The sequence below is a fragment of the Chelonoidis abingdonii genome, chromosome 3, assembly GCF_003597395.2.
Source record: "Chelonoidis abingdonii isolate Lonesome George chromosome 3, CheloAbing_2.0, whole genome shotgun sequence".
Taxonomy (NCBI): Eukaryota; Metazoa; Chordata; order Testudines; family Testudinidae; genus Chelonoidis; species Chelonoidis abingdonii.
Genome location: NC_133771.1, coordinates 158,604,740 through 158,748,918, shown reverse-complemented (window position 1 = coordinate 158,748,918; position 144,179 = coordinate 158,604,740). Strand labels below are relative to the sequence as shown.

Here is a 144,179-nt window from a genome sequence, read left to right as displayed (position 1 = left end):
TGCCCTAGGGAGTGGAGGAGTTGGCAAGAGATGGGGAGTTCTAGGAGGAGTGAGCCCTGAGATCCAGCCTGGGAATGCAGACGTAGTCAAGAACCCAAGAGGGGGTAAAGTAGATGCAGAGGAAGCTCCAGCGGTAAATCAGATTGGGGGTGGAGGAATAAAATAGGAAAGACAGGTAAGAAGAGGTCCAGGGAGATAGTGACAGGGTCTGGGAGTACGTGAACGCTTGCATCTTTAGGAACTCTGGTCTGTGTCCACGGCTGGAGCAAGGGACTTACTTTCCAGACCAGACCAGAAAATGGTTAACTGTTGGAGATGCTGAAATGCCTATAGTTATCCTTGGGGACCCAGCCTACCCCTTAATGCCATGCCTCATGAAGCTGTACACAGGCAGCCTGGACAATAGGCAGGAGCTGTTCAACTATAGTCTGAGCAAGTGCAGAATGGTGGTAGAATGTGCCTTTGGACATTTAAAAGTGCGCTGGCACAGTTTACTGACTCGATTAGACCTCAGCGAAACCAATATTCTCATCGTTATTAGTGCTTGCTGTGTGCTCCACAATATCTGTGAGAGTAAGGAGGAGACATTTATGGTGGGGTGGGAGGTTGAGGCAAATCGCCTGGCCACTGATTACGCGCAGCCAGACACCACGGCAATTAGAAGAGCACAGCAGTGCATGGTGCACATCAGAAAAGCTTTGAAAACCAGTTTCATGACTGGTCAGGGGGCTACGGTGTGCAAGTTCTGTTTGTTTCTCCTTGATAAAAACCTTCCTCCTTGGTTCACTCTACTTCCCTGTAAATAAACCACCCTCCTGTCCCCCCTTTGATCACTGCTTGCAGCGGCAATAAAGTCATTGTTGTTCAATGTTCATGTATTCTTTATTACTTTGTCACACAAATAGGGAGATAACCGTCAAGGTATCCCGGGAGGGGTGGGGGAGAAGGGAAGGACAAGGCCACACTGCGCTTCAAAACTTTGAATGCCAGCTTTCTGTTACCTGGGCAGTCCTCTTGGGTGGAGTGGTTAGGTGGTCAGAGGCCTCCCACCGCGTTCTTTGGCGTCTGGGTGAGGAGACTATGGAACGTGGGGAGGAAGGTGGTTGGTAACACAGGGGCTGCAGCGGCGGTCTGTGTTCCTCCTGCTGCCTGTCCTGCTCAACAGTATGCCGGAGAATGAGTTTGATCCTCGAGTAGCCTGAGCATTGCTTCCTGCTTCCTTTCATCATGCTGATGCCACATCTCCTCCTGCTGGACCCTCCTGTCCTCTCGCACATCCCTCCTGACCTCACATTCATTTTGTGCTTTCCTGCAGTCTGAGATTGTCTGCCTCCATGCATTCTGCTGGGCTCTTTCAGTGTGGGAGGACTGCATGAGCTCAGAGAGCATGTCAGTGTGAGTGCTGTTTTTTTCGCCTTCTAATCTTCACTAGCCTCTGGGATGGAGACAATACAGCAAGTGTTGAAACATTTGCAGCTGCTGGAGGGAAAAAAGGGGAGAGTAATATTTAAAAATATACATTTTAGAGAACAATGGGTACACTCTTCCATGCTGTTAACATTACATAGCAAGTGTGCTTTCTTTACAAGGTCGCATTTTGACTCTTATATTGAGGGCCTGCCAGTTTGGTGTGAGAGATCACACATGCAGGGCCAGTGGGCAACAGAATTCAGCTTGCAGGCAGACATGGTAAGCCACAGTCTTTTGGCTTCTTTAACCTTCATAACATGTGGGAATGGTTTCAAACAGCAGCACTCTCATGTCCCATACCACGTACCCATCGGGTTGGCCATTTAAAAGGAGGGGCTGCAGTTTTCGGGTTAATGTGCAGCATAAACCCAACTAAAGCCCTCCACTCCACCCTATTCTCTGGGATGATCGCTTCAACCCTTCCCCCATTGTGTGGCGCACAGCGGGGATGATTTCTGTTCAGTCACACGCAAACAGCTCAGCAGGAACGTCCACCTCTGAATTTCCCCTTAATAAAATTCCCTTATTTCAAGCAGGTGACCATGAATGATATCACTCTCCTGAGGATAACATAAATAAAGAACAGATGTTGCTTGAATGCCGGCAAACACCGGGACCATATGCTGCCATGCTTTGTTATGCAGTGATTCCAGACTATGTACTACTGGCCTGGTGTGGTAAAGTGTCCTACCATGGAGGATGAAATAAGGCTGCCCTCCCCAGAAATCTTTTGCAAAGGCTTTGGGAGTACATACAGGAGAACTTCACTGAGATATCCCTGGAGGATTTCCACTCCATCCCCATACAGGTTAAGTGACTTTTCCAGTAGCAGTACTGGCCGCGAATGCATCCCAAGTCTTCAGGGCAAATTAATCATTAAACACACTTGTTTTAAACCATGTACAATATTTACAAAGGCACACTCACTAGAGGTGTCTTCTCTGCTTTCAAGGTCCGTGAGCCTGCCTTGGATGGGTTGGAAGGGTACCAGGTCCAGGGTGATTAACTGTCCCTGACTGTCAGGGAAAATGTTTTCTCCACTTCCTTGCTGTGCACTAACTTCAATGTCCTCCTCCTCCTCCTCCTCTTCCTCGTCCCCTAAATCTGCATCCCTGTTGCATGAGAGTCCATTGACAGAGTCAAAGCACAGAGGTGGGGTAGTTGTAGGGGCACCCCCCAGAATGGCATGCAGCTCATCATAGAAGCAACATGTCTGGGGCTCTGCCCCGGAGTGGCCGTTTGCCTCTCTGGTTTTTTGGTAGGCTTGCCTCAGCTCCTTAGATTTCACATGGCACTGCTGTGGGTCCCTGTTATGGTCTCTGTCCTTCATGCCCTTTGAGATTTTTTCAAACATTCTGGCATTTCGTCTTTTGGAATGGAGTTTGGAGAGCACAGATTCATCTCCCCATACAGTGATCAGATCCAGTACCTCCCGTTCGGTCCATGTTGGAGCTCTTTTGTGATTCTGGTACTCCATGGTCACCTGTGCTGATCAGCTCACCATGCTAGCCAAACAGGGAATGAAATTCAAAATTTCATGGGGATTTTCCTGTCTACCTGGCCAGCGCATTGGAGTTGAGTGCTGTCCAAAGCGGTCATAATGTAGCACTCTGGGATAGCTCCTGGAGGCCAATACCGTCGAACTGCGTCCACACTACCCCAAATTTGACGCAGCAAGGTCAATTTCAGCACTAATCCCCTCATCGGGTAGGAGTACCGAAATCAATTTTAAGAGCCCTTTAAGTCGACAGCAATGGCTTCGTCGTGTGGATGGGTGCAGGGTAAAATCGATCTAACGCTGCTAAATTTGACCTAAACTCGTAATGTAGACCAAGGTTAGGAGTCACCCCAGTGGTGAGTAATGAATCCTATGACACAGCCAGATTTCATATTGTGGTTATAGCCACGTCTCTCAGATCCAAAGAAGTGCAAAAGAAAACAAATGCTGATGGAGACTTCAGGGGACATTAGAATCACGGACACACTGTGATCATCAAACATATCCCATTACTGATTTGTAGTATTTTACAGTAGCCTGCATGGTGTCTTCCATCAAACTTGTTCTTGTGATTTCACACTGCAAATATTTATATATTTTGCTGGTCAAGGCGTTTATAGACTGACTATGCCTCTTCTAGCTGTTGTTTTTCTTCTTCTCTAGACTATATAAATTTAGCTCCCTCTGTCTCATCTTTCAGTCCTCGTATCACTTTTTTGATGGTTTTCTCTATATTTTTTTATCAAACTAGGGTTTATCTCTGCATGAAATGGCCCCCAAAAGTGATCCATTCTGTCATCAACTTACAATTCTGCAATCTTGCACGTCTTTCTTCATTTCACCTTGTCTGACACAACAACTAAATGTTGGGCTTACATGTACTGTTCTGCTTATCCAATCATTTGAAAATGCTTTTTCTCCACATTGCCCTGCCAATGTACCTCAGCCCAGACCCAAAGAAATCATCTCTGAGGACGAGAGACTAGTTAGTCATTCATATCCTTTAAGTCTCCAGTATCTTTGCTGAAACTCCCAACAGGCGTGACAATTAGTGTAAATTATGATGGCCGCTTAAGTGACGAAGATAGAAATCTAGTAGATCTAGCTGGGAATTTTCCATCTATTATTTTTCAACGAAAAATGCAGTTTCTGCAAAATTGAGATGTTGTGCGGCCTGGGTACCTGACCCACAAGATAGAATAGGGACATGATACCTATAACTACAGCTCTCATGTGGCATGACAATGAAATCCAATTTAATGTTGATCTGATTCAGAATTTATTTTTTTTTGTTTGGAGTCAGTTCAACAAAGCAAAATGAAACATTCCTCTTTGGTAATATCAAAATGGTAGAAATGAAACAAAAGTTCTGAAATGAAATGTTCCATGAAACCATTTGATATTTCAACTTTTTACTCAAATTCAGGTGGGAGTGGGAGAAATATCAAAATATACAAATTTCCCAGCAGATAGAAATTCTGATTTTCTCTTAGCTCTAGTATCTAGCCAAAGAGCCATAAACTGACTCATTTTATAAAGCCACTGCCCAGGCATTAGAATAGAACACTGGTCTCCACTGACCTGTGCTGAGTTAGAATGTATGGTCTAGATTTATTTTGCAGTCTATTCTGCAGACATGCTGAAGTACTTACCAGACAGACATTATGAAGTCTTGGCTAACGCAGCAGTGGAATTCCTTCCAGGAAGTGATCCATGATCCAGTGAAAGGCAACAAGTTAATTGGAAATAAATTTCAACACAACTTAGTTAACCTGTAGAACTCCCTGCCACAATAAAGTCACTGAAACCAAGAGTGTAGTACAATTAAAAAGAGGATTACATGGTCATAGGAATGAGAACACTCACATTTATATTTGATAGAGTACACGAAATATAAGGAACATAATTAATCTTCCAGCATCAGAGCATAAGCCCAGCACATACTCCTTGGGTTATGAAGAAATTTACTTTACAAGCAGGCTATCCCATAATTTCCCATCATAAGGAATCTTGCATCTTCCTTTTGAACATTCAATAATAACCTCTTCAGAAAGAATCTGCTAATTCCACAGTCCACCACACTTCAGTAGTGTTTTTCCTCATCGTCAATTTAAATTTTCCTTAGATCAGTTTCACCCCTTGCTCCTAGTTTGTTTCCCAAAAAACATTTTTCCCCCTCCTGGGCATTCTCATCTTATCAGTATCTCCCTGCCTACTGTACACTGCAGCAGGCTGCTCTGTTTTGCAACAGATTGCCTCTGGCAGAGTATTGGAAAGATGAGGAAGAATATGATATGGTAATTCTATTTAATCACAAACTGAAGCATCGCCTGGGTTTTCACAGCACACAGGGCAGTAATTCCACCATGCAGATGCTCAGATACCACTGTAATAACCTAGTTTGAACACCTAATGTTAGACTTTAGAGGAAATAGGTGGCTAGATGGAGATATCTGGTTCAATCAATTAGCCCCTTATTTCACATTTTACTTATTTAATTCAAGGTTCTGTAGTTCCCATTGAAATGTTTTTCACTAGTAAAAATGCCCCCCATTATTAAAACCAATCAGTGGGCAGCCTGCACCATTCTCAGTGTCTGGCAGTGCAATGGTGTAGCAGGAGCTAAGACAGATTTAAGAAGATGGCTTGTTCTGATATTTAAAAGGTATAGCATGATATCGTAAATCCAGCTTTCTCCATCCACATACACTACAGTGTAGAGCAGCGACGCTGTATATTTTAAATAGCCAGAAAATTGGCCTAGCTCATAATGATTTTTCATTTATTGCCTGTGCTTCAGATTTATTTTGTGTTCACGTGCAGGTGGGAAATACATAGTGTCGGGTCCACAGAGAGGTGGAGGCCAAATGTGCTGGATGTGGGAGCGTAGCAGAGCATTGTAAGGTGTTGGGGGGCTGGAAGGCAAGAACATGCTGACAACCCGGCTGCCCTCAACTCAGAAGCAGGAATAATGCATCCAGAATCCCTTTCTTTTCTTCCTCCTCTCCAGCCACTTTCCTTTTACCCTATCACTCAAGGAAATTAAAAGAGCATTAAAAATGCAGGTGGGAGATGAGATGATGACCAACAGGGTTGATGGAGGAGGAAGGATCTGAGCAATTAAAACTTAACCTGCACTCCAGCAAATAATTTCCTTATAAAACATAATTTGCATTTTCTTCTGCTGCTCTGGTAAATGAAATTTAAATATTTAACCAGAGTCCCAGTGTCACTGGGGCTGCAGCATGTGCCATCCCCCAATGGGAGAAGGAGAGCAAACATTTCACTAACAAGATGAGCAATGCTGCTTGTCATTCACTCGAACTGGTCCACTCCTTACACAGCTTTGCAACCCACTCACCCTTCTGTTTGTGACAGATCTGTAAGCTGCATACAGACACACAGGCAATTGCTAAGATGCTTCATGCATGAGGTGCATGGTACTTCCACTGATGCACCTTGTGTCATTTTCCAAAATGACAATGGGCCAATGGGCCATCAGCACAGCAAAAAATGTCCTGTGGCCCACTGCAGTCAGGACCAGCAATAAAACTCTTGGGCTGTTCCATGCAAACTAGAGATCACAGAAACATCAATGGGGATAGCTCCACAAAGGGATGGATAGTCTCATTTTCAGAAGTGTCCGAGTACCCACAAATCCTATAGAAGTCAATGGGAGCTGCAGGTGCTCGATACCTTTGAAAAACAATTCACCAGTGACTAGGCCCTAGTCCATAACCCTGCTACGGCTACTGCAGGATGGTTCCGTAGAGTATGTTTGATAGTCCTTTGTCTAGATGTTTTTTTCGATGTCCCAAGCAATGAATCTTCTGCCAGTTCCTCAGGTAACTATTCCACAGGCTTCCTGATAGCCACCCCAAATGTCCCTTTTCTTATTTCATCCTATCTCGCCTACTTCTACACCCTTAAAGTCACCCTAGATAACACCTTTGTTCCCTTGAGGTTTACACCATTCAGGTATATTTAGATTGTTTTATCGACACATTTAAGGCTTAGTTGCTCCCTGTCCCACCCTCCACCCCTCTGCAGAGGCCAGGCACAGAAGCCCACTGAAGATTCCAACCATGTCAGAACTGGTACTGCTATGGACCCACAGTCGGGACGGTTCTTCCCTTCTGATCCCTGTGGAAATCCCAAGAAGTGTGAAGATTTGGTCCATGCCCCCTGTTGTTTATTTACTGGGCCTAACCTATAGTCAGTGCAGCCTTAAGGAGTGTGCAGGTATATGTGAGGTGTGCAGCTATTGCTAGCTGAGAACAGCTTCAGGCAGCATTGGTGTGATGTCAGGATGGAAGGAACAAGTGGGTTAAACAACAGTGGAAAATCTTCCTCGGAAGCGCAAGTGAAGACGTTAAGAAGAAAAGCAGAACAGTGAATGACCTTGCTTCCTTTGACATTTCTGAGTGATGTCTTCCTCTGGAGCCGTGGCCCAAAGCTTCCTGTCTGAATATGCCAAGAAACAAGGAGAAGAGATCAGCATGACACTGTAGCCTGCAGGACCACTTGTGGGGAGAGAGTTGTGCTTCTCTTCATCTTAGTCAACGTGGAGCCATGGCAAAGAAACTGTCAGGCGCTTTTAAGCTCATTTCAATCAGGGCCTATATCTTGCCTTGAGAGAGGGGCAGAGGGGACAGCCACAGCACTGATGTGAATTGTGTGATGCAGCTAATGTATTGAGGAGGGGACAAGTTGGATGCAACTGAGAAATGGCGCCCCAAGAAGATAGAAATGATCTTTAGTGTTTTATTCTATCTCTTCATAGACCCCTTTGGGAGTAGTATTAATGAGAAATGTTATCTAGCCCAGTAGACGTAAAAGGAAATCCATTTAAGAAGCCACCGTCTGGATGGATAGTGCCGCCTCCAGTTATGTCTTAGCTTCAGCGGCCCAGCTACTGTGCTGCAACTGTGCCAGGGTATGCTTGTAGCATGGAGGCTTCCTACACCAGTGGCAGGGTTCCTCCATCAATGTAACTAATTCTTCTCTCTGAGAACCAGTACCTAGGTCAACGGAAGAATTCTTCCATCGACCTAGCTGCATCTACAGTGGGGGTTAGGTTGACCTAATTATGTCACGCAGTGTGTAAAACTTTTTCACAGCCTTGAGCACTGTAGCTAGGTTGACCTAAGTTTTAGGTGTGGACCAGGCCTCAGAAAAAGTTAGCAGAGCTTACAAATGCTTAAATGTGGAGGAACTGGATGACTCAGGGGACTGGGTGCTGCTTCAGATATCACCTGGGCTGAGTGTACCAGCTATAATTACCTGGTGGCTGTTCAGTGGCCTGTGGGAAATTAGTGGGTGTCTCTCAGTTCCATTCCTACTGGACTGATGGAATAATATGATTACTTGGCTCTTAATACAGCACTTTTCACATAATGATCCCCAAAGACGTTGTATACATCACATCTAGTTTTAACTGGCAGTGTCAGCAGAGAGATCAAGAACTGAATGGGCCTGAACACCATTTTAACCCAGATCAGGTTTGAAGAGAGGGTTTGGCCATACCAGCTCAATCATTGGTTGGCCTAGACTGACATTTTGCTTCCAGCAAGGGCCAGTACTTTATGCTTTAAAGGGAGGGAAGGAAACGGCTTTGTACACCCAGCTAAAGAACATCTTATATATTAGAGCACTGCTCTGACTAAGGGCTATGCAGAAGATGCACCTCCCTAAGGAGAGTTCTGAGAGACACCAAATGCTTCTGGAATTCCTGGGGAACACAGCTGCTGCACCACCCTTTAGAACCTACAGGAAACAACTTGTACTTCCTTCCTCAGCCAGCTCTACCAGTTAGTGCAGAAAAGGGTTGGCTCTGCTTCCTTCCAATCCCTTTGGAGAGACTAGTGCCTACAGAGGCAATAATCCTGCCCAGCCCTTTGTTTTGGGGAAGCACAAGAGTTGCATCTGTATCTAGCCCCTGTGAGTGCTATGAAAGGGCAGAGGGCTCTTTGCTCCCTCCACTCCTATGCATCCACTCAGGGGACCAGCCACAATCTGGTGTCAACGCTTTACTACTGTATTTAGGAGCGGGTGTCACTGATGTAACCCTGAAGCCAGATTTGCTTACATGTATCGTGCAAGACTACAGATGGTTACAATCTAACCAAGCCCTTTTGAAAACCCAGGAACACAACCGACAAAATACCTGGGGGGGTGGCATGAGTGAAGCTTTCAGTACCCCTCTCCCTGCTCTGTGGATAAAGAGGAGACATTAATCATCAGCCAATCCAGGGCCATTTACTTTAACCTCATTTAACACTAATTTCTAATATGAGTTTTTCATTGTAATCAAACAAAGGTTTTTTGGGGGGTTAATTAAAATAATTACAGGGACATTTCATTTAAATAAATTGCTCCCTGGAGTTCAGTTAATGCAGGTGTTAAAACTGGATGATGAAGATGATTATTATGGACTTTGAAAAGAGACGCATAGGCAAAGGGCAGAGAGAAAATGGAAATGGGACACAGTGAATAGATTATCTGGATGATCTGCTACGTGGATTAATGGACTGAATCCTTTACACTGTATCTACAGTGTGGTTTGTGTATAGCACCTTCAATAAAGCAGATGCATGGATTCCCCTTTCCCGCTCTTTTACAAGTTACTGGGCTTGTTACAGGAATCACTACATGAAATCTATGGCCTTGTTATATAGGAAGCCAGACTAGATGACCACAATGGTCCCTTCTGGCCTTGAAATCTATGTATCTTCAAGATCCTGATAGTCTGAGGTTCTGTCTCACTCTCTGCATATGAAAGTCAATAAAGCATCACACAGTGCTGGAGTAGAAACCAGACCATTCCTTCTCACCAGAAAGCATCCCAAGTGAGATTCTGTTCTGGCTTCTAGTTGATCTTTGTCCCAGACTCAAACAATGCTGTCCCTCTCTAAACAAATTAAAACGAGTGTTGCCCTTTGCTCCTCAATGGTTTCCCAGGGGAGTCAAACAATTGCAGAAAAGGAACACCTGAGTAAACAAAATGGCTGCTCATCAGGGGATGCCAGGTGTGAGCAGTCTGGATAGCCCTGCAAACTGCAGCTGCCTTTTCAAAGTCTGGAGAGGGCCAGGCAAAACATTCCATTGATAAATGAACATTCTATGATGCTGTGTAGGGTGACTAGATGTCCTGATTTTATAGGGACAGTCCCAATATTTAGGACTTTTTCTTATATAGGCTCCTATTATCCCCCTACCCGTGTCCCGATTTTTCACACTTGCTATCTGGTCATCCTAATGCTGTCTGATCCTGGAAAAGTGTGAGTCTTTTGTTCTCCTCTCATGGCTGGTTTACATATGAGAATAAGTGTTTACTACAGCTATCCATTAAGGGAGTTACTCCTTGTGAAAGGGTGTCCATCCCACACAAGCCCAGATTGGGTTAACATGGACCAGAAGGGGCCAATTAATCTCATACGATGCACCTGGAGGGAAGTCAGGGATTGATAAACACTAATTGCAGATTAATCCCAGCTGGGAAAGGAGCTGGATTAGGATTAGAAACCAGGAAGTGAGCACAAGAAGAGGCTGCAGGAAAGGAATCTGTAATCACTACCTAGAGGGAAAGGAAGTAGGCCAGGGATAAGGAGGTGATCCAGGGAGAGGTGATCCTGGGGTCTTGCCCTGGACTGGGAAGTCTGGCAAGAGGCCAAGAAGGGTGAAGTAGCATCAGATGGGGCAAGAGCTAATTCCCAGATTTAGCCACAAGGAGGGACCCCTTCACACTCCTTTAGCTCCCGAGGTATAGGCTCACGCTTTTAGTACTATCAGTCTGTAGATTGCCACGTATTCGCAGGGGCAAAAGAAAATGCAGGCCTGTTATTTACCAGGCTGCACATGGCAACAGACTATATAGGTAAGAGATGCAAGGGGAGTATGTGTCACGAGGCAAACTGCAGACACGCACACAACTAAAATTAATCAATTTAAATTTTATTGGGGATAGTTACAAGGGGTAAGGGAGAAGCTTATGATTAGCTAATAGAGTTAACAAAACCTAAAACACACAATGCCTAAATATCTACTAACAATATTTACAAAAAAAAAATGCAGCATTTAGTAATAACTGATACTTACAAATACAAACCAACACATCACGACCGGCAAACGTAGAAGCTCTATTTGAAACACGTGAGCTGAGAGAGAGGCTTCGAGGTGATCAGGCTCGGTTACGGCATACACGGCATACACGGGATACACGGGACACGTTTTCTCCTCTCTCTGCCTGCACATGGCAGGGCAACCCCTAAAATACCCACTATGACATCACAGAAGTGTCATAGTGGACAGACCCCAAAACCTGTGTGTGTTCGCCTCTGATTGGCACAAGCAATGTTTACACCAAATAGGGGAGCAGGTGCCAAAAGGTCTGGCTTCGCCCCCAAAAGGTGAGGTAATGCATATTGTTGTAGAATGCGTTCAACACTGAAAGACAAAGGAAGAGGCCAGGGCAATACCGGTATGGCAAGTGATACAGGATGCAGACAGGAACCCATTCTAACACAGTCCTCTATCCAGTCCTCACTAATGGTGAGGGTTGCACTTGCCTAGCACTGTTTATTGCATGGCATTGCTATTCAAACATGAAGCTGACTGTTTTGGGTTATGCCCCTTTAGCAGGCAAAGGGATGGAATATTGGACTCTGACAGTTCCCTTGCATTCTGTGGCAGTTGGGAGATGAAGCGGGGAGGTCTAGGTTGGATGTTAGGAAACACTATTTCACTACGAGTGTGGTGAAGCACTGGAAGGGGTTACCTAGGGAGGTGGCGGAATCTCCATCCTTAGAGGTTTTAAGGCCCTGCTTGACAAATCCCTGGCTGGGATGATTTAGTTGGTGTTGGTCCTGCTCTGAGCAGGGGGTTGGACTAGATGACCTCCTGAGGTCTCTTCCAACCCTGATATTCTATGATTCTATGAAGGGGTAATTGGGGAGAGGAGGAACATGTAATCACAGCCGCAGGAAGAGGAAGAGTCCCTGGGACCTGTGGGATGGGTGTGACAAGAACAGTGTGAGGGGAAATGAAATGGAGCTAATCTAACCTCTGTGTATGGCTGAAATAGTCCCAACCTGGGAAACTCTTTCACCACATTCAAATTCAGGAGAGAAAAACTCTCTGAGAAATTGATGACATCTCTGTATCCAAAGCTCTGAAGATCCACTTGCCAGCTAAAGGCTGTGACCTGACTCTCCAATGCTGCATTCCACTGCTCACGTGCATTACAAAAACATCTCCCAGCCCTCTGCACTGCCCCAGCCTTGCTGAAAGCCTAGATCTGGAACCTCAGCATTTCTGACCGATGTAGGTTACTGGGAGCTCAGTGCTCTCTGCCAAGCCATTCGCCCTTTCCCCCATCCTTCTGTTCTGGTATCTTCTCACCACGGTAGAGATCAACACCTCCAATGGTGTGACTCAGAAGTTCTCTTTACCATCAGACTTGCTGCCATGCAACTGTGACTCTGAGAACTTGCTAGGGATAGGAAGTGCATTACAGCTTGGTTTGAAACACAAATTGTCCCTATGCTACTGCCAGTGACAGGAGAACTACAAGAGTTCTGGGTACACCTAAGCATATTCTTTTCTGTGACAGCAACTTGTGCCAACTACCTCCTTATCTACAAATCAATAAAAAGAGCAACAAGGAGTGGGTATTCAATATGTATGCCATAAGGAACAAATTTTCTCCAGCTCATCTCTGTAAAGTGTATATGTGCAACATATATCATTCAATATGCTGTATGTACTATACTCGGTGAGCCAGACAGTCAGACAGTTTAGGCATATATGTGGACACACAAAATGCTCTTCAGTTGCATGTTTAATCTGTGCATTTGCACATTGGGTGGTTGTACACACCAAGGGTAATCAGTGCAACTGGGCACACTGTGGTGTGTTTACAAACCTACAATATCAGGAAATTAGACCCTTTGTGTGTGTGTGTATAGTGTATATTTTATACACTGCATGCATGGTAGGGCATAGATGTCAGATCTTCTAAACTTCACTACATGTACAGTATCTGTTGGGTAGTTGAATTTGTAAGATGAAGTGGGTGGGTGTTTTCAATATGTATTTCAATTTATTTTATTAAATGTATCAGCTACACAGACAACAGAATGAACTACTGTATTTATGTCCGCAGTGTACATAAAAGTAATCAACAGTCAAAGCAGCACACAAATCAATGAAGCACTTTCCATAGACTCCAACTTCAATATATTGAGCCCAAAAGAGGCAATACATTATAGACAAGTTACATTTTCAGAGACAAAAATGCAAGTCTCCACTTCCCTATTATGAGGGCAAGGAGTGAAAGTAATAAGGTCAGATTTTCAAAATTACTATGTGTGGATGTACATATACATAATTTGCATACACAATTATAAGCACATGTGCAATTCCAGTGGCTGCACAGATAAATTGTGTCTAGAGCAGTGGTCTTCCACCTGTGGTTCACAGGCCTCTGGTGACTATGAAAATAAAGTTTCAGATCCCAGAAAAAGACATTCTGTTTTTCTAATCAATCAAAAGTATGTGATTTCCCCCTACCAACAGGGACAAAACCCGAAAGTGTTGTTGCTACCATAGAAGCCCACAGTTTAGCACCCTTTTTCACACTGCATCAAATACTGTGCTAAACATATGCAACATTTATAGTTGAATTCTGTTCATTCAGTTTTCAGTCTAAGACTTCTATGCCAGGGGTCCATGAACCACAGGTTGAATTTCCAAAGGGTTCCATGCCTCCATTCAAAATCTTTTAGGGGGTCTGCAAACGAAAAAAGGTTAAAAACCACTGGTCTAGAGCATAGGTTCTTCTAAACCAACTCGAGTGGGTGGGTATTATAAAATATGTATGTAAGGGATTCCCTGCTTGCCTCTTTTTGAGTCTTGCTCACACTGGGTAATTCCAAGAACTTCTCGACCACGATTTATTTGTGAAATTCCTTCAGGAGGTGAAGGCCCCAAAGTTGCAAACCAAGGAAAACACTGTGATAAAATATTGTAAAGGAGAAAAATAGAAAGGGGGGACAAAACCAGTTCCTAGCTACAGAATGATTGCATGGAGCTCAAGAAAGGATACCAATAAGGTAGTGGGAAGTAGTGGTTAAAGCAGGAGGCTGCGAGTCCAGATACCTGGATTTTTTCCCCAACTCCTCCACTGATTCCCTGTGTAGCTTTGGGCAAGTCATGAAACCTTTCGGTGCCTCTGTTAACCCTTCTCTACAATGGGGATAGTGATGCTGATCCAAAAGGTAAAGAACATTGAGATCCTTGGAGAGAAACTGTCATACACTACAAGTAGAAAAGTATCATCACTAAACAAGATTGGCCAGATCCTGAGAGAGCATAAATTGGAATAATTCAATTAAAGTCAATGGAGCTATGCCCATTTACACCAGCTGAGGACTTGGCCCCAGGATCTTAAATATATACCTTGTATATCCTAACTGAGTAAATGTAGTCCTCTATCGGGAATACATAATACTTGATCCACTGCTGATTGAAATCAGTACAAAAATATCTATTGACTTCAGCGAGGTTTGGATCAGATCCTCAGGCCTCGATTCAGGAAAGTACTTAAGCAGGAACTTAACTTTGAGGACCTGATGCCTGATGACTCCCAATGATGCCAATAAACCTACGTACATGCTTAAATTATGCACCTGCTTAAATACCTTGCTGATTTGGAGCCTTACTGCTTGATCCTGCTAGTTGCTAAGCACTCTGGCTCTGATACAGCAGAGCACAGTAAGCCCATGCTTAACTTTAAGTACATGCACGCTCCCACTGAAGTCAATGGGACTATGCACTTGATTAAAATTAATTATGTTTTTAAATGCTTTGCTAAAGCAAGACCAAAATGCTCAGTACTTTGCAGGATTGAGCTCTTACTGAGTATGTGAGAATATTAATGAATTAGGTTATCTAGACACACAGTGCCAAATCCTGCTCTCACTTACAGTAATGTAAATCTAAAGTATCTCCACTGAAGTCAGTGGAGTCCCTCCAAATTTACACCAGCGTACCTGAGAGCAGAATTTGGCTCAGAGTGCATTAACTGTCTCTGGGGTGTTCTGTAATTTGAAGGATACCTTCACTCGAGCGTCTAAGTTTCTCACTGATGCTGCAGAACTATCTATTATTTTAGGTAATCAGGAGATTATTTTCCATCTCTGTAATATTAATTTCTTGGCTTCTATCAGCATTGCCCGGAGGAATAATCTTTCATCCTTGTTACACACATCACCTATTATTGATAAATTCCCTAATATGTATAGTGCTTTTGTCAGCCTTTGAATTGAATACATTTATGCAGCGGTTACTGTTTTAATCTTTAAAATATACCCTAAATGCCAGGACGCTATTTTTCTCATGACTTATCTAATATCTTTTGCTTTTTTCCCCTAGTAATAGTTTGAATTATCAGAGGCAAACACTGACGCAAAGGACTCTCAGAGGCATCTAGTGGTTCAGAGGAGAAACTGCATTTCATGGCTGAATTTTGTTCATCCTTCTGTATGTTGTATAGTAGCCCCTGGAGTCAGTGGCTAATGATCACTGCTGTGTGACAGGGGTTTAACCTTTTCCAGCCATAATCAATATCATGTGACTGGGAGCCAGGGAAAAAAGATCAGTCTCTTTAACAGTTCTCCGATGTGTCAAACCTTTATTACACCTGTGAAACTACAGCTGCAAACACAACAGGCTGGAGGAGAACAGGAACTGCTCTGCATCCATTCGTGGAGTGCCGCTGGTGCATGTAGGGAGCAGACTGCATCTCGGTGGGGGTATTAGCTCCAGGGTGATATTAGGTGCATAAACCAACAGTCTGTGTTTAGGAGGATGAGTGGGGTTTTAGAAGGGGATGCATGTAACTGTGGCAGCTATGCTCAACCTGCAATAATTCTGTAGTTGGAATACTGTTCATATCAGAGTTTATATCAGACTCAGCAGCATTTTGTACTGTAATAGCTTCACTTTTAATGTGTGCATTAAATCATACAAGCAAATTGCATGACGGGCAGAATTCAGCATCATACCTCATGTCACCCTAATATGAGGTATGATGAATCAAGAAGCAATCAAAGGATTCTGCCTAAATGGCCCACTAAATCTATACATCAAAGACTCATTTAAGCCTTTCTTTTTAAGTGTTATTATTTGTATTTCATTAGCATCTAGAGGTTACAAATGAGAGCCAGGCCAATTGTACTGGTCACTGTATGAGCACAATTTACAGTCTAAAGGAACCTTAGGAGAAAGGAAAGGATATTTAGTAGTATGTAACGCATGTGTGTGTGCGCGCGCGCACGCGTGCACACATCCATGCACCTGTCACTAGTTGGGATCACAATTGCTCAGATGTGTGCCATGTTACTAGCAGATCTTGACCTTTCCTCTAAGGGGCCTGTGCTTTTGGCAAATCAGCCTTTTAGTCCCACCATTCAACAATCCTTCAAGCAGTCCATGGTCTGGTGACATCTGGGGTGACATCTAGAGGGTTACAACAGTGTGCCTTGAAAGAGAATTCTTATTTCATTTAAATATTGCACTCCAAGCCTCCCATGCTAGAGACAGTTCTCCACCACGTTAAACAGCAGCAAGGGGACAGGGTAAAGAAATAATGGGCCCAAGCTTATGCAGACATCAGTGATCAGCCTTTTTCTTGATTGAAGATATCACAGAGAAACAACACATTGAACAGACAGGGCAGACTGAATGCACTTCAAGAGAAAATTATTTCAGGTAGCAGAAACATTTAAAGGGATCAAAAGATACATATTGTAGGCTAGGAGAAGAAATGATGCTGGAAATGGAGACTTCTATTGAAAGGCATGATTTGATCCCTGGAAAGCTACTTACTTAAGGAAGATAAAGTGATTTAAGATCAAGTTAGAGGATAGAAAGAATTCCATGATTCAGAGGCACACTTGAACGCTGGATGTCCCTGACTGGATGGAAACAAGGCAGAAAAATCACATTTTTGCTACAACTTCAGGATCCCTCTCCTTGTAACTGCAGTGTAAGGAAGCAGCTGAGCTGCTGCTGGTGAGCTCAGACAAGACATAATTTATTTTCATGTCACACAGAGCTGGGTTAATGCTTCAGAAAAATCCTCATGAATATTTGCATCCTTGTTTTGAAACAGATTCTTTTGTGTTCCATTTCTGGGGACTCTTTTGTGTTCGCCTTTCCAGGACATGTGTGCAATTGAACATTACAAGGACAAATATACACAGAAAGTGAATTGTAAGTTTGTATGTGTAGATTCTCTCAGAAAGCCGTTGTAAACTTCCTTTCTATGAGCTTTAGGTATTTCCTGTCCCCCCACCCACCCTCTGTTTAAGAGGAAATTTCCTTCCACTGTTCTCCTAACTCTTTCTACAATCCCTTACTTATGTGCCCCACTTCTTTCCTTCTTCTCCCTGACCCATTTAGTTAACTACTACTCCCTGTGGGCACTAGCAGGAAGCAGTCCCAGCACTCAGGTGAGCAGAAAAGCTACAGCTGTCCCCTCAACAGGGGACACAAGAGGTGGAGAATTTCCTTGTGTGCTCTTCTCCAGCATTTGTGCCAGCCCTAATTAATGACTATACTGGAGGTAGGATAGCCTAGTAGGATGACTGTGAATGAAGACTTGGAAGCTCCTGTGTTCTAATCCTTGTTCTACCACTGACTGCCTTCCTTTGGGTCTTGAGTGAGTGACGTCCATTCCATAACTCAGTTTGCCCATCTGTGAAATGGGAATATGTGATAGGGCATGTATGCCACACAGGCTCCAGAAGGGCTAAGGGGGGGCTGAGAAGACCAGTTAACATACCAGGCTGTATCTGGAGGGAGAGCTAGGCTTACCTGAGGATGAAGTCCAGAAAGGGAGAAGCTGAGGGAGGACTATAAACAGAGGAAGTTGAGAGCAGAAGAGAGCTGCAGAGAGAGAGAGTCTGCTCTCATTCCCTGGGATTATCCAGAGCAGAGAAACCCCAGCGAGAGGAGGTAGGGAGTTTCCTATCTCTGAGAGGGGCCTGGGGAAGGCAGACTGTAGAAGGCCAAGGGATGGAATTATTCCTGGTGGTGGGCTCTGGAAAGGGGGCAAGGCAGAGAGAGGCAGACCTGAACGATTAGTGTTCCAGGACAGACAGGAACTAGGAGGATCTAAGGAGAAACCAGAGGCCTAGGAACCAGAGCAGAGGGCGTGTTAAGCACAGGCTGAAGGGAAGCAGCCTGTGGGGCCTGGAAGTAGGAAGTGGCTCAGGAAAACAACGAATCTAAAGGAGCAGACCTAGATGCTTAATACAGGGTCCCTGGGCTAGAACCCAGAGCAGAGAGTTGAATGGAGTTTCCCTACCAGTCCCTGAGAAGGGTCATACAAGCCCAAAGTAAGGACTACAGAGCCCAGGGTGGGGCTGAAGATGACATCTCAAAAATGGGCCGAGGAATAGCCCAAAGGAGACAGAAGGATCTTTTGTGCTGGGACACTTTTTGGACTTTTAGCTGGACTTTCGTTATCTCAGAAGGGGTGGGGAAATAAACCATGACCTGGCTGGAGAGCAAGCTCATGGGAAGAGGCGGACCACCAGAGGATTAACATGGCTGTCAGCAAGGAGTACCAGAATGGAGAGAGAGCCACCATACCATATCCAGCCACAAGGAGGAGCTCTGGCAGTGACTCCTCCCTTCGAGGATAACAATTTCACTTCAGAGTTGTTAGTTAGTATCTGTCAAGCATTTTGAGCATATAAAGCATTGCATACCGGTAAATGCTAAATATCTAATAACAAAGAGTGTTCTCCCAATTAGGGCCCCGAATCCTTGGGAACCAAGAAAACTGTAGTTTTTCTCAAAAAATGTAGTTTTTGTTTTGTTTTCTTTTTTAAGCTCATCTAGGTCTCTTCTGCTGCTGCAGTCCCAGCAACCGATGGAATTGATGATGGCCTCAGATCTGCAAGGCTAATCTGGACCCATATCTTCAATAAAGAAATTGTCTTGTTTTTTGTTGTTGTTGTTATTGTTTTGGTTTGTTTGGTTTAGTTTTATTTTAATGGCATAAACTGTTTTGTGTGGATTTCTGACTTTGACATCTCTGGAATATTTAGAACTGCCGATAATAACACACAGCTTGGGATCATAAAATGATCCTGCACCAAAGCGAGACGGTCTAATAAGTCCTCATTGCAGAATCTAAAGAGACTTCTGCATTGCTTGTCTGCTGAGTGACAGCGCCTGATAGAAGGCAAGTGGATCAGCTCCAGATTTCAATGCCCTTGCTCCATCAGAAGTTAGGTGCTCCAATTTTATCCTCTACAGGATTTATACAGACTCTGCTTCCCTCCATCTTTCTCTTTGACAGATAACCAGAACTAATGACTCTCTAGAATGGAAACTGGCCATATGGGTCCATTGAGCAAAAATTCTGTTCAGCCCAGGCTCAGAATTCCAGTGTCATTCCAAAGTGTAACAAGTTCATCCAACCACTAAAACCTTCCTTCCTTTCCCTCTTATAAGACTGTTGGATGGTTATTTGAATATTATTCTGGTCCCTTTAGAAAACATCAAAAGCGAGGAGAGTTTTGTCTAGGGGCTAGCGCTAGGGGGACAGGGCATCAGAACTGCTTAGTTCTATCCCCGTTTATGCCACTGTCTTGCCATGTTACCTTGCAAATGAGTCTCTTAACCTCTGTTTCCTCTGCTCGGAAAGCGGGATGTAATTAATAATATCTACCTCACAGGGATGCTATGTGCTGCGCTATGTAATGGCTTAGCATTTGCAAAACTCTTTGTGAGCCTCAGATGCACGTCTCAATAGAGATGCAATGTATTGTTATCGCACAGGATAAATAAGCATTCTGCAGAACCAATGCTGCCTGATTCATGGCATATTCAAAACCATGAAATGCAGGAATTGGTACATCACTGTAATTCAGACAAACAAAGGGAAATCTGTTTGCTTGATTGCACGACTAATAATGTCATCAGTGTCTTTCGCTGACACCTTAACCTGAGAACAAAGCTCCAAAGTGTGTCAGGAAAATCCGGGACTCCAGGATGGAAATAAATGAAATTCCATTTAGGGTATAATGGATAGCAGCTTTATTCTGGTTCGGACCCGCTGAAGAAACTCCATCATTCCATTCCATGTGCATAGAGGCTTGGAGTCCTCAGTGGTCTCCCTACCCACAACTACTGTAATGTACTGCCTTTGCATCTGTGAGTGAATGATGTCTTCCTCCAGCATTTGGCATATGGAGAGCATAAGGGACCTACAGGAGCTGTCCTTTAAGTCAGCTAGTAAAGGCTTATGCTTTTTAGATCTGAGAAATGACAGTTCTAGTCCCGGCTCCCTGCATGTATGTAATATGTGTAACAGTTGTGTCCACTGTACTCAGCATGAGGATTCTTTACACTGTTTCTCCTTAATTATCTAGCTGTAACCCTTTGCCATAGTTCATCTGGTAGCAAGCTACCTTCTTGCCTTCCCTACTAGAATATTAGTCTGGTAGTGTTCCCTGTCCTGCCTGAAACAGATGGGCAGACCGGGGAACCAAGTTCTCCTTACACTGTCCAACACATGGGACTGCTCCCCAAACCCTATGTTTTAGGCTGGATCAGGAAATTGTTGCTAGCCTTGTATGTATGTAATATGTATAGCTTATCAAATAATTTCATCCAATTTGTCCCACTAAATAATAATAACTAGCTCCTATATAGTTCTCTTCCCCAGTAGATCTCAAAGACCCACATTTGTAAAGGTATATAAAGGTTGTGGTGCTGAGAGTGACAACACCTAAATCCCATTTTCAAGTGTTTTAGGCTCCTAAGTGCCTAAATCCCTTTTGAAAGTTGGACTTAGGGTCCTAAATTAGTTAGGCATTCCCACAGTGAGCAGCGCAACACCTAAATACCTTTACAAATCTGGGCCAAAGTGCTTTCAGAAGGATGTAAGTATCATTATCACTGTTTTACAGATGGGGAAACTGAGGCACAGAGTGGTTAAAATCACTTTCAAAAGGTCACCCAGCAGGCAAAGTCAGGACTAACCCAGGTCTCCAGAGTCTCAGGCCCTAGCCACTGGGCCATACTGCCTTCTCCTCCTTCATCTCCTTTCTTTTAGGCCTGGTCTACACTGGGAGGCTGGGATCGATCTAAGATATGCAACTTCAACTATGAGAATAGCATAGCTGAAGTCGACATATCTTAGATTGACTTATAACCACTTATTTTGCATCCTTGTGGTGCAGGATCGATGGCTGCCACTCCCTTGTCAACTTTGCTTCTGCCTCTCGCCGAGCTGGAGTTCAGCAGTCGATGGGACAGCAATTAGGGATCGATTTATCACATCTACACTACACGCGATAAATCAGTCCCCGACAGATCGATCATTACCCACCGATCCGCTGGGTAGTGTAGATGTACCCTAAACGTCCAGATTCTTTCTGAAGATTCTTTCTAATGTGATTTTAATCTATAGGTTCCCCCTTGGGGGCTGGAAGAAGGCTAATGAATAATTTGAGAGCCTATTTCCTTACCTGTGAATGAAGGTGGCTTTTTCAGACAGTCTGCTTGATACTATGGGTCAATAAAAGCTGAACCCACAAAAATGCATACAGCAGGTATACAGTGCATTACACCCCAGCTAGATACTGCCCTAGACAATAATATATTTCTCTACTGGTCACAGAAAGTTTATTGTTCAGGGCCATGGTTTCTTCCAGAAAAGTCACCCCCCTCACACACACACATCCCAGATACTGTGCTAGAGCAAAGTAGGAGGAGAAGGAGGTTTTCTGGGATATTTTTGCCATGATGTGGGATATAAGAATCCACTTGGTTTCCTTTTTCCTTCAGTGCACTGCCACTGCACAGACTGACAATTAAAGGGTTAAACTGGAACACCCACAAATGACCCCAGCCACTGCAATAATGGTCGGAATCTTAAAACTTACTTAAGCCTTCTGACGAAGTGGGCTGTAGCCCACGAAAGCTTATGTTCAAATAAATTTGTTAGTCTCTAAGGTGCCACAAGTACTTCTGTTCTTTTTGTGGATACAGACTAACACAGCTGCTACTCTGATACCTTTACTATGTAACTTTTTCCATAGAGCAAAGAAGTGGGCAGAGCAAATGGACCTCGTCCCAGGGTCAGCAAAGCATTTAGGACCATGCTTCACTTTAAGCATGTGCTTATATCTCACTGACTTCAATGGGAGAAAAATCATATGCTTAAGTTCTTTACTGAATCAAGGCCTTTGTTTGGAATAGAATTAATGGTACACTAGAGAAGGCAAAACCTTTTATTTCATGATGAGTTTTGTATTGTGGAGCTGATTCAGAAAGTTGACATCAGTGGGATTTCTCATGTGCTTAAAGTTACTAATGTGGGTAAGGATTTTTCTGAATCAGTGCCTGTAATTGCAGTTTTAGTGGAGGCTGATTCCCCCTCAGCAACATTCTGTAAATTTTCCGCTCTTTTATTCAAATGAATGCTAATATTGAAACCTTTACAAAACCTTCCCTTGAACCTGAGCACAGTGGTCCATAGTTAGTGGTTTTGCAGATTGCTAGATATTACTTTGAAAGGGTGTTTACTTTGGTAATACAGATTGTACTAAACTCTGCTGAAGTAGAGTTACACTCGGGATGCCTTTGGCTCACAGTGACAATGAATAGGGCCACAAGGTATTGTGGAATTGGGACCTGCTTAGGAAATGGTAGTAGCTAGTACTGCATTCTGATCTCATGCTGGTTTTACACTACAGTTACTCCATTAACTTCTTTGGAATTGCTTGTGATTTATACCAATTGTAGAGCGTGTGAGAGCAGAAACAAGCTCGTAATCTTCCATATTACTGACATAATAAACACTTATTTCTTTATCTAAGGGAAAGGTAACTGGCATTGAATTCATGCATTTTTGCACAGTATGATGGAATGACTAACAGGCTAGATATTGGTCAAAAAGGGCATAAAACAGCATGAGTTTAACAACATAGTGTTAAACATGAGTCACAATTAACCGAGTCAGTGAGTGATTAACACAGAACAAAATGGATGATATTTAGCTAGAAAAACATACTCAATATTTTTTCCTTTAGTTTAGTTCTTTTTTATTTACTTCTTGGAATAGGAACACAGAAAGGCCCAGCTGGAACACTGTGATGGTGCATTCCAACTGCCACAAGGCATGGGCTGAGTGACTATACACATTACATTGAAGCTGTGGCTGTTTGAACCATACACCAACCTCCAATCTATATGTGCAATGAGTTGCCATTACAGTTAAGTCTGCCTGGAGACCTTCAACAGATGGAACCAACCTGTTATATCTCCAGTTGACTGATGCCCCATTCTCAGTTGGGCAACAACACGCTGCACCCATTCAAAGGTCTGCTCAGATTCAGGGAAAGAATCACACTCCTGCGGTTCAGGGTGTGACCCCAAGGCTGATCTCTTGACAGCTCTTTGCTCTGGCAAGCCCCTTTGGTACGACTTTGCTCACATTGTCTCAGACAAGAGCGCTACTGGCCCTTGACCATGTGTGGATGATCAGCACTGCCAGGGAGCTGAAAATTATGTCCTTACAGAGAGGAAACATCCATGGGAAAGAGAGTCTAACACAGTAAACAAATTCAGGAGTCCATCACTGCACTTGCCTCCTTGTCTCCTGGATTATATATCCTGGACCGGGCTCAACAGCTGCCTTCCAGCTTCTCCAGAGTTGCTGTGGCCATGCACTGGCTTGGCCTGGTTTCCTTCCATGCTGTGACTGTGAGGCAGCATCACAGACAATAACTCATGTGGTGGAAGAGTGTCCAACACATAGGGTGACCAGATGTCCAGATTTTATAGGAACAGTCCCGATATTTGGGGCTTTTTTTTATAGGGCTCCTATTACCTCCCACCCCCTGTCCTGACTTTTCACACTTGCTATCTGGTCATCCTACCAGTACAACATTTGAAGAGCAGTTTACAATGTTTAGCCTCCCTTGATATAGAGGCCATTGTCTGTTACAGAACCGGGAGATCAAGCTCTGACATCTGCATACGAGAGAGAGGGAGGGAGAGAGAGAGAGGGGTTTTCATTTTAAAAGGACAATACAGTTACGTGGGATGGGGGGTTGAGTTTATGATAACCGCTTGAACTCTCAGATGTGAAATATATCCTCTGTTGTGTGCTATACTGCGTGCCTGACACTTTTATTTCAAGGCAAAGAGTATGGAAAGCATTAACAAAACTATCAGACTAGTAAAGAAACACACAGCCTTTGCAAACTCATAAAACAGTAGATTGGTCCAATTTTGATCCTACTAACCTTGACGTGTATTGCGGGGTAGCAGCGAGTTAAAGCTGAAGCTAGCTTCCCATTATAAGACTGATTTTCCACACCCACTCACCTACCTAGCTGATCTCCCTGAAATGTTGTATGCCCCACTTAGTCAGAGGGGGAGCTGTGTATGGAACGTGGCTTGGAGGGGAAGTATGGCCCAGCAGCTAGGGCCCAAGCTTAGATCTTGGAGACCCAGATTCAACTCCCTGCTCCACCAAAGTGCCTGTGACACCTTGGGCAAGTCCCTCTTTGTATGTTAGTTCCCCATCCCTAAAATGGGAATAATAGCACTGCCCTACCTCAGAAGGGTGTTGTAAGGATAAAACTTTTTCAGTGATCAGATATTACTGTAATAGGAGCCAGATAAGTACTGTTAACCCTTTTGACTCAACTAGCTAGTTAAATATTGAGAGTCAAATATGTAATTCCAGTTAGGAAAGGAAATTGGACATCGTCCAGTATTTCTTTGATGCAGTTGTGCTCATTTACAAAGAACGTACAAAATCCTGTTTCTCTGAACTTAGAAGGAATAAAATAGTAGGAAAAAGCTTCTTTTGCCCATAACTCTGAAAACACTCATTTCAGGCTGCATCCCTAAACCAAAATCTTCTCCCCTGGTTTCTTCCAGGGTCAGCCTTCAGTCTCTCTCTCTCTCTTTCCCAGTTGCTGGGGTTTTGTTTTTTGTTTATTCCACCTTCACACACATACATACCCTCAACCCAAAACAATATTCAGGAAAAGTTCCTGGACGGGTTCACATATTTCTTTTGTCTTAGGTGGGGGCTAATTCTGACTGTTCCATTAATTGAAGGAAAAGTTTACCTTCAACCTCAGTGAGGTTTTAACTCTACCCATAACCTAGCTCATAACAACATCAGAGGTAGAAGGGACTCCTACGAGTCCCAAATGATGTGTAATGGAGAGCTCCATGGAGTGTCAGAAAGTGCTGCAAAACAAGATGAGGAGTGGGAACTTGCAAAGATCCCTCTTGCTTTGAGCCTGGCGTGAGCCACATCAATCAGTCCCCTTGTTTTGATAATGATTCTAGAAGCTAAACCCCATCAGTAATGAATGATAATAAAATGCAAACAACTGCCTCTGATAATCCTATTATGGGCATCTGTGTGTTCTGCTGCGATTAAGGTGAAAGAGAAAGTGATTAGGAGTTGCCAGAAGCAGAGGGTGGAAGGAAACAAAACTTCAGAGTTAAACATAAACAGGAGGTGAAGTGAGCTAGCCCCGCTGAGATGATATCGTGTACATGTTTTTGCCCTGCTTATAAATAAAATATTTGCTTATTATTGCAATCACATGGTGTGCAGTTCCCTGAGAATTTAACATAACGATGCAACTTGTGAGAGCAGAATGAAAGGTAATGTGCCGAGATGAGTAACGCAGGACGTGGCCTTCACAAGGCATGTGGAGAAAATAAGGATGCCAGAACACAGTTATTGTTTCTTTTATTTATTTTAATGGGGATTTGGGCACATTAAGGATTTCTGATGGGTTCTAACACAGTGGGCTGCATGATGGGAGATAAAAATGTCTTCATTTATTAGTGTCATTACAACATGTCAGTGGTTTGAATTCTGTTTTTATCACCGATGTGCTGCATTGGGGTGTGATGTTTTAAAAACATTTTCAGATGATGCCGCTTTTCCCCCATAAACACAAGACAACTCTTGTATGTCTGAATGATGTGAAGTGCCTCATTTAAACCCCATAAGCACCAGGGTATTAAAAGGCAGGTACTCTCACTTTAACTCATGGCATTTTGAAAAGAAGGAGAAACTCAACAGTGTACATTAAGGATAGAGTGGGTGAGCATTTGATGAATGGATAGAATACAATATAATGTGATCCTGTGGAGTGTCTTTCATGTAAAACTCTGTCTCAAAGCACTTCACCATCTTCAATCACAGCAGAAGGAGGCAGAAATTAAGAGCCTTGTGAGAAAAGATGCATTTTCAGCTGACGAGAGAGAGAGAGATGATAAGTCTGTTTCAGAGGGCTGGGGCTGTGGAGGAGATGGCTCTTGCCCTAAAAGTGGTGAGATAGTTTAGAGAGACAGATTCTAGTTTGAAATGGGGTGAGAAGGAGAGTCCATAAAGAAGTCTGGAAAGGTTTTTAAAACAGGAAGGCAATTCTGAATGGGATCCTGAAATGTTGTGGCTGTTTTACAAATCCCAGAGGCCTTTGCAAAGTTCCTCAGCTCCAGGCGTCAGTGGGAGGGAGCAGCCCAGAAGGTCGAATAAGACTCAGATGGTCAGCATTTCAACCTGCTCCCTGAAAACCACCAGGGTGAGGGGACAGATGGAGGCTGTGCTTTGAATCTATGGTAGCTTTCGCATTTCAGATTTGTGTACAGATCTTGAGCTCTGGAGCCAAACACTTCCAATTCAGGGATTTGTCCTCCAGCTACAAGCCCATCTTTATTTCAGTCAAACTCCTGTATCAATTGGGGGTGGGTACATAAAGAAAACAGAAACATTTTAATGGTAGCTGACATAATAATCACTAGCTCTTGTAAAGCATTTTTCATCAGTAGATATCAAAGCGCTTTACCAAGGAAGTCAGTATCATTATCCCCATTTTACAGATGAGGAAACTGAGGCACAGAGAGGGCAGGGACTTGCTCAAGGTCACCCAGCAGGACAGTGGCAGAGCCAGGAATAGAACTCAGATGTTCTATATGCCTGTGCAATGCTATATCCATGAGGAAATGCTGCCTACCTTAATCTCACACATGCTCTCATGTACATACACATTTTTTTCATGTACATACACACCTTAGATACTTAAGACTGGAGCAACTCCTGTGGCTGCTTTCACAGCTGAGCTCCAAGCCATATATAGGAACTAGGGATAGGTCACCTGAACACTGTGGAAATGACAGATTTGAAGATAATTCTGGTCATTACAAAAATCAAGCTTTCCAAGAGGAATGCACTCACAATCTGTTGTGCCTCTATGGGATGGTCTCAGTCTTGGTAACATTTTTATTTTCATGGATAACGAAGAACCTCCTATCTTGTATTAAGAACTGGTGTAAAGAGGAGCACAAAGGAAGCCATTTGCAGCACTCTACCACAGCAAACTTTATTGGTCCTTGTCATAAACAGATAGTTAAAGGTTAATGTCTCTTTTACCTGTAAAGGGTTAAGAAGCTCAGTGAACCTGGCTGACACCTGGCCAGAGGACCAATCGGAGGACAAGGTACTTTCAGATCTTGGTGGAGGGAAGTCTTTGTTTGTGCTGTTTTGTTTGTTCATTGTTCGCTCTTGGGACTAAGAGGGACCAGACGTGCAACCAAGTCTTTCTCCAATCTTTCTGAAACAGTCTCTCATGTTCAAAATAGTAAGTACTAGCTAGAAAAGGCAGATTAGTCTTATGTTTGTTTTGTTAACTTGCAAATGTGTATTTTGCTGGAAGAATTTTTACCTCTGTTTGCTGTAACTTGTATCTTAGGCTAAGGGGGAGGGAGTCCCTCTAGTCTATATAAGCTGAAGACCCTGTAAACATTTTCCATCCTAATTTTACAGAGATAATTTTTACTTTTTCTTTCTTTAATTAAAAGTTTTCTTTTTTAAGAACCTGATTGATTTTTTTTCTTGTTTAAGACCCAAGGGGATTGGATCTAAACTCACCAGGGATTGGTGGGGGGAAAGGAGGTGGGGGGAAGGTTAATTCCTCTCTGTTTTAAGATCCAAGGAGTTTGAATCAGTGTAGCCTCTCAGGGTAACCCAGGGAGGGGAAAGTCTGGGAGGGGGAAGCAGGAAGAATGGTTTATTTCTCTCTGTTTTAAGACCCAAGGGTTTGGGTCCTGGGTCCCCAGGGAAGGTTTTGGGGGACAGGGAGTGTTGCAGACACTGGAATTTCTGGCTGGTGGCAGCGTTACCAGATCTAAGCTAGGAATTAAGCTTAGAAGGGTACATGCAGGTCCCCACTTTTTGGACGCTAAAGTTCAAACTGGGAAAAATACCTTGACAGTCCTCAAAATCCCTAAACAGTGCTACATAGTTTTGACCACCATCACTGGCACATTTTCTGTTGTGTACACACACACACAAACAGCATTCACAACTCTCTCTGCCGATAATGGAAAATTATGAATTGTTAATTAACTACACAGGCTTTGAAATTACTAGGCAACTTTTCTGCTTTTCCATTCTGTGTGGCTTTGATTGCCCTCCTGAGATTTCTAGGCTGCTAAATTTTCTGCCATCTGCTTTGCCATCTCATGGAAGTCCGTAACAGGTGAAGTCCTTTCGTTGCCATTTTACCCTGTGTCTGGTGGGCCTCATTTAAACAACTGTGCATTGGTTTTTGTCAGGAAATAACAATTGAGACAGTAGAGTTGTCCTTTCACTTACTGGAGGTGATCTTAGTCTTTGCATACCTGTCCTTGCCCTCCATCTCTTGTTTCTGTCACGTGCTGGTAGTACTGTCTCTGGCTGTCCAGGAGCTCTATGGTTCCTCTGTCATAGTGGTATTTGGCTTGCTGTCACCACAGAGTTATTTGTTGTCATCTTTTCCACTACTGCTGGCTTCAGAAGTTTATTTGCTATAGGCAGTAGAGTCTTCGTAATGGGTGACATGAGGTGCTGTACAGGGCTGCTGCCCGTGCCTTTTTTTAGTGTATTTCTCCAGTCCAGTAATGCAGTTCACGGTCTTTGTTATCTTAGTTTGCCTTTTCTAAATAGTTTCTTGGCATTTTGACAGCAGCTTCTCTTGTGCTATTAGACTGGCCACAGTGCAGAGAGCCTGTGATATGTTCAGATTCTACTGATTCTGTAAACTGTGAAGTTTCCCAACTACCATGCGTAGTGAGGTTCATTACCTGCAAGAACAGTCTCTGGAACTCCGCGCCAGGAAAACTCCATGCCAGGAGCTTGACAGTATTCAGTGTCACAGGCTGCTCTTGTATTTAAGGGCTCTATTTCCCAATAATCCAAAGAGTAATTAACTGTCACAAAGATATGTGCAAGTTCCCGATATCCATAAATCCATGAGGCCTTGAAGAATCTCGAGTTTTCAGATATCCCCCTGCATCTGCATTGTGGCAGGGAGCAGCAGGTTGCTCACAGCCAAAGTGGCTCAGTGCCTTGGGCCGATTGTCACAAAAAATAAAGGAATAAAAACTCTTTTACTTCTGATACCATTTTAAAAGCTGATGTAAAGAGCTGCACAGGGGAAGTCTTTTGCAGTGCACAGTAACAACAACAAAAGTTACTGGTCCTACAAAATCCATCAGCAATGCTACATATTCTTGTGTGCCATATACTGGCACACTTTGTCTTAACTCTTTACTAGGGCTGTCGATTAATCGCAGTTAGCTCACACAATTAACTCAAAAAAAGTAATCATGATTGATCGCACTGTTATACAATAGAATACCAATTGTAATTTATTAAACATTTTGGATGTTTTTCTACATTTTTAACTGTATTGATTTCTATTACAGCACAGAATACAAAGCGTACAGTGCTCACTTTATACTATTTTTATTACAAATATTTGCACTGTAAAAATGATAAACAAAAGAAACAGTATTTTTCAAATCACTTCATACAAGTACTGTAGTGCAATCTATTATGAAAGTGAAACTTGCAAATGCAGATTATTTTTGTGACATAATTGCACTCAAAAGTACAACTTTAGAGCCTACAAGTCCACTCAGTCCTACTTCTTGTTCAGCCAATCACTAAGATGAATAAGTTTGTTTACATTTATGGGAGATACCGCTGCCTGCTTCTTATTTACAATGTCACCTGAAAGTGAGAACAAGCTTTTGCTTAGCACTTTTGTAGCTAGCATTGCAAGGTATTTATGTCCCACATATGCTAAACATTCATATGTCTCTTCATGCTTCAGCCACCATTCCAGAGGACATGTTTCCATGCTGATGATGCTTGTTAAAAAAATAATGCATTAATTAAATTTGTGACTGAACTCCTTGGGGGAGAATTGTATATCTCCTGTTCTGTCTTACCTGCATTCTGCCATATATTTCATATTATAGCAGTATCGGATGATGACCCAGCACGTTTGTTTTAAGAACACGTTCACAGCAGATTTGACAAAATGCAAAGAAGGTACCAATGTGAGATTTCTAAAAATAGCTACTGCACTCGACCCAAGGTTTAAGAATCTGAAGTGCCCTCCAAAATCTGAGAGGGACGAGGTGTGGAGCATGCTTTCAGAAGTCTTAAGAAAGCAACATTCAGATGTGGAAACTACAGAACCCAAAACATCAAAAAAGAAAATCAACCTTCTGCTGGTGTCATCTGGCTCAGATGATGAAAATAAACATGTGTTGGTCCATTCTGCTTTGGATAGTTATCAAGCAGAACCAATATCAGCATAGATGCATGTCCCTTGGAATGGTGACTGAAGCATGAAGGGACACGTGAATCTTTAGCATATCTGGTACGTAAATGTCTTGCAAAGTCAGCTACAACAGTGCCATGTGAACGCCTAGTCTCACTTTCAGGTGACATTGTAAACAAGAAGTGAGCAGCATTATCTTCTGCAAATTGTAACCAAACTTGTTTGTCTGAGCGATTGACTGAAGTAGGACTGAGTGGACTTGTAAGCTTTAAAGCAAGGGTCGGCAACCTTTCAGAAGTGCTGTGCCGAATCTTCATTTATTCACTCTAATTTAAGGTTTCGCGTGCCAGTAATACATTTTAATGTTTTTTGAAGGTCCCTTTCTATAAGTCTATAATATATAACTAAACTATTGTTGTATGTAAAGTATATAAAGTTTTAAAAATGTTTAAGAAGCTTTATTTAAAATTAAAGTAATATGCAGAGCCCCCCCGGACCAGTGGCCAGGACCCAGGCAGTGTGAGTGCCACTGAAAATCAGCTCGCTTGCCGCCTTCAGCACTAATGCCATAGGTTACCTACCCCTGCTCTAAAGTTATACATTGTTTTATTTTTGAATGCAGTTTTTTGTACATAATTCTACATTCATAAGTTCAACTTTCATGATAAAGAGATTGCACTACAGTACTTGTATTAGGTGAATGGAAAAATACTATTTCTTTTGTTTTTTACAGTGCAAATATTTGTAATGAAAAATAAATATAAAGTGAGCACTGTATACTTTGTATTCTGTGTTGTAAATTGCTTGACAGCGATGTACTTTTTACATATGTACAGACATAGAGCACTCTCCGGACAGCTTGCAAGTGACAATCCAAAGCAATTACATTATAAAAAGCCATCAGTAACTGATGGAAATAACTGGCAAACCCAAAATCTGGCGATGTTGTAATACTGGGAAGTGGTCAAACTGAGTAACAGTGTATTATGCCTTGCAGTGCTATTGGGCAAGGAGTTACAGTGCTGCATGAAATCAATGGGAGTTAGGCACCTAAATACTTTTGAGATCTAAGCCCAGATCCTTTCATTCCTACACAGTCCTTAATCAGGTCACACTCCCACAGAAGTCAGTATACATTTTGCCAGAGCAAGGACTGCAGGATTTGGCTCTCCCTGAGCAATAATAATGTGCAAGTGGGTAATGAGCTACAGCATTACAGCAAGTACCGTAAGAGGGTATTTCTTGGCAGGGAGTAGCAGTACTCGCAGAAGCCTTTCTCATTACCGTCTTCAGCTTGTAATCTGATTGTCCTTTTCAAGTTCTGTGTGATAAGGATAATGGAGTTTATCATGGCACTAGTCATTCATTTATGTTCAAGGAGTTTTGACTGGGAAAAGCATACAAATAAACAAGACACAGTACAGATAAGCAATAAGTAACAATTTTCCATGCGGTTGCTCTGTACATATTTCCACTGCAAAGATTGCTATAAGAAAGAAATATGTCAACAGGAAACAAATAAAAACCTGGAACACAAAACAAACACAGCAGCTCCTCTAACCCTGAGATCTAAGTTCACACCTCCTGAAAAAAAGAGATGTACCAATGGTCATTATTTCCACACTATAGACTGGATGACCAGTGATAATAAATCTCTCCTTTCTATGGTTCCATGGCATGTTGGGAGGGGTAGGATAGGGCTACAGATCCTAAGGAAGGAAAGGACATATACGTAAGTGAAGGAACAAAGTAACTGCCATACTTTAATTTACATAGAGAAAGTTATGAAAGCTCTGTGATTTGAACACATCAGTTCTATCCATTCCTCCCTACTCATAGCCCCACAGCTATATAATTTGGGCACCTGTTCATCCAGCTTCTCCCAAATGCCTTGCATTCATTTATTTAAGGTAAGCATTAGCTTTTCCACTATTGACCTACCCTCTTCTTAGCTGCCATTTTCAGATGTAGCACAGCTCAGAGCAAGGGGATGGTGCTACATTTCAAAAAGAGAGAGCCTGGAGGTCATCTCTCCAGTCTGTCTGGCCTTTATACCACAGTCATCACTAGTATAGCAGTGTCATGGTCATCATGTATTTTGAGTTGGTCTGTCTTTAGTACCTCTCATGCAGGAGAGAAAATGAAGAAGATGGTAGTATTTTGGGGGGGGAGGAGGGAAAGAGGGTGTTTTGTTTGTTTGTATTATTGGTAAAACCAGAAATCAAACAACTGACTGCTAACAGTCAAAGTACCATTCCTCCTTTGGATCCAGAACATCTGTAATAGCAGGCAGAGCCAGCAGAAAAGTTCAAAGGACCCTAACCTTCCTTCCTGTTTCCAGCTTTCAATGGCTACCAGAATCTCCATTTCTGTAGCACAGATCCCTCCTGACCTAATATACATTCAGCATAACATTTTTATTTATTTATTTCTGGATGTGACATGGAGCGCTGCCTTAGGTATCTCCATATTATCCATCTATCTGCTTCAGAAAGTTGGAAGTCAGCTAGGACATCATAACTAACATACCTGCTCTTATGACAAATGCTATAGCTTCTTTGACCACAAGACATTATGACCTTTGCTTTAGACTGTAAGCTGTTTTGAGAGAGGGCCCCAGTTTTCATACATATTCATATAGCACAATGAGGCCCATGAGCTCTTCTGCAATATAAACATTACATTACTGATGTTGGATTTTAAAAACAAAAATAGCACCTCCCACAGTATGGTATTTCACATTGTCAGTGCTAACTCAGAGGGAGAATTGACATCTACTGAATCATCAGCACCATATCTCACAGGGCGTAGATGCTCTTTAAAGGTTATCCACACAAGTACAGCCCTAGCCCACCACTGCTTAACTTTTGAGATCTGAGAGGCTCACACCAAAATCTAGCTAGGCGAAAGATGAAGCTAAAGACCCAAAACACCTATTCTTTACTTATTCTAATAAGATCAAGCACGGCCATGGAATTTCCTGCAGCCAGTCTGGATATACACATTTGCATAGGTGATCTGACTGGATAATTTTGTTCCAGATCTTGGTATGATCGATTTTTGAGGAAATAAATAAAAGAAATATAACAATTCATTGCATTACCTTTTAAAGCCTAGCATGAACAAGGATCTCTCTCATGTGTAACAGTGTTGGATAATGCACCACAAAAATGTACATAAATTAAGATTGCAATTCCATCCTGACATTCTGGCAATTCAAGCTTTACTCTTGGGATTTATGGTGCCACTTACTAGAACCCCAACACAGTATGACAGAGTCATTAAAAATACCTAGTGATATATTATGTCATCCATTAGCTGCTATTTTGGGTTTCTTGCCTTGACTTGTCTCATAAGTGTACATTAGAAGTTTTGATCAAAACAGATGGGTCTATCTTTCTCATGCCTTTTTCTAAGCATATCTCATGGGAGCTCTGTGTATCTCTGTTCATCTTCATATAACTCTCTGACATAATTAACACTTTGAACACTGGCATTTTCCAGACTGTCAGCCAGATAAATGCTTAAGAGGACATAATACATGCACACATTCTCAGCAGTCAATTGCCAAGGTTTGGAACAAAGTTATCTTATAGATAAACCAGTCTGTAAAGGATTCATGCTCACTATGATTCATTCATGAAATGAGTTATTTCCAGACCTGAACAAAATTCAGCTTCTTTTAGCACTGGAGAACTCATTGATGGGAAGGATGTAGCCTCAAAGTTAGGACTGAAACTATCTCTATATCAAAATCGGTCTTATAGTAATAGGGTTTCCACTTTTTAGATTTTATTTTTCCAAGTCAAAATTTGTGATACTGCATTGTGAGTGATGCAGATGTGATGACCCTGTGACAGTGCATCAGTACACAATGGCAGTTGCATCATATTGTTGTGTGCTCAAGTAAAGACACCTAAAATAAACTTGGAAACAGGGCTTAAATTCAGCAAGAGCTATGCGGAATGGAGCTCCGGTAAACATTGTTAAACCAGGGCAGAAGCCGAGAGCCCCAGCATCTCCCATGGGGCTGAAGCCCTAAGCCCCAGTGCCTCATGAGGAGGGCCTGGGAAATACTCCTTGAGAATTTAAGCCCTGCGTGGAAATCCAGATTGTTGTTACAGAACATAGGAAAGACTCCAACGGAGACAGTCCCATGTATTTCAGGATGGGTAACAAGACACTCTACCTGATGGCCAAGCTTTATGCATGTAGCATCTTATGGTTTTTCTCAAGCTAAAAGAGATTGCTCTGGGGAATTTCATGGCACAATATTTTCTCCTTTTTTACTTGGTCTTTCTTCTTATCTTTTGGAAGGATCAGAGAAGTGATAGAACAGTAGCTCTAGAACTGGGTAACTATTATTGCTATTAAGGGCAAAGCCACAAATCTAAGCCCAGTGCCCACATCTAAGAACATAAGAAAGGCCATTCTGGGTTAGACCAATGGTGCAGCTACCCCTGTATCCTATCTGCCACCTGGCCAGTACCAGATGCTTCAGAGGGAATGAACAGAACAGGGCAATTATTGAGTGATTCACCCCTGCATTGTTGAGTCCCAGCTTCTGGCAGTCAGAGGTTTAGGATACCCAAAGCATGGGGTTGCATTCCTGACCATCTTGGTTGATAGCCTATCCTCCATGAATGTATCTAATTCTTTTCTGAAGTCAGCTATACTTTTGGCCTTCACAACATCCCTTGGCAATGAGTTCCCCAGGTTGACCATGCATAGTGTGAAGAAGTTCTTCCTTTTGTTTGTTTTAAACCTGCTGCCTCTTAATTTCATTGGGTGATCCCTGGTTCTTGTGTTATGTGAAGGGGTAAATAGCATTTCCCTGTTCACTTTTTCCACACCATTCATGATTTTATCGGCCTCTATCACATCCCATCTTAGTTGTCTGTTTTCTAAGCTGAACAGCCCCAGTCTTTTAAAATCTCTCCTCATATGGAAGCTGTTCCATATCCATAATCATTTCTGTTGCCCTTCTCTGTACTTTTTCCAATTCTAATATATCTTTTTTGAGATCAGGCAACCAAAACTTCATGCAGTATTCAAGGTATGGGAGTATTATGGATTTATTTAGTGACATTATGATATTTTCTGTCTTATTATCTATCCCTTTCCTAATGGTTCCTAGCAGTCTGTTATCTTTTTTGACAGCCACTGCACCTTGAGCAGATGTTGTCAGAGAACTATTCGCAGTGACTCCATGATCTCTTTCTTGAGTGGTAACAGTTAATTTACATCCCATTTTGTATGTATAGTTGGGATTATGTTTTCCAATATGCAGTGCTTTGCATTTATCAACATTGAATTTCATCTGTCATTTTCTTGCCCAGTCATCCAGTTTTGTGAGATTCCTCTGTAACTGTTCAGTCAGCTTTAGATTTAACTATCTTGAGTAATTCAATATCATCTGTAAATTTTGCCACCTCACTGTTTACCCTTTTTCCAGATCATTTTTTAATATGTTGAACAGCACTGAACCCAGTACAAATCCTTTGGGTACCCTTACCTCTCTCTACTGTAAAAACTGACCATTTATTCCTACCCTTTGTTTTCCTATTTTTTAACCATTACTGATCTATAAAAGGACCTTGCCTCTTATCCCATAATTACTTCTTTTTCTTAAGAGCCTTTGATGAGGGACCTTGTCAAAGGCTTTCTGAAAGTCTAGGTACACTATATCCACTGGATCACTCTTCTCCACGTTTGCTGTTACCTTCAAAGAATTCTAGTAGATTGGTGAGGCATGATTTCCCTTTACAAAAGCCATATCAACTGTTCCCCAGTGCATTGTATTCCTCTATGTGTCTGATAAGTCTGTTCTTTACTACAGTTTCAACCAGTTTGTCTGGTATTGAAATTAGTCTTACTGGATTTTAGTTGCCAGGATTGCCTGAGAAGCCTTTTCTAAAAATCAGCATTCTATTAGCTATCCACCAGTCATCTGGTACAGAGGCTGATTTAAGCAGTAGGTTACATACCACAGTTAGTAGGGCCAGGTCTATGCTATAGACCTATATTGGTATAACTACGTCACTCAGAGGTATGAAAAATCCACACTCCCTGAGCAATGTAGTTATGTCACCCTAACCCCTGTGTAGACAGTGCTATGTAGATGGAAGAGCTTCTCTCATCAACATAGCTACTGCCTCTTGGGGAGGTGGATTAACTACGCCAACGGGAGAAGCTCTCCTGTCAGCACAGGAGCATCTTCTCTAAAGTGCTATAGCAATGCAGCTGCTCTGGTGCCTAAAGACAAGCCCTGGTTCTAGTTTCATACTTGAGTTTCTTCAGAACTCTTGGGTGAATGCCATCTGGTCCTGTCAACTTATTACTGTTCAGTTTATCAATTTGTTCCAAAACCTCCTCTATTTACCCCTCAATCTGGGACAGTTCCTCAGATTTGTCACCTAAAAAGAATGTTTCAGGTGTGGGAATCTCCCCCACATCCTCTGTAGTGAAGACTGATACAGAGAATTCATTTAGCTGCTCCTCAAAGGCCTTGTCTTCCTTGAGCATCTCAATCATTCAGTGGCCCCACTGTTTGTCAGGCTTCCTGCTTCTGATATACTTAAAATTACTGTTAGTTTTTGTGTCTTTTGCTAGTTAATCTTCTAATTCTTTTTTGGCCTGACTAATTATACTTTTCTACTTGGTTCGCCAGAGCTTGTTCCTTTCTATTTTCCTCAGTCAGATTTGATTTCCAATTTTTAAAAGTTGAGGGTTTTTGGTTTGTTTGTTTGTTTTGTCTCAAACTGCCTCTTTTACTCTATTGTTTAGCCATGATGGCATTTTTGGTGGGGTGGAGGGGTCTGCTACTTTTTTTTTTAATTTGGGGTATATTTATGGTGCCAGCCTCTATTATGGTGTTTTTAAAAATTTCTCCACACCCTGCATGAAATGAAATCTCGAATGAAGGTCCCTTGATAGAACATAACAGATTTTTTTGTTGGGATTGATAGGTCAATGGCTCCATCTAGCTGTAAATACTTGCTTTTCTTTTTAATTAAAAAAACGCGCCCTGGGAGTTAATTTAGCACCTAAAAAACAGAGAGCTAATACCATTAGCTAGAGGTGCAGGTGGCTCCCATACTAGGTCTATCCATTTACCTCTAATCTGACCTACAGCTCCCCCTACTATTCTAGTACTGGGCTGCATATACTGGCTTTGTTATTGTAGGCTTGTTTTTGAGTTTTCTGGTAATGACACAGATATGTTATTGTAGGGTTAGTCCTGAGCGCTCAGTTATGTACACTCATTTATTATCTTAGGGTTGTTCATGAGCTCGCTATATACACTAATTTAATATTATAAGGCTGATCGTGTGTGCTGAGCTACTGCCTTTGATTCTCCCCTCCCCTTATCAAGAAAATAGCAGTGAAGTATTTGAAGTGAGAACACAACATACAGACATATGCAAATTCAAAAGTACAATCAGCTACAAGGAGAAAAAGGCTAGTAATATACTAAGGATGTTGGAGACACAACAGTGCAGACACAGAGAACCTTAGTTGCACTTAATACACTTCCCACAAACCAGCATAGGAGATGTGAAATCTGGCATTTACAAAATGGATATTGCATGAACTCAGTAGCCCAGGATACAGTTAGAAACAGGGCATTAGAGCAGAGGCAACACTCACTAGTCTTTATGAGTGATTGATCATTTCACCAAAGAAGACATTACTGCATTTGGTGGAACAATGGAAATTTGACAGTTCTGCTTTCTGCATCAGCATTTGGGGTGCAGTTCAGAGAGGTTTTTTTTCCTTAAAGATGATATTTCGGGGATGTCACTTTCCTTCTCCTTCTGCAGACAGCGGTGAGGGTTCACTTCAGTCATGACACAAAATCACTTAGAGAGAGACCTGTAAACAATAGGACCTTTTCTCACCATGTTATCATCAAAGTCAGTGCAGAGAGGTTGAAATGACAACTCACTCACAGTTAGAAATGTGCTTTTCCACAGTGTCATTAGCTCCCTCACACACCTCTGTCGTTTTGGGATTCAGAACATTTATTTCAGGATTTATTGGAACCAGAGGGAAAAGAAAGTGAGAGGAAAAGAGGCCATGATTCCAGCACCTCAAATCTCATGCTTCAGACCTAGAACGTGATTGCCACAATGTTCAAGAAGGAATTCCTCCCATCCCTCCCCTCACACAGTGTTCAATTAGTAACTGATGTGGCAGGCAGAGTTGTAGGAAAGAGATCTTTATTAAGCATGCTGAGAGACCAGTGTTCTCCTCTGAGGTGCTGTTTGAGTCATAGTGACAGTCCCCAGCTTGCATTCCTGAGCCTGTAGTGCCACATCAAACTAGGTCCATCCTGAAACCTAGCTTTCTGTCTCCAGTTCCACTTATCATGCTATATACATGGGGCCTGATCCAAAGCTCACTGAAGTAAATAAGAATCTTTTCCTGCGTTTAATGGGCTTTGGATCAGGCCCATAAACCAATGCCCAGCTGGCTGGCTGCATTATGGGGAGTTTATATCTTCCTTTGACTCATCTAGTACTAGCCTTTGCTACCAGGATACGTGGACAGGGTGGTACAAAGGTCTTATCCCATAGTGCTGATGTGTCTGTTATGGACAGAACTGAGCCAAATTCAAAATTTCCATCCTGTGGGAAATGTCAAGAGTGAGGCCATTAGGAAAAACCCTTTTCAAGCCTAAACAGATGATGAACTGTGCTCTGAAATCGTATCCCTCCTTTTCACAGTGTCTCAGCATGGAGGAGGACATAGGCTGCACATCCCATACTTCTCGGTTCTTCAACGGAGAAAATGGGAGGCGCATCTGCAGGAGCATGGGCCTAGGTCCTTCCAATTTTGTCACTGCTAACAACAGCCACTTTCCTTCCTCCTCCTTAAATGACAGATTCAAAATCTTGATTAAAGGAAACTTTTGTTTCCCCCCTCTACCACAATCTTTTCCAATCATTTTCTCTCAACCCCCTCTCTGGTCCTCTCTCTCCTCTATCCCTTGCCCTTGATATTGTCTCCCTTTCCCATCTCCAACCTATTCCTCTTGGGATAGCGGCTAGAGCTCAGTTCCTGCTGAGAATATTTTGGATAGTGAGTTTGCAGGTGTCGCCTTCCAACTGCAGGTAAGCTGACAGCCCTACCATCCTGTCCCCAGCTCCAAATAGCGCCAATGTGCAGAACTCAAACCAAAACTGAACACACATGGTTGTGTCTGGGAAACGGTGCAGTTTGACAACAGCAATGCCCAGTGTCAGTTGTGGAGACACCACTTCTCTGCTGCCGACCCCTGTTAGCATAAGTGGTAGACACTAACCAGCGAATGCACTCTTTCAGCACATCCTGTTATTACAAAAGCTCATTGGTGCTTCTGCTTATTATTACTCATATAACAGTAGTGCATGAAGACCCCACTGTACGGGACACTGTACCTAGCCCCTGCCCCCAAAAGCTAATTAGACTGAAGGCAGGAGAGGAACGAGGCTTACAGACAAAAATTTCTTGCGTCGGGTACACAGTGGGTGAGCAGTTGTACAAGAACAAGAAGTTAAAGAACCCAAGCTGCCTGGCTCTTTGGCCTGTATCCAGTCCATTAGACAAAGCTCTCTCCCACTGCCTTGCAATGATGGATTCTAAACTCCTAAATGTCTCTTCCTTTTTATACACACATACACAGACGTGTTGGAGAATGTGACAATGTGAAGAACTGACAGAGAGGTGCTAGCAGTGAGTGAGACAGTACTTTAAATCTGTGCTTCCGCCTCAGGACTTGTTATCATCTGGGGCGCTGGGTAGAGCCAGCCTGCACAGAGTGTTAGAATTACAACAAGGTGGTGGGGCCGGGTGGCTTTGTTTTTGTTTTTTCTTCATGTCGCATCAAAATCCATTTTCAGAATCAGCTTTTTGCACCTTCTGATTGTCAATGCCCACAATCTGCCACCTGGACTGTGCAAAGTCTTTTTTCAAATTTTCTTAAGCCGTGGCGTCAGTTGTCCAGTCAAGGGTACAGAGAGAATTTGGGCAGATCCTGCTTCCACTGAGGCCAGTACCAAAACGTTCCACTAACAGGAACGGAGCCATAAAGCTCAATGCAGGGTTGCCTTGCACCTCATGACACTAGTGCAAAGTGCCTGCAAATTGTGGCATCAGGTGCAGGGCAAGGCAATGGTGAATTGGGCACTACCAAATGTAGAGCATGTTTACACCAGGGTGAATCCAGAGTAACTCTGTGGCTAGGATGCTGGCTGAAGGCTCAGGATACGTGGGTTCTATTTCCAGCTATATCACTCACCTGCTGTGTGACCTTTGGTAAATCATTTTTCCTCTCTGTGTCTGTTTCCATTCCCACCCCTTTGTCCACCTTGTCTGTTTGTTTAGACTGTACTCTCTTCAGGGAAAGGCCTATGTGTTTATTCGGTTCCTAGCACAATGGGGCCTTGAACTCAGGGCCTTATGTAGCAAGGTATAGAGCACATCCCTAACTTTAAAAGCAAGGGAGAAGTCCTGTTGAAACCAATAGGATTCCTCTTGTGTAAAGTTTAGTATTTAAGTACGTTGCTGAATTGGGGCCTCTAGGCATTTCTGTAAAACAAATAATAACTGAGATCAAAACCTGCCTGGATGTCTCTTTGCCTTCCTCAAGCCACTGCCTTTGGTCTCTTTCTTTCCTGAGTACCAAATTCACTGGCAAACTATAAAAATAAAAGGTAAAGACATGTGGTTTGTCATGTGATGACAGATACAATCTGCTGTGTCACTGCAAGTTGACACTTCCTCTGCAGCTGACTTAATTCTTTCTCATACCTGCAGTTGCTCATTCCTGACAGCATATGTCTAATCAGCTGTGAGGGTCCCACTTCTGATCTCTCCACTGTTCCTCAGGCCGGTAAAATGCTCGAGAGTCAAATCAACAGAGGGGCCAGCAGGTGACCTCCCTCAGAGCTTCTGTGTTACAGCAGCTAGTAGGCCTCCTGTCATAAACAGATAGTGAAGGGTTAATGTCTCTTTTACCTGTAAAGGGTTAAGAAGCTCAGTGAACCTGGCTGACACCTGACCAGAGGACCAATCGGGGGACAAGATACTTTCAAATCTTGGTGGAGCGAAGTCTTTGTTTGTGCTGTTTGTTTTGTTTGTTGTTCGCTCTTGGGGCTAAGAGGGACCAGATGTGCAACCTGATCTTTCTCAAATCTTTCTAAAACAGTCTCTCATGTTCAAAATAGTAAGTACTAGCTAAAAAAGGTGAATTAGTCTTATGTTTGTTTTCTTAACTTGCAAATGTGTATTTTGCTGGAAGGATATTTTATCTCTGTTTGCTGTAACTTGTATCTTAGGCTAGGGGGGAGGGAGTCCCTCTACTCTATATAAGCTGGAGACCCTGTAAACATTTTCCATCCTAATTTTATAGAGATAATTTTTACTTTTTTTCTTTCTTTAATTAAAAGCTTTCTTTTTTAAGAACCTGACTGATTTTTTTCCCTTGTTTAAGACCCAAGGGGATTGGGTCTAAACTCACCAGGGGATTGGTGGGAGGAAAGGAGGTGGGAGGAAGGTTAATTTCTCTCTGTTTTAAGATCCAAGGAGTTTGGATCAGTGTATCTCTCAGGGTAACCTAGGGAGGGGAAAGTCTGGGAGGGGGAAGGAAGGGGAATGGTTTATTTCTCTCTGTTTTAAGACCCAAGGGGTTTGGGTCCTGGGTCCCCCAGGGAAGGTTTTGGGGGACAGGGAATGTACCAGACACTGGAATTTCTGGTTGGTGGCAGCGCTATCAGATCTAAGCTAAGAATTAAGCTTAGAAGGGTACATGCAGGTCCCCACTTTCTGGACTCTAAAGTTCAAAGTGGGAAAAATACCTTGACACCTCCATACAGAGGAGGCTTCTGCAGGAGTCTTATTGTACGTAAGCAAAAGGGGACCCTGTTTGGAAGGCATTTAGATCATTTTCCTAATACAGAGGACTGAGAGTTACGAAATCTATGTTCTGGGCCCTGCTCTGGTAGGGAGTGTGTCTAGTTATTAAGGCAGGGGTACTGGAAATTAAAAGATATCATGTCACTGCCACACAAATATGGCACAATAGAACCTCAGAGTTACGAACACCAGAGTTACGAACTGGCCGGTCAACCACACATCTCATTTCATAGGCACCGACTCCTTGGGTGTTCCAGCTTAGCACGCACCGACAGCCAAACTCCCCATCTTCCCGCCCACTCCTGCCTGCCTGCAGCCCTGCCGATCAACTCCTCCCCGTCCCTCCCAGCGCCTCCTTCATGCCGCAGCATGCATGAGGCATTGGGAGGTAGTGGGAGGAGCGGATATTGGGCGTGCTCGGGGGAAGGGGTAGAACAGAGTGGGGAAGAAGTGGGGTAGGGGGAAAGTGGGGGTGGGAAGAGGTTGGGCAGGGGGGCTCGGAGAAGGGGTGAAGTTGGGGCGGCATCTGGGGCTGAATGGGGGTTTAGCACCCCCAAGGAATATCAGAAGCCTCATTTGGAACTGGAAACATGCTTGTAGGAGAAGATTAGGAGTAGGAGCCAGGAAAGGAGAACAGAGGCAGAGGTGGGCAAAAGGTGGGAGAGAGTAGAAGCAGAGGGAAGGATGAGAGGGGTAAGAGGAGTGGAGGGGTGTATATGTGCAAGGGGACCACATATGGACAATTTTAATTCTGCCATTTACTAATTTTGGAGTATTTGATTTTGCAATGTTAATATTCTTTAACATAGGGGGGTTGTTTGTTTTTTGGAGGGGTTGAAGTTGGGGGAGGGTGTTGAATGTAGTTTTCTATGCTTTTTAAAAAAAAAAACAAAAAACAATCAAACAAAAATGCTATCATTTAACTCTATTGACCTCAACCTGGAAGTCCGGGCACTACCTAATAATAACTTTGTCCTGTCTGCCTAAAGTTACTCTGGGGTTTGAACTGTATACAATATTTTTCTTCACTTCCTTAAATAGGACTGTTGAGCCCTGTTAAACAATTGCCACGTTCCACGCCAGAGGTGGCTGCAGTTCTGCAGGTGGTGTGATCCCTGTGTAGAGAGCTCTGGAATCTTTGAGGATGAATGGCATTAATCTGATCTGGGTGTCACATACATCAAAGTTTCAGGGTGGTCAGCTCTGGGCTTTTTGATTTTTCTGATTGGCTTCAACAGCAGCTTTGTAACTGATGGCTGACTCCAAAAGAAAATAAATGTCTCCTTTTCCCTTCCCCTTCTATACTCTCCCCTCATTCCCTCCTTCCCTGCCACAGTGTATGTGAGAGCAGAGCTCAGCTGGACCTTTCCTTCCACATGAATTGCATACAAAAACATCACGCTCAGAGAGATGAAGGACACACAGCGAGAGTGAGATGCAGACTGACAGGCCAGGGCTGCCAAACACTAGCTGCTAGCAAATACCTTTTGAAGCAGGGAGACTTCACTGAGATAAAGTTGTTCTCCCCATGCCCAGAAGAAGTAAACAACAGCAATACAAAAACCATTCAGCTCAAATTTGTTTTGCTGAGAGAATTCTTATAATGTTGATCTCAGGGATATGCAACTAGATTTCTGAAATGGAAAGGGAGGTTAGAAAAACAGGAGGGTGATAAGCCTTTTTAGCAGCTGCCTGTTATGCTCACTTTTCCCAGAGTTGATGCCACAAGGTAGTTTTTCACCGTCTGACTTGTGCCCTGGGGCAAACCACTTACTCTCCACAACCATAAAATGGGGCTAACGATATTTGCTTCTCAGGGCACTGTGAGATGCTGTGTGATAGTGCTTTGAAAGTGAAAAGTGATAGCTATTGGTATTTGCTCAGGAAATTTTTAGGTAATGGATATAACAAATCTCCAGTGTACCAACATTCAAGTCAATGGCTGGATTGGGCCCAATTTATTTAAGACTAATTTTCATTATTTTTAGTTTCACTTTTATAAGGTTTTAAAACTAAAATAATTGGGTGATAAACCAGATTCCAGAGGCTTGTACCTTACCTTGCCATGGACTTCTAATTTCCCTATGGTACCTTAGTCCAAAGGAAATACGGGTCTAGGCAAAAGTTGCCTGTAGTGATAGGGAAGTGCCCTATGTGCGTTCCTCTTTTGTGACATTAATAACCCAGTCTCAAGTACCTGCAGCACAAAGAGTTTCAAAGGCCAGGCAGTTAGCCAGCTCTCAGGCGTGACCAGTTACAACTGAAGTCAATGGGAGCTGTGGGATCTCAGCTACCCTGTAAAACAAACCTCAGGTCTCTCAAGTTTGGCAGCCAAATCAGTAGTGGAACTTTTAAAAATGTTGCACTATGGGTACGTCAGCACCACAATTAAAAACCCGTGGCTGGCCCCGACTCAGGCTAAGGGGCTGTTTAATTGTGGTGTAGATGTGTGGGCTCAGGCTGGAGCCCGGGCTCTAGGACCCTGCAAGGTGGGAGAGTCCCAGAACTTGGGCTACAGCCCACGCCAGAATGTCCCCCTCACAATTAAACAGCCCCTTAGCCTGAGCCCCATGAGCCTGAGTCAACTGGCATGGGTCAGCGTGGGGTTTTAACTGCAATGTTGATAGACCCTCAGTGACTTGCCTGAGGTCAGAAAGGGACTGTCAAAGTCAGGCCTCAGCGATTTCTGGTTCTTAGAGTATGTCCACACTGCAGTGTAAGCTTGAGCCCAGGCTCAAAGCTAACCCCTCTTGCATCTAAACTGCAATTGCACTAGTCCAGTGCTCAGAGCCACGGTCCCCAGGACCTGCAGGGCTGGAGGGTCCAAGCTCAAGCCAGGACCCAGGATCTGAGCCGTATTGCTTTGCAATGTTGCTGCAGGTCTCAGGAGTCAGCTGGAAGTATCTGACAATTCCATGGGACAACTTCCTCAGTTGCCTACAATCCATTCTATTGAATCTGCAATCTATTCTATTCTAAACGGGCCTCCCCATCCCTCTCTTGAAGAGCAGCAGCAGCTCAGGTCAGCATTAACCCATTCTCTTCTGATCACAGAATCATAGAATCATGGACCTGCAAGCACACTATAAGAAAGCCTCCTGGGTTTGCAATGGAGAGTGAACCCATCAAGCCTTTTACAAATCTAGCTGCCTCTTTGAAATATGCAGGGAGGGTAGTAAATTTTTCCCAGAATGCACCATGGTCCTAGGGCTTGAGTGGCCACATTTCAGGGTGGGGGATGCTAGGGACCATGGAATATGGTTACTTTGACTCTGGGCTGCTCATTGCAGTGTGAACACCAGAGCCCTAGGTTGAGCACAGGTTAAAAAAGTCTTAACTTAGGGTTTATATACAATGTAGACGCTCAAGGCCATGATCCCCTAACAAGGGTCAGTTGACTCAAGTCCCACTAACCCTGGGCTTGCGTTGCAGTGTAGACATACCCTCAGCTATGACTCTGTCTCTAATGCCTTGAGGCCTGATTCTCCATGGCCTTGCAGTGTATTTAGTCATTTGCTATACAGTATTTGTGAAAAGTGAATGCAAAGGAGATGTAAAATGCTATGACTTTAGAATGGCAGTGTCTGAGACCCATTTGGCATTGGTGTTTATGCCTGTACAAGGTGCAAGGGAGTAGAAAATTGAGTCCCTGGTTGGAAATACAAAGAACTTTAACTAGACATTATAGTTTGTCCATCATGTTTGGAAGTGTAGCTCAGAAACTGTTCAGAGAGAGGGTGACAGGAGGAGCAGACAAAGAGCATAGAATCAACTGGCAAGAAGCTCTTTTGCCAGCATTTTTTTATACGACCTGATTGCCCCAAATCCACAATATTTGACTGGGCTGATCACAGTTCCTTTTTAAGATTTATTAAAACTGAGGCTGGAGTGAGCAAGAGGGAACAGGATGTGGAATGCTGAAATGCAGAAGTGTCTTTCAGTGTCTTTTAGTATCTGCAAAAATCTTCCCTTTTGCTATAAATATCTGCAGAAACCAAAGCTGCCAGCAGCCCATGGAAATGCCCTGATTTTTTTGGTTCTTTTTCCTTTTGCAACCTTTTAACACTTTTTTAAAATACTTTGAATACTGAGTAACTTTATGGATTTGGTATTTGTTACAATTTCAGCTGCCCTGAGAGGGGAACTGCAAGTGCTTTAACAGGTAGGTTGAAAGGTGGTCTTGTTTCACAGAAACACCCCCTAAACAAGGAAATCACACGAAAACAAACCACTGCTTGCCTATACTATAAATGCAATCAGTCTGGTAAGTCATGTGGTTAGATGTTTGGCTTCATGTGTGTGTTCTCCCTGTGTGCTGCCCCAGCTCTGCGCAATCAGCTGGCACAACAGACCTCGAGTGAACCATCCAATGACCACAAGATCTGTTAAGGTATGAAGACACCAGGCCATGTTTATTGTTGACAAAGCACAGTAATAGCACCAGGCAGCCTCTACAAGGATACTAAGACGTGTATGCCCATGACAATGGCTGCAGCTTAGTGAATGGCAGGACTTTCCATTCCCCCCCTCGGCTGGACAAAGATATTCCCTCTGAGATACATTTTATACCCTGATACAAACCAGTTAGAAGTGCCTCTGACATAGTTAGTCACTGCCCCCTGCCGTGGCTAGTCATTACCTTGTAGATGTTGGTTCCATTAAAACATTTTTATTACGTGCTGTCATCCTGACATTATCTTTTAGAAGGGGTCAGTGTGTTTCTGTTATTCTTGGGGAATGTTTTTGTACCATCCTTGATATTGGGGTATTCTGGTACCACTTGATATCGGGATGTGTTTGCATGAGTACTCTGTGCTTAGCACTTCTTAGGAATGTGTGTTTTTGCAATATCTGCCCTGTTCTTGCCAGATTCTGTGAGCAGGTCCTGCCTCATAGCAGGCTGTCATACAAGGGCTTATGTTTCAGGCTCTCTTCCTACTACAAGTCAGTTACAACACAGTTACAATTTGTGGTGTAGATAAGACTTTATTCAGATGTTGGACTTTTCCAATTTTTTCAGGCCTGGTGAATGCCAGAATGGTGCTGCGGAGGCATTGTGATGTGGGGTGTTTGGAAGGGACATTATAATTTACTTACATGGTCATCCCTAGACAAAGGACATGGAAGCTGCCTGTAATATTTTATAAAATGTGGTATGTCTGGCTGTTTGTTATTGCGTGGTTGTGACTATAGTTACAAGGAATTATTTCCAACAGTAGTAGACAGTGAATAGGCCAGAAAGCGGACAATAACTCTTGATATTCCCCATTTGCAGATATAGAAAAGGAGAAAGCAGATGTCAATCCCTTTGAAACTTACCTCTGACCATGCTGAGTTCAACACCACTGACTTAGTACAAAGCGGGGGAAATCCAGGCAGGAAACTACAGCAAAGAACTTTGAAGTGGATGAAAGTGAACCCCTGGCGCTCAGGGAAGAGAGAGACACTTTGAAAAAAATCAGTTGTATGTCTCTGTGTTCCCAAAAGGAAGTCTTGCAGGACACCGAAATTCAGTTGGGCCCACTGAGCAATCACCATTGGTACACGGGATGCTGCACCTCATCCACACACCCCTAAAGAGTGGGAGATTCATGGAATTTCACCCTAGAGAGGTGAAGGCACAGGGCTTGTCACCTGGAGCGGATGCACCCAGTGAGACTGAGAGAGGTTAAAGGTGCAGATAGCACTGAACTGGGACCATATATGCATCATCATGTTGTTATCAGTGAGGAAGGGGACTTCTTATGCTCTTTCCAGGGAGCTAACCTGGAAAAGAAGGAAATGGTTCTGCATAAATGAGAAGCCTAGTCCAGGTAGGAAAGTTCCTGGCCTTGTTTTGTCTCCCCCGTTTTTCTCCTCTATCCTTTCTGTTGTCTCTCATCCTCTGTCTCATTCCCACTGTGTAGAGTGGCTGTATGAAGATGGGCAAAGGCAAAGGTAGTTTCCATTCCAGAGTGTCGGATGGTAGTCGAATTCATTGACATTCAATGGTTATTGCAGGGGTCGGCAACCTCTGGCATGTGACCCACCAGGGTGAGCACCCTGGTGGGCCGGGCCAGTTTGTTAACCTGCCGCATCGGCAGATTCAGCGGACCATGGCTCCCACTGGCTGCGGTTCACCGTCCCAGGCCAATGGGGGCAGCAAGAAGTGGCGCGGGCGAGGGATGTGCTGGCTGTGGCTTCCTGCCACCCCCATTGGCCTGGGATGGCGAACTGTGGCCAGTGGGAGCAGTGGTTGGCTGAACCTGCCGACGCGGCAGGTAAACAATATGGCCCGGCCCGCCAGAGTGTTTACCGTGGCAAGCCGTGTGTCAGAGGTTGCCGACCTCTGGGCTATTGCAATGAAAGTCTGATTTCCCTCTCATTTACATTGGCTTTATACCAGCATAACTTTGACTGTAGCAGAGTTACTCCTGACTTACCCCGGTGTAAGTGAGAGGAGATTCAGGCCCAAAGAGGAGCTCAGCAGAGAAACAATACAGGAATAAAGGGAAGGGGCAGAGGAGATGAGGGGGAGGGGGAGAGGGCTGTGAGCTTCCCCCCACCCCAGCTCCAAGAGAAGATAATGGGGGGGTCTTGCAAAATCCTACCCCATCCATGTCCTCTGCTGAAATGTGCTTTTGTGGCTTCATATGGTACTTAGAGAACAGCAGACATTATCCCTGTGCCTGCTACACAAGAAAGTCCTCCAGAAAGGCTATCACACCTTTCTCAAGTGGAGGAAGCAGACTATAATTACAAAAGACTAGTTCTTTAGTACTTTCTACGCTGATGCCAATTAACTCTACTGCACCTGTAGTGTAGATCAGAACAGTAACTCTGGGGTGTGCTTTGCTTTAAGAATGCTATGAAATCCACATATAACAGACAAGTGTCATAAGTAATCTAGTCATATTTTACATATGAGCCAGTGCTTGATATTGAACCTCTAATAAAGTGACATTGTTTCTTTAAGGGATTGTTGAAGTTGCTGGCAGGTTACAGGTCCAGATTAATATCTGATATGTCCTGTATTGTGTTCTACCCTTGCAATAGTCAGAGAGTCTGTTGCATCTCTAACTGCTGTGGTCTCCTGTAGCATGTAGAAGCTGGACAGACAGGCTACAGATGGTTTAGGTGTTGCTGGAGTCCAGGCATTATTCTTGGTGGGGAAAACAAACAAACAAAAAACAGAAGCTGAATGTGTAAAGGGGACAACTGGCAGAAAAGTAACACAGCTGGATCTCCATGAATATCAGTCACCCATTTCTTTGCCATGTGAACATTATCCTATGCTGTTTTAGATCCAGAGACACCATAGTGGGGTGTTATTAAACTGTGATACTGCAATGTTTTTGTTGTCTGTGTACTCCACATTTGATTGCTAAGCACTCGCTAAGTGTGCAGAATTCAGCAGCCATTCTGTACTCAGAACATAATGCTGACTGCCAGAGGAGACCCTATCCACATGTACACAAACACTGTCCTCTCTCCTGGAGACCTTATATTTGGTCTTTCTTATTTTGTTGCTCTCTTAATTTAATAAAAACACTCAGATTTAAATAATTTTGTTTACTCATTATGTATGGAAAAAGATAACAGGCCCAGGCCCAGCAGGGCCGGCTTTAGGCCAATTCCACCAATTCCCCCAAATTGGGCCCCACGCCTAAGAAGGCCCTGCACCCAGTGAGAATCTCTGCCCTGGTAGAGGCGCCTTTTTAATTTTTACTCACCTGGCGGCACTTCGTGTCTTCGGCGGCACTTGGGTGGCAGGTCCGAAGATCTGGAGCAAGTGAAGGACCCACCGCCAAAGACTCGGAGCACCGCCTGGTGAGTACAAGCTCCATGTGTTTTTTTACATTTTTTTTTTTATAGTCATCCCTGCCGGGGCCCCGTCGAAACTATTCGAATTGGGCCCCGCACTTCCTACACCGGCCCTGAGGCCCAGCCAACCTTTTCTTGTATTTTCTCGTAAGGGCTTACAAAGTACATTGATCCATGGACTCTGCCCTTCAAATGTTCATGTGGGTTGTAATGAATCTTGGCTAACACATTGATTTATCTGGATAGCACAGTGCAAAGTGCAAAATGTCTCAGTGTACCGAGAGTGTAATTCATCTGTGAATTTGCAACCAGAAATCGCTTTGCTGAGTTGTGCACTGTGGTTAATGAGTTAAATAAGAATTCAGCCAAAACTCAGAACAAAAGAAATAACTAAATAAAAAGAGGGTAGGTGAGAACAGAAACAAGAATCACATTCCTTGGGGTCAAGGCTGTAGAACGAGTAGATTCAGGAGGTAAGTCACACACACTATACAGTTGTTCCTGTAACTGAAAGCCTGGTGATATAGAAAGATTTCTACAATGATTCCTGTCTGTTGAAATAAGGCAACTGTCCTGAATGTTAAGGATTGACTATTCATCCTGCAGTAAATGGATCAATATAATGCCTTGCAGCGACATGATATTGTATCAAGACATAATAACTTGTGGTTACAATGTGAAGGCGCATCATAACACGGCATCGTGGGATGAAGATGCAAACCTCACACCTTCAATTCCTTATGAGTGCTGGGCAATTGGAAAGCCGTTGAAAGACACAACGAAAACAGTCTGTCTGAGGCCCTGGCTACCCAGAATAGTCTATTTGGTATAAGCTAGGTGTGATTTTTGAGCTAATATATTTGTACTGGTATAACCCGTCTGTAAACACTCTTGTTCCAGTATAAGAAGGGCTCTTTTTCTTTTTGTTTGAATGTTTGCTTGGGAAGGAGCTTAAACTAGACTGAAAAAAGATACACATCTCAGAATAAGAATACTCATAGGGGATTATGTAGTAAGACTATACTTGTATAACAGGAAATACTTTCCCATGCAGACAGGGTCTAAGGCCTTAATCCTGCAAACATTAATACATCTGCTTAACTTTTCTAACATGCACAGTCCCATCAAAATCAATGTAAGTATAGTTTAGCACCTGCTTGGGTGTTTGCAGTTAAGAAAAAATCAAACTGTTGACTGTAGGGGAAGAGCCACCATAAGGGAGAGGAAAATAGAGGCACCATGGAAAGAATTCACAAAACTGCTGGTGATTAGGCAAGCCATAACTTGCTCATTTACCTTTTTGCAGTTGCACACAACATCAAGCAGTTTATGTTTTAATTAAATGTTATCTTTATTATTGAAAATATATTTGCTTAATTGAACAGTGACTATAACAGCCGGCTGTTTAATCATAACTAATCGTGTTGCCTTTTTAGCTCAAATGATAGGGGTTTAAGCTTCTGATAACTGAAAACAGGATTTGACCCACAGTCGGTAGACACCTACTGTTCAATTTTTGCATATAAACAAAATGTCCGTGGTGCAACATTATATTAAAGAAAAACAAAAGTAGGAATGAAAGATACCAGCATATTATCATCAATTGAACCAGAATACTGCCATCAATTGGCCAAAACGTGTGCTTTTGTGTGCTCTATAAAGCGAAATGGAAGCATAATTATCTGTCAGTCTCCAACATGAAAGTTTTTTTTTTTTAATTTAGAAGTACTGAGTATGTAAAAATTTGTTTTCCCTGTTTTTGCTAGAGAACTGCTTGAAGGACCCAGAGAAATGGTCTGGGAGATTTCTCAGTCCTTTTGAAGACTTTGAATCTTGAACAAAAATATATTTTCTTGCAACTGTTTCTCATACACTTGAGCTAACCAGGAATTAGCACAAAAAAAAAATTAAACAATCCGAATAAAAATCATGTTGTCCATTTTGGGATGGTACTTCTGATGTCAAAATCCCCGCCAGTTCTCTGTTTGTTCAGAGTCTTCCAGCAGGCAAAACCTGAAACTGTACTTCTTTCAGGCATTCTCTTGATATCATGAAAAAGTAAATAAAGGCCTTTTTCCTGCCATTAGATCTGAGTTGAAGGATGTGATCGCATGAACAGGACCAAATGTCCCAGCCCCAGTTCTCTTTTGCCTTTGCATGTCCCTGTTTGTTTGTAATTTAATTAAAACACACACACACGAAAAGTGCCCCAAACCACTGCTCTGTTAACTGTAGCAGCAGGCGTAAGGAGATCAAGGACCTGGTAGGCTGCCTGAGCCGGGCGTCTAGGATTAATCCTCGCCTGCCAGCTACACAGCGATCCTTCCCTGTGGATTCAGCCTGGAACCACCTGCCTCCCCGAAGCATGCGAGGAACTACAACTCCCAGCATGCGGCACGGCATCCTCAGCCTTCCCCACACTGCGATTGGCTGGTTGGGCCTCTTCCCCCCACGTGACTCAGGCCGGCCGCAGCTGCTGTTGTCCCGGGCAGAAGGAGCCTGGGTTTAGCCGCAGGTACCGGCTCTGCGCGGGAGCGGCTCAGCCAGGGTTTATGGCAGCGGCGCAGGGGGTTCGCGGGTGTCTCCTGCGGGGGCCCCTGCGTGCCCGGTCGGGCAGGAGCTGCAGCTCCGGGGCTCCTGTGCGGCAGCAGCAGCAGCAGCAGCAAGCGCTAGTGGCTGCCCCCGTCCCGGCTCACGTGAGTAGGGGGCAGCAGCCTGGGGGGTTAATGGGAGCCCCGGGGGAGTCATGTAGGCGGACAGGTGTCTGGCTCAGTAGAGAGGTTGTGGGAGGCAGCTGGGGAGGAGGGAGTTAAATGGGGGGAATGGAGAGGGGGGCTGGTGGGGTGGGATTTAGCTAGGGAGAGGGGGCCAGAGGATGGCTGGATTTAAGGATCAGGTGGGTGCCAGCCCCTGGGGATAATATGCATAGGGAATAATGGGGCAGTGGTATTTACAGGGAGGATGCCAAGGAAGAGGGTCATTTGGCGGCTAGGGGTTACCTACCTTTTGGGGGTGGCTGAGGGAGAAATGGGGGATCATACTTTACGGAGCAATTAACACTGGCACAAGGCCACCTCTGGGACGAAGGGGCGGATGTCAACAGCTGAGCAGCAGGGAGATGAGGGCTTTTAAACAAGATACTGGCACAACCACTTGCTCTTACAGAATATGCCAGGAGATTTTTTGAACATCAGGATAGAGGAGGTAGGCTTGTGAAAATGCCTATCATGGTGAGCTGCAGGGTGCTAAATCTGTCTTTCTTGGAAAGCTGAGTTGCACAGTCAGCTATTTTGAGGGGGAAGTTATCTAGAAGAAAGAAAGAAAAAATGGATGGACTGTGGATAATTTTTTATAAATCTGTTAAAGGCACTCCTGTTAATACTGAGATGGGCAACTACTGTTTGAACGCTGATAATCTTGGTTTTAGATAGCACCTTTTTTTTTCCCCCTTGAGAGATCCTAAAGTGCTTTACGGAAATATGGTGTACAGAAATCCTTGCTCAGTTCAACCTAGATGGAAGGATAAACAAAAATAGATCTGGGATTAGGGTTTTTGACTTCAAATGGGCTAACTTTAGAGTTAAGAAAATTAGTCAGGGAAGTGGATTGGACTGCAGAACTTGTGGATCTAAATGCGGAGGAGGCCTGGGATTACTTTAAATGTAAGCTGCAGAAACTATCGGAAGCCTGCATCTCAAGAAAGAGGAAAAAGACCACAGGCAGGAGGTGTAGACCGAGCTGGATGAGCAAGCATCTCAGAGAGGTGATGGTTAAAGAAAAAGCAGGAAAGCCTCAAGAGAGTGGAAAGGTAAAGTGGGATTACGCAAGGGAAGTACTAATGGAGGTCAGAATCATGTAGGGATAAAGTGAGGAAGGCACAGTCGTTTAGAGTTTGAACCTGCAAGAGGAATTAAAAACATAGTAAAAGGTTCTATAGCCAGATAAATAAGAGAAAACAAGAAAGAAGAGTGGCAGCATACACTAGGATGGAGGAGGTTAAGGATACCTAGCATGGCCCATAGTCTAAAAGTACTTTGACTCTGTCTTAATAAGGCTAATGAGGAGTTGAGGATGAGGGAAGGATGTTAAACGGGAATGGGATATGAGGTAGATATTACCACATCTCAGGTAGAATCCAAACTTGACAGCTTGATGGGGACCAAACAGAGGGCCCGGGACAATTCTCCTCCACGATATTAAGGAAACGGGGCGCATGAAATTGCAAGCCCGTTAGCTAGGATTTTTTAATGAATCTGTTAACTCGGGGTTTGTACCATCGACTGGGATTGCTTAACGTGTTCCATCTTTCAGAAGCGCGTCGAAAAAAGTGATCCGAGTACTATAGGCCTGTTAGGTGACGTCTTGTAGTACGTATAGGGTCTTGGAAAAATTTTGAAGGAAAGTATGTTTAAGGACCTTGGGGATCAATGTAATTGGACAAAATACACGTTTACTAGAGGATAGATTCGTGCCAAACCAAACTGATCTCCTTCTCTCGAGAAGGTGACGGATTATTTAGACAAAGGATGCGGTTAGATCTATTTTACCTGATCTTCAGTAAGGCATTTGACCCGTTCCCATGGGGATTGTTTTTAAACTGAAAGCATGGGATGAATATGAAAAATTGAAAGGTGGATGGAATTGGTTTAAAGGGGAGACATCCAACGGGTCGTTAGCTGAAGGGTAACTGTCAGGCTGGAGGTAAGGTTACTAGGTGGAGTTCCTCAAGGATCGGTTTATGGGACCAATTTTATTTAACCTTTTATTACTGACTTGCACAAAGAGCGGGAATTGCTAATAAAGCTTTGTGGATGATACCAAGCTGGGGGGTATTGCTAACACAGAGAGCGACCGGGACACTATACAGGAAGATCGTGGACCACCTTGTTAAACTGAAGAGAATAGATAATTTAATACTGAAAGCAAGTATGCACTAGGATAATATAAGATTTTCTGAGTATTACTTGCGGACCATCACGTTGGAAACACAGAGGAGGAGAAGGACGTTGGGGTCTTGGTTGATCGAAGCTGACTATGAGCCGCCCAATGCGATATTGGCCGTTAAAAAATCACAATGCGGTTTTAGGGTGCATAGTGCGAGTATTTCAGACAAGATAAGAGTGTTAGTACCGTTGTTATAAGTGCTGGTGAGACCTCACCTGAATACTGTGTGCAGTCTGGTTCCCATGTTTAAGTATTCAAACGGAACAGTTCCGAGACGGCTACTAGGCTGATCCCAGAATGAAAACCTGCCTTAGGAAAGGAGACTCGAAAGAGCTTGGTTGTTTAGCCTAACCAAAAGAAGACTCCGGGGGATCTTGCCTTTATATAAATATATCAGGGGATTAACGTTGCGGAGGGAGAGGTTATTTAAGCTTATGTACTAATGTGGACACAAGGATGAATGAGGTACAAACTGGACATCTAGGAAGTTCAGGCTTGAAATTGAACGAAGGTTTCTAACCAATTAGAGGAGTGAAGTTTGAACAGCCTTCGGGGGAGCAAAAGACTATTGCTTTAGCTAGCTTGAAGTTTATGGAGGGATGATATGTGGATAGTTTAATATTTTGCAATTGTCTTGGATTATCAGCAGATAGGTCTGCTCGTGGTCTGCGATTGGGCATGATCAGAGTTACTGCAGAAATTCTTTCCTGATTGCTGGCTGGGGAAGCCTTGCCACATCGCTCACGCGTTTAGCTGATTGCCATATTTGGGGTCGGGAAGGAATTTTCCTCCAGGGCAGACTGGCTGACACTCTGGAGGTTTTTCGCCTTCCCCTGCAGCCTGAGGCATGGGTCACTTGCTGGTGGATTCTCTGCTTGAGGTCTTCAAACCACAATTTGAAGACTTCAATAACTCGGACATAGGTTAGGGGTTTTTATAGAAGTGATGGGTAGGGTTCTGTGGCCTGCTTTGTGCAGGAGGTCAGACTAGATGACCATGTTGGTCCCTTCTGACCTATGAGTCTATGAGTCTCTCACCAGTGAAAGGTAACCACATGTGGACTGGAATGTGGCAGCTGGCTAATGGGGGACGACAGTGCCACATGACAGTTCACAACTGGAACCGAAGTTGAAAACCGTATTCCTCTAATCTTATGTACTTTTAAAAAAAAAATTAAGGAACTATCTAAGAAATATGTTCACTATTATCATAAGTGTGACTTTATTCAAAAGGTATGTCCTTGTGTAAAGGGTGACGTCTTAAAACTGCTGTACAAGTAATGTTTTATAATTGGAAGTAGTGTCACATAGTTTAAGCTCCAGACTTGAGTGTTGTGTTTAATAATGTACTACTACTTTAAATTTGGAATGAAGACGAGTGTTTGGGGAAAGGCTGGAAGTGGGAGGGATGTGTTGGGTGAGGCTGTAGCATGCAGCAATGTGGCCTGCTGTATCTTAGACAGGCCCACCATGGGGTTGCCTAAGTAGCTCAAATTAAGTGATATTTGGGCTTACCTTTTAAAGACTGGGTGGCATTTTTTACTTACTTGCAGCCTGTGAGGTTTTACACTTAATTTGGGGGCTGTTTTTCTCTGGGCTCTTTTTTTTTTTCTTTTTTTTTTTTTTTCTTGGACCAAGTACTGCCCCCGCATGCAGCATGATGGTGCAAGCCCTGCCCCTATGCTGCTCTGTAGCCTCGCTCCCTCTGGGTTTGGATGGCTTTTTTTAGACCAGTCGTGCTTGTTTCTTCACTCCCAGCAAAATTCTCTACAAATGCCTATTTAGTGATTTGTCAAGACCAAACACTTTGATAGTTTTTTGTTAGTGTCTCAGAGAAGTCTGTTAAATCTTTATAGTCTCTGGAAAGTAAAGTAAAGTGAAGAATGTCCAAGGGCTTCAGCCCTGGGCGGCAAGGCTCAGGTTACAGGCCCCCTGTCTGGGGCTGATCCCCTTGAGCTTTGGCTTTGTGCCTCTTCCACCTGAGGGAGAGGGGCTCAGGCTTTGCCCTGCAGGATGGCAGGGCTCAAGCAGGCCCAGGCTTCAGTCCCTGCTCCTGGAGTCATGTAGTAATTTTTGTTGTCATAAGGAGGTCATGGTGCAATGAAGTTTGAGAACCCTGCGCTTTCCCGTTTTGTGATATTTTTAATGGGTGTTAATATTCTGGTGATAACTTCAATTTTTTTTGATGTTTGTGGAAAAATTACACTAGAAAGCACAATCTGATTAACTCTGGGGGGAGGGATAGCTCAGTGGTTTGAGCATTAGCCTGCTAACCCCAGGGTTGTGAGTTCAATCCTTGAGGGGGCCACTTAGGGATCTGGGCAAAAATCAGTACTTGGTCTTGCTAGTGAGGGCAGGGAGCTGGACTTGATGACCTTTCAATGTCCCTTCCAGTTCTAGGAGATAGGTATATCTCCAGTTATATATATTATTATAGTATACACATCCAGAGGCTTGACAGTCTGTCACAGAGAGTTACAGGAATAGCTGTTTAATATTTTTTTTAAAATATTCAGTATGATCTTCTAATGTGTAAACATCTAATATAAAGTGTCAGATTGACAGCCCAGGAGTCTGAAGTTCTTTGTTCACAGATCAGATAGCACTACAGTCAGTAGCAGACCAGGCTTCCCCAGCTCCTCTCTATCAGTATGCCTCAACTGATCTTTCAGGTGGGATGAAAATAGTTCAGAGTCCATAACCATTTAATCCTTGGCCTTCCTACTGAGGCTATTGATCTGTGCCAGTGAGTGCTAACTGAAGAGGTGTGTTTTTGGTAATATAGACGACCTTCCCACTAGAAATTGGAAAGAGAACTACCAAGCTCATCTCGCATGTCTGTGAACAACCATTAGTTAGTGGGAACTTGTTGTCAGCACCAGCCTAGGTTAGGATTTGACCTAGAAACCTAAGTAGTTAAGGATGGATCACTTGATGATTACCCATTCTGTTTATTCCCTCTGAGGCACCTGGCAATAGCCACTGTCAGAAGACAGTATACTGGGCTAGATGGACATTTGGGTCTGACCCAGTATTATGGCCATTCTTATGACTCTTCCCATTATCAATCCCCTAAACTGTATCCGGGTATAAGGATATGACAACAAGCTAATGAATAGGAACTTCTAGTAGTCAGGATGAAAACATGATCTCAGTTATTTTACACAAGCCTTTTTGCTACACACCAAGCAAAGATTGTTAATTATTTCCAACAATACTTTTAAAGGGACCATATCAACATGAGTCTGCTAATCCATATGACATGAGTTAGCGGTGAATCTCTCAGTTTGCATCACTTGGGCAGAGGGAGCGGGACAGTTGGAGTCATTCTTTCACTGGGGAAAGCCCTGGGTAGTAAGCTTTCCTCTCTGACCATTTTAAAGTGAATATAATCTTTTATAACCTTGTGTAACAGCACCTTTGCATGCTTGTGGCGGAGCAGCTTCTAGCACTCGAGCAACATTACAATAACAAACCGTTTTATGCAACTGAAGAAAAATCCAATTAAGGAAGCAGATCTTGATTTTAAAAAGTATGTTTAAATAGCTAAAAGATTTATAAAACTACAGTAAAACCTGCTTTAGTGACCACTTCTGAAGAGAGACCACCAGTCACAAGTGAGTACTTGAAGAGGCCATGGAACTTTCCCCCCTATAATTTAAATGTGAAGAAACTGTGAAGAGCGACCACCTGTCATCTGCAACCAGTGACATTTTCTTACTCCCTTCAGAGCTGAGTGCCCAGCCAGCAGCCACCACTCTCCAGCTGTCTTCAGAACTGGGCGGCCAGAGAACAGCGGCTGCTGGCCAAGCACCCAGCTCGGAAGGCAGTGCTGCCATCAGCAGCAGAGAAGTAAGGGTGGCAATACCATACATCTGAAGAGACCACCTCTTACAAGCATCCACTTCTGCGAACTCCCATGACTGGTTGCTCTTGGCAGGTTTTGCTGTACATTGGGACCATGTCCTTGAAGAGAGAGAGTGCCACTTTCACATTTATAACCAGCAACTTTGCCTATTATCTGCTAATATGTGAAACAAAGGATGCAAAACAACCACAAAGTTAGCTGAGGGATGAGCAAAGTCTATAAACTTGGCTGTGTGCTCTCTTACTTATACTTTGTCTACATTAGGGAATTTTTTTTTTGCCAGTAATCACCACCAGAGCTAATGGTGGTTCTTTTATCTCTGGTAGGTGCAGGCCTGGTAAAGCACTCCCTAATGTCAATAAGGTTACACAGAACTGGCAGGCACAGCGTGTGGTCTGTCTGCACTACCCCCTCGGAGTTAAAGGTAGATTTACTCCACTGCCTGCTCAACTGGAAGCCTTCTTAGTAGTTACGATAGATGAATCATGTATAGGGTCCGAGCTGAGAGCTTGGCTGTGTGTTGATGAGTGTCTGTAGTTATCAGTTTTACCTGCTGGTAAATGCAAACAGAGAGGGCCAAGGTCCTGTATTGACACCCGATACTGTTCTGTTGTTCAAACTCAATCTGGCATCCTTTTTAATGTAGTAAGCACACTTCAGACAGAAGCAGGGCCTTGATTTCCTTCTGCCTGCTGAAAAGGAACAACCGAAAGCAGAAATACTGGTAACTCAGCGTATGTCCACATTGCAATAAAAGACCTATGACACAGTTGCAGTTGGCCTAGGTCGGCTAATTTGGGCACAGGCTGTGAGACTAAACATTGCTGTGTAGACGTTTGGGTTGGAGCCCGGGCTCAGAGACCTGCACCCCTCGCCAAGTTTCTGAGCTTGGGCTCAAGCCTGAGCGCTGAAACCTGGAGAGTGGGGTGAGTCTACAAGCCTGGGCTCCAGCCTGGGCCCAGATGTCAACACTGCAAATTTTAGCCCTGCGGCCTGAGCCCTGGGAGGCTGACTCGACTGACCTGCAATCTGAGGCTCAGTGTGGTGAGTTTTTTATAATTGCACTGTAGATGTCCCCAAATAGGGCTAATGGGCCACTTCGTGTAAGCAGACACCTATGCTTCGTGCCTCTTTTCAGACCTTACCAGTCCACTGGCCACGTGGTATTGAAAGTCCTCTGGACTTTTGCCATTTGATTACAAGATCTCTGCAGGTGGAGAGCTGAAGTAAATTGAATAATGGTCTCTGGGAAGATTATGCTCCTACAAAAGGATTATTTTTCTGCCCCCCCTTTTTTAAAAAAAAAAGGATTGCATTGTTAGAACAGCTGCCAATGACTCAAAATGGCCTCAGCTATTAGATGTCACCTCTCTGCACCTCCCACTGTTCTGCTGTCTGTCTGGCTGCACCCTGTTCCATCCCACATGCCCTACTCTGCCTCGCTGATGTGTTCAGGGAGTGCATCTTCAACTTGTCTTCCACCCCCAGGAGTAGCACACAGAAAATCTGCAAAAAACTTCTTGGGGAAATAGACAGCTGTATCTAGAGTATGGAAAATATTGTAAATATCTCTAAAAATAGTGCTAGAGTTCCCTTGTTTAAACTATGGAGTGACTAACGCTGCTGGCTACAGCCGGGCACAGGGTGGATTTGATTTAAATCACTAGCCAGGAAGACTCAATTTAATCATGGTTTTCTACATAAAAGCGCATTCTTGTTGGTTATTGTAACCTTAATACATATTCTTCACAACTCAGAGATAGATGTAGGTTTCATTTTTAGAAGGTACACGCTTTACGTTTTTAAACAGTGATTTATTCTGAAAACTTTTCAGATTAGTTTTACAGCTATATCAGAAAATGAATGATTGATTGTTTGGTTATTTCATTTACCAAAGGTAATTGAAGCAGATATTTATGAAGTCATTGGGAGATAAACTATCTCCAATTCAACAAGTTGATCCAGGGGTTGGCAACCTATGGCACGCGTGCCAAAGACGGCACGCAAGCCAATTTTTAATGGCACGCTGCAGCCTGCCGGAGTACCAGCCACAGGCCCCGCTCAGCCCGCTGCCGGCCTAGGTAAACAGAACCCCTACCAGCAGTGAGCCGAGCGGGCGGGCGGCGTAAGATCAACATTTTAATTTAATGAAGCTTCTTAAACATTTTGAAAACCTTGTTTATTTTACAATACAATAGTAGTTCAGTTATATAATATAGAGATTTCTAGAGCGAGACCTTCTAAAAAATATTAAAATGTATTACTGGCACACGAAACCTTAAAGTGAGTAAATGAAGACTGGGCACACCACTTCTGAAAGGTTGCCGACCTCTGGGTTAATCATTAATATTTGGAGGATTTTCTTGCCATGCTATATTAGGAGGAGAACATCACCAGACAGACATTTAAATTGTTTTATTTAACTAAATCAACAATGTTAAGTATTCTGGATTTTTTTTCTTCAACAGCAAACATATAATATTTTAACAAAACAAGCATATGTCCCTTGGTTCTCACATTTATCTCCAGACTTCTTCTCCTTTGTCCAGATCTATTCCTCTCCCAACAATCTTTTATTCACTGAACTTTTTGAAACTTTCCACTTCTAGAGAGAGGTAAGAGATTGACTCTGTGTACACAAATTTGCAGAGGGACAGTAGAGTTGAGGTCTGTTATTTCTCACCTCTATATATTTATTTCTTTATTTTAAACATTTTTGCTGTTAACAAGCATATTACCCCTGGAGAGACAAATCCACAGTTTGAGAACTGCAAAACTAAGCATTTCTGATGGTATCTTCTAGACTGAGCACTGAGTCCCATTGGGTAGATAAAAAAATTAACCTAAATAATCTGTACAGAAGCCAGTGGAATCCCATAAGATTGGGTCCCTAATCCATGAACTGTTGGAACTCATTTACAAAACTTTTCTTAAACATTACATGAATATATTGTCTCATGCTATAGAATTATAATTTATAATCCCTATTCTATGATGAGATATCTTTGAGGTATAATGTATCTTTAGATAGGTTTTTCCTCAAAAAGCATTTTATCAGAAACAATTAAAAAAAAATTTTAATCATTGATTTTGGTTTTTTTATTATTATTATTTTTTTTTAAATCCACCCTGGCCAGGCATAATATGGGCAGAGCTGTGCATCCTTGCTTCACCAGTACACCTCTACACTTGACCCCCTGGCATACAACCTGTGTGGGCAGAGCAGTTCTGGAGCACTTTCAGAAGCAACTTTGGACAGCTCTTCTGTATAGGTTCTTATACCATGAGCATCAACCCAGTATCTGAGCTGCTTCCAGTAGCGCATCGAGTGATGGGACTAACATCTGTCACGTGGCTTGTTCTCTCATCCTCTCCATATCCTCCACATAACGCAGCCCTAGAGTCCAGCTGCTCATTTAATGTCTGAAGTTTACAGTCAGATCTTAACATTTAACCTTTAACCCCTTACCCGTTATAACCTAACAAGGATAGGTAGAATGACTGGAACTGGCCACTGTAGTCGCAGGACTTAAAATATTCCTTTTTTCTTTAACTTGTTAACACAAAATCTTTCTCCTTAAATGATTTTGTGGTGATGTGTCTGAAGAGCATTAATGGAGACAAAATGCATTGCATTTCTAAGAACCATTTCCACTGCATCTCATACACCTCATCCCATTATTCTAACCTTTTTTCATTCCATTTAGAATCATAGAATATCAGGGTTGGAAGGGACCTCAGGAGGTCATCTAGTCCAACCCCCTGCTCAAAGCAGGACCAACCCCAACTAAATCATCCCAGCCAGGGCTTCGTCAAGCCAGGCCTTAAAAATCTCTAAGCATGGAGATTCCACCACCTCCCTAGGTAACCCATTCCAGTGCTTCACCACCCTCCTAGTGAAAAAGTTTTTCCTAATATCCAACCTAAACCTCCCCCACTGCAGTGACTGCTTAGTGTCAATCATAATTATTCAGTTGGTCTCCATAAAATCTTAATATAATTCCATTAATATCAATGGAGAAATGTGAGCATCCACCACCAGATAAAAGCATATAGGTATTTTTTTAAAAACCTCACACACTTGGTAATTCTATAGCTCCTTTCATTTGAGCCTCTGAAAACCCTTATAAAAATGATTCTACTATTATCCCTGTTTTACAGGTGGGGAAGTGGAAGTACAATGGGGTTAAATAACTTGCCCAGCCACCCCATAGGTTAGTGGCGGAGCTGGGAGTAGAGTGAGATGAAAAAAACTACTTGAAAATGTATATCTTTTGTGGTTTCAGTGCATCCAAGACTTCAGCTATGGGGTTCATCGGAGCGTGCTTGTTCAGACTTTAAAAGTGTAAAAAGCTTTTTAAGGCAGTTGTATATCCAGACTTGCTAATATACTGCAGCATGCTGCTTAGGAGTAGTCTCACATGGGAAGTGGTTGGGGATTAGCCCAAAGGCAGGGAGCTAACTGGCTGCGGTCACCATGTGTTTCTTCAGGGTCTCAAACCTCAGGCTCAGCTCTCCATGTTAATAGCAGACCATGGATCTCAGTTCCTTTGTGTCAAATTGTGGTTTCGCTTTCAGATTTTTTCACAGTAGCTATTTCTTTATCCAGAGGCTTCAATGATGTGATAGACCATGGGACAGAAGGTGGAGGAGGGAGAAGTGGAGAGTGGCCACAGGGAATATGAGTGGGAAGCTCATTTATATAGTTTTACTCCCGCTCAAGTATGTTTAAACTTGGCAGAGTGGGGTGGGGAAAGAACCAGGTACAAGCTTGACAGGCGCCATTAATAGATTTATTAAAAAATGGAGAGATTTATGCGGATATTGCATTATTGTGAAGTGAAGAGGGAATCCCACAGACTTCTGAAGCCTGTACAACACAACATGCTCTCATTTACACTAGTGCATATCTCGAGGAACTCCACTGATTTTAGCGGTGTCCAGATTTGTGCTGGTATAATATTTTAGAATCCAGCCATATAATCTAGATGATGGAAAGCATGCTTGCATTTCTGAGGCGTACAGGTGTAGTTTGAGCCTCTTAGAGAAGGCATTCTAGTCTTCCACACAGTGTATGTTGAACCTGCAGGCATCAGCAGAAGCAAAATTTTTGGCAAATAGCTCTTTCTTAATTAATTTGCTCTGGGACCGATCTGTTCTATCACTTTAATGTGTTAATTTAGATGTTGGCACTCTCTCTGCTTTTAAAATAAATATTTCTGGAGAGATTTTCTGAAGTCTTAATCCCCATCCACAAACAAGTCTGGGTTTGTTCCTCGAGTAGCAAAGAGACAGGAGTAACCCACTCAGAGGATCAGTGGTTGCAATTTCCTTACTTGGAAATAGGTAAAAGACAGACTTTCCTTTAACTCTCTAATACCCCCCATTCTTTATTCTTAGGGACGTTTTGCTGGACTCACGGGTCTGTAATTGATCTCCAGAGCGGAATCCTTGTTCCCTGCTGTAAAGATGGTCACGTTATAAGCAAGGGGTTATGACGCTGAGTAGGAAGCCAGAAGCAGCTGACAGCATGATTTCCTACCAGCACCCCTCTGTGAAAGGGATGAGATGCAGAATTATTTATATCTAAGATGTTTTTAATCAAGCATCAGCTTCTCTTAATGTCAACTTCTCTTAATGGCATAGTAAGCAAAGCGGTGGCCCTGGGGCTGCTGCTCAGCTTTAACCCTAGTGCGCTAAACATTGCATAGGGTTGCTAGTTTTGGTTGGACATGTTCCTGGAGGTTTCATCACCTGATCTAATCTTTAATTAAAGATTAATCTTTAATTCCTGAAGGCTCCAGGCAATCTTAGAGGGTTTGGCACCCTACTCGGATGTTCTTCTTTTTTTCCACTTTTGTTAGCTGCTACTTGATACGGTTTGTGTCTTGAGCAGCACTTGTTTGAAACTTAGATTGGCCTATCTCACCCAGGCAGGGGAGTCTCTTCTTAGCTCTGCCCATGTTCGACCTCTATTGTACAGTTCTCTGACCCCCTGCCCTTCCTGGTGTTTTACTTCCTTTAATTACATACGCATAGAGCTCTGCAAATCTGCAGATGTCCGCGGACCATTTCTGCAGCTCAGAGATAGGATGCAGATACAAATTTTGTATCCGCACACATACAGGAACATAAAGCCAGGGTTTCAGATTCTAGTTACTCCAGGTTGTAACATTCCCAAATGTCAAGTATCAGAGGGGTAGCTGTGTTAGTCTGGATCTGTAAAACCAGCAGAGAATCCTGTGGCACCTTATAGACTAACAGACGTTTTGGAGCGTGACTTTCGTTCTAGCACTTTTTAGGCACACAAAGAGAAGAGAACAACATTGTGTTAGTTATAGCCTTGTTTAAAACACTGTCATATTACTGTTAGGGGTTTTAGCACTGCCTCCCTGACTAGTTACATGGGGCCTTTCAGCTGGGAATCATGTTAGCCAAGCCATGTCCACAGCACAAGGCTTCTAACACAGTTCTAAATACAACTGTTGCCAACAGATTTAAAGGGCGTTCAAAGTGGCCCAATTTGTTCTTATGTTGGACAGGGCCTTTTGCCTTATACTTGAACTTTCACAGGCAGAAGGCTAGTGATGTTGTGTTGCTTCTAACTTTTAGTTCTTCTGCTAGGCAGTAAAATGCCTGGAAGGATCATGCCCAGGTTGATCAATTGGAGGACCACAATGAGGGCCTCTGGATGACTATTTTGGGTGTATATCTTTCCCTCTGTCTTTACAGATTTCAAGAATCAAACTGTCCATGCAAAATATTTTGCAGAGCAGGCCCATAGCAACTGCTACACAAAATGGCTAATTTTATATGGTTCTTTCCCCTTTATCTTAAATATGCAGCAGGAGATGAGAGTCGGGAAACCCCTGGAACTCCTTAGCTGTTCCACTGAGACTCACTTTGGTCTTGGTCAAAATCACTTGGCTTCTGTGTGCCTCTGTTTTCCCCTTCTGTAAAATGTGGATGATGATTTCCCTGTGAAGTTTAGACTCAGTTAACATTTGTACGGTGTGTTGAAGGCGAAAACAGCTGCCATTTGTTTTATTGCTTTTTCTCCTCAGGAATTGCCAAGCACAAGAAGAAAAGGTTTCCTAACTGAACATGCTGCCCCTTTCTCTGCTTTCCTAACTGACAGCTTTGGCCGTCGGCACAACTACCTGCGGATCTCCCTGACTGAGAAATGTAACCTCAGATGTAAGTCTGTCTGTTTCTTGCCCCTCCATGTCCCAGTAAGGTTCATGTACTGCACAGGATATGGAGGTCCACCTGTAGGAACTAGAACTGGGCAAAACAATTCAACTAAAACTCTGGGGGTGAAAAAATACAGATTTGATTACACCAATACTTTTGCCTCCCTCCAGACTTAAGTGGCAAATTTGATTTACAGACCTGTCAAGTAGGTGTAAAGTTGTTTTGGGGATTAAGCCAGCAGCTGTGTCCCTGGGCATGTTTGTTCATGCTACCTGTACTTCTGAAAGGCAAAACAATTAGCAGTTGCCTATAACTGCCATGCGAAGTGCAGCCAAGTGCAGTGTTGGTTCCTTGCCAGCAGCTGATCCAACTCTCTTTGCTAATCCTTCCATTTGCCCTCGTATTTCTTGATTGCTCATTCAGGTCAGTACTGTATGCCGGAGGAGGGAGTTCAACTGACCCCTAAATCAGAGCTGCTCACTACCCAGGAGATAATCACCCTTGCCAGGCTCTTTGTGAAGGAAGGTGTGGACAAGATCCGATTGACTGGTGGAGAACCACTCATCCGACCTAACGTGGTTGATATTGTGGGTAAGTTTCTGGTCTGGTTTTATCCTTCTGTAGCAGTGCCACAAATCATGCAGCACAAAGATGTCTCGGCCTAATCAAATTGAGCAGCATGGCATGCGGGCTATATTCGGAGGGAATGTTCCCTACCATGATCTGAGAACCCTTTTTGTGCCTGTCTGACAAATGGGAGCTGTATGCCTTTGGTGGCAGGTTGAGACACTGTCTCTGCTAGTTCTTCAGTGCATTTCCCCTTTCTGACCAGTGTTGTATCCATCTTGCCTTGATTCAGCTCGAACCAGCTGCACTTCATCCAGGAGCTGATGTTTTTTTTTCCTTTTTCTCCAAAGACATTCTGACATCTTATTAGTGACAGTGGTTGCATCACCTGAGAATGAGATATGTAGTTGAGTGCAATGGGCACACAGTTGTCAGACTCCCTGGGCTCAGCAAACTAAATCCCAGTGGGCTTGTGTAGATATTAACAATAACAGAGGGAATAGTATGGATGCCCATGGGACTCAGCACATGAGTGCCTTTGGAGGCGGGCGGGGGCAGTTAGTCTGCTGGAGAGGAATGAATGGAATCACTGTAGGCTTGGGCCACCTACTCCTGCTACATTATGGAGCTGGGTTAGTAAGTGGTCCTCTGTGTCAACGGCAGCCAAAAGGTCAAGCAATGTGAACACGGAAGTCTCGTGTCCATGGCCATAATGTCATTTAGTGCCAATGGAACTGTCTCTGTGCTGAGCCCTGATTGTGAGGCATCCAGGATGTTGGCCGATGTCATGTGTGGTTGTTCGAGCTTGGTGGTTGTTGCTCCTTCAGTTATTTTGTCTAGGAAGGGGAGGCTCTAGATCGGATGATTATAGGGGAGATCTTCAGGGTCCAGTAATGGCTTCTTGAGGATAGGGCAAACTATTGCATTTTTCAAAGAGTTTTGTAGGTGTGCTTGTCTGAAGGAGACATTGACTATTTCCATTGAGTGGGCATAGTTGTTCTTCGCTGGCTTTTATCAGGCAGGCAGGGCATGGATCCATTTCACGGGTTGTGGCTCTAACATTTTGTGGGGCTTCTTAAGTTTGTTCTGTGTGATGGGGCCAAACTGTGTCAGGGTGGGTAATAGAGTCTGGTTTGAGTGGAGTTTCATTTGTCCCAAATCGCTCCATACGTTTTCAATTTATCTTATCAGCAAAATAAGCTGACTACTCTTCCTTGTGGTTGATGCTTGTGTCAGATATTTGGGCTATGCAGTCTGGATTGATTAGCCAGTTCACTATGCAAAATAGCTGTGCTGGCCTTGGTAGTGGAGGGATAGAAGGCTCGTTTTGCATCCATTACTGCTGTGGCGTAATCCTGTAAGAGTTGTCTGTGCTGCTGGAGGATGGATTCAGAATGTGGTTTGCACTCAAGCTTTCTGCCTGTGCACTTCGCCTGCTGTAGTTGATCTGTGAGTCTGAGTGATCATTTTGGTTCATGTCAGGTGCAGGAGGTGGCCGTTGTGTTAATGGTACTGAATGTTCAGTGATTGTACTATTGGACTAACTCATTGGAGCTTTGGACATTGTATTTGTGTGGCTTGTTATCCTAGGGTGAACTGAAAACCTAGAGAATTCAGGGGTCTACACATATGCATTTTTTTTCCTTCTTATAGGTTGTCGTGTAACTTACTGTGCATGAGTGTGGCACCTAAAGACACGGTCCCCAAAATAAAGGGCTTGTAATTGACAATGGAGGGAGCTTTCACTGAGGCAAGACAGGTCCACTGCTGTGTTTTCTGCAGACTTCCAAGGGACGTGCCAGAGGCACCATTACTGCAGCAGTTTGAGAACAGAGTTGTCGATGCGGAAGTGACTAGTCCTACAGATGAAGGCAAACAGACTTTTCAGGTCTCCATTGTTCACAACTTGGATATACTCAGTTTTGTGACTTAGCGCTTCTGGGCAGAGGCTGCTCAAGACAATCTGCTGCCCAAGGCAAAACTTCAGTATGTTGCCTCTGGTCCAGAGAGCCAGTTCTGCAGGGCTGAGGAGGTGGCAGCTGGGGCACTCTCCATCAGAGTTGGAGGATCCTTTTCTCCTGGGACTTGCAATGCGGGGAGGCAGCAAGGGGTTGGGGGGGGACTCTGGTTTGGGAGGCAGGGAAGCTGGGGACTGGGCAGTGAGTTAGGTGTATGAGAGGAGTCTTGGGGGTAATGAGTGTCTGGGAAAGGCAGGGGGATTGTGTGGGTGGGTAGGGGCTGAGTGCCTGCAGGAGGCAGGGGGTGCCCCCAGTTCACTCTCACCACCTCCACTGTGCACCCTCTTGCTAGGAGCAGATACCAGCTCCGCCCCGCCCCCCCACCAACACACACACACTCTCTCTCACACTCTTACCTGCCTAGTCTAGTGAGATGGGAGGCTTCCCACCGTCAAATTTGGCACTCATGTAGCGCACATGCGAATGGGCCTCTCCAAGCACGGCCCAGCAGCTTGCCTGACCAAACAGACTACATCAATGTAGTTTGCGCCAGCAGGGTCTCCCCAGGGCAGTTAGAGTGTGCTGCAGTTCACACCAGTTCTCCCAGAAATCTAACGCCAATTGACCTATAGAGCGGGCTCTGCTTCTGGGGTGGAGTCTCTTTTCTAGTAAAATGAGAGTACTGATTGTGTAGGGAGTAAAAAAACAAGCAGCAAGTCTGGTTTTGTTTCCAGTAGCTTAATATGTCTGGCTAGGATGTTCTTTCTTGGCAATGCATCACTTTGCGGAGTTTCAGTTTTCAACTGAGTCTTGTCTGCACTCCCTAGCCTTTGAGTGAAAGGCAGGATTCAGTGAAGGAAACATTTTGTTGAAGGGGAAGGTGAGATGGGGGGAGTCTTTGTGATCAATTGGCATAAAAATATGGAAGAAGTTGTCCATGTTCAGTAGTTCTGCTCTCTGAATACTAGAGAATTCCTGTATTCAGTATTTTGCTGATTTTTGAAGTGGGAGCTGCAGGTACTTTGCTAAATGGATTAAGCAATTGGCTAGTTTTACTCTAGTTTAACGAGCCAAATAAATGTGCGAGAGAGAGAGGAAAAAATATGTATTTGGCTATAAAATCTTTATTGCCATGAATCTGAGATGGCTGCGTTTAACTCAAGTGAGTTCTGCACGTTTTCTGAAACAAGTGGAAATAAAAATTTAATAGCAACCCTGGCTTTATCACATACTTTGTTAATGCCTCATGTTTAGTCTACCTACTTCTTATTTTACTTGTTTGTCTTTGGCTTTTTAAATAGCCTTTTCCTCTTTGAAATACCTTGATATTTGTAGAAATAATGCAACTAATCTTGGCAGGTCTTAGTGACATTTACAAGGATGTTTGTATTAATAGTTTGAAATGTATTGGTACATCATAGTTTGGCAAGTATATATGTTTGGGTGTCTTCATGACCACGTGTGATATAAACTTGATAACTGCAGCCATCTCTGGGATGCAAATACCGCCGGCGTTCTACCTTAGCAATACGAAATTATGGATACATAAACTTTCCCCACTGTACATTTATTTGGAAATGTTACTGTTTGCTGCTGCTTGTAAATGATATGCACCTTAGTACCAGGCTGCATTTTCCTGTATGGAGCATTGTGTGCTGTGACACTGTTTGAAAACAGTTTAACTGTTCAGTGGTGCTGGAAAATAACTCATCTTTTTTAAGTCGTTGTACACATAACGTGGGAAAGCCTTGCATTCAGTTAATCAATAAACTCCTAATCTCTAGTCTTGTTGTTAATTGCAATAAATAAGTAAATATTTCTCAAATTACTGGAGCACTGTTCACTTAACTCCAGTGTGATTAGAAATCGAAACCGAGTAATAATCTGAATGTAAAAGAACACAACTGTGTAAAACCACCAGTGACCAGTGTTAGATAAATGTCTGTCTTTAAGGGAGTTTAAATTGCAATTATTGCCCTTTTAACTGAAGCATAAATCATGTCCTGCAGACATAAATTTGGAATGAGTATCTTAAAGTGGTCTTTGCAAGATGGTCATTTATAATATACCTTTACCTGTTAGACATGGTTCACGTTTCTGAATTTTGCTATTTTTAATAATCTGTGTTTAATCATTGATGATATTTCTTCGTTCATACTTGACAATGAAACCAGTTTGGTCCATTTCACTTCCTCTCATTAGTTAATTCACTTTTTGGGTTTCATGTGTTAGTGCAGTGCTGTTTTGTTTCCATCATTGCAGGGAAATATTTACATTATTTCTTAACTGAACCTATATGAAAACATTCCTAATTATTTTGGATTTTTAAACCCTTTTTGTGTCTCACTCTAATTTAAGGCACCTTGCAAGTCCTAGACATGACTCACCTCCCTGAGACGCTTTCCTGAAGCAGCATGCAGTGCTTAGGGTGTTTTGGCAGTATTGGTGCTCTGAATTGAGCTTAGTTTTCACTGAATAAATGTTCTCTATATATAAAATGTAATATATCTGCTAATGGTAAAACTCCTGAAGTCTGTAAGGGATAGAGGAATAATCAGTACCGCGTTCTGCTAAGACGCTGGGTTTGCACTTTTTTTTTTTCTTTTTTTCCCCACTGCAATAATATGGCTTGAAGCCAGTGTGGGAAACTAGGTTCTTTAATTTCTTATTTATCTACAGGCCTGCTGCAACTCCTCAGATTATTTAGAAACTCACATACACCATGAGTCAGCAACTACAGCTTACTGCAGGTTGTGTCAGGTCCTTTTGCCTGCTCTGAGCACAAGTTCCTGATGTGACTAGTAAATGGGGTATAGATAAGGCTTTACCAATTTCACAGCTGTGGAAGTGTCATGGTCTGTGAAATAAGCCCTTCCCCGTGAAATCTGATTTTCCTCCCACTGCTAGGAGTGCCCCAGTCGTGGGTGGGTGGGGATGGGGGAGGGGGTGTGTGTGTGTGTGTGTGTGTGTAAGGGAGGCTCCTAACTGCAAGTCCCAGCCAGGCTGGGGAGGGACAGGACTTTTATCACATACCGTGTTTTTTACTGGTTGGCTGTTGAGTGGTCTCTGGCCTGGTCTACATTGTGGGTGAGGGATCGATCTAAATTATGCAACTTCAGCTACCTGAATAACGTTGCTGAAGTCAGCGTACTTAGATCTACTCACCACAATGTCTCGACTGCTGTGAGTCGATGGCTGACGTTCTCCCATCGACTTTGCCCGCGCCTCTCGCTCCGGTGGAGTACCAGAGTCAACGGGAGAGTGTTTGGCAGTTGATTTATTGCATTTAGACTAGACGCAATAAATGGACCCCCGCTGGATCAATCGCTGCCTGTCAATCTGCAGGTTATGTAGACAAGGCCTCTGTCAGTATGTCTACACTTAAAATGCTGTGGCACTTCAGTGTAGACCCTACCTATGCCAAGGAGAGGGATTCTCCCACTAGTGCAGGTAGGTAGGTAATCAGCGTAGGTAATCCCCTCCCCAAGAGGCAGTAGCTCTCTTCCTAGCTCTGTCTCCACTGGCCGTTAGGATGGCATAATTACTTCTCTCCAGGGTGTGGATTTTTCACACCACTGAGAGATGTAAAATCCTAGCGTAGACCAGACCTGCGAAATTAGCTCGTGGGAGAAGGGAGTGGTGTCTCAGCTCTGTTCCTAGTGGACAGACATCCATAACACTAAAACTGTCTTTAGTCAGTGTGACATCCCAGAGTCCCCTAGAGCAGGAGTTGGTGCAGTGTGGAGTATTGGGTGTTTTGTTATCAAAACCCAGAACAGGAGGGAACTTGCCTTAGAGGGCCTGTGCTTGAAGCTCTGCTGGCTAATAGCAGGATCCCTGCAATAATACTTGTCCAAAAAACAAACAAATTTTGAGTCATCAAACAATTATACTTCTCTTAAGCAATGATTTTTATGGGTCTAATTGAAAACAGAACCTTTGTCTCTTCTTCCTTTTATTTATATAAAACAAATTCAATAGCAACCCTGCCATTATCGCATTTTGTTAATGTCTCATGTTTAGTCTGCTCCTTGTTTTGCTTGTTTGTCTTTGGCTTTTTTAATAGCCGTTTCCTCTTTGAAATACCTTAGTATTTCTAGAAATAATGCAATTAGTCTGGGCAGGTCTTAGTGACATTTACAAGGCTATTTATATTAATAGTTTGAACTGTATTAGTCATTTATATATATGCTTGTGTACACCACCTCCTCTTTCCATCTCCCTTTGCTGACTGCAGCAACAATTAAATTCAGGGCTGCCCAGAGGATTCAGGGGGCCTGAGACAAAGCGGGGGAGCTGCAGCACTCGTACTCACCCAGCGGCAGTCTGGGTCTTCAGTGGCATTTCGGCGGCAGGGAGCCCTTCAGTCGCTCCATGTCTTCTGCAGCACTGAAGGGCCCCCCACTGCTGAAATGCTGCCGAAGACCCAGACCACCACTGGGCCAGGGCTCGTGGGGCCCCCACTTGCCCCCTCTCCGCCCGAGCGACTCTGATTAAATTTAGCAGGCATGCACTTTGGTCTGGTTGTTGCTGTCCTGGAGCGTGCTGGTATACAAATAAGCAAGGTACTCCAGAGGACTGTTCTGGATTCCGATTTGTTAGAAACACCTTTTAAAATACTGTTGAGGGGCAAGAAGGGAGGGATTTTTCTTTAAGCTGCTAAGAGGTTTCTGCAGCTTTTTTACTAATATTTTCCCTCGAGGATCTCCAAGCTGATGCTGAGGACTGTATGGGGTAATGGTCGGAGTATTTGCGAAATAAAGAATTGCCTTATTTACACAGCCCCATAGGAGTGCCTGGCACTTTGCAGACAAATAAATGCATTATTCAAAGCATCTGAATGTTTTCCAAACAGTTTAGTCCTGCAGAGCCAAATCAACTGTGTCTTGGTTGCATAATCGTTTAATACTGGTGATCTTCCCATCCAGTGGCTGAAAACCAACTATGACCTTTGCTTTGAGATAGAAAGAACTTTGAGTGGTTCTTTGTTTTGTTTTGTTGTTAGATATTAGATGAGTTTTGCTAGGAAATAGCACCTTTTACTTATCAATAGGAGAGTAGGGAGCCATTGAAAGAGAATATGCCATTTTCAGAGAGAATATTCTGACCACAAAGGGGCAACAAATGTAAAAGTGTGTTGTTTTTTGTTTGTTTGTTTTTAAATTTAATGCTAAATGCTGCACTTCCCCCTCAGACTACTGAGTTAGGTAGTCTGATCATCTTTCCCATCCCATTTGGCTTTATTTGTATGCATTTAGCTGCTGATTTTTTTTGCTGAAGTGCCTTACAGCAGGCATAAAAGCAGCCTTAATCTCTCTCTAATTGCTACTGAGTTTATCGGTCAAACAGTGCAGCATGACACAAGATAGCTGCAAATGTTTCGCTGCTTAGCCTGCACAAATAAACAAGCAGGCAAGGATAGTGGCTGGTTGTGGTGAATAACTACAGACGCTAAGAATTAGTTCTCCCATCTCCAATTTCTGATCTCTGGATTCTGTCCAGTCTGTTTACTACTCTTTGCAATATTGTGCCCTTCATTAGAGTCTCCAGTGAATTGTCTAGTTGTGTATTCATTACACAAAGAAAGAGGCACTGATAAGAACCACATTCTGCCCTAATTGGCTAAATTCAGCTAGTGCCATAATACTTTAGTGCTGGAGTCTGTCCGGTTCAGGCTGCAGCATGAAAGTCTGATTGGACTCTGCTTAAATCTGTACTTACTAATCTTTCCAGCAGTGACATCTGTGGTGGCTCCTGTCATTTCTCTGTTGCTGGAAGCTTGGTGGTTGATCAATGGCTCCATGTCTAGTTGACAGCCGGTATCAAGCGGAGTGCCCCAAGGCTCGGTCCTGGGCCAGTGTTGTTCAATATCTTCATGAATGATCTGGAGGATGGTGTGGACTGCACCCTCAGCAAGTTTGCAGATGACACTAAACTGGGAGGAGTGGTAGATACGCTGGAGGTAGGGATAGGATACAGAGGGTCCTAAACAAATTAAAGGATTGAGCCAAAAGAAACCTGATGAGGTTCAACAAGGACAAGTGCAGAGTCCTGCACTTAAGAAGGAAGAATCCCATGCACTGCTACAGACTAGGGACCAAATGGCTAGGCAGCAGTTCTGCAGAAAAGGACCTGAGGGTTACAGTGGTCAAGAAGCTGGATATAAGTCAACAGAGTGCCCTTGTTGCCAAGATGGCTAATGGCATTTTGGGCTATATAAGATGGGGCATTGCCAGCAGATTTGAGGGATGTGATCATTCCCCTCTATTCAGCATTGGTGAGGCCTCATCTGGAGCACTGTGTCCAGTTTTGGGCCCCAAACTACAAGAAGGATGTGGAAAAATTGGAAAGAGTCCAGCGGAGGGCAACAAAAATGATTAGGGAGCTGGAGCACATGACTTATGAGGAGAGGCTGAGGGAACTGGGATTGTTTAGTCTGCAGAAGAGAAGAATGAGGGGGAAATTGATAGCTGCTTTCAGCTACCTGAAAGGGCATTCCAAAGAGGATGGATCTAGACTGTTCTTAGTGGCACCAGATGACAGAACAAGGAGTAATGGTCTCAACTTGCAATGGGGGAGGTTTAGGTTGGATATTAGGAAAAAACTTTTTCACTAGGAGGGTGGTGAAGCACTGGAATGGGTTACCTAGGGAGATGATGGAATCTCTTTCCTTTGAGGTTTTTAAGGTCAGGCTTGACAAAGCCCTGGCTGGGATGATTTAGTTGGGATTTGGTCCTGCTTTGAGCAGGGGGTTGGACTAAATGACCTCCTGAGGTCCCTTCCAACCCTGATATTCTATGATTCTAGGATGTGTGTTCTGAGGACAGCTGATGGGCAAGAAAAGCAGTTACATTGATGTACCCTCTTCTCCCAGGCTGGAAGCACAGCATATTCCCCTACTGGCAAACGGATTGTGGTGCCAGCTAGTGCTTATCCCACAACTGCTGGCAACCATGGCCGGGGCCATCAGTGGCCACCCCTTCTCTAGTAGCTCACTCCTGGTGTATGGGAAAGGTTTGAGACATCCAGAAAGGAAAGTGAAGAGAAAGTTGGTTCTTAAAGAACATTGCTGTTGTCCCTCTGCTTCCAGCACTCACAGTACTGGCCATACATCTTCTAAGTTGCAACCCCAGCCCCAAATACCTTCATGCGCCTCCCTTAGGGTATGTCTACAGCTCAAGTGGGAGGTATTTATTATTCCCAGCTCGATGAGACATACTCATGCTAGGTCTCATCGAGCTAACACACTCAAAATCGAACGTGGCCGCAGCCTCACAAGGGCCAGGAGCAGCTAGAGGCCCCGAGTGAATGCCCATCAGAGACGCTAGGTATGTACGCAGGCCAGATAACCCCTCCCTCCAGTTGCATTGCCACAGCTACATTCCATTGTTAGCACACTAGTTCCATGAGGAACCGAAATAGAAGCTAGTGCTCACTCCTGGAGCTAACAGATGTATAAGGCAGGTCACATTTCATTTTTGCACCTTAAATAGGCAGATGTGTATCCAAATACAGACAGGACTTGTCGGCAGTAAACAATCTGAGGAACACTAAAGGTGTAGTTCCATTGGAGGTAGCAGTGTTGGGAGTGCTTGAGTACCTGGCGACCAGGTGGCCACCTGCTCTTTTACCACTATGTTTTTAGTAGAACTGCTCCAAGCAGGGTTAGATGTCATGGTGATAAAAATGCCCATACCCTATCCACACTAATGCTCCCTCTATTGATAACGCAATGGGTGGGAGACTTCCAGAAAGAGTCTAAGATAGACACAGCCAAAGGGACTAAATCTATTAAATAAGATGCCACTTTTACACAGTCACTTTTTATTGCAGACCTGCACTTTAAGGAGACGAGAAAAGGATGTTTTTTGGAGAGGTATAAGTTGAACACTTTTACTAATCAAAACGACATATCTTAAATATAGTGGAAACCACACACAGTGAATTGGGTTGTAGTGAAACAGATGGCAATCCCAAGTGATTCCAGTGCATCACCATTTTCAGGTTGCAGTCCCGGTTAGGTAAATTCTCTGCTTAGCAAGGCTTTCTCTGTGCAGAGTAAGCAGATGACTTCGCTATACAATGGTTCTAGTGTTTCAAACAAACTCTAAACATGCCATAAGGCGTTAAAAACCCACTATAAAGAGAGGGAGTGAAAGGAAGTCTCAGTAGAGAAGAAGAAACTGGAGCACTACAGGGAATTCAATTTTTAATGTCATAGTAACTTTTCTGCCAAATTGCCAGTAACAACCTTCTGCATTTAACTCATCTGTGCAGATGTTTCAGGCTGGTTTCGGTGTTATGTGAGCCCCATTGGTGGGACAGCATTGCCAAGTTTGGGAAAAGCCTCTTAACATTCAGGTTGAGGGGCAGGTTGGATACTAAATCTCATCAAGTGAGGCAATGGGTAGTGTTCTACCCCTTCCTGGCTAGGAGCAGTTGGAATTAGCACCTCTGCTTCCTCACCCATGTGGCAGCCTTTTTACAGTAGACACTTGGAGCGACCCAACGGTCACCATGAAGCTCCTAGGACTGGTGCTAACGTTGAAACTGTGTAGGTCTAAATTGGAGATTAGCCTTGTCTCAAGACCCTGCAAGCATTTTTACACATCCATTTTTTGGGAATGTTGCTGTTTCTGAGACTTGAATTTCGGATGTTTAATCTAATCTTTCCTTTTTGTGTTTTTTAATAGCTTTCCCCTTCTGGGTCTTGCATTAGCACTGTTTGATCACTCCACTTAGTAATGCTTGTATTAATAGTGAGGACAAACTTTGAAGATTTCAGTCTTTAAGCTGTACTGTCTGAGTGTCTCTTTGCCTCCTTAAATTCCCTCTACAGTTTTGGTGACTACAGCATGCTTTGCTAGCTATCTTAAGTTGCTTGTATAATGTTGCTTTGAGCTGTTAAAGTAGCTGCCACTTTCTCCCCTGAGATGTAGTTGTGTTTCAGTGGTGGGTGAACCAATTTTCAGCGAATGATATGCTATGGTGTGTAAAGCCTTTAGGACAAAAGGTGCTATGTAAGTGCAAGTAGTTCAGTATCTGGCTCCAGTCAGGGCCTCAAGAAAGCGGTGGTTAGCGACTGACCCATTAGCGTTGGAATTCAGCTTTTGAAACTGGACAGCTGGGAGGCAGGCCAGGTTAAATGAGTCCATGGGGCTTTCTTCGACATTAAAGCACTCATTTGCTGTAATATAGCGCGCAGTTAATCTGTATCCAGAGCGTTTTGATGAAGTTCTTGGAATCGCTGTTGCTTGCCTCATTTTAGCTCCTTTAGTACCATTTGAGGCTGGCTTGTGCTGTAGTCTATTTAATCTAGTGAGTGCCGCTCCAAAGACAATGAGCTACAGAAATGTGCTGGTTGTCAGCAGAGCTCATTTGGTAAAGGGTGAGCTCCCCTCTCTGACTATTTATCTAATGAATTGGTAAGTGGGTGAAGGGCCCTGGTATATGGAGGGATTTGGGCTCTTGGCTGCATTCATGTGAAAATAACTTTCTCCTTTCCCTAGTGATCTAGAATGTTCTCTAGAGATTCCTGTGCATCTTATGGTTGAACTCTGGTCATTAAACGCTCTCCTTTTCCCTGTTGTTTCCTAGGTCAGCTGTACAAGCTAGAAGGGCTACAAACCATTGCTGTCACAACCAACGGGATCAACTTAGCTAGGCTGCTGCCACGGCTGAAGGAGGCGGGGCTGGATGCCATTAACATCAGCTTGGATACTCTGGTTCCGGCCAAATTTGAATTCATCGTCCGGAGGAAAGGTACAGAAATTCAAATAACATCTCACTGGTTATAGGATGACATTGCCTATCTTTTTATGTCCCTGTTTGTTCAGCCAGTCTCTCTCAAACTTCTGTTGGGAGAGAAGTGAAATTCCCTTCCTTAAGACCAGCCTAAAATATTTACACTTGGCTTGAGCTTGATTGCTGGCCCTTTTCCCTTGTTCTGAGCCTTCTTTCACATGTAAAACCCCTTTTCATGAGAACGGGTGAATAACAGCTTCAGGTAGGAGGTTTCATAACTACATTTCTCTATTCTCGGCTCTACACTGTTCTCCTGTTCAACGTTTTCAGCCAGGAACGGAACCAAATGTCCACCATAATAATCAAATGAAGACATGAATGGCTGCCAGATTGTTCCCCTGCCACCCACAAAAACTGAAAATAATTCATTGAGATCAGAGATGGTCAACCTACTCCTTGCCATAACCACATATTACAACTCACAAGAGTTTTGTGACAGCCCCTGCTCCTCGCCTGTTTAACTATAAAGAAAAAGATGGTCATTAGTCACTGAAACCCATTTGTGACTCCTAGCTTCAGAACCTATTATTCCCAAATACTGGATGATGATGAATATAGAATATATTCACTGTATGCCAGGTTGGTTCATGATTTGCCTGCGATTCACCAGCTCTGCTTCTCGTGCTGTCATTTGTTCTTCAACTCTATAAATATTTATTTTCCTTGGAGTACAAGCCCTTCCACACACTTCCTGCAGTGAATCCTGCTTAAGGACCCATCAAATGGGCAATCTTGTGTCTTCAGCAACCAATTTAAAATGTCCCCATATGGTTTACTATACTGCTTCTATTGACTCCTTAAGATAAGTCCTGGTGGCCTGTGAAATGAGTTAATGGTTCAGTCCAGTTCCTAGTGGACAAATACCCTGCATTGAAATGTAGCTTCAGAACTGGCACTATTTGGAACTTTGTTGGCATTTTCAGCAGAGAAGTCAAGGACTAAATAGATCACAAAGACTGAAACTTGCTGTCAGCAGTAGAAATGGTCTCCCCTGGTCATACTTGAGGCAGGCTTAAATGTGTAGTGAGACATTATGGGCACAAGAGAAAACTATCCCATTGTGGAGGAAAGATAGAGAGTAGGGTAAGAGACCACCCTGACTTAACCAGGAGATCTTCAATGACCTGAAACTTTTTTTAAAAAGTCATACAAAAGTGGAAACTAGGTCAAATTACAAAGGATCAATATTTTTAAATGAAACAAAAAACACAAGCATGTAGAGACACAAATAGAAAGGCCCAGTCACAAGATGAGATTAAACTAGCTAGGGATATAAAGGGTAACGAAAACGTTTTTCAAAAACTTTAGAAGCAAGAGAGAGATCAAGAACAGAGTTAGGTCCATTAGCCAACAAGGAGGGAAAGGCAACAGAAAATGCAGCAATTGCCAAAGTGTTAAATGCCTTTTTTGTTCGTTTTCACCAAAAACGTTAGCAAAGGGAACATCAGTGTGAATGGGGTAGGATCTGAGGCTAAAATAGGGAAATAAGTTAAGAATTTTCTTAGACAAATTAGATGTCTTCAAGTCAACAGGGTCTGATGAAATACATGCTAAAATACTCAGGGAACTGGCTGAAGAGATCTCTGAGCCATTATTAGCCGATATCTTTGAGAACTTGTGGAGGATGGGAGTGATCCCAGAGGGACTGGAAAAGGACAAATAGAGTACCTATCTGTAAAAAGGGGAATAAGGACAACCCAGGGAATTATAGACCAGTTAGCTTAACTTCTGTACCTGGAAAGATAATGGAGCAAATAATCAGTCAGTTTGTAAACACCTAGAAGATAATAAGGTGATAAGTGACTGTCAACACGGATTTGTCAAAAACAAATCATGTCAAACCAACCTAATAATCTTCTTTGACAGTCTAATAAACCTTGTGGATGTGGGGGGCAGGAGTAGATGTGATATCTCACTTTAGTACACTTGAAATCCTATAGCGGCATAGCAGAAAAGGTTCTGGAAGTTATAGTGGATCACAAACTAAATATAAGTCACAAACGTAACTTTGTTGCAAAAAAAAAAGCAAAACTTATTCTGGGATGTATTAGCAGGAGTGATGTAAGCAAGCCACGAGAAGTAATTCTTTCACTCAGCACTGATAAGGCCTCAGCTGGAGTATTGTGTCCATTTCTGGGCACCACACTTCAGGAAAGGTGTGGACAAATTGGAGAAAGTCAGAGGAGAGCAACAAAAATGATTAAAGGTCTAGAAAACATGATCCATGAGGAATGATTGAAAAAAATGGGTTTTAGTCTGCAGAAGAGAAGACTGAGAGGGACCTTGATAACAGTTTTCAAGTACATAAAAGATTGTAAAAAGGAAGGTGATAAATTGTTCTCTTTATCTACTGAGGACAGGAGAAGAAGCAATGGGCTTAAATTGCAGCAAGGAAGATTTAGGTTAGACATTGGGAAAAACTTCCTAACTATAATGGTTGCTAAGCTCTGGGACAAATTACATAAGGAAGTTGTGGAATCTCCATCGTTGGTGGTTTTTAAAAACAGGTTAGACAAACACCTGTCAGGAATGGTCTAGAAACTCTAGATCATACTTAGTCTTGCCTCAACATAGGGGACAGCGCTTGATGACCTATTGAGGTCCCTTCCAATCCTACATTTCTATCATTCTGTGTTGGTTTTATATGTGTGTAGTTAGTACTGCTGTCCATCCTGAGGTCACTGATGAGGGGGTATGAGTCCTATCACTTTTTTCTAGCTAGTGAATCCAAATGTAAATTTCAGAGACCTAGGACAACAACAAATACAAAATGTGATTGTGATGATATGTTAAAAGTTCCCTTTACTTTAACCTTAATGCTCAACATGAAGTTCAATCCAAATGTTCAGGTTTGGTAGATTTTTTCCTCCCTCCCCACCCCCCATGAAATTCATCTTCACACCCTTATATTTTTGAATGCAAAAGACCCCACCTCAGTGTCTAAGCTAGGCAGTCCACATAGGTGCACAGAGATAATGTCTCCCCTTAGCCACTAGATGGTGCTGCAGTACCACTAAAGTCAAGAACAAGCTATTTAAAATTCTGCAGGGCTACAGAAAGGTAACTGTAACCTACTGAGGCCAGGTCTACACGATGCGCAAAAATCGATTTTAGATACGCAATTTCAGCTACGAGAATAGCGTAGCTGAAATCGATTATCTAAAATCGATCTACTCACCCGTCTTCATCGCGCGGGATCGATGTGCGCGGCTCGCCATGTCGATTCCAGAACTCCGTTGGTTTTGGTGGAGTTCCGGAATCGATGTAAGCGCGCTCAGGGATCGGATATAAGTCGCGTTCTAATGAGACGCGAATATATCGATTCCCGAGCAATCGAGTTTAACGAGCCCGGAGGCGCGTCGTATAGACGTGGCTGAGCCTGGAGCCGAAGTTTCACTGTGTTCCCAACCAGAAATAAACCTAGACGCGTGGCATGATCCGTGTCTGACAGGTGAGGAAAACGTGGTCGTCTCAGTTTCCCTGGATACTGTTTGGTTATCTGACTGCATGATGGGGAAATTATCTGTGTTTGGATCAGATCTCAACAAATGAAACATTCTAGATGAGAAAGTTAGAGAAGCAATGTCATTGTGTGGCTCGCTTCATGGTAAGATAATGCAGGAAAAACCTGGCTTGTACTAGGGCACAGTTGGGAGTCCTGTCCCACTCTGCTTTTGCTGCCTGCACTTAGACTAGACAGTTTTCAGACACTTATGGGAAAGTGTTCCTCTCTGGCTATTGAAGGGACATACTGATACCTTCAGCTTCCTGAATTAATGGCAAGCAGCTCTGGTACCTGATTGGGAAAGTCCATTAGCAGTGTGCTGCTTATAAGACTACATCTCACATAAAACTTGTTGAAGGAAAGGCGTAATTATATACGTTCTGGGAAAAAAGTGCTTTAACAACAGAAAGGAATCTGGGAGAGTGCTGCTGAGCCCAAAGTGGCAGGGAGAGATGGAAAATCGCCCAGGTTTAATAAAGTGTATTAAAAGTATCAAGTTAGACTCAGGACTCACAAGTTTGTCCAGACCACTGCTGTTTTATTAGCACAGCGCTCTGCTAATACACCAGATAAGTTTGTGTCCTTGCATGGGGCTCACATTATCTTATTTATAACAAATAAGAGCGGGAATTAGACATAAGGGACAAAGAAAGCAAAACAGTAAAATTCACCTGGGCAAGCAGCATGCATATCCTACATCCTTACTAACACTTATCGATCTAAGGCTAATACTTCACCAATTGCCCTTAAACGGTGCAATTGTTCTATGTTAATGTCTGTATTCCTGACACCTGGATTGCAGCATTCCAACAGTTTTGCTTAAAGGTACAGACAGCATTTCTTTAATCCTTTCTGTTTTCACAATATAATTCATTCTACTTTCACAAAAGGAAGGTAAGAGTAAAGTTACTAGTTTTCTAAGACTTTGGGTGAAGGAGATATAGGGTGAAACCAATAACTCCAAAAGTGGGTAACTTTTTTAGTTTCATCCATTTGGAAAAAAAAAAAAAGTACTTTTGCATGATTTTAGACCAAGTTTTATAGTGAATGGAAGAGTTCACCATAGGGATGAGTCCAGTTATAATGTGAAAGCAGAGTGAGGCAGACACTTTAGGGCTTATTTTGGGGGAGATATCCAGAGAAAGGGTTCTGGTTCTATAGGTTCAGGGGTTTTTCCAAGGCTTAGTAATCCTTTTGCCTAGAAACTTCTACAGTGGTGATGCTGGAGTCTCAGGAATAAACTCCTACATTAGGAAGGGAGGGAGGATGATGCAGTGGTTAGGATGTTGACCTGTGACTCAGGAGACCTGGTCTGCCATAGATTTCCTGTGTGACCTTGGGAAAGTCACTTAGGCCCAGATCCTCAAAGGTATTTAGACACCAAACTCCCATTTCTTTTGAGGATCTGGGCCTTAGTCTGTCTGGGCCTTCCGTTCCCTTTCAGGAGCATGAAAATAATAGTACAGCCCTACTTCACAGATATAGAGGATAAATGCACTAAAGATTGTGAGATGCTCTGCTACTTTAACAACAGGGGCCACATAAGTAACTTAGATGCATGAAAATGAGGAACGTGGTGTCTCAGCTCCTTCCTGCTCTCCATGCCCTATGGAATGAGCCAGTGGAGAATACCTGCACTTCAATGCTGACAGTCAAAATGAGTTGACAACCTGCTTCGATTTTTCAGATTGCCCCTGGAGGCGATGCAATGACAGCCTCCCACAATCGCACCCTTGAACTTGTGCCTTCAAACTACTTCTCCTGCAGGGATGAAATCTGGGAGGTGGAATCCCAGCTGAGACCAGTCCAAAGGGGTTGTGAGCATATGCATTTGCCTGGATAGGACCCTGTCTTGGAGGGTCTTAGGGACTGTGTGTGTGTGGCTGGAATAAGAGGAGGAATTGAGAAGGACAGTTGTTTATACATCACGCTGTAACCCTGCTCAGATCACCCCTACCTGGCTGAGCCCAAGCATGCCTGGACTCGGGCGTTCTTGGTATCTGATCTGCTGCTTGGGGCTGTTTTGATGACTGGCCTCTGGGGGTTCAGTGAAGGATCCCCTTTTGGCATTGCCAAAGTCACACGATCCCCTCTCCGTTCAGTCCTTCCGAGAGGTTGCTGGGCTTCCCAGTCCCTATTCGTGACTCTGGGACATGTTTACAGGAGCGTGTTATGATCTCCCCTGCCATGTTTAGTCTGCAGCTCGCTTAATGAGAATGAAACCCACTGTTGATGTCATGGGCTTCCTAGGTGCCAGCAAAGCAAACACTTTTGTGAGGAGGAGAAAGCAAACGGGTTCTGAATTCAAGCAGCTGATGTTTGCATCAGTTCTTTAGTTTATTAGCCCTGTGCTTTTCACCCCTACACCCACTTTCATCCTTCTGTTTTGCAGGACTGGCATTAAAGGAGCTGCAGTTGTGGGTCAGAAAAGATCAGTAGGACTGGCATCCTCTGCTTCCCTCCTGGGCACCCCTGTTTGGTGTGCTCACTCTGAACTAGCCAGGGAGGAGATGGGTTAAAGCTCCCTGATCTTGTTCGTGGCATTCTTTGTGTAATGAGTATTGAAGAAAGGGACTGGATGGGCAGCCTTGGAGACAGAAAGGCACCTGCTTATTTCCAGTAGCATCCATGGGGTGCAGGGCAATTGTCAATCCAACAGACGAGGACCCTATTGTGCTGGACATTGTTCAAACCCAGAACAAAAATAAGGCCTTGCCCCAAAGAGCTTACAATACTTAGTGTGTGTGAATGCCTCTTCTGTGGGACCACTGCCTGGACTGCCAATGGGCACGTGGAGGGACACTTGGTGCTTATTTTAGTGATGGTTTTGATGTCAACACGTGTCCCCTAGGAACTTGACTGGCAACGATTCATGTTGTGGCCACCTGTTCACAGCAGGGAACAACTTTTTGCTGCTAGTTCTCTTCCTAACTTTAACAAAGAAACTGGATTATCATTTGGGGTGGGGTTGTAGGGAGAATGGGAAGGGAGTTTAGATTTCTCCAAGGCCCTTGGACTCATGAATTGTCTGGCTGCTTGGTAATTAGGAAGAATAAGTATTGAGTGGACCCACTGTCCGGAGGTGGGAGATGGGGTGGAGTTGCAATATGGGAGGATAAGGCGAAGCATTTCTCTTGATGAGGTCACTGCAGTTTGATTCTTGTCTCATCCTTTCCGGACGGTCCAACGCCAAGCTGAACTGGTTTTGTAAAAGCTCTCTTTCAGTGTGCCCATCAAACTGACTGGTCAAATGATTCATAAAATGAGGATGCCATGAAAAGTCACCTGTCCCCTTAAAACCAAAGTCAAAGCCATTAGCTTTTCCAGGAACCGATAAAAATCTGTGGTCAGGGGCAAGTTGGGAATTTTGGCATTTTTGTTCACTTTTTGATTCATTTAGCAGCTTGTTGCAGAGTGGTCAACTTACAGAAAGTGACGTGCTGCAGTCTTAGCAGAGGCAAAAATGCAACAGACACCTCTCCTGATGGCCTCTCTTTAGCAATTATTTAGTGGGGGGGGGTTCCCCCTTAAATCTGGGAGCACTCTGCCACGTTGGTGAGATTGGGGGTAGTGATAGGCAAAGCTGAAGCACAGAGAAGTTAAGGGCCAGATTTTTGAAGGTATTGGGTGCCAAAAAAAGCAAGGATGCCACAAACCATTAAGCAACTCTGCATTGTTTGGGCACCCAATTATCTTCAAAAATCTGGCCTCAAGTGACTTGCCCAAGGTCACACTAAGTCTGCAGCGGAGTTCAAGACAGAACAAAAGTCTCTTGACTTCAGTACCATCTGTTGGACCAAGCTGTTGTCTCTGCCACCTTTTTGTCTGATACTTACTGACTTGCTCATCTACATTTTTGTGAAGACTTAATTCTTGTTCCATTTTAGGCTTTCATAAGGTAATGGAAGGAATCAACAAAGCCGTTGAACTGGGGTACAATCCTGTTAAGGTAAGATCATTTGGTGCATAGTGCCCTCGAACCCTGTGTTTTACTCTGACTTGATACTTTGCCTTTTGGGGGTTTGTTTTTTTTCCTTCAACGGTTGGCAATTTTTGTAAATATGAAAGACATTTTCCAGTAGCATTGCAGGGCCTTCCCAGGACATAAGGGCGATCCCACCGCTTCACCTTGTGTAGCTGACTCAGCCATTTTTCATTCAAAGCCTCAGGGTATTGAGATCTTACATGGGAATACCAGACTGTCTGCACAATGAGTACAGGCTCCTTCTCTCCCTCCAGGTGAACTGTGTAGTGATGAGAGGCCTCAATGAGGATGAGCTATTGGACTTTGTGGTGCTCACGAAGAACCAGCCGCTTGACGTGCGGTTCATTGAATACATGCCCTTCGACGGTGAGTACTCTTGGTGTGTAACTGCCTGTGCAGTTTTGCCTTCTCTCGGGGGGGAGTGACTCTGGCTAACAAGTCTTTGCTACTTGGGCTTCTTTTCTGAAACCTGATTGCATTGACTGTCTCCTGCAGGGTGCCTGAACCCCTATTTTAAACCTAAGAGAAGCTTTGTGTAAAGTAGCCTCTGTAGTTTTCAGTGCTGTGTCCAAGGACGCAGGACAGGTGGATGGCAGGTCCGCATGTAGTGGGTGGGAGGTTGGGTGCCCTGCAATGGGCAGGGGCTGGAGGAGGGGCTGGCTTGTTATATATTGGAGATGCCTTTCCATGAGATTTCCCTCACAGAAAACGGAATAGTGTCACTGTTATAAGCCATGCTTCACCTGTGAAACTTCCGTAGTTCCTCCTCGCATCTGTTTTCTATCACGGTACCTGTCCATGGAGTGGGTTGTTCTGCTTATAGTGAGTTGAGGCATGGGGTACGTGTATACAGCAAAATAAAACCTGTGGCTGGCCAGTGTCAGCCAGTTTGGGCTGCAGGGCTGTTTTGCTGCTGTGTAGGCTTCTGGGCTCGGGCTGGAGCCCAGGCTCTAGGACACTACCAGGTGGGAGGGTTCCAGAGCTCAGTCTCCAACCCGAGCCCGGAAGTCTACACAGCAATGAAACAATCCTGCAGCCTGAGCCCCACGAACCCAAATTGGCTGGCACGGGCCAGCCATGGGTTTTTGTTTGCTGTTTAGACATACCCGTGGTGCCCTTCAGGGACCCCGGATTCTAGCCTCTTTGCTTCCCATGCTCCAGAAAGAAAGTGTCCTCAGTGCTCATGATATCAAAATTGCTCTTTACTGGAGTGCACTTTTCCTGCTAACTCTTTCCAGAAAGGCCCTCCATCTCCCCCTTCCATTCCCATTTTCGGAAAACTGGGGCCATCTCCACCAAGCTGTTCCATGTTGGAATAATTTATCTTCAGCTTCTGCATTGAACTGTGCCAGAACAAGGGCAGAAGCCGCAAATCTGCACCAGAGCTAGCGGACGCAGAGCCCCTGGCTAGGACCCATGTTGCCACTTCATCGATACAGACAGTTGTTCTGATTGTCTCTCTACAGATCCTTGCTCTGCCTGACAAGTCCAGGTTGGTTCACCGTTCATTGCATCCTCTTACCCAAGGAGTCAGGGATTGCTAGAACAATCAGTTGTAAGGGTCAATACAGGTCCTCATAGTTTGGGTGTTGAAAGGGGCAGTTGAAATCCAGGTACAAGGACTTTCTGTTCTTTCCTATTTTAAAAACTCGTGGTGGCTAAATTTGTGCTGATTTAAAACCTAGGCAACAAGTGGAACTTCAAGAAGATGGTGAGCTATAAGGAGATGCTGGATACAGTCAGGCAGAGATGGCCTGACTTGGAGAAGCTGCCCTGCGAGGCCTCCAGCACAGCCAAGGTGGGTGCAGGCTAAGAACACTATGAAGGGAGACCCAGTGCTTCAGCAGAGTGCACAAGAACTTGTATTTGGAATGGCTGGAGCAAAGAGGATTAGCACGTGGCATAATGCTCCATAGTCACGTATGTAATGATCCCAAGGTCCTCGATCAAACTGCATGCACACAGCCTCAGTGAGCAACAGTCATTAACTTTACCCATGGAAATACCAGGCACCTACCAATTACTGGTACTTGTCTGTCAGGTGTGAGTGTCAGTGGGGTAGACATGTTGGGGCTTATCTTGGGGGGCTATCCAGAGAGAGGGTCCTGGTTGTGTCGCTCATAGGAGTTTCCAAGGTATGAGGAATACTAAACCTGTATTCTCTAGCCATATCTTTATTCCTATTTTAGTCTTGATTTAAACCTGGGATCTAAAGGTGACAGGTCTTAATCTCCCTTGATTCGGCATGTACACCTCTACCTCGATATAACACTGTCCTCGGGAGCCAAAAATTTTACCACATTATAGGTGAAACCACGTTATATTGAACTTGCTTTGATCCGCTGGAGCGTGCAATCCGCGCCCCCCCCTTTCCCCCGGAGCACTGCTTAACCGCATTATATCTGAATTTGTGTTATATCAGGTCGCGTTATATCGGGGTAGAGGTGTGTTAAAAAAAAAAAACCAAAACAGGCACCCCTTAGACTCATTAAAAGTTGAGGAGCAGTCATTGATGCAATGCTTTTGTTTGTTTATATCATTGTAATATAAAATAAGTTTAGGCCTTAGCACAGGCTGTCGTCATTTCAAATTTAATTTTAACTAGGTTTATTTTTTCAAAAGAAAAATGTACCTAATTTAAATTACAAATCCATTTAAAACATGTAAATATCATGTATCTACCCTGATCTATTCTTCTGTCCTGGGGCTGCTTCAGGCTTACAAGGTACCAGATTTTCAGGGGCAGATCAGCTTTATTACCTCCATGTCAGAGCACTTCTGTGGATCCTGCAATCGGCTGAGGATAACCGCAGATGGGAACCTGAAGGTAGGCAATGAAACAAGATGCCCTTCACCGACTTAGAGCTGAAATAGGAGGTTGAATTACTTCTCTTAAATGGAATGGTGTTGGAGATGGAAGAGGCAGTAGTGGACAGGAGAGGGGAAGGAAAGTGAGGGTGAGATTTAAAGAGGGATGAAATGGAAGCGAGTGGTCAGCCATCGGAGCATTCAGATGCTGACTGTACTCTGTAAACTGCAATGTAAGGAGAGGAATTGATGGCCAAAGAATTGATCCGTTGTGTAGCACTCAGATTTAAAAGAATGACAGTGTGAAATCTTGTCAATTTTAAAAAAATAGTTTGTCTGCTTGCCTGAGTCCCCCTGCTAATTTCTGTGGTTTTATATGTGCAGATTTTCCTTTCTCTGTTTTTAAAAAAAAATGTTCTCTGTGTTGACACACCAGTGACCCTGACTGTACACCAACTGATTTCAAATGCAGAAAGTGAACAGGAGGAATAAAATTCCTTATTTTTACTTTCAAACAATCTGTGTTAAGTGGGACAATAGCAAATTTAAAATATAAATAAATAAATTTTTATGTCAAACTGAAGTGACCATAACAGGATCAAAACCACCCATTTTTCCATATACCTTTCCAATACTTGTATGTTGAGATCCATTTGTCAATGTTCAGCACCCTTTGCTGACCAAAGAGTAAGTGTCCTCTAAGTTAGCTGAAGGTGGTACCATTATACTAAAGCAACTTGCCCAGGAACAAAGTAATCCCATGACAGGAATGGCAACTTGGTATTGGCATCAAATCAGTTTGTGTGCACTCTCAGCAATTGTAATACACTTGAAAATCTAGAAGCAGTAGCTGTGGAACTTTTTAAAAAGTCTCCTGCTCGAATACTTCCTTCCTGGCTTAACCCTGGGAACCAGATGGGGCATCTCTCAGCCCAGCTATGGTGCAAGAAGACATACAACAGCAGGAGAGATGAAGGAAGGAAAAAAATCTCATGACATCTCTGCCTGCCTGCTGTGTTCCCAGATGGTTCAGTTCTATATACTCCTAAAGTAAATGGCTAGCTTGTGGCTTTAGCAGTACTATTGTCCTAATTCCTCTCCCATAGACCAAGTTGTTTTTTTGCTGCCTGATGTTCAGGTAAACTGCTGTAGTAGTGGATCCTATTGGGTTCGCAGCAAAACATCATTTGGCTCCCAGACGCTGGACCTGTTCTGGGTTGAATTTTGTGCATTGCAGCCCAGCAGGCCACTGAATCTTGTTATCCAGTGGTCAGTCAGCCAGACCCAGTACTGCAGTGAATTTCTAGGTTTATAGCCCATCCCATGGAATTCTGTTCTGTGCCACAGTTAAACGCTAGAAATGAACATTAGAAATGTTCATCCTTGAGAATGAGCTTGGAGATCTGGGTACTGCTGGGTTTGTCTCATGTGTTCATTCAAAGGCCCTGTGCTCTTCCCTGCCTCCCCCTCCCCTTCCCCATTTAGGTTTTGTAAGGGTATAGAATCGCACAGCTTCCCTACTCTGCTGACTCAGAGACCCTCACAGCTGCAGGGAGCAATGCAGAGAAGACAGCAGAGTCATATCCTACAAAGACCCAGATGCATGGCTGGGAAGTAACTGTGCCTTTTTATTATTTGAATGCTTTGCCCAGTTTTCGCCCAGGATGCTGACATTGGTTGTAGTAGGAATAGTGTTTCCCAGCTAGCTTTATTCACTGTCTCCCTTCCCCGTGGCTTATTGCAGGTGTGCCTTTTTGGGAACTCAGAAGTGTCCTTGAGGGATCACCTACGGTCCGGGGCTTCAGAGGACGAATTGGTTCAAATTATAGGAGCAGCAGTGGGCAGAAAAAAGAAACAGCATGCTGGTACGTTTACTGGGTACAAGTAATAATGAGGGGCTAGGACAAACACTGCCCTTTTCTAAAATAGGATGGATGATTCACAAGACCTGGTAGCGGTGAGGGGAAAGCTATTTTGTGGAATTACAGTGACTCAGGAGAGGAAACTCTGAAGTTCCCACTTGATTAAGAGCATTATCTGCCACTGGTCTTAGCGAGGCAACTGGTAACAGGTCAGTCTCAATGTTCCATGGTTACTCTGAAATTTGGGTACTTTTCTGAAGCTTTCTTACCCACTTCCTGAGCTGGGACCCAGGCTGTCTAGCCACCATGTGGATTTCTGGGGTTGTAAATAGAACACTGAGTGTGGCTGTAAATGAGTGCCCTCCTTCTGGGTGCCCCCTTGTGGCCTTGAGGCAATCCTGCAAGTGGCCCCTCACCTCAGTTTTCCTTTTGAGTGATCCAAACTCCTCCACTTCAGGCTCTACTTAAACACCTCTGCTTGGGACCAGTAGATTACAACGTAGTTCATAACAGTAGTCCCAAAACACAATCCGTATCACTCCAGTGCACTCATTCTTTGTTCGCACAATACCTCACCGTCTTCTATAGGGTGACCAGACAGCAAATATGAAAAATCGGGACGAGGTGGTGAGTAATAGGAGCCTATATAAGAAAAAGACCCAAATATCGGGACTGTCCCTATAAAATCGGGAAATCTGGTCACCCTAGTCTTCTGTCACAGCTAGGCTACTTATCAGTCCTTGTCAGTCCCTCTGGTAGGGCAGGCACCCCAACACTTCCTTCTGGGGTGCACTCCTGCTCTTCCCAGCAGGCAGTCCCATGCCCTCTCCATGCAGCCTTGCCAGGGGAGCATCCCTCACTCCCTCTGGCCCTCTCAGTGTTCCTCAGAGTCCAGTGACTAAAGCCATCTGCTGCTCTCCTCTCCTTCGGTCCTCTGTGGCCCTTGGCTCAGAGCCAGCAGCCCTCTGCTGCTGCTCCTGCCTTCAGCTCTCTAACTTGGGGAGGTCAGCCAGCAACCTCTCTTGCTGTTCTCCTGCCTTCAGCCTTAGTTCAGGAGAACCACTTTCTGCCTCTGGCAGCTTTTATCTCCAGCCCTTCTCCTGTCTGGTTATTACCATCCCTAGTGGCGACCCTGTAATTTTCAGTCAACTTACTTTCTTGTTGTTATTATGTATGCAAACCTTTTCCCTTGCCTGCCTTTCCACTTTGCAGCATTCTGAGAGATCCACATTTTCTCATTAGAGTTAAATGAAGACCACAAGTACCAGAGCTAGGCTGCTGATCCATCTAGTCCAAGCTCTTGTTTCTGACTGTGACCAGTACTGATTCTTCAGAGCAAGCTGAGAGAAACTACTAAGACACAGCTGGTTCTGCAGCACTGCCCTGGGGATAGGGAATGGTTCCATCACCCCCGTTGTGATGCATTTACACCCTGATGCTGGAGACTGGATGATTCTTCTCTCAGCTGGCATACTTGCAAATGATTTTATTCACAAATCTTGTCCAGCTGCCTTTAAAAATTCAGCTACCAAATGGAACTCTGACCGCCTGCGCAGTGAATTCTAGACACTGACTCCATTCTGCGAGGAAGTATTTCCCTTTTTGTTCTAAGTACACTTGCCATTAGTTTTACTGAGTGGCTCTTTAGTTCTCTTTGAAATCCCTAACTGTTGTCATTATCCTTCTCTGGACCTAGTAAATCTATCTGCAGGTCAGGTGACCAAAACTGAGTGCACGCTCTCAAATGAGGGGGTAAATCCAGGTTTTTTCAATTTGTCATTCCAGTCCCTAGATGCTCTGATGCTTTTCTTACCCTGCTGCTTCTCTGCACTAAGCAGACATCTTCATGTCCTGGGAGAAACCTGACATGTTCAGCACTCCTCAGTATATGTGCGTAGACTAATTTTCACTGTGCACAACTCTTACCCAAACACAATTGGGTCTGCCACCATGCTGTCCAGTTAATCTAAACTGTACGTCCATCTGGATTCTTTCCCTAGCTTCTTTTTTTTTTTTTACTACTCACAACAATTTGAAGTCATCAGCATATGCCAACTCAGTGTTCCCTGCTGCCTCCAGATCATTAGTCCCCGTACCACCAATCCTGAGGTCTCTTGGTATTAGCCTGCCTTGTACTGGAAGGTATACAGGTGTATTGAGAGGGATACAGTGCTGTGTAACCTATTTACCTATATGGTGAAATACCATTGCTGCTGCTGAAATATGACAGTATGTCTAAGGTACTTAAAAATGGCCCCTGTTGCCATAGTAACTGAGTGTCTCACAATCTCTTTTAATATAGTTGTTGTTGCAAACCTTCAGAGGCCATAGAAATACTATTATCCTCATGTTTATAGATGGGGAATTGAGGCACTGAGAGCCTATGTGATTTGCTCACATAACACAGGAAGTGGCAGAGCAGGGAATCGAACCTTGGTATCCCAAGTCCTAGGCTAGTGCTGTAACCACTGGACCATCCTTCTCCGGTCAGCCTGAATTATATGACTGCTGTAACATGCAGAGAGTAAGTCTCTGGTTATAGGAGACTTTCTGGGAAAAGGCTCCACTGTAGGATGGCAGCTCTGTACTTGGGCACTTGCATGTTGTCCTCAGACCATGTTTTACGTTTTACTGAGTTACTCAGTATTTTCTTATTAATTTGGGGGGCTCTCCTTTTTCTAGTGTGTGGGTTAGGAATGATGGGGTGGGGGACAGCAGAAGAAAATAGAAGAAGAAAACAAATGACTTAAAATGTGTGTTTAAAAAAACACTAGTAATTTTTACATGTACATTATTTTATTTCTAGGCATGTTTAACATTTCCCAGATGAAGAACCGGCCAATGATCCTGATCGGTGGGTGACAAATCAGTACGTAATACACACACCATGGTTTTATTAGGTTTACATCTCTGGGGAGTGGAAATGGTCGGGGGGTGGTGGTGGTTGTTGTTGTTTCCTAAGCTGCATATATTTCTATTTTGCTTTGGGCAGAGATGAACTGATTTTAAAAAATGTGGTCATTTTTAAGTCTATCAACGAAAACAGGGGCGTAGGGGGAGGGAATTGGTGACTCATCCATTAACTTCAGCCTGTCATCCTGCCATATGTGGAATGGGTCATTTATATGGCTGTCATCCATTTCCATTTTGAACTTTTAAAAAATGTGTTAGGCTTTCAAAGTTGCGTGTTAAGGCCTTTGCCGCTATGTCTCTTGTTTGCTTCCTTTGCATTAAGCAAGACCAGGACAATGATACTACAGCACTTCTGGGTGTTTCTTATAAAGCAGGATCTGGCTGAGATTTTGGTACCTTGAACAAATTGCAGCATAAACATTAAACTTAAAGGATGCAGGCTTCACTCTGTTGCTGGAGTAGAATTCCTTGATGGTGACACACTACTGGGGTCCCTGCTCTCAGGCATTGTGGCATAGCTACCAAAGGAAAATCTTGCTGCTTCACCTCACCGCCCATGTCCCCTGAATCTAGACAAGTGGGTTTAAAAAACCTGGCATTTAATTGAATTAATAGTGTGAGGACTCACTTGCATAAACCATGGGGTGAGAATACCACTTACTAATTGCAGCCTAGTGGCTGTTGGGTACTTATATAGCACCCCTATCCATAGTCAGGAGCGGCGCCAGGGTTTTTGGTGCCCTAGAAGGGGGTCCTTCCTCGCTCCCGGTCGTTGGCGGCAATTCTGCGGCGGGGGAGTCCTTCCGCGCTCCTGGTCCTCGGGGCACTTTGGCGGCGGGTCCTGGAGCAAGTGAAGGACCCGCCACAGAATTGATGACGACGACCCAGAGCGCGGAAGGACCCCCCGCCGCCGAATTGCTGCCCTCCAAAATCCTGGCACCCTAGGTGACCACCAACGTCGCCTAAATGGAAGCACCGGCCTTGTCCATAGTGTCTGAATCCCTAATGCCTTGGACTAAAGCTTGGGGGGGGGGGACCAACAAGAGTGCATTATTATTATTTTTTTCCCTTGTCTTCCCAGGGGCAGTATTTTCAAACCCACCCTTGGCTAGAATGCTTGCCCCAGAGTTCTCTGGCATTGTCACAATGACAAATCAGCTCTAATTCAGAAGGGGGCGTGGGAGAGAGAGAGAACAGATTTCAAACCACTTACTCCTCTAATGAAATAGTCTAGTGGTCAGAATAAAGAACTGAGTCTCCTGGGTTTTATTCATTGCTGTTACTGATTTTTATGTGACACTGGCCATGTACGTTTGCCTTTTCCGTGCCTGTATCTCCCTCCATTTATAAGGAAGGGGTGGAAAGATGTTGAGTGGATTACTTAATGAATATTTGTAAAAGCATTTTAAGATCCTTGGATGGAAGGTGCTCTAAGTATCATTACTCCTTGCTAAGAAGCTCTGATATATCAAGGGGGAAAACATTTTATTTCAAGCCCACTTCTTCTTTTCTAAGCGAAGCAGTAAATCAGCTATTATGCATGTTGTGGTTATAACTTGGTAACTCAAAGCTGGCCAGAATGGGCAAGTACAAGTACCTAGACTGGGAACAGGCAACTGTATCGTTGGGAAGGTAACATTCCTTAGAATTGCAAATCTCCACTGCGGCTGTTTTTGCAATACCTGTTCCTTTAATCAGTACTCTAGTAAACTCCACTCGGTCACTCTGCAACTGGATTCTGCGGAGTGTCGTATTAATATGGGCTTTTGCTTTTACATTTTTTTTGCCCTTCTCTTGGAAGAAAGGTTTTAAAATTCTTCCAATTCTCATATCTTTGATACCATGCTTCTTCTGCCATATGGCGTTTGTAGGTGAACAACTTGAACTGTGCAGGCAATTCCTGGTTTGCTTGGTTCTTTGGCTTTGTTGCCAGAGTTGCTCTACTACATTCCAGAAAAAGCAATCTCACAGGCTGCAAAATAAGGGTGAGCTGGGTTTTCGAATGGGATGAAAAGTAAACTATTTTCCCTCCCAAACTAGACCCCCATCCACTGTCATTTATTAAGCTATCTATGGGGCTTCTTTTTAATTTTAAAATAGCATTTGGAGGAGGAAGGGTGGGAGGTCTGGATGCAGAGATGGGATTTATCCAGCTTCTTTTGGAATAGCAGTCTGGTTACATGCAATGATAGCAGAAGTCTGTCCTGTTCTTCCCCATCTTGAGAAGTAACCACTGGCATTCTGTGCATAAACAGTACAGTCTCTAGGACCGGAGCTGAGTCAAGGATGACACAATGTGATGTGCAGACCATGGGTACAGATGGAAAGCAGATTGGGGGATTTCCTAATTTGTGTGTTTAATTGCAGGGTTCAATTAAAGCTAGTGTGCAAACAGACAGGAGGTAGAGAGAACATGGAATTCATTTAACCAGACCTAATGCAATGGAAATGATTAATCTCTCTTGCTGGCCTAAGAAGCTAAACCCATCTTCTTTTCTGAATTACCTAAGCCTTGACACCCTTTTATTTAATTTGGTCTGTCCCATGACTATTTTCCTTAATAGAAATATTAAGAAGAGGCTGTTCTCCTCCCAGCTTCACCTTCGTGATGGGAGAGTCCTTATTCATTCTCTTATCTGTCAGTTGGAAATTTTTCAGTGCTGAAACCAAGTTTAGCTTTGCAGATTCACTAATAAGGTACAAGCAAAACACTGCTGATCTACAGCAGTAGAAAGTTACTAGTGCATTGTACCCATCATAGGCATGAAAGTTCATGGTCTTGCTCTGCCTTTTTGTGTTACGTGAACAATGTGTATGAGGACAGAGGTACCATTGTGTGGGATTTAAAGGAAACTTGTATAAAAGAGGCAGCTTGTGCTGCATCCCTAAAGTGCATGACTGCAGCGTGCCTCATCGCACTTACTCTCGTCTTCTGAACTCGTCTACTGTCAGTTAAACAGAAGTTTTACGTGCCTCCCAATTGTACTAACTGATGCTCCACCGCTGAGCAGCTTCAGTCCTGTGGTACTGAGCTCTTAACTTACAGCCCAGCCTCCCCGCCCCAGTTCAGGCACTCTGCATGAGTTTACCTTCAGTCCTGCAGAGCTGAGGCCAGCAAGGGGACTGAAGGTCTCACTTACCTTACATTCTTGATTTTTTTTTTAAATGAAGGTTCAAGATGCCCCAAGACCTATATGAAAACAAGATTGTCTCTGCACTGTTGCACCGTTAGTGTAGTGTCCATTACAAGATGGGCTGCAGCCGGTAGATCCCATTTCATGAGGTTTCTCTCTTAAAATCGGATTAGTGCTAGTGAATGAGTTCTTGGTGACCCCTGCCACTCCTAGTTAATTACCTGTTAGAATCTTTCTTTAAGCCGCTCCCTCACTCGGTGACACCACAGATGTACAAACAAATTCAGCCCTAATGTGAGAGGGGAGCTGCCTCTGCTTTCTCCATAGCTGAAGTTAGCCCCTTGTCGTGATTAAAAGCTAAAGACAGTTAAATTCTAGCTCTGAACCAAGATGCTCAGAGTGTCGCTCCCGGAGCTAGCAGAATGGCAAGGCTGTTGAGTTTAGCAGGGAAGAGGTTAAATAGACACGAATCTTCCGTTCGAAGGTTTTGCTAATCCAAGGCAATAGACCCAGTACAGTGTGGTGAGGGGCTGTTTGCAATGTGGGCTGGGCTTGGGACTCTTATCAGAAAGTAGTAAAGCAGGTAGGGACCTTGCTTTTCCCTTGGGGAAAAATAAAGCACGGTGTGTGTCACTCATGAGAGCTGCTCTGACTCCTCTGTGAACAGCTCTTGAACTTGCTGTTTCCCAAAGGAGTCCCGCTTCAAGGGGCTACAGAAGGGGTTTGCTGATCTGTGATCCACTAAACCTCTCCTGAGCCTCTGTATTGCTTAAAGGAATAGTGAAGAGCATAGGGGAGATCTCCTTTTTAAAAAGCAGGTTGCCACTACTTGCGTCTTTGAATTATAAAGTAAATCACTTCCATTGTGTATGTAACAGGCTCCTTCTGTCATGGTGCTTGGCAGTGGATGCTGTAGAAATGCCAAAGTTGGGGGATTAGTGTGAGGGGCAAGAAGGGATACATCCCAGTGGATTTAAATGAAGATCCAAATTAAGCTGGCAGAGGTCCTGGCCAGGGCAGAGGAAGTGGGTGTCAATGAGGGAATCTGAGCTCCCAGTGACTAAGCCTCAACTGCCATGCACATCATTAACTCGTATCAGAGGGGTAGCCGTGTTAGTCTGGATCATCATTAACTCGGTAAGAACTGGCAGCACTGAGGGAGGTTCCCAGCGTGGAGCCTGTCTCAGAACTTGCAGGCAATGCAGCTGGTGCTTGTCGGCCCAGCTGACCTCCAGGGCTGCAGCGAGGAGCAGAAACCAGGAAAGTGAAATGATCCTACTTTAAATAGCGTGCTGGAAAAGGTGAGAGCGGCAGCCAGAGCTGGAGGGCAGGAAAGTGCAAAGAGGGAAGTGGAAAAAAAATTGTGTTTTTAAAAATGAGCCTGGCATTCTTATTTGTTGAGGAAGACGTTTTTAATCACCCTGTCACAAGAAGGAGGCAGTAGACCCTGCCCCCTCCCCCAATTATTTTTTTCCAAAGATGAAGTCCAGGTAATTCCTCGGCTTCTTGTTCTCAAGCAGTGGGAGCAGTGTTCTGACTGCATCCTAGTTCAGATATATTTTAGCTTATCCTTCAAATTAGTAGCAGTAGCTTGTGTCTCATCTCTATTTATCCTCCTCTTCAGAGGCAGCATTGAAGTCGACCCCACTACTGCAAGATGCCGTGCAGAATTCTCCAAGTTCAAAGCAATGGGGCCACAGACCCGGCCACTGGCTAACGCCAAGAGCAAGTTTATCCAAGCAAATGGGAAAAGCATTTAAGAAAAATGTGTTTACAGGACAGCATGCCTTGCCAGGATCTCGCTCAGAGCAACAGCAGCTTGCAGCAGAAATTCTGCAGGCTGAGGCGCACAGCGTTTGCATCTTCCGAAAGAATTTGAGCTCTAGCTCGGACACACAGTGCCTTAGGACAGGAAGTCCTTCCATTCACCACACCAGCCACACAGCTGTGGACAGTCACTCAGGGACTGCGGCTGGAAACCAGTCAGAAGAAAAGGGCCCAGGATCTCACTCCAAAGCCATAGGTTCTGGCTTGTGTGTCAGTGAACGGGGTCCCTCCAGCAGCCTGACTCACATTGACCAAGAGGGGCGGGCGGCCATGGTAGATGTTGGAAAGAAGCCTGATTCTGAAAGGACTGCTGTTGCCAGTGCTGTGGTTCGCCTGGGTGAGAAGGCATTTGGGATGGTGCGGCAGAACCAGCTGAAGAAAGGAGATGTGCTGGCAGTAGCCCAGATCGCAGGGATTCAGGGAGCCAAACTGACCAGCCAGCTGATCCCCCTGTGCCACAACATCCCTCTGAGCCATGTGGTCGTCTCTCTGAGCCTGGACGAGAGCAGATGGGCTGTGGTGATCCAGGCGCTCTGCCACAGCCAGGGTAAGACAGGCGTGGAGATGGAAGCGCTGACGGCCGCTAGCCTTGCTGCCCTGACTGTGTATGACATGTGCAAAGCAGTCACTCACGACATAGTCATCGAAGAGGTGAAGTTGGTGAGCAAGACGGGAGGGCAGAGGGGAGACTTCCAGCGAGGTTAGCACTTAGCAGGAGCATCCCCATGCGGGCACTGAGGGTGCTGGCTGCTTTGGTGCCATATCTGCAGTCAGGCTAAGGAAGCAGCAGCAGGTATCCTATAAAAGAATGTGACTGAGTCTCTGACCGGCCAGGCCATCTCACTGCTGTGTGCTCCTCAATTCAACTCCCACTGGACAGATCTCTGCCTGCATACACCATGAAACTTAGCACCCTTGCCAGTAACCTCAGCAGAGGGGCCATGGGTCAAAACTGAGTCCCTTCAGCCCAGTGGTGCCAGGGAAGCTGCTCTTGCTGCTGTAACCCATCCAGTGCTTAGTCAGGCACTCTTCATGAGTACTGAATTCACTTGGCAAAGGAACAAAAGGAGGAGGAGTTAATTGTATCTTTGATCAATGACTGTGGCTTGAGAATTGCTCCTTTCTCCCCAAACTTAAACTAGGAAGAAACTTCAGAAGGAGACAATGGGGAGTCATTCTAGAGTCCTGGCCATTGAGCAAAGATTTTAATAATGGACAGAGGCCCATCAGCTGGAATTATTCAGCTCAAAGTCACCTAGTCACACACCTCACAACTGCTTGGGTCCTAAATGGGTCTAATCAGTACCACAGCAAGGGGATGGGAGCTTGTCCATGAATGGAAAATTAGATGTTGGTTGGTTGATACCAAATAGCCTATGCCTAGTCCTGATTTCACTGAGGGGCATGATGCTGAATACAGAGGGCTACTGGGGTAGTGGGAACTGTAATTTGCACGCCTTGAACTGCATTGCTGTAGTTCACTCATGCCTGCCATTATAACCAACTCATTTGATGTCCCTGCATGCTCACAGGCGCATTCTGAATCACTCAGTCCATCAAAGCCACTTCCCACAAGGCAATAGGCCTCCTTCCTTGCAGGGTCTTGAAGCGATGGCCTGCAGAGGAACATCAAAGCTTACTGTGTTACCCCCACTCCAGAGCAGCCAGCAGGAAGCATGACCAAAACTGGGTAGCCATGACAGGCTTCCCCAAAGAGCCAGTATGGGCTATCAAATAATTGACTCAGTTTAAACTACTTTGTATGTTTTTGTACTCTAGCATGTTTATGGGCTGTACCTAAGGGCCTCATTCTGCTCCTTAGAGAAGTCAGGGCCAGAACTCCTCAAAACATTAGCAGAATCAGGCCCTTAATTTCTGGGACTTGAAATCCAGCTGAGATTTCCCCCTGAGCTCCAGCAGATTCTGATTTATTTTTTTTAATCCACCTGCCTGTCGTGACTGTTTGTAACCCCTGCTAAGGGCATGTCATGGGATAACCTAGTCTGATGCTTGCTTCTTCTATAGACTTTGCATCCAGCCAGCAGAGGAAGCCTGAGCTAACTCTTCCATCAATAATGCTGCTGTTGCTGAACTCAGTGATTCTTTTGGCAAACAGGGTTATAAACATCCCTTTGCTGTGTTGACTCTGCTCCAGGAAAGGGGAGGAAATCCTTCAATATTTGTCAAAGCAACCCAGGAGAGGGGAAATTGGAATAGGCACTTAAAGTCTGAAAAATCAGTCTTCTAAAAATGAAGTCCTTGATGTTGCAGAGTCTTATGCTTTTTTGGTTGTTAAAGCCTGAACCTCTTGAGGCATGTGGCTAGACAAGGACTTCTGCTTTTTTTAAAAAGGAAAGTTTCTCTGCCATGAGGAGAACTAGGAAAACTTTGAACTTTGACCTTCATTCATCCTAAAAGCTCTAAGCCACTGGGCAAACAGAGAACCCTGGGCAAGGGGGCTGGCACATGTAATGCTTTTTAAACATTTAGCGTTGGTTACACTCAGCACTTGAAACAGTCACCTTGCAAAGGATGATCTGCAAAAGCAGGAGTTAATTTTGCATGTTTATTGGAGTGGAGGGGAATAGACAGTAAAATATACTGATTTGTCAGTCTAAATTGAAAAACAATTCTCCCTTTAGAATCTTGAACTTAAGTTTTGAGAGTTTCTCCTGCTACAGTTGAGATCAAACACCTACAGCAGAGCAGGGATTCCAGCTCTCTCTGCCATCTTAGAGGCTAGTGCCACCCTGTGCTATGGCTGGAAAGATGCACAGAAGTCCCTAATTCAGATCTTGGCAGACCAAAGCCTTTTTGCTTATAAACCTTGTGTTTAAAAATGAAATCATACAGTCCTGTGTGAGGAATACTTCAACAGTAACAGGTTGTTTTAAAAACACCCTACCCTAAATACTTTTAACCCCTCTTTATTTTAACTTGCTCACCACTGCTGTATTTTGGTTTTAAACAGTAACCTGAAAGCTTTACCTAAACCTCAAAGACCAGGAACCCCTAACTTTAATTTATGGTGTGCTCCTATGGCTTAAGTTTCCTGTCCTTTAAATACCAGTGCTGCCGCCCCCTTTGATACACACAACAGAGGAAGTTTTAAAACCAGCTTTATTAACCTTGCTTTCCTATTAAACTAGAGCTTTCAAGTTACTTGAAAGAATTCTTTCCTTTGCCTTATGATTGACGATTATTGTTGGTACAGTTTATATTGATCAGACCTTTCATTTTAAAGATTAATTAAATTAGCACCTCTCTGAATATTCTACCTGAACACACCTTAATGGTAGATAAGTTACATAGCTATGAGAGAGAAGTGGTCACTGATGAATTGGGAGTCTAAGTACTTCAGGGGTATGTCTACACTGCACCTGGGAGTGAGCCTCCCCATGTGGCTCAACAGACTGGTGTTAGTGGGCTAAAAATTGCTGTGTAGCCATTGCAGCTCAGGTTGGAATTTGGAGGCTCTAACCTGAGGTACATTTGAGAGCCTGACCTCCAGTCCAAGTCGCAACATCAAAGCGATGTCCGCACAGCTAGTTTTAGTGCACTAGCATGAGGCTGTAGACCTGGGCTAGGATGCTTGTTCCCCATGTAGCTAGACCCTTACAGGTTGCACTGGGTTTCAGCTACTGCGTGGGTGCTGAATTCCTGGCTAGTTCCTTTCCTGCTTCTCTCGAGCCCACACGCCTACATGAAGGGGAAAAGTCTTCCTTGTAGAGAACCACTGGCCAATATTAGCAACAAAGCTTCCTCGACCTGCACCGCATCGCTTCCCGCAGTCCCCAGTGGCCTGGAACAGCAAACTGCGGCTAGTGGGAGATGTCACCGGCCAAACCTGCGGCCGCTGCAGGTAAACAAACTGTCTCGGCCCACCAGTGGATTTCCCTGATGGGCTGTGTGCCAAAGGTTACCAATCCCTGCCATACAACAGGAAAGGCATCGTTTATCAAAAAGCGTTTCAGGTACTTAGTCTGTTTGGTTTTCTTACAGTTACTATGAGATGTGACTAAGAGCTCTTCTATCCTGCACTGAGGCAATGAAAAGATACAAACACACTCTGAGTGCTCAAATACTATAATTCTGCACACAAGGTCCTATTATCACATCAGACCATACTGATTACTTGCCATCATGGCAGAGAAGCTCTGCTAGTTTAAGAAGAATATTGGTTAATGCACAGAAGATTCCCTCTGCAATCCCTCTTGCAGAGCTGGGGGAGGAGGGGAGTCAGGCTTGGAAGCTAAGTTACCACACTTCAGCCCTGATCCTCAAAAGAATGTAGGCACCTAACTCCCACAGACATCAGTAGCAGTTGGGTGCTGAAATCCTAGGAGGATCTCACCTTAGATACCATGGTGATAGGCAACCTTAAAACCAAGTAGAGCGGTTTCTACATGTCAGGACTGAAGCGAATTGACTGAGCTAAATAGGGAAAGGACACCTACCTGCACTCTGCCTTTGCCTAGCTTGCTGTAGGCAAGTTGACTCTTACTTTCATAAGCACTTTTTATCCACCTACATTTACATCTTTAAAAAAAAAAAAAGTACAGCCTGTTGCATGAGGTTTTAAAAACAACCACCTGTCCTGATTCAAGGGGTTGAGGAACAATGAGTTGTATTCAGTGAGAGAAGAAGGTTTAAACTAGAGATAATGGTGCATTTGGACACGTGGCTCCTCGGCTTCTGAAAATCTGCTATGGTGCACTAGTTGATTTAACAAGCCAGGACCCCCACAGAGACTTTGAATTTCACTATAATTCCTGTATTTAGGATAAGGAGGAAGTGGGGATTGTAAGGTTATCTGAATAGTTGGGGCAAATTGACAGTTTAGCTCTGTGTTGGTGCCATAACATTTTCTTGTTACATAACCAAGCCTTTGAACTATGCAGTTATTCTGATATAGATAAGATGTTGAATTAATTAAGCATGAGCGTCCATTTATTTTATGAGAATGTGTTGCCAAAAGGCACTGGATAATAGTGTGCGTGTGTTTGTACCCCTGCTCCAACACACAAAGTGTGTTCTCAATTACGCACAAGTAAACTAGGTCAGTATTTTAGAGGCTTATTTTGCTCCAATACATTTTTTAATAAAGACTAAATAGAAATGGAAATGAGCCTCTTTGTGTAGGTTTATTTTTGAACAAACATTGTCAGTGTTTAAGCTTAAACTCCCTTTTAAAGTTTTCAGTGAGGGGGTCTCTCTTCAGGAGAAGCAGCCTCTTCTGAATTTTCTCTAGCTCAACAGGTCGAGTTTGGCCCCGTGCCACGTTACAAGTTAGTACAATGGACAGACAGTGATCGCCAGTGATTCCTTCTATGGGGGGAGATGGATAATTTCTCCATATAACTTACTTGGGTGATGCTTAAAAGAAAATGTCAATTTACAAAAATCTTTAGAATTGAGCCAGGTCTAAGTGGATGTGCCAAAACTGAGCATCACATAACCTTAGCACTATAACCTCAGTCATTCATCATTTCACTTCTTCCATCCTTCCTTGCCCACAGTCTGTCTGTTATACTCACCCATTGAGTCTTGGCTAGTAGCTGGGGTTCTGCTGCACAGTTACCATTCCATATTCTCACCCTGTTCTCATTACCTGTTCCTGCTCAGTAATGTGGCGCTCCTCCTACTCAGTTAAAGTGATTCTGTGTCAATAACTGGCTGTGTTAACAGGTTTGGCACAGAGACCCTACCTAAACCTCCTATTTGCTGTTCAAAAGAGATTGATCTGCCTTCCACCTTGTTCATTTTTCCATCCACACTGCCCCAGAAGCAAGGAAGAGATGTTCTGCTTGAAAACAAGGAGCCACATTAAGTGAGTAACTTACAGATTTTGGTGAGTTATATGTGCAAGTCCTGCATGCATGGGGAATAGAGCCTTGACTCAGCACCTTGTCAGGTAGAGAAAGTTATGGGAAAGAGAGAGAGATCCATTCACTTCCAGCTCACTGATAATGCACCCTGGAGCCATAGTTTCAAAAATCATTGCTATGTAGTTTTGGGGGCCCAATGTGAAGCAAGTTTGGCCTTAGTCCATTTCCACATACACAGGTGCCTCATATGAGAGCAATCGCCCTTACAAATCATGCTAAAAATATCCATCTCAGTCTCAGAAGAGAGGCTCAGGATCAAGTTGACCAAAGTAGGGGATGATGCTTAGCAGAGTCCCATCCACAGCAGGGCAATGGGGATTTTGCACAGAGGGGGATAATACAGGATTTCAAGCTCCAGAGCTGGCCCTCTGTCACCTTTGTAGCTGCACTAAATTCACAATGGTAAACACCTGCTGTCTCTCCCCTAGTCTCCTTTCTCTTCTGATCCCAGTGCATGCAGTCTCCTTCCTCCTCTGCTGATTAATGACCTGCTGGCATACAAAGGATAGGGCTGAAACAAATGGCTGAGTGAAGTTCCTGGCCTTAAATGAAGCTAGTAAACCCCAAACTGCCTTGGTCTCAGCATCCAACACAAAGTGATTGCAACTTGGCCTGAATAGAAATAAGGATACTGAGTGTGTGAAGGGAAAAGCCAGTCAAAGCTTACTGCTAGAGATGCCCCATCACTCCCCTAGGATAAATATGTAAACGGAAGAGTCCCATGAAGGGATCTTACCCACCACTGCCCTAGACCATAGAGAGCCCCCCCCCCCCACACCCCCTCAGAATCTGCAGCTAGGGCAGAAGAGGTGCACATTGTCATCTGGGCCACCAGCAACAAGTCCACCCAAATGTTAATACAGCCTCAGGATGTAGGAACTTCTGCACTGAACTCCTCTGCTAGGAAACTTCCCCCGAGGGTGTTCTGAGACCATCTTCATCCAAGCCACATTGCCTGAAGGCTGGGGCCCCAGCGCTGGTGCAAAGAGGCAAAGCCTCCACACAAATGGTCCAGTGCCACCAGCAGATGGTTGGTGATCTGTGGAGCATATGAGGGTTGTGCACCTGCTGGTGTGGGGGGAGCGGGAGGGGACTCTTCTTTGCCTCCTCCCCCTCACAAGAATGGCTTGGGGGAAATGTAATGAGGGGAATTCCACAGTTTTACTCCTAAATGCTCCTCCTGCAGAAGGTGCTCTGTGAAGGAGGCAATTCTCACACCTTGAGTGAACTTAAGAAGGAGCAAAAAGAGGACTACAGAGTAAAATTCAGAAATGCAGGTATGGAAGTCTCGTGATTATGGCTTCTCCTGCCCTCTGGTACCCATAATTCTCCCAGAATTTTGAGGCTTTTACAGTCAATCTAACACCTTCTCTGTTGGCCTTTTACAAATGTTTCTGAAATCTTCATGAGCCAAGACCAGGTTTCTGACAGGCTGACAGATTGACACAGCGTCACCCCCCTCCAGCTGCCCCCAAAATGTGTGTTCCTATCCTAGCTAGGCCATACCATAGAACCTTGAGGGGTCTGACTCCCCCACAAGCCCCCTGACACCTCAGCAACATTTAGCTTTTCATGCCACTTAAGTCTCACTGAATGGGTGAATTGTGGCACCCCTCGTAACCCATGTTTCTGTGGACACAGGTAATGGGAAAAGATTTGTGGCATTGCCTCTGGTGTCCCCTAGCATACTTTCCCCTAGCTTGTCTTTGCTGTTTCACATTGTGTGATATTCTCTGTTCAGGACTCATTGAGCCTTCGTCCTTTGGGGCAGGTAACCAGCTAGCCACCATTCCCAGCTGGACGCTGACATGGACATTTAGAGCTATAAATCACTGGCCAAGATTTTCATCAGTGGCTATTGTTTGTAGGTACCTAATTTGAGACGCCTTAAAGAGGCCTGACTTTTAGAGTAGAGATCTCCCCCTCTGCGTCTCCCCCCAAAATAATGCCTCTTTTAGATAGCTCAAGCTGAGCCTCCACAATCACTAATACCTTTTGAAAATCTTGGCTCTGAAAAGCCATTTAGGGCAAAATTCCACTCTCCATCACACCAGTGCAAGTCTGGGGTAACTCCACTTCAGACAATGAAGTCTCACTCCAGATTTGGTTTTAACTAAGAACAGAATCTGGTTCTTCCTCCCCACCCCACCACTGGCCTTTAACTAGCTTGTGGCTCCCTTTGTCTGACTCAGCGGTGGTAATGCAGGCTTGTGACAGTTTTGAAACTGCTGCAGATGTGTGCATTTTGGCCAGGAAATAGGCTTGCTAATTAGTTAAATGGAAACAGTTTTGCTTCGCTCCACTTAACAGGACCTTGTTCCAAGAGAGGCTTAAGGTTTCAGTGAACATAAAAATAGCTGGAGGAATTACTGGTTGCAGTAGGCTACAGCACTAACCTTCCACTTCTGGAGACTCTAGTTCAAAGCCTGGACTTAGGTCACCCACGAAAGTGGATTTGGTGCATCTATCATTGTCACACTGCAAACCCACGACATAGCTGGCAATCTCTGCCCTAGATAGAGGCAGAGGGCTGGGACAGCAAAGGGGTTTGATTGAACTGGTGAGTTATGTATGCACTATACCTACCAAGGCAGACTTCTCATCTTACTGCCTGTGACTGAGATGAGCAGCTGGCCAACTCTACCTCCATTTGTCCCTCACTGCTGGCAGCGCCACATTTAAAACAGTTCAGTTCAGTGATGTGTGCACAAGCTACCCTGAGGACCTGGGCAGAAAGCAGATAATGATACAGGGTGATTATAATTGCACTAGCATGGTGTTTGGAGTAAGTGATAGACCACCACCTACTGGAGTTTTGAGGCATTAGTACTTGTAGGATGCTCTTGTGTGATCTCAATAAAACCTTAACATAAGCTAGAGCAGGAAATTGATCAAACATATGACTGGGACTTAGATCTGGATTCACATTCTGGCTCTATGTTGACACTGACATTCTGCATGGCCCTAGTCAAATCACCTAATTTCACTGGAGCTCTGGGTATGTCTATACTGCACAATAAGCCTGGACTCTGAGTCAGGTTTGAGCCCAAGCCCCCCTTCTGCCCACATACAAATTAGTCTGATTCAGGTCAGCAAACACTCAGGACCCTGGTCCTAGGACCCTGCTCAGGGGGTGGTTAACAGCTCGAGTCTCACTGTGACTCAGGTCCAAGCCCTGTCATTTTGTTGTGTGGACACAGGTCAGGCAGGGTTGCCAACTTTCTAGTCGCACAAAACTGAACTCCCTTGTCCCGCCCCCGTCCCACCCCTCCTGAGGCCCCGCCCCCACTCCATCCCTCTTACCTCTGATGCATGCTTGCTCTCCCCACCCTCACTCACTCATTTTCATAGGCTGGCTCAGGTGGCTGGGCTGTTGGCAGAAATGAGGAGTTCAGGGTGAAGAAGGGGACTGCGGGCTGAGGCAGTGGTTGGGGTGCAGGATCTCAGGTGGGGTCAGGGATGAGGGGTTTGGGGTGCAGGAGCGGACTCTGGGCTAGAGGGTGGAACCGAGGGATTCAGAGTATTGGAGAGGACTCTGGGCTGAGGCAGGGGGTTGGGGTATGGGCTCTGGGGTGGGGCCAGAAATGAGGGGTTCAGGGTGTGGGAGGGGACTCTGCACTGGGGCAGGGGGTTGGGGGGCAGGAGGGTGAGGGCTCTGATGAGGGATTTAGGGTGCAGGGGGTCTGGGCTCATCCTCAGAGCTGGGGCAGGGGGGGCACAGGAGGGGGTGTCGGGGTGCAGGCTCTGGGCAGCACTTACCTCAAGCAGCTCCTGGAAGCATGGAAGTGTGGGCAGGGGGTGCCACATGCTGTCCCCACCCCAAGTACTAGCTTCGCAGTTCCCTTTGACCAGGAACCACAGCCCACAGGAGCTGCAGGGGCAGCGTGCAGAGTTACCTGGCTGCGTAGGAGCCAGAGAGGGGACATGCTGCTGCTTCTAGGAACCACGTGGAGCTACAGCAGGCAGGGAGGCTGCCTTAGCCCTGCTGCGCTGCCGATCTGACTTCTAACAGCCCAGTCGGTGCTGACCAGAGCTGCCAAGGTACCTTTTCGACTAGGCTTTCCAATCAAAAAACCAGACACCTGGGAACCTTAAGGGCAAGCCACAAACCCGAGTCGGAAGGTCAGCATAGTGCTGTATGGAAGTGTTACCATGGCTGAGATATCTGAGTCCAGCAACTGTAATCCCACTTTTACAATGCAGTGGGGATGCTCAAGCACAGGTTTGGCAACAGAGTCCACACACCTGGATCCCACGGACCCAGCCATAGTGTTCAGTGTAGACACACCCTCAGTTTCCCCATGAGTGACACGAGGCCAATGCCTGCTCCCTATGAGTTTTGTGAGGCTTCATTCACTACTGTTTAACAAGCAGTTTTTTCAGCTCCCTTGAGGGAACTAGCCATTAATAGTGTTAGCAATGCTACTCCTTCACAATTCATGGTGCAAAAGTAAAACGGAAGAGGAAACAAAGATGATGTTTTACTGCACATACCCACTAGGGATTATCCTCGAATTTCCAGGTGCCCACTTAACACCAGAGCCATCGTTAGTAAATAAGTACCGAATACCTTGGACAACCAGAAACATCTTTCTTTTCCTCTTCATATACAAACACTCCCTCCAGCACATCTTAATACAGCTTTCTGGGCGCACGACTGACAGGACGCAAAGCCAGGAGAAGCAAAGGTTAAGGTTCCAACACCAGGAGGACCTTGACTGCATGGCTTTTTGGGTGGAAAGGGGTAAGGGAGTTGGCTTAATTTAGGATTCTGTTTGGAAAAGGATATGCCATCAAATATACAACACGTGCAATGCCGCAGAATTAACGTTATCGGTGGAGCCATAGGCCAGGCCCTCAGCCTGCGTAAATTGTAGCATAGCTCCATTGATGTCAATGTGCAGATTTATACCAGCTGAGGACCTGGCAGGCAACTTTTGCTTCAGTCTGATTTCAACTGTGCAGTTTTAATGTTTCATTAATGCCACTTTCTTGTCCTGAACTCCAGAAATCTATTTTTAATGCAAGCCTCAGTTATCGTCTTCTAAAGAAAGTGCGCGCGCACACACACATACACTCTCTCTTTCTCTCTCTCTCTCTCTCCTCCAATGATCTGCCCTTTCCCTTCCTGCATGTGATGCTGTATAGAAATGCTAAAGCTCTGTGTGGCTAATTGGGCTTGTGCAGATCAATTCCTGGGGCCATCCTCTGTGCCAAATCCAAAAATTAAAGCAGAGCCGAGTGATGGGAATAATTTCTGCTGCCCTGGAAGCCTAGTTTTCTCCTATTGCAGCTGGCAGTTGGAGAGGCTCCATTCTGCCAAAACTAAAACTTAATTGGGTTCAGTGGAAAAGACAAGCCGCAGCCAAGGCTTCCGTGATTCTGGGTTTACAGGGAACATGGGCAACGCTGGCTTAGTCCCACTGGGAAAAAGAGAGGAGACGGTGGAGATGTCACTCACATTTGGAAAAACAACTCAGCCAGAGCCAAACACTTTACACTGAGGCAGGAGGGGGCAGGGGCAGACTAGTTGCCTGGGAAGGGAAGGGGAGCCCGGGAAGCCAAGCGAAAGGCAGAATGAGGTCAGGTCTGTTTCTTGCCCTTCTATGAGCACGTCCCAGAGGCACATAGCTGGGGCCAGCAGGGGGAAGACGAGACCCCCAGCAAAGCCAAGGGGTGTCTGGCACTGTTTTTCAGATTGGATGCTGCAGCTAGGCCCTAAAAACCAGCTCAGTAATGGCCTCATAGCTTGCAGCCGTCCTGCTCTGGGCTATCAGAAAAGATATAGCAGAGGAAACTTATTTGCAATGGGAGCTCAGATACCAGTTTGAAATCGTCACACTAAAAGGTGAGAACAGCGACATGTGAAGCAGCCCAGCTGCTTCATGAAGGGCAACTCATTGCATGACATTTGTCAAGACACAAACATTTGGACCATGCTAGAGGTCCCTGGGGACTCTCTTCCCAGGGCTTGATCATGCTGCCATGAGCGAGGATGGTCTAACCACCTCTCTGTGTGTCATGACAGCTCTGGGAGCTGCCTGTCCCATAGAAAAGGACATATATTGTTGTGCAGGCCACTGTGGGTGTAAAGATACATGCAAGATCTCAGCCATTGGTAGTGTTTTCCAAGTGGCTGCAGTGCAGGGGATCACATATACAGTGCTACAGCAGGACCAGATTGAATAGCCAGCAGTCTTGCTCACCTGCTTATTTCTGCGTGGCTTTTTCTATACTGCAAACTTTAGGAGTCTCTCTAAGGATCCTGCACGACAGGATGAAACCAGCAGGGCCGGGCCACATCCTGGGAAAGCATCTGGTCATGAGGCAGTTGCTGTCCTTTGTCCTGAATCATCTAGAATTGTGGCCCCAAAGCCTAGGTGACAGATGATCATCTCCCATATCCCCACACCAGGGAAAGAGGGATGGAAGAGATCTGCAGTTCATCTTTGGCTTCAGGTTGGACTAGGATGTGTGGCTATGACTGATTGTAAGGAATAGCACAGAGGGAGGTCTAACCATGGCTGTCGAAGTCCTGCAAGCCATGAAGTTCTCTTACTCTAAGCATGCAGCCTGCAGTGTGTTATTCCACGTAAATAGAGGTTTGGGGCCAAATTCAGCCCTGATCTAGCTCCACCACGGGTCAATGGGAGTTTTACCAGTTTACTCCAGGGCTGAATTGGCCCATTGGTTATTTAACTACATAAGATCAGATGAGAACATAAGAATGGCCATACTGGGTCAGACCAATGATCCATCTAGCACAGTATCCTGTCTTCCAACAGTGGCCAACCTCAAATACTTGAGACAGTATGAACTGAGCAGGGCAATTATCGAGTGATCCATCCCCTGTCATCCAGTCCCAACATCTGGCATGAGGCACTCAAGCTAACAGGCAGGCCCGTCCTTAGCCATAGGCAGAACAGGCAGCCACCTAGGGCACCACTAGGTCTGGGGGCACTGCTCTGCCGGGGGGACAGATGGGAAGCAGTGGAGCACGTAAGAGCAAGGCTGCTGGGTCCAAGAGAGAGCCGAATGCCACACAGTCTGAGGGAGGGGATTGGCTGCTGGGGTCTCTGGGAAGGGGACTCACATGTAGGGTGCCAGATGTCCCGATTTTATAGGGACAGTCCCGATTTTTGGGTCTTTTTCTTATATAGGCTCCTATTCCCCACCCCACCCCCCATCCTGATTTTTCACATTTGCTGTCTGGTCACCCTAGGTGGGGGTAATTGGTGCATATAAGACAAAGGCCCACATATCAGGACTGGCCCTATAAAATCAGGACATCTGGATCTGGTCACTCTAGCTGGGGAGCGCGTCTCTCTCCCGGGCTGGCAATGATCCATCTCATCTGGGGGGAGCTGTACAGGGCAGGATGAGCTGCTGTGGCCCCATGGGTGCCCCGTCCCTGAGATCAGATGCTGTGCTAACTTCACCATGGTCCAGGGTGCTGGTGGTGGTGCTCATTGGCATGTGATCGGACCTGTTGCCACTCTGGACCCCAAAGAGGTGGATTTTGGGGTCCTGCAGTTTTCCACCTATCTCCCCCTCTACTGCAGCTGTTGGACTAGCAGGCTGGGGGGTGAGCCAAGCATGAAAGCAGTACTGTGTTGCCATTTAGATTGTCATTTAACAAATTTGTTCGCCAAAAATGCTTACTAACAATCCTAAATTCAATTTCAATTTTTTAAAAAATTAATATCTTAGCCAAAAACAGAAAATTAAGTTGTTGACAATTATTTGTGACAAGTTTGGTATGGAGAAGAGAGTGGACCAGTTTTCATTAGAGAAACAAAAAATGTTGACTGACTTTCCTATATCCCTGTTACTGCTAAATAGAGCCCTCCAACAACTATAATATGCTTACCTCCTTACTAGTGTATAGCACAGGGATTGGCAACTTACGGCACACGTGCCAAAGGTGGCACACAAGCTGATTTTTGATGGCACGTGGCGGCAGGCTGAGCGGCTTAGGCCACCGCTGCTCTGGGGTTCTGCTTGCTGCCCCATTGCCACGGGGGGTCCCAGCCTCTGGCCCCACTCAGCACCCACTGCTGGCCTGGGGACCCCCAAGGAACCCCAGGCTGGCAGCGGGCTGAGCAGGCCAGCAGCTCAGATCCTGCTTGAGCCACTCAACCCGCTGTCGGCCTGGGGTTCCACTCACTCAGCTGGTAGGTGGGCTGAGCTGGACTAAATTCAATGAAATAGGAAAACAAGAGCAACTAATGACAAAGTGCAAGAACCTAGAGCAGTGGTCCCCAACCTTTTTGGTCTGGTGGGTGTCAGCCGAAGGACCATGGCGGTGGACGAGCATCCGCCAAAATGCCGCAGAAATTCAGCGGCATTTCAGTGGCGACGCCTCTGGATGATGCTGCTTGTCGGTAGCAAGTGGCGTTGCTGCTGAAATGCTGCCGAATTTTGGTGGCATTTCGGCGGATGTTTGTCTGCCGGCCAGTACACAGGTACACTGAGAGGCCCCTGTGGGCACCATGGTACCCTCGGGCACCGCATTGGGGATCCCTGACCTAGAGAGCCTCCTGAAGCAAGGCGATCATTTTGATTTAAATGGACTTGAACTGTATGAAGAATTGAGTACACTGTCATCAATGCTGCCACATACAAAATTGTGGATGGACACTACAGTTTATTCATAACAGCAAACTTGTTGACATATATCCTAATCTGTATGTTGCCACTTGTATTCTACTGACAATTCCTGTAGCAGGAGCATCAGGAGAACAGAGTTTCTCAAAACTAAAACTCATTAAAAATAATCTCTGCTCTACAAGGAGTCAGGAACACTTGACTGGTCTTGCTGTTCTTGCAATCGAACAAGACATCACTTTGTCTTTGTCATACGATGACATTTTGGCTGATTTTGCAGCCAAAAATGCCAGAAAGATTGCTTTTAATTAAAAACAAATCCTTGTTTCAATGTCTCTTCACAGAAATTTCCAATAAAATTTTGAAAAATTAAAAAAATTATATTATTTGCATCATTCTGTCAAATCAGAATTTTTTCTGTATTGTGCTACTTCTTTAGTGCTAGTCCATCAGCACTACAGTGTGCTTCATTAAGTTACACTGGTTTTAACAACATGCATGTGGCAAGTTTTCCAGTAGTGTAAGCTTATGTCTGTGTTGCTAAGAGCAAGACAGGCACAGGGGCACCAGTTTAATAATCCTGCCTAGGGCACCATAAATCCTAAGAACAGCCCTGCTAACAGGACCCAGATTTGAAAGTAGGAGGCCTGGTTGCAGTGTTCTTGGTAGAGATCTCTAGATCTTACTCTGATTGAGCACTTTAAAAGTACCCACATGCTTTGCAATTCACTTGATCTGCTGATCTGATGAAGCTAGAGTTGCAAAGCTCCTCTATTTGCTCCATGCTGGGTGAAGGGGGCTCCCATTCCTCAGATGATAGATTGCATTGTGATTTGTCAACACACACACAAAAGCATCGATAGGCACATTCGGTGCATTGAAACACAGACAGAACCGAGCACAGGAATATGTGCTGAAAGCCCTCACCCACCCGACCAGCAGGGACATTCCACAGAAACTACCTGGGATAATCTTGATAGTCCACCAGAGATGTCCCAGAATGCATCATTCTGGGATATGAGACACAGCAAGAACATCAGCAGTAACAGCGAGCCAACACATGAGGTCTCAGGTGAATCAAGGATTTTCATATCTGGAGGGCCTGATCTTCCACTTCTCTCCTTCTAGGGTGTTATTCTGTTATTTATGGATTTAAGGAACACACGCTTGGGAGCATGTGTGGACAAGGGCAGGCAGGGATTGTGAAAGGAGAGGGAAAGAAAGGCCTTCCAGCCACTGTATCTCTATAAAGTAGTTCCACATGCAAGCGAACCAGGGCTTGCCTCACTGCTGAGTGTTACGCAGTGTGGTTTCAGCAGCCATTCCACCTCAACAAAGCTGTTATTTATTTACTGAAAGACTTGCATTCCATGGAAAAAGATGCCCCAAGATAGCTCTGTGTTTCTAAAATTAAACCCAGCTGGCTGGAATGGGGAGGGAGCAAGTCAGAGTGCCCCATTCAGCTAGCAGGGATCCAGGCTTGCAGTATTGCTGCCTCCTCCTCTGAAATATTTTTCCTCCTCAGAAATCCATTGGCAAGCCCTCTGTGCCCTCTAATGCTGAGACGTATTAGAAAGACAGCTCTTTCGAAAGCTGGGCTTTGGTTAGTACTATCCTCAAAAGCAGAAACATCCTAACTTGCTGTAACAAAACCAACACAGGATGATCACATAAAGCAATTGCTTCTCTTTCTCAGCAGACCAGTTGAGGGCTTTGTCCCCCATGGATCTGTTACTTATGAATCCCTGGATGACCCAGAGTTTTAGTGCAATCAGGAAAAGTCATATGTGCAATTCAACGGGACATGCCACATTTCTGACGTTGGTTTCCTAGCTAATCTAGCCAAAGCTTCTCTGTAGTTCCTATGTCCATAGTACAAGTTTCCTTAAAGCAGGCTCCATCTAGCTCTTGTTAGTTGCAAAGTTTAATTTGCTAATCTATGTTACAAAGAGACTTTCAGGTTAACAATTAAAAAGAAAACAAAAAAAAAACCCCTAAATATCCCTCCACTTTTACTAACACCCCCTCAGATGAGTATTAGCAAAATAATTAGAAAATCTTTATTTATGTTTCATCATTTATGCCATCTGTTTACTTTTGGCATTTTTCTGTTTAGCCAATGAGAATGAGCCAGTCTATTTTTCTCTTTTGTTTATCCTCAATTTTACTGTCTGGCGTCATGCCCTCCCTCACTGCTGCAGTGTTTGGTTCAAGAACTTCATGGCCAACTGCAGACAATGGGATTTCATGTTTTAGACCAGGAATTGACCTGTGCAGGGATCAGGAAGGAATTTGATCGCCACTCCCCGCACACCCATGTCCGAGCACTGGACAATTGGGATCGTGCTGTATTTTCCTCTGCCAAACAAATGCACAGAAGGGGGAAAACTTACTGGTAAAACTCCACAGCTTCTGTTATGAGTCTCCAGTGGCACTTACACAAGCCCTGGCACACTTCTGCATGACATAGTGGGATCCTTACACTTCCACTGTGTGTCGCTCTCTCTCTCTGGGGGGGAGGGGGGGGAGCTGTACTTCCCACTACCAGCCACTAGAGGCTGCTGTAGTGCCTGTTCTCAATCCAGTGGCAAGGAGACTATACAACTAGGCCAGAGATACTGAGTGGTTGGGAGGGCCGGGGAGTAGGGGGGGTGAGCTGAGAGATTGAGAAGTGGGGAGCGGAGAACTGCGGGAAGAGAATAAGAGTCCAAAAAGGAACCAACTGGCTGGGGGCAGGGGAAGCACTCAGAAGATAGGCCATACCAGGCAACACTTGCTGTGCAACCTTCATTTGGTCACTTTGTGCATACGCGTGATGAGGCGTCATTAACTATTTGAGCACATGCTATTTTTTGCCTGTCAGCCTCATTCAGTGCACAGGCTGGACCTGCTCAGGGAGTGAATCAGGGCTGTGGAGTAGAGGAGATGTGCATGTATCCCCAGCCTCATTGGTTGTAGTCGCTGCAAGATGTGTATTGACTGAGCCAGGAAGAGGCAGGAGAGCCCCATGGTTCAGACACTGGCCTGAGACCCAGCAGAACTGGACTGCAGTTCTTCCCTGCCACAGAGTTCCTTACAAGTCACTTAAATCTGCATTTTCAAAGGCGGCTACTCACTGAGTGTTCCTCATTTTCCTGGGTGCTTGGCCTTCGAAAGCCAGGATGTGATTTCCAGAAGTTCGGAGTGCTCCCAAAGACCATGGAAGGGGCTCAACATCTTGGATCCTAAGCAGGATACATCGGGCACCCAAATACTGAGGACAAATGATTGCAAATTTGAGTCTACATTTCTGTGCCTCGATTCCCCATTTGTTCAATGGGGATACCACCTTGGGGCATTGTGGAGATTAGTCCATTATTGTTTGTGAGGTACATAGATACTACAGCCACGTGTGCCCTACAGAGCTTAAATTACGTTTGTAAAGCACTTTGAAAGACTGATGGGAGTTGCTATAGAAAGGCAGAGGATGGTACTAAGGGAATCCCTGCATTCTGTTCCCTTTATGGACATCTCAGAAAGGGCTCTGCCCTTTGTATGGGCCTGAGATGCTTGTTCATTGGTCCATTCAGCCATAATTATAGTGATTTCTGCCCTAAATAGAGCTGAGTCCAAGCTACACAGGATTGAGCTGGGTCCAATCTCCTGCTGCTTAAGGTTGTTTGGACCTAGGGCTTTGGGGTGGGTTAAAAAGTAAAGCGTAAAGCTGCTTTAATGTCAGACCCAATCCCTGTCCTCCTCCCCATCCCCGCCACATAGCAAGCTTGGGCTGTGCTGGGCGAGCACCCCTGACCTTGGCTGGGAGGGGATTGATGGAAAGTTGGCAATTGCTTAACAAAGAAGGAATCTTGTTTAGGACAGAGGCTAAGATTGCAAGTTTGGAGTTTCTCTTTTTGACCCCACTGCAAGGTTGGGACATGCCTGCTGGTGCCTCCCAGTGCCGAGACTCAGATGCTGGAACGGAGCAATCGCCCCAGGACCACTGCCACAATCAGCTATAGTTGTAACTTCATATCAGCACAGTTGGAGAGTGGCTTTTGTGGTGAAACGCTACATAGTCCCTTTGGTTCCAGATGCAGATTTGACCCTCCAAAGGCGGGGAAGGGGATGGGGGCGCACAGGCGGGGGCACAAGGGCCCGGGAGATCTTCACTGATTCAAAAGGAACTGGGGAGCTAAGAAGGGAGGAGATCACCGTAGGGGATGGGAGTGTTCTTCGTGTGCACTGGGAGACTTCTACCACAATGTGAAACCCACTGAGGCAGATTGGGCCACATTGCAAGCACAGTTATAGCAGACTAATGGAAACATAAGACTTGCCAAATCCCATCAGATAAGTGGTCATCTAGTCCAGTATCCTGTTTTTAGCAGTGGCTAGTACTGGAGGCTTGAGAGAAATGAACTGAATAACCTGCCCTTGGGGACAGTGTGTGCCTAATTCCCACACTCACGACAGAGTCACTCTATTGATGTACACAACGCATAGACACCAACTTTCTCTGGCCCTGTACTGACTCCACCCCCTCCCCACCCCCATTCCAACCCCATCCCCAAAGTCCCCACTCTAACACCGCCCCCTCCCTGCCCCTATTTGATCCCTTCCCCAAATTCCTGTCCCAGCCCCGCCTCTTCCCCCAGCGTGCTGCATTCCTCCTCCTCCCCCCTCCCTCCTTGCCCCATGCATCAACTGTTTCATGGCGCAAGCGCTAGAAGGAAACGGGGAGAAGCAGAACGCGGCAGCACGCTTGTAGATGACGCGGAGGCAAGCTGGAGCAGGGGGTTGGGGTAGGGGCACGGGGAGCTGCTGGTGAGTGCTGAGCACCCACCAATTTTTTTTCTGTGTGTGCTCCAGCCCCAGAGCACCCATGAAGTCAGCGCACTATTTTCCCAGGAAACTTTAGCTCACGTATGGTCCTGGGGTTTCAGTAAGGTCCCGTTTTCATCCCTCACAATGAGAGCATGACTGGTCCCAGGCGAGGGCTGCTCCTTGGGTCTGTTTGAAGCTGATGTGACCTGTCACTACGTGGGTGTTACTTTTACAGCTTGTGTCACAGCCAGAGGTCACCCCCTATCCTCTGGCTGATCACACTGCAAGGCAAGCTGCCAAGAGGTGGAGCAGGACTGCTGAGAGATGCCAGTTGGATGTTGACTCCTTGTCCCAAGGCTACATAATGACAAAGAAGTGCCCAAAAGTATGAGCACGGCTGTGGGAATGAGATGGGAATGGTAATACCTCAGGAAACAGCTGGAGTGGCAGATGACACCCTTATCCCTCCGACATCATTTCAAGGATTGGTGGGGAGCAGTCACTTTGTTATTCATAAGGAAAGTAAAATATAGGGTCTGTCCCTAGAAACCCAACATCTGCTGACTCGCCAGAGCCTGGGCCTAACAGACCGACAGTAGGTCTCCCCTATCTAATGAAATCCCTGCTACCCAGACAAATGTGGTGCTGCCAAAGCTATTTGGATCACCCAAAACCCATTGTGAGCCACATGCTTGTGTCTTTCTCAGCTTTATAGGGACAAGGATCAGGATTCTGGACAGACACAACCCTCTTCTATGCACATCCACAGAGTTATGGGCTTTAGCGTAGTGTATGTAATTCACTGCCTGTATCCATATATATGCTGGTGATCCTCATGGCAACTCTATGCGCACCTTCCCAGGCTGATGCTTTCACTGACATAATCCCTAAAAATCTGGCAGAGATGAGACAATACATAGGATTTGCCATATTAATGTGCCACCTACTCCTGTGTGACCCCTGCTCAGTGTCACACAGGAAAGCATAAGTCCTCCATATATCATGCACCTGGATAATAATATGCTGTGAAGTATATTTCTTCCTGGCCCTAGCTTGTTTATCTGTGATTTTTTTCCCCCTAGCTCATATACTTAGAGATACTATTTTATTCATATGAATAGCAAATCCTTCATGGCAATTGCTTATTATTTGCCTCAGTAATAAGGCCTGCAGCAGTGAGTCCCATAGCTGAATAATGTGGCATTTCCTTGTATTCATTTTAAATTAGTCACTATTTATTTTTGGTTTCAGCGCAAGGGTCCAATTCTCCATATGGCTGTAGGCCCATGCAGACTCAGGGCCTTCACAGACACTCAAGGAGGGGGACCCATCAGCGTTCCATGGATCAGGCTCCAATTTTCCCAAGAAATCCTGTGCATTAATTTCAGCCTTCAGGGGACATAGCTAGATGTCATAGCTATTAGAAAAAATCAGGACCAACTCTGATCCCACCATCCCTCACTAGGATTCTTCCATCAGTAATACGTGAAAAATAACAGCTGCTTTGCACTTGGAGATGCTGACGGCCACTAAATGCATTTGATGCTGCAGCATGACTCAGGATACAGTTTTCACCCAGTGTCCTCAAGGCACTTCTTGTTTCACACTGTATTTGCAGCAGCAGCGCTAAAGGAGATAGCAACAGCCCCTTGAGAGCGACATCTCTTTCTGGTTAGTATGAAGATTAGCCACACACAAGGGGAAGAAAAGATGTGAGGTGAGAAAAAGCAAGAGAGGAGAAATCGCTTGATAGCCCCCTATCAAGCTTTAGCCATTAACACAGGGGTCGGCAACCTTTCAGAAGTGGCGTTCCCAGCCCCAGTCTTCATTCATTCACTCTAATTTAAGGTTTCACATGCCAGTAATACATTTTAACGTTTTTAGAAGGTCTCTTTCTAGATGTCTATAATATATAACTAAATTATTGTTGTATGTAAAGTAAATAAGGTTTTTTAAATGTATAAGAAGCTTCATTTAAAATTAAATTAAAATACAAAGCCTCCCTTCCCCTCCCACCCCCCGGACTGGTGGCCAGGACCAGGGCAGTGTTGAGTGCCACTGAAAATCAGCTTGCGTGTCGCCTTCGGCATACGTGCCATAGGTTGCCTACTCCTGCACTAACACAACACAGCTGTTCAATAATAGCAGCAGTCCGTAGATGGAATTGTAATCAACAGGCTAGCATGGTGAGGCATGTGAACAAGAGTGCCCTCTGCTGGATGAAATTGGAGCAGCTCATGCATTGGTGACGGAGTCACCTTATTTTGGCTACAAGTCTACAGAGAGCACGGAAACTTTAATGCTACAAATTACTGTGGCAGCAGAGGCCTGTATGGCAGGAGTGGAAGGGGAGTGGTTCTGCTCCCTTGGGTACACCAGGATGATGGTGTCAGTGGCTGGTGTGCAGCCCCACTTCCTTACCCTACAAGGTGAGGTGGGGTTGGAAAACCCAGAAGTCTCACATCTTTGCTGTCACCTGCAGCCTTTTCATGCTTTCCTCTTTCTGCAGCTGTAAATGATCCCAGTAGCATCAGGATCTCAGTGCACAAGTCAAGCCCTCATTGGTCCCCTACCAGTGTCATCTCCCAGCAAAGGATCCTCCAGTCCCTCAGATCCGAGCAGGAGATGCAGGAAGTGAGATGGAACTCATTGTCTTCATGTTACGTTGCACCCTTTGATCGTGGCTGGAAAGGGCTTTTGGAGCTAAGCTTTCCCCTCGTTAATTAAACACATGAGGAAATCGGCCCTGGGAGAGAAGCACAAATATTTATCCTTACCACAGCAAGACTAGCCCTTTTGGAGGGCCCTGCTTGATGTTTTCTTTCAAACAGGCTTAGGAATGGGGTTGATCCAGTGTCGACAAAGCCGGCAGTGTCATGGCTGGATTATTTATGATGTTTGAATTTTAGTTCCACACAACAACATCCAGAACACACAACCCCCCGGGCAGAAACCTGGCCCCAAATGGCTTGTCTTTCTGGAAGAAACTCTGAAAATAAAAGGGTGTTTTCGGGTGGGGGGCAAGCTGGGGGTCAAGCCCAGATCTTGCTATTACGTGGAAGGTCTCCTAAGGCAAACACTAGGAGACAGTGACTTCAGTAATGGTGGCTCTCAAACAGGGGCATAGCCTGTCTCCTTCTGGTATCCATGTCCAGCCACAGGCCCTGAACACGGGGTAGCAGGAGATGGGATCCTCGCCCATCCCCACCCAAGAGTTGTATAATCAAGCCCAAAGGCTGATGAGAGGCCTCATTCATAGGATGTGGGCCAGTGAGACGGTGCTTAAATTCTTCCCTGTTTAAAAGGCCAAGCTCCCCTCACAGGCCACATCCCAGGGCAGCAGTATGAAGGGTTGCAGGGCTGCTGTCTGTTCTGTGCATACAGGGACATGGCAGATTAAATGCTTAAACCAGAGAGGGCTTCAGCCTGTAGGGCAGGGGGTTCTCAACCTTCGCCTTTCTGAGCTCCCCCACAACATGCCATAAACACTCCAGGGCCTGGTCGGGGCAATGATCCGGGCTCCGGACCAGGAGGACCTACAGGCATAGTGGGTGTGGGGCAAGGAGGGGCTAGCTCAGGGCTGTGTGCCGGTGGGAGAGGTAGCTCTGAGTGCAGGGAGGAGGTAGCTATGGGCTGTGTGCAGGCAGGGGGGTAAACTTAGGGGGCAGGTAGAAGGTCAGTAGGGGCTGTGTGTGGGCTGGAGGTAGCTCAGGATGCAGGGAGAGGGGTAGCTAGGGACTGTGTGGTAGGAGCCCCCCGCAGTCGCTGCTTCCCAAAGTCTCTGATGGCCCCCAAGCCAGGTCCCCCCACCTCAGCAGCTCTTACTGGCTGCATGGGGCTGGGAACTGAGGAGAAGTTGCAACCCTGAGCACCAGCAGGAGATGGGGAACACTGCAGCTGCCCGCTCCATGGCACCAGCCAGAGCAGCAGCTGCCTCACACTGCTCAGAGCCAGGCAGTTTGAGGGGGCAATACCCTCCTGTGCCCCCCCAATTCTGCCCAGGGGCTCCTGGCTTGAGGCCCACATGTAAAAACCTCACAACCCCCTGAGGGGGGGTTGTGACCCCCAGTTTGAGAATCTCTGCTCTAAGGAACCTATATGGCCCCCACGATAGTAGTATGAGCACCTCACGTCTTTATATGTTTATCCTCCCAACACCCTCTGAGGCAGGGCTGTTATCCCCAATTTACAGACAGGTAACAGGCACAGAGAGATTAGGTGACTTTCCCAAGGTCACACAGGCAGTCTGTGACAGAGAGTGGAAAAGAACCCAAGTCCCCCAAACTGGCACCCTAAGTAGTGGGCCATCATTCCCCTCAACACAACATCCACCAGAGAAACGTTCTGCTCTTTTCTTGTAATGTTTAAGTTTTCAATGCCTGTGTCCTTTGTTGTGCTAGACATGCCTTCCCCAACCAAGCTCCAGCCCAGACAGAACCCATGTGGGATCCCCTGCACAGACCCAGTTAGCCAGTGGTCTCCAACTCTGAGGCATCAACTGTGAAATTGGGTGACAAGCAGCCCAGATACCCAGTATGAGAACATGGGTGCCAGCAAATAATCACATAACACCATAGGAGAGCCTAACCTTCACATCTGCTGCCACCTTCTAGGAAGACACTGATGAGATTGAACTAAGACTAACTAAGGGAAAGCAACTCCATCCCCAACAGAACTCTGCCCAAACTGGGACTAACAGAGAAAAAACATCTCAAAGTAAGGCAGCAAAAAGCTACTTCAAAATGCCCATTGGTTACTGCAGCAAGAAAAATTATCTAGCACAACAGCCTTCAAACCACAGTTCAAGCCTCAAAAAGCCATTAGTCATGGTCTTTCGTGGCCCAAGCTCAGCTCCCAAAAACTCAGCTGTCTCTTCCAGCCACCTCCATACCACCCTCTACTTGTCTGAGGATAGAGATCCACTTGCGACTCAGGGACAAGCCAGGGGTAAAGGCAGAAGCACTTACCTCTATCCCCTGCACTGATCTGGAGAGAAGAGACCAGGATATCACGAGGAGAGGCTGGAAGATGCTCCTGTGCCAGGTCCTTTCCCTCCCAAGCCAGATATCAGAATGTTTCAGCCCACAATCACAGTTGGAACAGGACATTTGTCTCTCTCTTTTTCTGTCGTGTGGACAATACTGCACTTAATTAAAGCAGCTGGAACACGAGCCCTTCTAGGCTTGATGGCCTCTGAGTAGAAAGAGGTGGTTTGCTCTTTCTAACTAGAGAATGGAGACAGGGAGGCTGGGTTCTGTTCCCAGCTCTGCCACTTGCTTCCAGGGTGACCTTGGGAAAGAATCTTTGCCCTGCGTACTTGCAGCTGTAAAACAGGTAGGGCAGGATGAGTTGAACACAGAAATCCAGAGAACATTTAACAAGCAGAAAATAAAATCCTAGCCCCAGAGAGCATGCTCTAGTCTGCTCCCTGCTAACTACACTGCCTGAGCCTGTTACCTCCTAATAGGCCTAGAAAGAGTTCCCTGGTGGAAACTGTTAGCACCTGATTGCTCCTGGCCTGAAGCCCTGGATCATTATCCTAACTGCTTCCACCAGTGTGGGTGCAGAGCTGCAGGAGACAATAGCAGTGAGTTAACGCTGGGTCTACCAGATCCAACAGTGCCTGTGTTGTTTGAAATGCCCTGGGACCTCACCTGAACTTTCCTGTTGGAACGTACTGTGTTATGTTATGCAACCAGATGCAAGGATCCAAACACAAGCAGCTGAGGGCTTACCATGTAGCCAGGACCGACGCCAGGGTTTCTGGCGCCCTAGGCGCCGGGCCATTTCGCCGCCCCAGACACGGGTCTTGCGGCTCCGGTGGAGCTGCCGCAGGCATGCCTGCAGCAGGTCCACCGGAGCCGCGGGACCAGCGAGCCATCAGCAGAAATGCCTGTGGCAGGTCCACCGGAGCCGCGGGACCAGCGGACTGTCTGCAGGTACGACTGCGGCAGCTCCACCGGAGCCGCCTGCCGCCCCCCCCGGCAAAATGCCGCCCTCCCCATAATGCTGGCGCCCTAGGCGACTGCCTAAGTCACCTAAATGAAAGCGCCGGCCTTGCATGTAGCCCAGAGCAGTTTAAGGATGAGCATAGCCAACAAGCCATTCCGCCTCCCAGAGCAAGGGCAGTTTATGTGCAGACAGATGACAGCTGTGTGCATTTCATTGGGAGAAATCATGTAATGCAATTTTTTATGCAAATTAGATGCCCCCCTCAAGCCCCAGGGAGGCTCTCAGTGTTGCAGGGTGAGAGAACCCTAGCCTCTGACTAAGCAACAGCCTCATAAGTTTCCATTTCTGCATCTTCAACCTATTCCCCCTTTCACTCCCTTTCCTCCTTGAAGTACCCACCATTCAGCTTGTCTCTTCCTCTGCCCTCCTGCTGCTGTGCCACTCTCCCTCCTCCTCCTCCGTGCCTCTTGCCCTCACAATCTTCCCCATCCCTATCCTGAAAAGCTTCCTCCCCCTTGGTGAGGACCCTTTCCTTTCAGCTGGGGTCACTCCCTTGTCATTGCCATCAAGATGATGCTTAGCTAAGCAAGTGATCCTGTGACCCAGATCATAAGCCTTGTATTCCTTTCCCTTTCTTCTGACTGTTGCTGGGACTGTGGCCTGACAGCTTGGCAGCTCTCTGAGGCAGGATTATCTTTGGGCATGGTGAGTAAAGGGAAGAGCACTCTTTAGGGACTCTGCCCATAATATCTTTGGCCCAGCCCCACAAAGGTATTTAAGCCCCTAATTCCAGTTTTTAAGCTCCATTGTGATCTACAAAACTCCCTCTTGGCTGCTACTTAGCTCTCTAGGCACCTAAACTCAGCTGCCACCTACATTTTCAGGGTAAAAGGGGCTGCCTGGGCGCATGTGGCCTGGTGTCTTTCTTTAAGTGCCCAGCCACCTATCTTCAACTTAAGCCCCAAGGCAATACCCAAAGGGAGGCAGAGGGAAGAGAAAAAAGAGAAGCACCTGTCTCATATGTGAGGCCCAATCCAGGGGGAATGCCCATAACATGTCCAACAGATCAGACCCCATTCAAAATCTAGCAGCAGCACTGCTGCTCACCTTATAACTTTGAGCCCTGTAGTTAGGCTATTCGTGTTGGAGTCCCCTGTCCAATTCCCCCTCTCTATGCCAGAAGGAGGGAAAGGGTTTGAACAGGGGTCCCCCACCTCTCAGGTGAGTGCTTGAACCATTGAGCTATGGGATATTCGGCGGCGGGGGGTAGTCTCCCCCTCAGTCTCTCCTGTTGAAGCTGTTCCTTTGCAGATAGCTAATGAAGAGGCCTTGGGCCTAAGAGAGAATAGTGCTATAGTCCTGTGGAGGAGGGAGATCCCAAGTCCAGTTCTCCTACTCCAATTATTAGTTAGGCAAAGTGAAACAGCTTCAACTGGAGAGACTGAGGGAGCCTCACATCAGAGTATCCCATAGTTCAGGGGTTCGAGCACTTTCCTGAGAGGTGGGAAACTGCTGTTCATAATCCTTTCCATTCCTTTCTCTTCTTACAGGGAGAACCTGGGTCTCTCCCACCCCAGGAACAAACTCTAAGCACTGGCCAATAATTATAAGGTGGGTAGTGACACCACATCTTCCTCCAGCTGTTTTGAGTGGAGGTAGACAGAGGCCTAATTCACTCTCATAAGAAACAACTTGGGTGCATAGCTCCAGAAGCGGAGCAGGCCTTAGGATACACCCTTATTGGCATCTCCCACTGGCTAGCTTAGGCAGCTCCTCACCTTGTGCACTGGCTTTTGGGGATATTAGTCTTAGGCCAGATCTACATGTAACAGGGTGCTGGCTAGGAGAAACAAGCTAGGCCCCTGTTAGCCCTGTTCCAGGGGAAGAAGGGTAATAGTTGGGCTGGCTGAGGGGCCATGGCCTAATTACCAGAGTGGGTCCACCTGCAGGCCTGGATAGCCAGCCTGCCCCATACAGCTGGCTAAGAGACAGGAAAGGGAGGAGTGTGGGCTCTAGATCCTTGCTGGCTGGGAAGTTAGTCTCCCACAGTGTTGGTCTCTGTAAATAGCTGTACATAATAGGTGGTGGGAATGGACACAAACAATAAAAGGACATAGGTGCTGCACTTCAGTTGGTCTCTGACTGCGTTTGTGGAGGGGCTGGGAGAAGGCACTGCTACACTATGGTACAAACTCATATAGACTGAACTTATGTTCAGTGGCTTGAGTATTGCCTTGCTAAACCCAGGGCTGTGAGTTCAATCCTTGAGGGGGCCATTTGGGGATTGGTCCTGCTTTGAGCAGAGGGTTGGACTAGATGATCTCTTGAGGTCCCTTCCAACCCTAATAATCTATGATTCTATGTTGGCATACAGCCACTGCAGTTATTAAATCGCTTGTGTGCACGCACGCTCGGCTCCTGGTGTCAGCAGTGTGCGTCCTCACCAGGAGCTCTTGTATTGATTGTATCCTCAGGATGAGGCATTGTGGGACAGCTCCTGGAAGCCAGTAACAGTTGACGTAAGCAACGCTGTCTACACTGACACACATCGACCTAACTACATGGACTATAACTCTATACCACTCAGGGAAGCGGTGTTACTAAATCGGTGTAGAGGGGCACTTACGTCAGTGGGAGCTAAATTGAAGTGAAGATACTTCCACACCTAGGTCAACACAAGGCAGCTTATGTTGATCTAACCCTGTAGTGTAGGCCCAGGCACCTATTTCTCTCTGTTCTTCGTAGAGGTTGGTGCTTAACTCAGCTTTTGTGGCACCTGGTGTTGTTCCAGTGATTTTTTAGGTGCTGCAAAGTAAAGGGTTGCAATATTTAGCCTTGCAGCACCTTTGTGGCTCTGGGCCTTTAACTCTCTGCCCTCTCATGTATAGAATAGAACACGATAGGTCTTTGAAAGGGCCACCAACAAAACAATCCTCCAACAAGGAGACTGGATTGGGCTGGGCTGGTGGCTAGTACTCAGCAATGCCATGTGAGAAGCGTAAGTTTAGTCCTGGTTTGTTGCTTGCTCCCAGCACCGAAATCCCTACAGGGGAGGGGTAACAGAAGACAAGGCTGTACTGTCTCAACAGTGGGCAGTGGACACCTTGTGTAACCATTGGGCTCCAAAGAGAGTGTTCTCAGTTGTGTCTTCTTGCCCAAGAAAGGTCATGGAGAGAGAGTGCCTCCCATGAAAGGGCCCAAAACGGATTCTTCCTGAGAACATCCTCCCCACCCCCCACACATATCAATCAAATGTGCCCAGCTGACATCCAATAAAGCACATGGAAAATTAAACCATAAAATAATTCACTGCAACAAAGTGGGGGCAATATATCTTTAATTTTTTTTTTTTTTTTTTTTTTTTTTTTTTAAGTATTACAGTATATTCTTATAAAAAGGTGCAGATAAAAAGGACACTACAGGTTTTTTACATTTAATTCATTTATAGTCAAACTGACCAAGAAATGAGGATACACTAAGGCATTACAGCAGCACCGGACCTCTCCCCAGCTCCTGCAGGCAGCACTGTGCCTTCTAATTTAGCATGTGGGAGAATCCAAAAGTGGCCAGCAAGTTTCAAGTTAACCTAACGAAAGGAAGTGAGACGGCTGGCTGAGATGAGGTCCTAGCAGGAGCAAGCACTGATCTGAAACATCTGACATTTCCTTTCAGCACTGTGATGTTTTTTTAGGAAGCCTTTCCAGATGGCGGTTAGAAGGGGGGACATTAGCTGGGCACAGAGGGCTTGTGGCTAGTGATAAGCCCTTCTAACAATGTACTGTATGGAATTTGTGGAACATGCTGTAGGCAACACAAAAGCAAACTACTGGAGTCAGATGCTGCTCCCAGTTATATTGGTGTAAATCCAGGGCAGACTGACCTGACCACATCGGATCTGGATTTATCCTGCTAACAGAAGAATCTGGCCATAAAGATCTATAGAATGAGAACAACATAGTGAAGGGCTTTATGACTCTCCGAAGTATCTTAAAGACACCACTATTAGAGAATCCATAGACCCTGGTCTGCGCTGGCAAACACATGTAGCCCTACGAGTTCACAAGTGCTATGTTAAGCAAGATGTGGACAGCTTTGTTTTTGCCCCAAATCCCATAAGGATTAAGTAGCCTTAATCAAACTGCCCATTGGGATCAGTAGTTGGGTGGAGCCAATCCATGGGAGATGTTTAATGTAAGTTTAAATCCTGCATATACAACAAAAAAAATCTGACCCTTACAGTTGTAAAGAAAATCTCCCCAATGTGCAAAAAAAAAAAAGTGCTCCAAGAGACTGCAGCCAGAAAGAAATGATAGCTCGGAGTGGTGAGGACTGTCTCCATTTGTCTTAGCATCGTGTTAACTCTGAAGCCTAATGATGATCATGTAAAGGACAACATTGTTCTGTGTTGAGCATTTCTGTGAGAAGCATCGTGCTCCACTGGGATGATGGGCAGAACTGGGGATTGTGGGCGGAGTCTGAGGAGAGTGCTAATACCTTTTAGCCCACTGCTCGGGATTCGGATAAAGTAAAATCACAATGTGCATGAAAGTAACAAAGCTGTAATTGGTCTAAAAGAAAAAGCTCGGGAAGCATGGGCCAATGGGGATACAAAACCCCAGGGAACGCTCCCTCTCCCCACCCTCCAACTGCTGACATGCAGCCCAGCCCAGAATTGCCAAGCAGACCGGCTAGCTGGTGTAATGCCCTGGCACAGTCTCAATAGTCTTTGCTGTAGTGCGGTGCATACATGCAAACATAGCAAACTAAAATAAGGCAAAATAAATAGAGGTGTCAGATTTACAGCTTCCCCCTAGAGCTTCCTAAAAACCTTAATTCTTTTTAAAAACATTTAACCAAAATAAAAAGAAATTACCCAGAAACAAAACTGCATACATCATGTACATCATGAACTATACAACCCGTCTCCATTCCGCTCAAAGACACTTCGGACATACGCCTCCCCCTCCACTACCCAGCTCAGAGTGCGAGTGCACCTGGAGAGAGGAAACATTCCTCCAAAGAGGCTGACCGTCACAGAAATGCCCACCCCATATCTTTCCCTCAAGGCCCCTCACAACCTCTCTCGCTTCCTCGGACACCCCGAGCACATTACAGAAATGCTTCTGAAGAACACCCAAGTCATCTTCCCCTTGGGAAGTCTCTAGCCACTAAGCACTAGTCCTGCTGCTGCCACCACTGGGGCAGGGTGTGGATTTGGTGCCTGGATCTTCAGTCAGCTGCAGAATGTGGACTGGCCTTTCTGCTTCCATGTGGTGGAGCTGCTTTGATGTCAATTGTCCTAGTCCCTGGAAATGTGACTGATTCAGAAATGTGACCCAGACCAGAGAGAGATAGCCAGGGAGGGACTTGACTAAGCACTTGTGCTAATAACTTTTCTGTGGCCTCCTGGGGCAACCTTCTTAACAATAATGGGCTTCTATGGGTAAAATTAAGGGTGGACTTGGACCCTCGGGGCCAGATTTAAGGAGATAGAAGATACACTCTTCTGTAGCAGTGAGACTCCAGGAGACAGACTTGGCTCAAGGCGGGACAGGCAATGTTACTCTCAGTTGGGCTGAAAACTCTGCCACAGATCCAGATGAGCTGTGCTGGTGCGAAAAGCTGAGGAGAGTGCCAATTGGCGCACATACCTCTGTCTGTTCAGCCTATCTGCTGTTGGGGCTGGGTTGGCCCCTTACAGCTGCCCCATTGCAGAAGAAGTTGAAGCTATGTTGCGTCACTGTAACCTAGTTCCCTGGTGGGGGAACTTCTCACTGCCTGAGGCCTCTGCCAAGGTTTGCACCAGTATGACTCTAGGATTAACCAAATCCCAGCTCTACTGGTAATTGCCCCGGATAGGTTCTCCTGCAAGCTTGTCCTCTGCACCTTGCACATGCCCTGGCCTTCCTGATCTGTTTCCCATTGCTTTTCCTTCCCTGGGATTTGCTGGTGCACAGTGGGCCCATTGTCAGCATCCCTCTGGGGCTGGCAGGAAGGTCTTTAGGAAAGTCGCTGAATCCTTCTTGCTGGCATAGGGTTTAAGTACTCAAAGAACTGCTGGGAAGGCTGCAGGAGGTGCCTTGGTTAAGCTAAGAAAGAGGCGATACTTAAAGCTGCCCTCCTGTGGGCTGCTGCTTTCCACCTGCCAACATGCTACCCCAGGGCTGTGTGTGAGCAGCTCCTGTAGGAGGCTGAATGGAATGGTAGGAGACAGGAAGGTCTGTAGCCATGCCGGTGCTGTTCCCCTATTTTCCTTCCATGCACAACAAGCCAAAAGGGCCAGCTGCACGCTACAGACATCCCTACCCAAAAGGATCATGGAGGTATCAGAGTGGGGTGGAGCAAGGCCTGGACAGCAGAGAGGCACTTGGGGGTTACAAGGCAATGGCTGAGAAGATTTTGGCTCTAGCAGCAAGTCTGGGAGCTGTGAGATCAAGGGCAGGTCCACAGATGTGCAGGACTCCCATGATTGCAGCTGATCTCCTTAAGGTGAACATGCCATTGGGTCCCCACAAGGGAAAAACTGAGGCTGCACCTACTCTGACTGTTTCAGGGAAACTCTTCCACAGCTGTAGCTTGGTGCACTCCACTGGTGCTTGCAATGGCAGGAGTGCTAGTGTGGACTGGCAGGGCTGAGCTAGGACCAGAGCAGGTGGAGATGGGTCAGCTCCTGGGATGCTGCAGGGCCGGGCTGAGCCAAGATACAGAGGAGCACAGGGGATGGAGGAAAAGCAGCAGAGCCCCTATGACATTGCAGGGCAAGTCTCAGATGGGGGAGCAGATCCCAGGGATTGGGGAAGATGGGAAGTTGGGAAAGCACTGCAAACTGAGCCCTCTCATTTAACTGTTCTGTCTCTCTCCCCCTTCAATTCCAACACTTGTATCCTCTTCTTCAATGGAAATGGACATTTTATTTCAAATCTTGGGAAACGCTGCGTCCTAGACTCAGCCAAGGGAAAAAACCACCACCAACCAAAAGCCCAGAACGGAGCTCCTATGGGTTCTTACGTTCTCACAGCAAGCACCAGTCACTGTGTCAGCGATTACAGCCCGTATCCTGTGAATTGTGGGGTCCTGCTAAAACAAACTCATTCACTTCAGAACAAAGACTAGGCAGGGCAGCACAACCTTCATTTTCCTTCCTTAGCCAGTTAGTGGCTCTCCAGAGAGCTGTGTTTAAACAACACAAGGGAGTTGCACTGAGTCACAGCACCCCTAGGTCTAAAATCAAGATAGAATATGGTCCCAACAAGAAGGTAAGTTCCAGGGCAGGGCCAGCTGCTCTCCGCCCCATGTGGCCAGCCACTTTGCATCCCATGAAACCATGTTAACTGGCCTTTCTCCCTGTTGCCACCTGTCAGTGGTAGGAAATGCTGCCAACCTTCATGACTCAACGCTAGTGTGTCCAAGACCTCACCAGGGGCCTCCTCCCAAGAACATTTTGCTATGGGGTAAGTGATCAGAGAAGGGGACCATGCTGAAGGTGCCTTACGATGGAGAAAGCAGCCTTGATCCAGCATCAGAGACTCAAGCAAAAAAGCATCAGAGACTCAAACTCTTGATGCTGAGAAAATGAAGCTGGAGTCAATCTATGGGCTCCTGAAGGCTTTTCAGTCACAATAATCTAACCAGAGTACGGCCCCACAGCTGCCTGGTACAGCCCTATGTGCTTTGTGCACCTGTCTGGGAGTTGGAAGATTTCACTGGCTCCCTTTGACTCTTTTGCACAGAGATCTCTGCAAATCTTGGGCTGGACTGTGCAATTCTGACCAATGGACGGTGGGTTTCTTTGTAACAACCTCCTCCTCTCTGCCTTTGCTACATTCATGGCAGTGCAAGGTGACTAGTGTGTCAGAAAGCATAATGCAAGCCTGCTGGTGATAAGTACAGGGTGGGGAGATGCTAGCTCATAAATTCAAGGCTCTTCCCCTGCGCTGAGTTCTCTTTGATATCTCAACCCCTGTTGAATTTTCCTTAGACTGAGGGCCAAGAGGGTACAACTCTAGTGAAACCATGGAGTCACACCAGCTTATACCAGGGCTGAAATCTGACCTTGGTACTAAACTGAATTAGTGAGTGAGCACTAAAACCAGGGAAGATAAACCAGGTTAAAAAATCCCAATATTTATAATCCTTAAAAATCTCAGACTTGGAATTTGGAGACTACCAAACACTAAACTCAATGTATACCAATTTGGCACCTATTACAATCTCATATGGCTCTCACAGGGTGGGTTATATGGCATGCTTTAAAAAAATAGTGTTGGAATAGAGCACTGATCTAGTACGGGGGCAGCAAGAAGCTTGTGAATGTAATTTACAAAAAAGACTTTTTAAAAATCTATTTTGGAGTTTTTAAAAAATTGCTGACAAATGTAAGTTTTTTTTTCCTTAAACTTTCAAAACCTGGTATGAAAATACAAAATCTCTCTCCTAAAAGGTGCCTGGGTCTGCCACAATGGACATTTCTGTTAACTGCTAATCCTCGAAGGGGAAGGGAATAATACTGAAGGAGAATGCACGCAGCTCTTGTAAGATACCAGCTCTTCACCATGAGTATTCTGCAGAGGTGCAGTGGTCTGGAATGTCATCAATAGGGAAATTCTAGGGTGGGAGACTCAAAATACAGTAAACAACATTACAGTTAAACTTTTTTCTTATCTCCATAGTTTACATAATTATTTAACCTTCCAAGAGTTCAGAGAACCTCCACAGTGTGTTTCCCCGATGTTGTCTGAATATAATACTGATCAGGCAGTGTGCCTGGGGCACGGAGTTTTGTCCTGCAGACTCAATGCCGAGCCTGAGATTAAGTGACATTCGGAGAAAAATAAAGCCAAGTAATTAAAGTGACGAACTGATCTGTTTCTGACTTCCTCCAGATTCTACAAGATTTCCTGCTGTTTGTTTTTTAATGCATATTTTGCAGAGGATGGGTCTCTTTCTCTATCTAGTATCACATCCAGAATACTACTTTCTTTCTCCTCCTTTTTCTCTCCGTGGAAAGATAACCAAAAAGTTCACTTAAGAAAGACAAGACAAATGAAACCGTGACAACCTGCATAAGCTAGTCTCATTTCTAGAGTCGTGAAGGTGAACAGACATAGCAACAAAATAGTCAGTTTCTTTCTTGTTGGCTTGTTTGTTTTTGGCTGTGTGCTTTACATTTTTATTTTTTAATACAAAAATTCCTATTAATTAAACACTAATTTTCAAAGCCCTCGACCCATTCAGATCTGTGTCCTCTTGATTAATTCCTGTCTTGTTTATGGCACCTTCATTGCAAACATCATCTTCCAAGTGGAAAAGACCCAGGGGAACATGGCTGTCCTTTGACATCTTCACATATTATGATATTTTATGGTTCCCACAGGGGTTTGCTGAGAAGGCCAACTTCCTAGATGCAAGCTCTAGTTCATTCCAATAAAGTTGTAGCTGGCACCAAGTGGAAAAAAAAATATCCCATTTCCATTGTCAGTGATCTCGCTTGACTATCTTTATTTAGGACCTTGTGATGATCCCATATAGTTCCCAATTTCCATTGGGTTGCACTAACAAAATGATGCAAAAGCAGTGTGAAATTATCAGCACTGGGTGGCTATTACCCTCCTACCCTTGGGCAATGGCAGTAGGCTCTAAGAGCATCTGGATCTGGCCCCGACTGGCTGTGGATTCATTTTCTAGACTCCAACGCAGATCACCCATTCTAGAACATGTATTTCACTCTCCCCCAACTTTTCAGGTTCTAGAACATCCCTAGAAGCTTCAACAGGTTCTAGAAAACAGCTTTAACAAAATCAAAAAAAAGTTTTGTAAATGGTTTTATGAATTCTGATTATTGGATTTTGAGCCAGGACTCCATCTCATTTCCAAACCCCGTCCTTCCCCTCTGAGTGTCATTTGCTTTGGCTACTATAGGCCAAAAAAGCACAAATAAAAATACACAGTACATGAGATCAAAAGCATTTTTCAGGTTCTCATCAATGACTCTTTATAAATCCAGTTCTGGAAAGGAACTCCATGGCAAACTCCCGAAGGTTGCTCCAGATCTCGAGAAGGTGTCACGGTTGTTCAGAGCCAGCCTGAGATGTAATGGTCTTGCTTAGTCTCAACAGATGGAGAACACTACTTGTTTGTACTTTGGCATACAGCAAACGATCTTCCCCCAGCTGCCGAGTGGTCCACAAGGCTCAAGTGGTTCCTCTTGTCATCAACAGGCATTTGCTGAGCTTGGAGGCAAGACTCCCAGAAGCAAATCAGCCAACGATCCAAATGGCCTAGTCACAAACCCTGCTGACTCCACAGAGGCACTTTTACAGCCATTCCACATTAGGCGCATGGGGGAGGTGTGGGACGGGAGGAAAGTTGGTCATGAAAAGGTAACATCTCTAGCTATGGGCTGGGGGAGCCCTTGGGGCAACCATCAGCCAATTGCTGTCACACACATTCATCTTTCTTCGTTTGTTTTTTGTCATCATCTTCTTTGGGTTTGTTCTATTTCTTTTAACGTCCCCTCCTTCCTTTTGTTGTTAATAATTTAGTTTGGTTACTGCACGCTCCCGACTCGTCTCCAAGCCTTGGTTCCCTGAACGCTTACGGTTGCGCTTGAGCTTGGATAAGTCTTTGTCGAAGACCTCGCCCGACCTGAGGGCTGACACCAGGTCGTCGAACTCCCCACTCTCCTCGGAGATGCTGCCGGCCTTTGCTTTCTTTTGTCGCCTCTCTTTCTCCCTCTGCTCTTTCAGCTGTTGAGTAAGACACATGGATTTAGGCTTGGCTGGGGCTGGACAGAACACTGTATTGTTAAGGGACGTTGTCAAGCTGGCACTAAGATACTACAGTGATTGGCATAATGTGGAAAGCTAGATTACAGAGGGGGGCTCAGTCCTGAGCCCTGCTGCACACGGAGGAGAAAGAAGGCATAAGAAACCCCCTCAAACCCTATGCCTGAGCCTGTGTGGGGGATAGCAGCCATACTGGGCTGCTCCTCTGTTTTCCTGTGCAGGTGGGTAAGGAGTGGGTGGAGCCTTGTCTACCCCTCCTTGCCCCCCAGTGCCCCAGCCCTGCATTGAACCCAGCATTAAAGGGGGAAGCAAGTAATCTGCAGATACTTCCCTCCTGGAGCAAGGGAGAAGCAGAGACCAAACTCAGAGTTACAATTTGGTTCACGTCCTGCTCTTGGGGCAGTGGCAGCTACATGCTACACCTTATTCAGACTGGGTTGGAAGGTTACAGTCCAGCCCATAGATGAAAAGAGGAGAGAGTATAGACAGATGTAGCTTAGGCCCCAAACTAAGCACAGGGTGTGCTAATAAACCCAAATAGGAATAGAAATGTGGTTATTCAATCAAACCATATGCATTAGGATGGAGTCAGTCTCTTACAGTGATGGGAACACAAAGTCAACAGAAAGAGATCCAGAAAGAGAAGCCAACTATAAACAAAAAGTGAAGAAGACCAGCCAAATTGCACTGTCCAACTTGAAGAAGATGCAGAAAGTCAACTAACAGCATCAGTGATGAAAAAGGTCAATTTTTTTTAATTTTTTTTATTTATTTTTTTAAGTTTACTAGCTGAGTTATTCCCTGGGTGATGCCCTGCTTCCCTGGAGTGACACCAGCAAGGAGTCTGGCCATATGAGTTTGTCTTGCTAACATCCATCTAAGCTTCCCTGCACTGGCTGGCTCCTTGGGTTAGGACTGGTGATCTGTCCCACATGCACAGACCCAACCGCGATGCTCTCATTCTCTGTGTCAGCCCCTGCGATGCAGGAGATGCACCTCCACATATCAACTACAACCCTTCTCTGAGTCAGTGAAGGGGTCCTATTCACTACCTCTTCCCTGAAGCATGGTGGGCGATGGGAAGCGTTCCAGCAAGTGAGTTACAACAGGGAAAGATTTTCTGGAAAGAAGGATCCCATCAAGTTTGAATACGGGACATGGGGAAACATACCCCTCCTCCACCAACCTACACAGGAAATAAACCTAAATTGCAATGTACAACATCCCCTGCTATTCCAGTTCTGACCACACACAGCTTTCTCAGTGCCCCACACTATTGGCCTGCAGCACCCCCTGCTATCCCAGCCCTAGGCTCCCCACACATAGGTCTGCCCATGCCCCACACCCCTGACCTGCAGCCCTTCTGCTATCCCAGGCTGTTGAGGCAACTCAGCGCTGCTGACCTACAATACCCACACTTTAACAATGAACCACTTCACTTTTAAAGACTAAGCACTAATAAATCGATGCCAAGTACTGGCATTTTAAATCCCCTCGTACAGCAACTCCAAGGATGATGCTGAAGTCCTGGGATTTCTCCTTAATCCCCCCTCCACCTCTGAACCAAGCCAAACAGAGTAGTTTAAACATAAATAAATAAAAATAATAATTAAAAAAGCTCAAAGCAGCAATCCTACTAAGCAAGCCCTGGGTCGCAGTAGCTGCTGGAATTAAAGTGCTGGCAGCACAAAAGGAGGTAGAGGAATGCTGAGCTGTTCTCAGGCCTCAGGAACAGGGGAGGTTAGTTCACCCCAACCCCCAGGGACCCACACATCAGAGTTCCAACAGGTGAATCAATGATGCATGCACGTTCTCCTGCCCTGTCAGGGCTGAAGGCAGTCTGAGTAACCAAGGCATTGAGGGCAGCCGGGGGAAAGGCTGCTGGTATCTGCAACGCAGGCACCAGTGTGTTCCTCTGTCACAACACACTGTCCAGGGACAGGCACAGAACAGATAATAATCCAGTCTGAACGAAAGCAGCCCAGTTGGCAGGACTGAGGGAGATCTGGTGCCAAGTGCTTTGAAACAGGAATATCAGTCCTAAAGAAGGACTGTGCAGGGGAGGCAGCCCAATAGCCAGATGGCAACCTCCAGGTGTGGGGAAGGAGGCACCCGGATGTCAAGAAAGCAGCTTGGGGGCTGGGACAGCATGCCCTGGTTTGACAGGGCAGCACAACCTTTTCATTGGAGAAGAGTGCAGAACAGATCCCTGGGGGCTGGAAGCCCCTCTTGTCAGCCCTGGGATTTCAAGGCAGCCACCAGATGTTTCCCCTGATGACTGAGAACGCTGTGTCAATAACAAGGCCTGCAGTGGGAGGGAAAGCCCACAGCCAAGGAGCACTTTGGCAGGAGGGGGAGTGGGAGGACAGGCAGCCAGGAGAGGAGATGAGAAATGAGGGACAGGTGGAGGAGAGCCAGGCTTGCGGGAGCAAAGGAGACAGTGAGAGGTGGTGTCTGAAGCAGTGGCAGGGATGGATCATAAGCATGGAAATCGTCTCACTTGGCCTTGTTCTCTTGAGAACAAGGAAAGAGGCATCCCCTCCCCCATGCCTCTTCCCCCGGGTTCTCACCATGGCCTCCATGCGTGCCCTGCGCTCCTCCTCCTCTTTCTTCTTCCTCATATTCTCCAGATCTTGTTTGGCCTCTGTGAACGACTGCAGGAAGGTGTCGAAGATGCCAAAAAATTCATCTGGCTGCATCTTGCCCTCATTCTCTCCAAAATGCTTCAGTGCCTTGGCATACTGTCAGGGAAAAGAATAGAACACGAGCATGGCAATTAGAGGGGCTGTTCAAGGAGGTCAAGGAGATAAAGCTTAGGGATGGCTTTGCACCACACTCAAGCCTCTTCAAGTTCTTTTGTGGCCAATGGGAAATCACCTCCGCAATCCCCTGCTAGCTAAGAAAAGCCCATTTGATCTCTCCCCTAAAGTCACCCCTGAAGAAGATGCTCCCCTAACTAGCTAGTTGGCATTTGCAGGCAGATCTGGAGGGCACCAGTTAAGCACCCATGTCAAAAAAAACAATGCCCAGTGCCTGAGGGCCACAGAGTCATTTCAGAGAGCAGCTGTCCAGCCACACCTCAGCAACATCACTGTAACCAATGAGGGAATGAGTGCTGAACTGTGCCTGATCACATCAGCCTCCTCTCCCCTCTGGGTCAATTGATAACATGGCTGGGGTTAAGGGACTCTTGCCGTAACATGACAGTCTGTTCCATCACTGGCCTTTTGCGGTGTAATCCCTCACTGTGGAGACCGCTGAGCAAACATAAAAGCAGTTGCCTGTCAGAAACCAGGCTGCAAACAGACAGGGCAGGAGAGGAGAGTAAGGAAAGCAGCCAGCTTTCCCAGGCGGACTTAAAAGAGAGCGGAAACATCAGAAGTGGCCTGTATTTTACAAGGCAAATGCTGAGGCTATAGGAAGCATTTGGAGGCTGCCAACTGGCATGACTTCAGTAACAGGGCAGCCTTGATCTGGCAGTGGTGAAGTCACAGCAAAGCCTGGCTCTGGGCCATGAGCCCTGCAGCCCTGACACAGGCCTGGTCTACACTACCCGTTTAAATCAATTTAAAGAGCTTTAAATCGATTTAACGCTGTACCCATCCACACTACAATGCCCTTTAAATCGATATAAAGGGCTCTTTAAATCGATTTCTGTACTCCTCCCCGACGAGAGGAGTAGCGCTAAATTCTCAATATTAACAATTGGATTACGGTTACGGTTAGTGTGGACGGAAATCGACGTTATTGGCCTCCGGCGGTATCCCACAGTGCACCACTGACCGCTCTGGACAGCAATCTGAACTCGGATGCAGCGGGCAGGTAAACAGGAAAAGCCCCGCGAACTTTTGAATTACATTTCCTGTTTGCCAGCGTGGAGCTCTGATCAGCACGGGGTGGCGATGCAGTCTCAAATCCAAAAAGAGCTCCAGCATGGACCGTATGGGAGATACTAGATCTGATCGCTGTATGGGGAGACAAATCTGTTGTATCAGAGCTCCGTTACAGAACACGAAATGCCAAAGCGTTTGAAAAAAAATCTCCAGGATACACAGCGCTGCGTGACAAGCGTAACGGGAAGCCAGAGACTCAAATGGACGCTCATGGATGGAGGGGGTACTGAGGACTCCAGCTATCCCACAGTCCACAGCAGTCTCTGAAAAGTATTTGCATTCTTGGCTGAGCTCCCAATGTCTGTAGGTTCAAACACAGTGTCTGGCGTGGTTCAGGGAATAGCTCCTCAGTTTCCCCCCCCACCCACGTGAAAGAAAGGAAAGAAATCATTTCTTGACTACTTTCAATGTCACCCTATGTGTACTGAATGCTGCTGGTAGACGCGATGCTGCAGCAGTGAAGAGCAGTATCCGCTCCTCTCCCCTCCCCGGTGGTAGACGGTGCAATATGACTGATATCTGTCGTTGCCATCAGCCCGTGAATGCTCTGACTTGGCCTAGGTGAGGCTGCCGGGGGCGCCTGGGTAAAAATGGGAATGGTTACTCCCAGTAGATAGTACAGAACGGCTAATAACCAGCTTCATCATAGCAACTGGGGCTTCAGCCCCCTCCCTTTCCTGTGTAAAGAAAAGATTCTGTACTGCCTGGACTGTCATAGCAGCAGCATGCTGGGCTCCTCTCCCCCACACCGCTTAATGTCCTGCCTGGACTATCATCGCCCCGGGAGGCTGCCTCCCCCTCATTTTATCTCACTAAACAAGTCTGTTTCTTATTCCTGCATTCTTTATATTACTTCATGACACAAATGGGCAGGGGGACACTGCCACGGTAGCCCAGGAAGGTTGGGGGAGGAGGAAGCAACGGGGGGTTGTTGCAGGGGCACCCCCTGTGAATACTGACACGGAGCAGCTGTGCTCTGATACACTGGTCCTCTAATACACTTGCCCCTTATTCTAGGCAGGACTGACTCTATTTTTAGAAACCATAAGGGAGGGATTGACTCAGTCCCAAGTGAGTCAATCCCAATTTTGCTTTTGCGTTGCGCCCCGGCCGATTTCAGCCAGGGGCACTCATGATAGCAGCGGACAGTACAGAGGGAGAGATAACCGTCATCTCATTGCCAGTTTTCTCCGGCAGTAGACGGTACAGAACATCGACCAATGACGGGACCATGGACGCACAACGCCAAATTACTGTGCCTAGTGTGGCCGCATGAAATCGAATTTATAATATCAGTTTTATAAAACCGATTTTAGCTAATTCAATATTATCCCGTAGTGTAGACGTGGCCACAGACACACCATTAGCAGTACACGCACACATCATCATACTCATCCACTCGGACACAGCCATAAACTCACACGCACCCACGTGCCCTGCTGCCCGATACTCACACAGAGCCATACGCCCTCTCGATGATCCTTTTGTTCCCAACACAGATCCACACACACATTAGCACCCATAGGCACTCTCAGCCAACACATACGTATCTACACACACCCCCAGTGTAGATGTTCAGACCCTCCCCACAGACACACCTCCGTCAAACCACACCATGACTCTTGCAGGCTATAGATTCACTGCGTGTGATCATTACAGAGTGTTTCAGGTGCACAGCCTATTAATACAAATGACAACAGTCCTGGTCCATGGCAGGGCTGTCCTTAGCCATAGGCAGCACAGGCAGTCATCTAGGGCACTATTAGGTCTGGGGGCACTGCTCTGCCGGGCGCACAGACGGGAAGCAGTGGAGCATGTAAGAGCGAGGCAGCTGGGTCCTAGAGAGAGCAGAATGCCGCACAGTCTGAGGGAGGTTATTGGCTGCTGGGGTCTCTGGGAAGGGGGGGAGGAAGGAACTCACCTGTAGGGTGACCAGATGTCCTGCTTTTATAAGGACAGTCCCAATTTTTGGGTCTTTTTCTTATATAGGCTCCTATTCCCCCCACCCCCCCATCCTGATTTTTCACATTTGCTGTCTGGTCACCCTAGGTGGGGGTAATTGGTGCCTATAAAAGACAAAGGCCCAAATATTGGGACTGGCCCTATAAAATCAGGACATCTGGAGCTGGTCACTTTAGCTGGGGAGCGTGTCTCTCTGGTCACTCTAGCTGGGGAGCGCATTCTGGCAGTGATCCATCTCACCCAGGGGGAGCTGCGCAGGGCAGGATGAGCTGCTATGGCTCCATGGGTGCCCTGTCCCTGAGATCAGATGCTGTACTAACTTCACCATGGTCTAGGGTGCTGGTGGTGGTGCTCATTGGCATGTGATCGGACCTGCTGCCACTCTGGACCCCAAAGAGGTGGATTTTGGGGTCCTGCAGTTTTCCACCTATCTCCCCCTCTACTGCAGCTGTTGGACCAGCAGGCTAGGGGGTGAGCCAAGCATGAAAGCAGTACTGTGTTGCCATTTAGATTGTCATTTAACAAATTTGTTCGCCAAAAACGTTTGCTAACAATCCTGAATTCAATTTCAATATATTTTTTTAAAATTAGTATCTTAGCTAAAAACAGAAAATTAAGTTGACGACAATTATTTGTGACAAGTTTGGTATGGAGAAGAGAGTGGACCAGTTTTCATCAGAGAAACAAAAAATGTTGACTGACTTTTCTATATCCCTGTTACTGCTAAATAGAGCCCTCCAACAACTATAATATGCTCACCTCCTTACTAATGTATAGAGCAGGGGTCGGCAACCTACGGCACACGTGCCAAAGGTGGCACACAGAGGTGGGCTGAGTGGCTCAGCCCGCCACTGCTCTGGGGTTCCGCTTGCTGCCCCATTGCCACAGCGGGTCCCAGCCTCTGGCCCCACTCAGCACCCACTGCTGGCCTGGGGACCCCAAGGAACCCCAGGCTGGCAGCAGGCTGAGCAGGCCGGCAGCTCAGATCCTGCCTGAGCCACTCAACCCGCTGTCGGCCTGGGGTTCCACTCACTCAGCTGTAGGTGGGCTGAGCAGGACTAAATTCAATGAAATAGGAAAACAAGAGCAACTAATGATGAAGTGCAAGAACCTAGAGCAGTGGTCCCCAACCTTTTTGGTCTGGTGGGTATCAGCCAAAGGACCGTGGTGGTGGACGAGCATCCGCCAAAATGCTGCAGAAATTCGGTGGCATTTCAGCAGCGACGCCTCTGGATGATGCTGCTTGTCGGCGGCAAGTGGCGTTGCTGCTGAAATGCTGCCGAATTTCGGGGGCATTTCGGCAGATGTTCGTCTGCCAGCCAGTATACAGGTGCACTGAGAGGCCCCTGTGGGCACCATGGCACCCTCGGGCACTGCATTGGGGACTCCGACCTAGAGAGCCTTCTGAAGCAAGGCGATCATTTTGATTTAAATAGACTTGAACTGTATGAAGAATTGAGTACACTGTCATCAATGCTGCCACATATAAAATCGATGATGGATACTGTACAGTTTATTCATACCAGCAAACTTGTTGACATATATCCTAATATGTACATTGCCCCTTGTATTCCACTGACAATTCCTGTAACAGTAGCATCAGGAGAACAGAGTTTCTCAAAACTAGAGCTCATTAAAAACGATCTCCGTTCTACAAGGAGTCAGGAACACTTGACTGGTCTTGCTGTTCTTGCAGTCGAACAAGACATCACTTTGTCTTTGTCATACGATGACATTATTACTGATTTTGCAGCCAAAAAAGCCAGAAAGATTGCTTTTAATTAAAAACAAATCCTTGTTTCAATACCTCTTCATAGAAATTTCCAATAAAATGTTGATAAATTAAAAAAATTATATTATTTGCATCATTCTGTCAAATCAGAATTTTTTCTATATTGTGCTACTTCTTTAGTGCTAGTCCATCAGCACTACAATGTGCTTCATTAAGTTACACTGGTTTTAAAACATGCATGTGGCAAGTTTTCCAGTAGTGTAAGCTTATGTCTGTGTTGCTAAGAGCAAGACAGGCACAGGGACACCAGTTTAATAATTCCGCCTTAGGGCACCATAAATCCTAAGGACGGCCCTGGTCCATGGGGTGACAATCCAGCTGCCCATTCCCCACTTGAGTGTTTTTATAGAATGTGAGAGAGACCAGGAGCTGTGCAGTTTGTAGCCGAAACAGGAAATGAGCGAGAAACTCTGGGATCCAGCCTCAGAAGCCCTTGCAACTCCGATGGCTGCACTAGGACTGACATTGGGAGAGGAACAGCATAAGCATCACCACCCAACCTACACTGAAGGGGAAAGAAATCCCTTAACAAAAATGGATGAAGGAACAGTTTGTTTCTGGCGCTGCCTGTGAAATTTTGCAATTCTCCCCACACTCTGTCTCCTTTGCTCTTCCTGCTAGGCTCGTGCAAAGCACTTTGCAGCAATAGTCTAGTTCTTTTAAACAGTTGCTTTTTGGCAAAAAAAACCCAAACAGAGAAATTCAGAGTAGCTGACATTAAACAAAATTTGCTGCAAGCAGCACAAGTTGCGAGCATGACAAGAGAATCAGAGACTGTAGGGTGCAAATTCAGGCTGGCAATGGTTGCCTGTTGTGTTGAGTTTAACCCCCATCTCTGGACATATATATTTAGAAAATTACGGTAGAGAGTAAGCATTATATCTTTTGGGGGACTCCAGCCCTTCCCCAGGGAGACCAGAGGCTGTGGAGACAGCCCCTATGGAACCTGAAAAAGAAGATCCATTGCTTAGTTCTCTCTTTTTACCATTAGAAGCCAATCAGCCAAGGGAGGCCAGGGGGAGGGGTGAAGAAAGAGGGGAAACCTACCTCTGCAGTGCACAGACACTGCCATCATGCACAGAACAAAGAGCCCAGAACATTCTACGAGGACGGGGGACAGACCTACTCAGGGATTCCTTTCCCATTTAACTCATTACCATGGTTTGCAGAGAACTAAAAAGTAAGGCACAAATCAAGACCAGCGACATTCCTTCCCCACACAGAACATGCACAAAAATGGTCACTCTCTTGTTCTAGGCAATTTCCTGCCCTTTGAACTCCCACAAAATTTGCCAGAATGACTCTTATTTACTCAAAAGTGGGCCAGAATCCAAATTCTCAACTCTGTACAGCTTCTCACTAGTATCTAGATCACAAAGGATAAGAGGTTATTACTGCTGCCAGCAGGAAGAATTGCTCTGTTAGATCAAGTGACAGAAACTTGTGCTTTTAGCACTGGAGATCCTGGGTTTAGTCCCTGGCAACATCACACAATGGGCAATCATTACATCTAGCCAAGGTCAGTGTTTGTCACAAGGGTTCTTGTAGGTAGGAATGGGAGCACCACTGCAGAAATTGAATGAATCTTAACATTGCTCTGGATTATAGAACTTTGGGAAGGTGAGTGAAATGGTGCACAACACTAAACTGGTTTAAACCAGTGGAGGGGCAATCCCACAGAGTATGTAAGTACTGCCTAGTCCCCCCTTTCCTGGGCCTCTTGAATCCTGCCTACATATAAGATGTGTGTAGTTCCCAAGTGCCATTCTTAATTCCCTCAAAAG

The 144,179-nt window shown here is 45.2% G+C and overlaps 2 protein-coding genes and 1 pseudogene across 9 annotated transcripts in view; 1 reads left to right on the top strand and 2 right to left on the bottom strand.

Moving 5' to 3' along the window:
* Nucleotides 1–953: 953 nt before the first annotated feature.
* Nucleotides 954–2,947, bottom strand: LOC142046494 (uncharacterized; annotated as a pseudogene).
* Nucleotides 2,948–52,803: 49,856 nt separating this feature from the next.
* MOCS1 (molybdenum cofactor synthesis 1) lies at nt 52,804–101,611 on the top strand. Of its 5 annotated transcripts, none has more exons than XM_032790195.2 (12): nt 52,815–53,042; nt 66,222–66,354; nt 66,775–66,942; nt 78,474–78,638; nt 86,073–86,134; nt 86,425–86,536; nt 87,856–87,968; nt 88,887–88,997; nt 90,723–90,843; nt 93,647–93,694; nt 96,925–97,017; nt 98,512–101,611. In XM_032790195.2, the coding sequence occupies exons 1-12, from the start codon at nt 52,899–52,901 to the stop codon at nt 99,417–99,419; spliced, it is 2,178 nt and encodes a 725-aa protein (XP_032646086.1). In that variant the 5' UTR covers nt 52,815–52,898; the 3' UTR covers nt 99,420–101,611. The 5 variants fall into 5 exon arrangements, with proteins under 5 accessions (XP_032646088.1, XP_032646089.1, XP_032646090.1 ...); XM_032790196.2 differs by lacking the exon at nt 52,815–53,042 and adding an exon at nt 59,484–59,581; XM_032790197.2 differs by lacking the exon at nt 96,925–97,017 and having other exon boundaries at nt 52,804–53,042.
* A 32,835-nt stretch (nt 101,612–134,446) lies between these two features.
* The window catches only part of DAAM2 (dishevelled associated activator of morphogenesis 2), a 260,805-nt gene continuing 251,072 nt past the window's right edge, over nt 134,447–144,179 (bottom strand). For all 4 annotated transcript variants that reach the window (XM_032790193.2, XM_032790191.2, XM_075064271.1 and 1 more), the window contains 2 exons: nt 137,319–137,489; nt 134,447–134,709 (listed from right to left, as the gene is read on the bottom strand). In XM_032790193.2, the coding sequence (XP_032646084.1) occupies nt 134,494–134,709; nt 137,319–137,489 (387 nt within the window). In that variant the 3' untranslated portion in view covers nt 134,447–134,493. The remainder of the gene's footprint in view (nt 134,710–137,318; nt 137,490–144,179) is intronic.

What these genes read in the sequence shown, in the direction of transcription:
- MOCS1 (XM_032790195.2), top strand. Translation starts at nt 52,899, where the DNA reads ATGGCAGCGGCGCAGGGGGTTCGCGGGTGTCTCCTGCGGGGGCCCCTG. An exon ending in AGGCCTCCAGCACAGCCAAG is followed by an intron (nt 87,969 to 88,886) that starts GTGGGTGCAGGC and finishes GGGCTGCTTCAG; the next exon opens with GCTTACAAGGTACCAGATTT. An exon ending in CCGCAGATGGGAACCTGAAG is followed by an intron (nt 88,998 to 90,722) that starts GTAGGCAATGAA and finishes GGCTTATTGCAG; the next exon opens with GTGTGCCTTTTTGGGAACTC.